Genomic DNA, 104,906 nt, shown 5'->3' with positions numbered 1-104,906 from the left:
TAGTAACGATTCCAACCAGTGTGACATAAGTAACTGCAACACCACGTTAAGGGGCACAAATGGAGGTTGGATGAGCAGCACTCCTTTCACGAAAGTCTGAACTTCTGGAAAGGTGGCCAATTCTTTTTTAAAGAAAATTGATAAGGCTGAAATCTGCACTTTAAAGGAGCCTAACTATAGGCCTGCATCCACACCAGCTTGCAAAAAATGTAGAAAATGACCCAGCTGAAATTCATCCATAGGAGCCTTCTTGGGTTCACACCAAGACACATACTTCCTCCAAATACGGTGGTAAAGCTTGGTCTTTACTTCTTTGGGAATGACTTCACCGGGAATATCCTTTCGGGCTAGGATATGGTGTTCAACCGCCAAGCCGTCAGACGCAGCCCCCGTAAGTCTCGATACACGCCCGGTCCTTGCTGTAACAGGTCCTCTTGTAGAGGAAGAGGCCAGGGATCTTCTATGAGTAATTCGTGAAGATCTGGATACCAAGCCCTCCTTGGCTAGACCGGAACAATGAGGATCGCCTGAACCTTTGTTTTTCTTATGTTTATCACCTTCGGAAAGAGTGAAAGTGGAGGAAACACCGAGACAGACTGAAACACCCAAGGTGCCACGAGAGCGTCCACCGCTATAGCTTGAGTGTCCCTTGACCTGGAACAATATCCCTGAAGTTTCATGTTGAGACGAGACGCCATCATGTCTAATCGAGGAATTCCCGAAAGACTTGTCACTTCTGTGAAAACTTCTTGATGAAGACCCCACTCTCCTGGATGGAGATCGTGTCTGCTGAGGAAGTCTATTTCTCCGTTGTCTTCACCCGGTACGACGACCTCTAATAGAGCCTTTCCGCTCCTCGGAAACTTTTGCGCTTTGTACCTCGTTCCGCCCTAGCGGCTTACTTACGCCACAACTGTTTAGTCGTCCGACAGAAATGAGACGGGCAGAACACGAAGAAGATGTTCGTTGTAAATAACTCTTAATCCAAGAATGCTTATTGCAGACAAGCTTCCCGGCTTGATCCTTTCCCCATGGACACTCTTCCCCTGGAAAGACTGCTTCCCAGCCTCGGAGACTTGTATCCATGGACCCCAGGATCTAATCCTGGATCCCGAACCTTCGTCCCTTTAGGAGGTGAGAACTGTGAAGCCACCACAGGAGATATATCCTGGTCCTGGAAAATAGGATTATTTTCCGGTGCATGTGCAGGAAAAACCCGGACCACCTGTCCAACTGGTCCCGCAAAAACAACTCTGGCATTAGACCTGCTCACCGAATGGCCTCGTAGGCCACAACCATTTTCTGCATCAACGGAACGTATTGACGGGTTTACCCTGTTGCAAATCTGATCCGACTCTGGGTCATCAGATCTCTTTCCACAGGAAAGCACAAACTCTCAACAGATCAGTATCTAATCTTATTCCCAACTCCGACCTCTGCGTCGGAGGGATCAACAACGATTCTTTGTGTTGAACAACTGTCAGAGAGAAACAACGAATTGTACCACTTGTTTCTTGACCTCGCCGTAGTCAGGAGAGCGTCCCAGTACAGGATAATAATGGTTCTTACTATAGAAGGAAAACCATCATATTGTTATCACTCCGGTGAAATGGCAATGACAATCCCGAAGAGCAAAACTAGGTAAGCTTTATGCGGATGATCGCATTTAAACCCTCTTTCATCTTTCACAAGTTGGAGATCCCCACCTTGAGAGATTCCATCTTGTAGTTCATTTTTCTTGAGTAGAAATCTTTCATGGGATTGTTGTGACCGAGCTGTCCTGATTCAGAAGCACTAAAAAGCTTGAAATTTTTTTTTTTTTTTGTGTGACAGGGACAGCAGGACAATGCCCTGATCCTGACCCAACTCTTGTATGGCGTCGCATACTACCTCTTCCTAGGAGAATCGGTAAGATCTTACTGAAAATTCAGTGAGGGGAAACATTCGGACAACTCGAGTATGTCCCCCTTTGGACTCTATTCTTGACTCACTGTGCCAAGTCCCTTCTAGGACTGACTGAAGAGTATTAGACGAGTTTCCACCAGTGTGGGCTCCAGCAAGATAGACCCAGCGCCCTGCGGTGGATGTGATAGACACAGAGGACGATATCAGGTTCTGTGAAGTTGAAAAGGCTGCTTACCTTTTCACCTCCCTCTACCTACAAAGAAGGGGAATAACAACGGTATCCAACCGGTCAAAATGACTGCATCCACAACAAATGCGTCACCAATCGTTGTGATGGAACATAGCACAAAAAGGTAGACTTACCAGTGGTATCTGCCGAGAACAACTTAACCAAGTCATCCCCAAACCAGATTATCCCTTCATAGGGAAGATACCCCAGTATTGCTCGGAGTCAGTGCATACCTCTTGTAATCGCACGGCAGCAAGCTGCAATGTACTAGATAAGACCCAAGGAATATCCCATTTCTCCCCAGGGTAATTATATCGGATAACAAGGTACCCGACCATTTCTGAATACAATTCTTCCCCCTTGCGTATGTAATGCAAATATCATCAAAGCATATAATTAAAAGATCACTTAGCTTCCTGTATACGATCCTTTGTGACAGGGCCCCGTGCAGACCAGGGGTTGATGTTCCCTTTATTCTATAAACGGCGGGAGAAGAATAAACACTCGAACTCCGCGTGAGGATTCGAGACCATCTTGTCACGGCTGACCTAGAGCTTCATCAACAGAGCGACCAGCACATGAGAAGGAAAACTTTACCTCAGCATTCATAATAAACTGTAATATAAATGTACACATTTAAATACACATATATCTATATATACACATCTCATATATATATATATATATATATATATATACATACACACACACACACACACACACACATAATCTGTCCAGAACATCAGGGTCCCTAGTGACATTAATGTGTTCTGAATGTGTATGAACGTGTACTGAATGCCAATGTTGCGGATCTAGTCAGGAAACATTATGGCCGACATAAAACACAGTATTCGTGTCGACAACAGGGAGTAGTAACTGGGTAAAATAACATTTTTGTGACCCCGAGGGGTCTGAGGGAAACATATACCTAAGTTCACTAGGACTCCCCCAGAACTACTATCACGTCTGTACCCGAGGTACAGCTCAATGCAAACGTACCATACATATATAAACATACAGGTATAGGTTTTTTACATTATTGTACACCCAGTCCTAATAGTTGGTGTCGACAGGGTCACCCACATACGTCTGTGTCTCCCAAACAGTGTGTACTTTAGAAAAGCTTACAGTACTGATCCTTAATCACATGAATCAAGTACCATCTAAAATCGGCAATGCCGACAGAGGGATTCCCATATCTGTGCACTAAAGCCCCACCAACATTGTTAAAAAGGGCAGATATCTGACAGGGAAAACACAGAAACTTTAACCAACTCACTTTATACACGCCCATTATATATATATATATATATATATATATATATATATATATATATATATATATATATATATATTACACACACATATACACTGCTCAAAAAAAGAAAGGGAACACTAAAATAACACATCCTAGATCTGAATGATTGAAATATTCTTATTAAATACTTTGTTCTTTACATAGTTGAATGTGCTGACAACAAAATCACACAAAAATTATCAATGGAAATCAAATGTATTAACCCATGGAGGTCTGGATTTGGAGTCACCCTCAATATTAAAGTGGAAAAACACACTACAGGCTGATCCAACTTTGATGTAATGTCCTTAAAACAAGTCAAAATGAGGCTCAGTAGTGTGTGTGGCCTCCACGTGCCTGTATGACCTCCCTACAACGCCTGGGCATGCTCCTGATGAGGTGGCGGATGGTCTCCTGAGGGATCTCCTCCCAGACCTGGACTAAAGCATCCACCAACTCCTAGACAGTCTGTGGTGCAACGTGGCTTTGGTGGATGGAGCGAGACATGATGTCCCAGATGTGCTCAATTGGATTCAGGTCTGGGGAACGGGCGGGCCAGTCCATAGCATCAATGCCTTTGTCTTGCAGGAACTGCTGACACACTCCAGCCACATGAGGTCTAGCATGGTCTTGCATTAGGAGGAACCCAGGCCAACCGCACCAGCATATGGTCTCACAAGGGGTCTTAGGATCTCATCTCGGTACCTAATTGCAGTCAGGCTACCTCTGGCGAGCACATGGAGGGCTGTGCGGCCCCCCAAAGAAATGCCACACCACACCATTACTGACCCACTGCCAAACCGGTCATGCTGGAGGATGTTGCAGGCAGCAGAACGTTCTCCTTGGCGTCTCCAGACTCTGTCACGTCTGTCACATGTGCTCAGTGAGAACCTGCTTTCATCTGTGAAGAGCACAGGGCGCCAGTGACGAATTTGTCAATCTTGGTGTTCTCTGGCAAATGCCAAACGTCCTGCACGGTGTTGGGCTGTAAGCACAACCCCCACCTGTGGACGTCAGGCCCTCATACCACCCTCATGGAGTCCGTTTCTGATCGTTTGAGTAGACACATGCACATTTGTGGCTTGCTGGAGGTCATTTTGCAGGGCTCTGGCTGTGTTCCTCCTTGCACAAAGGCGGAGGTAGCGGTCCTGCTGCTGTGTTGTTGCCCTCCTACAGCCTCCTCCATATCTCCTGATGTACTGGCCTATCTCCTGGTAGCGCCTCCATGCTCTGGACACTACGCTGACAGACACAGCAAACCTTCTTGCCACAGCTCGCATTGATGTGCCATCCTGGATGAGCTGCACTACCTGAGCCACTTGTGTGGGTTGTAGGGAGGTCCTACAGGCACGTGGAGGCCACACACACTACTGAGCCTCATTTTGACTTGTTTTAAGGACATTACATCAAAGTTGGATCAGCCTGTAGTGTTTTTCCACTTCAATATTGAGGGTGACTTCAAATCCAGACCTCCATGGGTTAATAAATTTGATTTCCATTGATAATTTTTGTGTGATTTTGTTGTCGGCACATTCAACTATGTAAAGAACAAAGTATTTAATAAGAATATTTCATTCATTCAGTTCTAGGATGTGTTATTTTAGTGTTCCCTTTATTTTTTTGAGCAGTATATATATATATATATATATATATAGTGCTTTATGCCTATTACTGCACTGAATAACTGTGCCCCCCCTCATTTCACACTGGTAACTGTTTAGCAGTGTTTTGGCGGGCCCAGCATCTCTGTGAGGAGAAAATGGCGCTGTATCGAGTTGTGAGGGCTAAGCCACGCCCCCTTCTCGGCGCGCTTCAGTCCCGATATTTTTGTATAATTTTATACTGGCAGGGGTCATTATACAGTGCCTAGGCACTGTATATTACTTTGCCAGGTCACAATCAAGAGGTATATTGCTGCCCAGGGCGCCCTGCACCCATGTAGTGCTGCCTGTGTGTGTGGAAGCAATGGCGCGCAGCGCGACTGCTGCGCGGTACCTCATAGATCTGATGTCTTCTGCCGTCACTGAAGTCTTCTGTTCTTCTAACACTCTCCCGGCTTCTTTCTTCTGGCTTTGCGAGGGGGGTGACGGCGCGGTTTCGGGAACGAGCAGCTAGGCGAACCAAGTGATCAGACCCTCTGGAGCTAATGGTGTCCAGTAGCCTAAGAAGCAGGGCCCTTGAACTCAGAAGAAGTAGGTCTGCTTCTCTCCCCTCACTCCCACAATGCAGGGAGCCTGTAGCCAGCAGGTCTCCCTGAAAATAAAAAAGCTAACATAAAGTCTTTTCAGAGAAACTCAGGAGAGCTCCCCTAGTGTGTGTCCAGTCTCTCTGGGCACAGAGTCTGAGGTCTGGAGGAGGGGCATAGAGGGAGGAGCCAGTTCACACCCATTCAAAGACTTATAGTGTGCCCATGTCTCCTGCGGATCCCGTCTATACCCCATGGTCCTTTTGGAGTCCCCAGCATCCTCTAGGACGAATGAGAAATAAACATACACCATCTCAGTAATAAAAAGAAAGAAATGTGCAATACTTCAGATGTCAGAAAGGCTAGGTAATAATATTAAAATTGTATTCCTTGCACTGATAGAATTTCTGATTGTTTGTTTTTACTTAAGGTTGTCTTCTGCATGTGGCCTCACAGAGGCTGGTAACATCAGAGAGACTTGGTTTCGCCCCTTCCAGCTCCAGTAGATTCTCGGTTATCAGACAAATTGGGAGATTGTGAGCGTGTTGGCAATAGGGGAATCAGGAGACACAGTAATATGAGAACATTACATTACGGATGCACCTGCAGAGATTGCACAGTGCTATTATTATCTAATGTCTACTTTGAAGAGTTTTAGATTTTAATGTAAGGCCTAAGCAGTGGCAGCTTATAACAGCCTATGGCATGTCCTAAGATCCCATTATGAAGCGATATACTGTATCAGCAATAAAGAAGCTTGCTCATTGAATTAATTCCTATCATCTTTGTGCTGGTTGCTTCCTTATATGCGTTAAACGATTATATTGCTATATTATCTGTACCTGCATTATGCGGAGGTCTGTTTTCTTCACGCTGTCACGTCTGTTTGTGATATGTCAATGTGGTTGTCCAGTAATAATAAAAAGATGTAAACTACTGTATATCAGTATGTGTGCAATGTATGGTGGGGCGGGAGGAAGGGTGAAGTGTGTCATGGTTGTTTAGATAGTGAGAAGAAAGTCTCACTATGGTGGAATATAGTATTGTGTGTGCGTGCAGGCAGATCGCTACCAGCTCTATTAGACACCAGGATCAGGGCCTATTTCATACTCTGGAATCGATCCAATTAGGTGTGAGTTGCACAATGCAAGTTGCCGTTTCTCTGCAAATTCATTATGCAAATAAAGTTGCATTGAACCAGAGTAAACTTGCATTTTTTTCTGTTTGCACCTCACTGAGGGTGAGAGATGACAGGGAAAATCTTTATTTTAAGATTAAAATGTCGGTACACCCCCCTAATGACTGATTCGCTTAATTAGTCCAATTGTTACATGTTATTTTGGGAGGTTTAAAAAAAATGGCCTCAGATTACCCCCAAATCAACTTTTTCATTGCTTTATGCACCCCACATTTAATTAGAGTATTTACTTTTTGGGAAAATAATTGCTTTTTATCTCTTTTGGATTTCAGTATCATCTGTATGTGGATGATACTCAAATCTACCTATCCTCCCTAGATTTGTCACCCTCTGTATTGGGCCATGTCACACTAAATGCCTTTCTGCCATTTCATCTTGGATGACATCTCGCCACCTCAAACTTAATATTTCCAAAACAGAATAAATTATATTTCCACCGGCCATTAGTAGTTACCAACCTGATATCTCTATCACTGTTGATAACTCAGCAATCATGCCTACCCCACAAGCCTGTTGCCTAGATGTCATTCTTGACTCTGAACTGTCCTTTGTTCCCCACATTCAATCTGTCTCAATATCATGTTACATACATCTAAGAAACATATCCAAAATATGACCATATCTTACACAAGACACAGCAAAAACTCTAATCCATGCTCTCATTATCTCCAGCATTGATTACTGTAAAAGTCTCCTGACTGGCCTTCCCAAACATAGGCTCTCACCATTACAATACATTCTGAATGCAGCTGTGAGGCTAATCTTCCTCGCTAGACGTTCATCGTCTGCAGATCCACTCTGTCAGTCCCTCCATTGGTTACCGGTATTCTACCATATTAAATATAAAATACTTTTACTCACAAGGCTATTAACCAAACTGCACCAACATACATCTCTTCACACATCTCAAAATATCTCCCTACCCTACCTCTCCACTCTGCACAAGATCTGCGTCTCTCATCCACACGTATCACTTGTTCCCACTCAAAACTACAGGACTTTATCCGGGCTTCACCCACTCTGTGGAATGCCCTCCCACACACAATAAGACTCACCTCTAGTCTCTAAACCTTTAAACGTTCCCTGAAAACTCACCTCTTCAGACAAGCCTATCAAATTTCAGACCCACCCACATAACCTTCAATGCTTCCCTATCTAATTACATCCTCTCTGTACAGAACACATAGTGTCTTGCTAAAGTATTCACCCCCTTTGTATTTTTCATGTTTTGTTGCGTCACAGCCTGGAATTAAAATGGATTGTTTGAAGGTTTGCATCATTTCATTCACAGAACATGCCTACAACTTTGAAGGTTTTTTTTAATGTTTTTAATTGTGTAGCAAATAATAAATAGGGCAAAATAACAGAAAACTTCAGTGTGCATAACTATTCACCCTCCTAAAGTCAGTACTTTGTAGAGCCACCTTTTGCGGCAATTACAGCAGCAAGTCGCTTTGGATAAGTCTCTGAGCTTGCCACATCTTGCCTCTGGGATTTTTGCCCATTCCTCAAGGCAAAACTGCTCCACCTCCTTCATGTTGGATGGTTTCCGCTTGTGAACAGCAATCTTCAAGTCTGACCACAGATTCTCAATTGGATTGAGATCTGAGCTTTGACTAGGCCAGTCCAAAACATTTAAATGTTTCCCAGTCTCAAATCACAGGCAGACTGAAACAGGTTTTGCTTAAGAATATCCCTGTATTTAGGACTGTCCCTCTTTTCTCGACTCCCTGCTGCTGAAAAACATGTTTCACTGTGGGGATGGTGTTCTTAGGGTGATGGGATGTGTTGGGTTTGCGCCAGACATAGTGTTTTCCTTGGTGGCCGAAAAGTTCAATTTTAGTCTCATCCGACCAGAGCACCTCCCTCCATACATTTGGGGAGTCGTCCACATGACTTTTGGCAAACTCAAAATGTGCCTTCTTATTTTTAACACAAAGTAATGGCTTTTTCCTGGCCACTCTTCCATAAAGCCCAGCTCTATGGAGTGTACGGCTTATTGTGGTCACATGCACAGATACACCAGTCTCTGCTGTGGAACTCTGCAGCTCCTTCAGGGTTACCTTTGGTCTCTGTGACGCCTCTCTGATTAATGTCCTCTGTGCCCGGTCTGTGAGTTTTGGTGGCCGGCCCTTTCTTGGCAGGCTTGTTGTGGTACCACGTTCTTTCCATTTGAAGATGATGAATTTGATGGTGCTCCGGGGGATCATCAAAGATTTGGATATTTATTTATTTTTTTATAACCCAACCCTGACTAGTACTTCTCAACAACTTTGTCCCTGACTTGTTTGGAGAGCTCCTTGGTCTTCATGGTGTGATGCCTCTTGCTTAGTGGTCTTGCAGCCTCTGTGGCCTTTCAGAAAAGGTGTGTTTGTACTGACAGATCATGTGACACTTAGGTTGCACATAGGTGTACTTCATTTCACTAATTATGTGACTTATGAAGGTAATTGGTTGCACCATAACTTTTGAGGTGTTTTATAGCAAAGGGGGTGAATACATATGCACATGGCAATTTTAACATTTTTATTTATAAAAAATATTTTTTATATACATTTTTCTCATTTCACTTCACCAATTTAGACTATTTTGTGCAGATCCATCACATAAAATTCAGATAAAAAAAAAGTAAAATTACAGGTTGTAATGTAACAAAATAGGTAAAAATCCTAAGGGGGGTGAATACTTTAGCAAGGCACTGTAACCTCACATATTTTGTCTTTCTTTGCTCTAACACCCTCCTGACCCTTGGCCAATATTGCTGGGTGATCATATCATACAACCCATTAAGAACCTAGCAATCCGGTGGACCATTATGCAGTATGTAGCATCTATCCTTGTGTGTATCAATGCCCATTTCCCTATAGATTGTAAGCTTACAAGCAGGGCCCTCCTACCTCTGTCTGTCTGTTTTTGCCCAGTTTGTTCTATTACTGTTGTTCAAATTGTAAAGCACAACGGAATATGCTGTGCTATATAAGAAACTGTTAATAAATAAAATAAATAAATTTCCTGCTGACATACGTTTCCTACTGTCTCGCATTTTTTTAGTATGCAAGTAAACGAAAACGTTAGCTTTTTAGCATTTTTTTATTTTATAAAACGCCATTTAACACATCATTTAAAACCTCCAGTACTTTCCTTATGCACACTAACAGCCTTCTTTTATCTGCTAATGAAATTGTCACTTTTTTGGGATCGAGGAAGGTCACCCCACTTTTTCATACACTTCTTTCTCATCGCATTTGGCACATAATTCACAAACCCCTGCTGCAAGTACAGCGAATTGGCATTATTAATTGGACTGGAGAATTCTCAGGTGCGCGCATTCGTGTGAAGTCTGTGAGTTTGATGACACAAACTCGCAACTCACACCTAATTGGATTGACCCCTCTGTCCACATGTGGAATGGAGAGTCTGCAGCTTTTCATCATGCATAAGCGTATTACATATAAACAAGCAGACACAGCCCAAATATGATGCCTGCAAGAAAGCTAATTTTGAGTTATTTATTGCTGTGGCAAAATTGCTGAGATAAAATGACAATGTTTTTTAAAGCGGCAATCATGTACAAGGCAAAACCATGCTTTAGTTCAACCGAGAACCCGCACCTCTGGCCAACTCACACTTCATTACATCCAGCACCCATATCTTTTTCTAGAAATACGGTTTACTATATTCCTAACTTACTGTATCTCACCTGATTCAGGTTCACCGTATATGAGCACATAGATCTCATCCTCTGTCCACGGCAAATAGTGGAAAGCAGAAACTCACACAAGGACCTAATCTATCACCATCTCTACAATAGGGATGTATTTTTGCACTGTATATACAGTATTCTCTCACTTTTTTGTCAGATTTCTCCACCTCTATATCTGACTGTGACCTTTCTCCATCAGAAATAGTCACACAATTGGATTGAGGCACTTTGTAAAATACACTATTTCAGAATCAATTTTTGTATACAATGTATTCATATAGTTTTGTTTTTATTGAAACCTAAATGACTATATTATTGTAAATTCATTAAAAGTGACATTTATTGTGTATCATAATACTGGCAAGAAGTGTTCCACAACACAGCGAGTGCTTCTGGATTCTTTCTGTAGCTGCTTACATGATTTTTGACTTAAGAGGGCACCACTATCATTCAGTTCCGAGCAGTTTGGAAAACTTGGTGCAGATCATCCATTGGATAGAAAATAGGACTATAAATCACATTGGGAGCTGGGCATTCTGGACACTGCCTATGATCGAACACTTAATTTTAACTTTGGTAAATAGTCACTATACAACATTGCTGAATCTTGACAGAGAGAGTCCAGCAGTCCTTAGCACAGGGGTACACAACCTGCGACACTCCAGGTGCTGTGAAACTACACCTCCCAGCATGCCTAGCAAACCGAAGAAAGGGCATGATGGGTAATGTAGTTCTACAGCAGTTGGAGTGCCACAGGTTGTCTACCCTAGCTTTAGCAAGTGCATCCCTGAGTAGCCACAATGGTGATGATGGCACCTTAGGGTATGAGACATGTTAGGAAAACTAGTGGTGCCCAAGAACACAGGCTCAGTTTGTGCTATTTCTCAGCAAGCTTTAAGATGTGTACATGCACAAGAAACAAGCAGGCACATCACATAGGTAAGCCCGTAGCTACATGCTGGTAATAAAAATAACAATGAATATATATATATATATATATATATATATATATATATAAAAAAAAATGACAAATCTTGCCAGTAGCCATTTTTATTTTGTTGTAAACTTGCAGTACATCTGTATACTTTAGTTTCAAAGTTGACATTTTTTTTTTTTACAATTTTCTTAATTGAAAATGTAAACTTATTATAAGTAGCCTTAAAAGATAAGCACATATTTTTTTTAAATTACATCTTCTCTTGAGAAAAACAAGATTCACAAGTTACTGTTATTTACTGTTCCACCATAAGGAAGCAAGTTAACATATTAATGTAAATAGAATTTTGTTACTAGTTATCATTACTTGTGAGCTGGAGATTTCAAGTGAAATAATAGGATTTTGGTACTTACCAGGTAAATCCTTTTCTTTGAATCCATAGGGGGCACTGGAGTACTCTTGGGATATGGACGGCTTTAGCAGAACAAAAGGCACTGAATATTTAAATTTAGTAACTCTACTCCCCTCCATATTCCCAGAGTACCTCAGTGTTTTTTACTGAGCCGAACAGGAGCAATAGAGAGGTTGACAATGGAGAATTACATATAACATAACGGACAACAATAAAGTTGACACATAACGTTACTGACAACTAAACAGTTGACACCATAACCGATAGAACTTGAAACTTTGAACCAGTCGGTGAGAATGTGTTACCATAAGATCCCCTGAACTTACCACAAACCAGGTAAAACTGCTCTGGGTGGGCGTCCAGTGCCCCCTATGGATTCAAAGAAAAGGATTTACCTGGCAAGTACCAAAATCCTATTTTCTTTTTCATCCACTAGGGGTCACTGGAGTACTCTTGGGACATACCAAAGCTTCCCCCGTGGGCGGGAGAGCTGTTTGGCACCTGTAACACTAGGCGGCCAAAGCTAGATGCTGATGCCGCAAACGTATCAAACTTGTAAAAGCGCACAAACGTGTGCACTGATGACCATGTAGCCGCACGACAAAGCTGCGTCGTAGAAGCTCCACGACCAGCTGCCCATGAAGTTCCCACAGAACGTGTGGAATGAGCTGTTACTGATGTAGGCGGCTGTAACCTAGCATGAAGGTAAGCTTGACGTATAGTCAGTTTAATCCATCTGGATAAGGTCTGTTTAGAAGCTGGCCAACCCATCTTGGCAGCATCATAGAGAACAAAACAAAGTATCCGTCTTACGAACTGTAGACGTTCGGGATACATAAACGCGTAGTGTGCGTACCACATCCAAAGTTCCAGAATCTTCTGTTAACACAGGAACTACTATTGGTTGATTGATGTGAAAAGATTACACTACCTTTGGCAAGAAAGCGGGATTCGTCCGAAGTTCCGCTCTGTCATCATGAAACACCAAATACGGTGGCTTGCATGACAAGGCACCCAAATCTGAAACACGCCTTGCCGAAGCTAAGGCTAGTAGAAAAATTGTTTTCCAAGTGAGAAACTTAATATCCACTTGTTGTAAGGGTTCATAATATGAAGACTGTAAGAAATCTAAAACCAGATTCAAGTACCATGGCGCTGTAGGTGGAATGAATGGAGGCTGTACTCTGAGGACACCTTGCAGAAAGGTGTGTACAGACGGCAATAGAGCCAATCGTCTTTGAAAGTAAATTGACAAAGCAGATACCTGCACCTTTAGTGTAGATAAACGCAGTCCTCCATCTAACTCCGTCTGTACAAATAACAAAAGACGGGATAACTTGAAAGATGATGTCGGAAACTTCCGAGCTTCACACCAACCTATATAGGCAAGCCAAATTCTGTAATAATGAGCTGCCGTAACTGGCTTCCTAGCACGTAACATGGTTGGTATAACAGATTTTGGAATGCCCTCTCTTCTTAAGAGGGCGGTCTCAACAGCCACCCCGTCAAACGCAGCCGTGCTAAATCGGGGTAAAGGAACGGACCCTGTTGTAACAGGTCCGGACGTAGCGGGAGCGGCCAAGGATCGTCTGCGAGTAGTCCGCGGAGATCCGAGAACCAAGCTCTCCGAGGCCAATGAGGCACCACTAGTATGACTGTGGCGGACTCTCTTTTGATCCGTTTTAGCAACAGAGGGAGCAGCGGAAACGGTGGAAACAGATACACGAGGCTGTACGGCCATGCGATTGTGAGAGCATCCACCGCCACTGCCTTTGGATCTCGCGTTCTGGACACATACTGGGGCGTTTGGTGATTGTGGCGCGATGCCATCAGATCCACTTGTGGGTAACCCCACCTCTGGACCAACATGTGAAACAGTTCTGGATTTAAGGCCCATACTCCTGGATGAAAATCCCGGCGCCTGAGATAATCTGCCTCCCAGTTGTCCACTCCCGGAATGAACACTGCCGACTTGGTGATGCTTGGCCCAATTGAGGATTCGAGCTACTTCCCGCATGGCCCTGCGGCTTCTCGTTCCTCCTTGATTGTTGATGTACGCGACCACCGTCGCGTTGTCTGACTGCACCTGGACAGTCTGAGACCGAAGCATGTGCACTGCTTGTCGTAGTGCATTGTAAATTGCCCGGAGTTCCAGGACATTTATCGACAGCAATCTTTCGTGATCCGCCCAGAGTCCCTGGAGCTGACAATTTTGAACTACAGCTCCCCAACCTCTGAGACTCGCGTCCATGGTTAGAATTATCCAATTCCAGGCGCCGAACCGTTTCCCAGCGGTTAGATTGTGTACTTTGAGCCACCAGAGTAGAGATACTCTGGCCCGTGGAGACAACCTCACCCTCTGGTGAATCTGCAGATGCGAGCCCGACCACTGTGCGAGCACATCCAGTTGAAAAGGACGTGAGTGAAATCTTCCTAACTGAAGCGCTTCGAAAGCCGCCACCATTGTGCCTAACAGGCGAATGCACAAATGTACCGAGACTGTGCGTGGCTTGAGCACTAATTGTACCAGATGACGAATAATCTGTACTTTCTGTTCTGGTAGGTAAATTCTTTGATCTACCGTATCGAGAATCATACCTAGGAATTGAAGTCGTTGGGACGGAATCAGATGTGATTTCTTGAAGTTGACAATCCAGCCGTGCTGAACTAGTACATTGTACGTGAGCAACGCATGTTGGAGGAGCATCTGTTGAGACGGAGCTTTGATGAGCAGATCGTCCAAGTACGGAACTATTATCACTCCCAGGGATCTGAGATGAGCTATCATCACAGACATTACTTTGGTGAATACCCGAGGCGCTGACGAGAGGCCAAACGGTAGAGCCTGAAACTGGTAATGGTTCTGCCGTATCGCAAAACGCAAGAACCTCTGATGAGGTGGCCAAATCGGAGTGTGTAAGTACGCATCCTTGAGATCCAGCGCAATCATGAATTCCTGTGGCTCTAAACCTGCAATTTCTGACCGCAGAGATTCCATCTTGAATCTGTAGTAAGTGACGTACTGATTGAGGCCCTTTTAAGTTCAATATTGGCCTGACCGAGCCATCCGGCTTTGGTACCACAAATAGACTGGAATAATAACCCTTACTTTGTTGGTGTACAGGGGCCGGAATCAAAACTGCTGAATCCAGCAGAGACTGAATTGCAATTTGCAGAACCGCCCTCTTGTCGTCCGACACAGGCAGTCCTGTCTTGAAAAACCGCAGTGGCGGGAGACAGTCTAACTCTATCTTGTAACCTTTTAACACTAAATTGCGGATCCACCCATCTGTGGATTTCTGGAACCACGCCAAATGGAACGTCTGAAGGCATGCCCCCACAACTGGAGATCCGAGATGGGCTGGGAGCCCGTCATGCCACTGGCTTGTCGGTGACCTTAGCGTCCTGACGACTGGTGTTGGTTTGTTGAAAACCACGTCCTCAACCTCGTCTACCAGGCGTAGCTGTTCCTCTACCACAGCCTCGAAAGGGCTGAGGTCTAAAGGATTTGAACGCCGGCCCAGAGTATTTCCATCTAGGTACCGTTGGAGGCAATGGTAGGAAAACAGACTTCAGACTTCCCTCCCGTGGCCTCAGAAATCCATTTGTCCAATTCAGGACCAAACAACTTCTCGCCCCCGTAAGGTAACGCCTCTATACCTCTCTTAACCTCTGCCTCCGCTTGCCAAGTTCGCAGCCAGAGTGCTCGTCGTGCCGTAACTAGCGACAATGAAAGGCGTGAAGTGAGCTGACAGACGTCAGTAGAAGCTGTACATAGATACTCAGCAGCTTCACAGATTTGATCAGCGAGAAGTATAAGGTGATCGTCATGTAGACCAGACTTGAGTTCTGTTATCCATACAATTAGCGCCTTAGTTACCCAAATGCCAATCAACCCAGGTCTAAGCAACACTCCTGCTGCTATATACATGGACTTTAGCATAGCTTCTATTTTCCGGTCTGAAGGGTCTTTAAGCGTAGTAGCAGTTGGTACTGGTATGGTTAATTTCTTTGTAAGTTTTGACACAGACGAATCCACCATTGGCAGATTCTCCCATGTAGATGTCACAGACTCTGGAAACGGGTAACTAGACTTAAATCTGCGAGGTATAGAAAACCATTTATCCGGATTTTTCCGTGTTTCTACTAGCATCTTATTAAGAGATTCCGAAACAGGAAAACACATCGGAGATCTCTGTCGTTTAGTAAATACGACTTCATCATTTGTCAGAGGCTCCTCAGTTTCTGTAAACTTCAGAGACTGACACACCGCTCTGATGAGATTATCAATGCCTGGGCTGTCAAAATCTTCACTATCTGACTGCTGGTCTACTTCGCCCTCCTCGCCCTCATCTTGCGCAGTGAGGTCTGGCATAGAATCGTCAGAATGCAACATAGCAGAAACTGGTAAATCATAAGACAAATTAAATTTATCCCTTCTACCCAAAATGGACTTGAACCTTTGGCAAGGCTGAGACCCCTCCGGTAGTTCTGGCGGTCTCACCCGAGATTCAGATCTTGCAGCTTCCCGCTCTTGTCGAGCGGCGGCCAATTCTGATTGCAACCCAGCCATGACATCTGTGAGCATAGCCCATGGAGGGTCCAGGGATGAAACCGGCTTTGAAACCGGAGCAGAAATTGTATTCGTAACAGAATTCACAAAACATACTGTACATGTGGTAGATCCATCCGGTAACACACTGTTACAGACCTTGCAGTGAAACTGCTGTTTAGATTTTGCTGGTGCCTTACTCATTATGCAGACAGACAATACAATATACAAAGACAGACCACTTGCACGACTCAGTAAAATTGTACTAAGGTGTGTGTAATAAATATATATATATATATATATATATAGACGACAGGTGGGGATCCGGCACAGCCACTGAAGGTAAATATAAGACTGGGTGCCCTCACAAAAAATTGTATACACGTGGGGACGGTGCGGCACTCCAATAAATCAGACGTGAAACCTCCGTAATTACGGAGGTTTCACGTCTGATTTATTGGAGTGCCGCACCGTCCCCACGTGTATATATATATATATATATATATATATATATATATATGGCCGCAGTACAGTGCACGTGGCCAGTACTGTATGAAATCTGATCCAAAATTCCCACTAACACCCCTGCGCTTCCGGTGGAGTAGAGATGTAGGACAGGAACGTTCTGGAATCACAAACAGGAAGAACAGGAAGCATGGTTAAAATGGCATCCATGCCATGCTTACACTAATAATCACAGTGCAGGTTATAAATTATGGAAAACATATATAACCTGGAAATATGCTGTTTAAAACAAATCCTGTTAATAAAGGCTTAATAGTCTATACAATTCTTACAACCCATGCAGCCTTTTATGCTGCTGCTGCTATGGGTATTATACACTCCCCCCCCCGTGCAGCTGCGCTGCATGTGAAGACTCCCCCCCCCCCCCCCCCCCCCAGTGCTCCGTGTACCGCTGTATATTCCAGCTGGGAGCGGATACACTGAGCCGGGTAACTTTACAAGGAGCCGGGGCGGGGGTAGAGGGAGCCGGGGAGCGCGCTCTATAGAGCCGTGGAGCGGCGGCTATGGAGTGACGGAAGTGCAGCCGGCATACGGGGCTCTGTGCGGCGGGGCTGAGCGGCTCTGGCAGCCGCTTAAAAGACTAACCAGCGGCGGGCGGCGCACATAAAGGAAAGTGTTTCCCACACAGCGGGGCGGCAGCGTGAGCTGACCGCCCCATCCCCCAACCTGGACGCCTGTGGTGAGGGCTATGACGGGGCTTCTTCTGCAAGCTCCGTCCAGCCTTTCCTGCAGGTTGATCTGCACTTGGCTGTGAGGGTGCTCTGTAGTGAGGACAGACACGCCAGCAGCTGCTTGTAGCAGCTTCCACTATCCCGGACCCACGCCTTTTGGAAGGGGGGAAGGAATGTGTATAAAGTTTAGTAAAAAGAAAAATCAAAAAGAAAATATTCAAAATAAGTATGGGATACACTATAAGTATACACATGTAAGTATACACATGTTGCTGCTGTGAGCACAGAAAAAACACTGAGGTACTCTGAGAATATGGAGGGGAGGAGAGTTACTAAATTTAAATATTCAGTGCCTTTTGTTCTGCTAAAGCCGTCCATATCCCAAGAGTACTCCAGTGACCCCTAGTGGATGAAAAAGAAATATCAATTGAATATAAAAAGATTGCAGACTGAATTCTCACATTTCCCTTCCTTCTCTTTACAGTTAGAGAAGATGTAGTCTGTGTACTTAAACATCAAGCACATTTCCTCTGTTTTGTTTCCATGCATATAACTTATCTCAGTGGATAGACATTGGTACACAAGTGTTGTAACAAGGTGGATGAATGAGGAAAGGGTGACATTCTGCACATTACATTTTCCTATCCCTGCTCTGCCATTGACCTTGCTATAACACCTGGGTTCCATTCACTAGCAACTCTCCATGGAGCTCAATACAATCTATAGGCTCACATACATTTCCAATGAACATTAAACAATATAGACAAAACAGTACGTCCTCCCATTTAGTGCTTTCACAGATGCAGGACTTGGTCAGATACAGGCAGCACACCTCCTTGACAAGCCCTCGCCAATTACTAGTTTGACTGTTCCATTGTGTAAATTAAAGTGTCAGTGGAGTTACTGTCCACACTCATACATTCAAATGTATGCAAAACAATCTTATTTCAAAAGAGTGCAAATGTACCCACCAATCCAATTGTCTTTTACCATTTGTGCCAGTCCATTTAATGAATTTTGACAATGTGCTTTGAACACCTCCAAAAACCACAAAACTGACTAGTATGTTCATGTTCAAGTCCAATCTGAGCTTAAGTCTTTCCTGTGATCAACTTTTAAAAACTGAAATGTAGGAGAAACAATATTAGCAGCTGTACACAAAGGGGGGAATTCAACTAGTTGCAGTTATTTACGTAAGGCTTATTGAAGCAGCGGGGCTATTCAATTAGCCCTGGGGCTTGAAAAGAAATCCTATATAATAAAAGTGTTTTGTGTGTCGGCAGACATGGTGCCCAACATATTGCTCCGATAAGCGCGCACAGCCGCCAGCGGTATTACTGTTATGTTGAGCTGTCATTTTGACGGGATGGTAACTAGTCCCTGATAAATAGCCTGCTTTTGGGTGCCATGGCCGTGTAAAATAGGACCGGGAACTTATCCTAGATTCTATCGGTTATCGCCCGTTAACACAGTAAAAAAGGGTCTCTAACTGTATAGGACTGGGCATTAAAGCCTAAGGCTACCACCCTTTTTCACATGCTCTAAATCAGTGGTTCACAACCTCGGTCCTCAAGTACCCCCAACAGTTCATGTTTTCCAGGTCTCCTCACAGGATTGCAAGTGAAATTATTTGCTCCACCTGTGGGTCTTTTATAATGTGAGAAAACAAAGGTTGTTGATCCTGCACAGAACTAGATTCAAAGATACAAAATAAATTATATGAAAGCCAGAAATGGACGATAATATTTAGAAATTCCTATCTGTCCGTATGGCGGTGCGCCCAAGGTCATAAAAAGCAAGCAAAGGTGTATATACAGAAAGAAAAAGTATGACTCTGGTTTGGGCGCACTCTTATTCTTATCTTAGATGATGATCAATGAGAAATGAGCCTAAAGCTTGATATTGACGTCTTAAGCTTGTACTCTTTTCCACACATAAGAACTCAAAACAAGATACATTCTACATGAGTAACCATGATTATATAGTACGGAAAATGTGTCTGGAAGAAAAACATTTTATGTTTCAAAATAATGTGTGAAATGTTCAGATCTTAATTATACCTGGATAATTGCATAATGGAAGGTAGCTACATCTCAAACTGCCTCCGTCTGCCAAAGATCTGTACAAACTTTGTTTGTATTGATGCGGCCCTGAATAGGGTTGGATTAGTGGGTGAGAGAGCCCACACACTGTTAAACAATTTCTAGTAGTTTGTCACTATCATTGATAAGTAAATCGTAGGATTTAGAGATTAAGGAAGTAGTTGGAATAAGTAAAAGTAGTGATACTGCTGTTGGCGTTATTACCATAGGTAAATCTTCCTACTTCACCGGGTATTCCCTAGCAGTCACCTGTCTAGGTACTGACCCAGCTGGCTGACTGCTAGGGAATACCCGGTGAAGTAGGAAGATTTACCTATGGTAATAACGCCAACAGCAGTATCACTACTTTTACTTATTCCAACTACTTCCTTAATCTCTAAATCCTACGATTTACTTATCAATGATAAGGGCAAACTACTAGAAATTGTTTAACAGTGTGTGGGCTCTCTCACCCACTAATCCAACCCTATTCAGGGCCGCATCAATACAAACAAAGTTTGTACAGATCTTTGGCAGACGGAGGCAGTTTGAGATGTAGCTACCTTCCATTATGCAATTATCCAGGTATAATTAAGATCTGAACATTTCACACATTATTTTGAAACATAAAATGTTTTTCTTCCAGACACATTTTCCGTACTATATAATCATGGTTACTCATGTAGAATGTATCTTGTTTTGAGTTCTTATGTGTGGAAAAGAGTACAAGCTTAAGACGTCAATATCAAGCTTTAGGCTCATTTCTCATTGATCATCATCTAAGATAAGAATAAGAGTGCGCCCAAACCAGAGTCATACTTTTTCTTTCTGTATATACACCTGGTCTTTTATAATGTGTCAGTGAGTAATGAATACATCTGTTCAACTGCTAGGTGACCTGGAAAACATGAACTGTTGGGGGTTCTTGAGGACCGAGGTTGAGAAGCACTGCTCTAAATTACCGCATCTAATTGAATTCCCCCCATAGACTAAGACTGGAATTTTGAGCTGGAGAGCAAGTCATAACTATGTACTTTACAAAGATGAATTAAGGTGGCAATTATAATTACATATTCATTATGTGGAACTAAAAGTGCCAGCATTCATGTGCCTCCAAGTTTGTGATAATTGTTCCCTGAATCATTAAATTGGCCTCAATGAAAGTAAAAATATGGATTGCTGCGTTATTTAATTTGCAAATAATATTGGCCTCTTAATTTCTATGAAATAATGTGTTGTGCACATAATACATTTTGCAATTTGCCTGCAATGATAAATCCATTAAATAATTGTAATCATTTACACCTTAATACAGAAGTGTAATGTGCAGCCTTTAGGTTCTTGCTGGCCTGAGCCTTTTTCTGGTGATTTTTCTGATAATTTGAGCTAAATCTCCAGCAAGTTTACCATTTCAAAATTGCTACAAATAAACTATTTGAATTTTAGGCTTCCTAACCACTGGATGATACATACAACAATTTGGAGGCAAAATCACTGGCAACTTGCAGCTGCATTTAAATTGTCAGAAAAAATACCCTTTGAAAAATCTGTGACTTTGTTGCACCATTATCAGTGCAATCTGTTGAATGTGTTACTCCTGAATAGCATCCAATTACTGTAAGCATTTCCTACAGTCTGAGATCAGCAAGCAAATGTAACAAAACTGCACATCATAACTAGAATGTACTTAAGGGGTTATTCAGGTTTGATTGCAAAAAAGATAGCAACTGAGCAAAACCATGTTGCACTACAGGTGGGACAGATGTAACATGTGCTGAGAGATTTAGATTTGGGTGGGTTATATTCTTTCTGTGCAAGGAAAATACTAGCTGCTTAATTTCTACACTGCAATTTAGATTTCAGTTTGAACACACCCCACCCAAATCTAACTCTCTCTGCACACGTTACATCTGCCCCCCCTGCAGTGCACATGGTTTTGCCCAATTGCTAACTTTTTTGGTCTGCTAACAAACCTGAATAAGGCCCATAGTCTTTAATTAGCTAGACATGCATAGAACGGAGCTTGCAAATAAAACAAATGTCTGCTGTTATTTTGTTTTGTGTAGTGATTGGTCTAGCTGGGTTCACTATGATATGCCGACCGGCAGCCGGAATACCGGCGGCAAGTGCAACATGTCCCCCCGCAGGCTCGATTCGCTCGCCACGCTTCGGGCACGGTGGCGACCGAACAGAGTTCTATACACCATTGGGAGGTGGTGTGGACCACCCCCTGAGTGGGGATTCCGACCGCTGGTATTTCACCGGGTGTCGGGACTCCGGTATCAGTATCCTGACAGCCGGCAAAATTAATGCCTCCCGTCTGGTTGTTGTGCACATACAATGGAGTCTAAACACACAGCAGTTTACAGACATTTCAGTCATATTAGGTCCAGGTGCTATGTGCAAGCCGGAAATGACCACCACTCCCTATCAAAGTCTTCACCAGATTGATATTTAAATCAGGAATGCCTGGATGAGGACTATTATCTGCTGGTGTGTGCAACCTTTGGCCCCATGCCCCTCAATATAAAGTGCCAAATGATGTGTGAGCAGTTCTGGTCACTCAGCCTGACGCCTCTGGAAAACCAGTCATTTTTGTGCAAAACTAATCTAAGGAGTGGGCTGCCTCAAACAACGGCTTGTTTCGTGAAAAGTGCACTTACTTCTACTGTAATTTTCTTCAACATAAAACTCACTCAAAGATGGGAATGTTTAAATGTATACACAAATGTAATTCAGTACTAATAGTATAAGTAATGGTTTTCAAGCTGAAGGCAATCCTCATTTATATACGTGACAGGAAAATATGCCCATATAGCCATTATACTGCTGATTAGATCCCATTACTCCAGCCATGGCAGTCTCCATACCGTTTCCATGCTATTCTATGCATAGGTTCCCCTTGGATATCACTGCACATTGGCCTTCTTGTAGCAGAGATTTACGAAGACAAAGACGATACAACAGTAAAAGTGTAATTACAGTGTTTTGAGATCACAGCTGTGATTGATGTAAACTAGTTAAAAGACAGGTCATATAAAAGAGTCACAGTCTCTCGCATCACAAAAGATTATATAGTTAAAAAAATAAAATAAAGTATAAATAAATAAATGGTGCCCCTCACATAGATATTTTATATATTATTTCATCAAAAAAATATCTCCTTTTATGTGGTTTTGATTGCCTACATTTCCCCATCACTAAGATTCCCAGCATCTTATGTGTCTTGGTCTGATTCACTGGAGGGATCATCATCATCATCCGTCTGTTCTCCTGAATGATACAGCATGACTGCATGTGTCTTGTGTGTGATAGTGACTACGCATGGCCCCTGGGCCCACGGCTCTCCGTCAACCTGCATTGGCATTCTCGAATTCTTCAAAATAAGCTGCAAAAAGAAAAAACATTTTTTTTTAGTAGTGCAAGTTCAAAGCAAGACCATACATGGCTACATCCACAACAAATAAATCATATAGTTAATCCACAAAGTATATAAATGTAGCAATGAAATAAAAAAAAAAAAAAATTTAACAAGTTTACAAACACTTAGGTATTAAGCCCTGTACACACGGGGGAGATGTGTGCTTAGCGATCTAGCACAGACCGCTCAGCACACATCTCTCCCCCTGCTCAGCACTCAGCGCAATGTGCTGAGCGAGGGCCGCTCATTTCACCCAGCAGTGAAATGAGTTATCTCGCTAGATTTGGCCTGCATGCAAGCCAAATCTAGAGCCGGCGATAGAGACGCGTGGGGCCGCGCATCGCTGTCATCCTGCACACGGAGAGATCTGTGCTTAATTTCTAAGCAATCTAGTCAGACTGCTTAGAATTTAAGCATGGATCTCTCCGTGTGTACCCTCCTTTAGGTTACTAAAGAGCAATAAATGGCTTTTGCCCATTATTGTAGTGGTAGCACCAGGGTAATAGATAAAGGACAGCACCCTGATGTATGTATCTTAAATACTAAAAAGTTGCCAGTGCATACAAGGGGATCAGTATGATTTACCGATGATTAGGATGCCGGGCGTCAGTATACAAGACACTATATAGCAACAACTAATGTATCTGCACATGCACAGAAATGTAGAGATATGCAGAGTCTTATGCATCGTCACTTGTGTCTACACAGGTAAGGTTCAGGGACAATGTAAACCCAGGCCATGCAGACCTGTATGTAAGCAGAAATACGCCTGTTGGGAGGAGTATCTTACACACCTAGTGTAGGGCAGGTAGAAACACACACTTCTGATGATCACTAGTAATAAGTTAGTCACGCTATCTCAGAGCACAGTTACATCTGGAAAGGGACACATTACTGCATTACTAAGAAAATACAATATATTTCCATGCACATTTCCCACTTACTTCCAGCTCTGCACCAGCCCTAAAGTGTGTAGTAAACAAATATTTTTTTGTTTTCTGTTTTTTCCCCAGAAGAGATCAATGTTGTATAGGCAGTTTAACTAATCCACAATAATGTCATTTATTTTAGCAATGCTATTTATTTGATTTCCATATGAACATATTGTTCTGTTTCCTAAGGAAACTGGTCCATAATTTTCTATTTTAACCTTTAAATTATGGTTTTAAAAAATACATGTAAAAAGGCAAGAATAGTTCATTTGCAAATGTAAAGAAGAACTATGCTCTTACCACTTTTCATAATAATTTCAGCAATACATAGGAGCTCATGCTCCGTTAGACACTCACCTGTTTGCTTAGTGTAAAATATGCAAATCTGTACTGAGCATGCCCACACAAAAGGACGTATGCCTACAGTATGTCCATATTCAGATTTTGGGTGCAAAGTACACGTGATGCAAACCCCGCATGAGCTCATAACTGGGACACATTTCCCATCAACTCCAGCTAACTACCGCTTCCAGGTTTCCACTTTCTGCTTTTTTCTGGTAATGACTCCATCTCATTATAATTTGCCCAAATATAAACCTGCTTAACATCTATAAGACGTATGGTAAACTTAACTATAGTTTCAAGACATTACACGCTTATATGTGCTTTCCCTTTTCCCATAACCCCTAAAGTTACACATTTTTCAACCCTGCTTAAATCCTAAAATTGGATTAGTCTAATATTACAAGTAGATGTACATATAGTGGTGTTCCATCCCAATTTCCATTATAAACCAACTTCCCAAGGCAATGGGTTTCTCTACTCCTTTTTTGTCTTATGTGTGGGGCAAGGGTCTTTTGCTGGATTTAAGGGTTTGGGACCAGGATAATGTAAGCATACATTGACTGATTAAACAAGTTACCAAATGGCACAGCAAGTAGATCATGCAATGTGTCCCATGCCAGCACCAGGGAAGGACTAGCACACTCGAGCATTAAAATAGCCAATGCACCTCAATCTTCATGGCTCACCTCAAACAAACTGGCCTTACCTAATGAAAGGCGCAATAGAGGATACTCTACACCGGACCAGACTTACCCTTACAGTGTGTGCTTGGCCAAGACGGACAGGATTTGCCAATTTAACCTGAATCTGAGCACAGTGGAATGACCCATAAACTCCTACAACTTCCAATAAACCATCATCGTGTCTTCAGTTTCAAAACACAAAAGACAACAGAAAAAAATTCATGTTAATCTATCCAAAATACAAAGAGTTAAGGCATTAGAGAAGAACAGAAATGCAGCAGGCTGGCATACACACAGGTGCGTTTAAGTTCATAATAGATCAAAGATAAAAGCAGGACCTTACTGTACTCTTAAGCAGCTGAATCTGGGGGTTAAACGTTGGTATTATCAATCTTCATAACATGAACACATGGCTTGCAGCTGGTTTCTGATTTTACTTGGCAAATTCATTTAAAAAACAGAACTCAATCATATAACATACTGTATAATAGAACAATCAGAGTAATAAAGCTTTTGTGTGTTCATTGATCATGCCTGCCAACTGGAATAGCTTCATCACTACAGTGACAATCACATATAACATTTAAGCAAATACACACAATTAGATTTGTTTGCTAATGAAAAGTATTTGTTTATTAATTTCTGTAGTGAAACACAGTTTTGATTTGCATAAAACTACTATGAGCAAATGTAGCTTTACTAATACAGTGATCTAGTATGACTACCGCCTGATAATGACAACTAAGGAAATAACTTGATCCCACGTGTCTTCTTATAGGTAACCAGAAAAAATAGGATTTTGATACCTACCGGTAAATCCTTTTCTCCTAGTCCGTAGAGGATGCTGGGGACCACATCAAGACCATGGGGTATAGATGGGATCCGCAGGAGACATGGGCACTCTTAAGACTTTTCATTGGGTGCGAACTGGCTCCTCCCTCTATGCCCCTCCTCCATACCTCAGTTATAGGAACTGTGCCCAGGGAGACGGACATTTCGAGGAAAGGACTAACTTTAATACTAGTGGTGAGATACATACCAACTCACACCCTCAACCATGCCGCACACATGGCATTCAACATAACACATGCCAACAGGCATGAAACAATTGCAGCAACATGCTGAACCTAAGATAACACAACTTGTGTAACCTGAAAAACTAAACTGCAGGTAAAGTACGCACTGGGACGGGCGCCCAGCATCCTCTATGGACTAGGAGAAAAGGCTTTTCTCATACGTCCTAGAGGATGCAGGGGACCACATCAAGACCATGGGGTTTATACCAAAGCTCCAGTGTGGGCGGGAGAGTGCGGACGACTCTGCAGCACCGATTGACCAAACTTTAGGTCTTCATCAGCCAAGGTGTCAAACTTGTAGAACTTAGCAAATGTGTTTGACCCCGAACAAGTAGCTGCTCGGATCAGTTGTAATGCCGAGACCCCCCGGGCAGCCGCCCAGGATGAGCCCACTTTCCTAGTGGAATGGGCCTTCACCGACGTCGGTAACGGCAATCCAGCCGTAGTATGAGCTTGCTGAATCGTATTTCTGATCCACCGTGCAATAGTCTGCTTGGAAGCAGGACACCCAATCTTGTTGTGAGCATACAGGACAAACAGGGCCTCTGTTTTCCGTATACGAGCCGTTCTAGCAACATAGATTTTCAAAGCTCTAACCACATCTAGAGATTTTGATTCAGTGAATGTGTCAGTAACTACTGGCACTACAATAGGTTGGTTTATGTGAAAAGATGAAACCACCTTAGGAAGAAAATGTTGTCGAGTTCTCAACTCTGCCCTATCTTCATGCAAGATCAGGTAAGGGCTCTTGTGAGACAAGGCCCCCAATTCAGACACCCGTCTTGCAGATGCCAAAGCCAAAAGCATCACCACTTTCCAAGTGAGAAACTTCAACTCTATCTTTTGTAGAGGCTCAAACCAATCCGATTGGTGGAACTGCAATACCACGTTAAGGTCCCATGGTGCCACTGGAGGCACGAATGGAGGCTGGATGTGCAGAACCCCTTTCACGAAGGTCTGAACCTCTGGAAGAGAGGCCAATTGTTTTTGGAAGAACACTGACAAGGCCGAAATCTGAACCTTGATTTATCCCAATCGGAGGCCTGCCTCCACACCATCCTGCAAAAAATGGAGGAAACGCCCTAAGTGAAACTATTCCGTAGGAGCTTTCTTGGATTCACACCAAGACACATATTTTCTCCAGATACGGTGGTAATGTTTCGACGTTACTCCTTTTCCGGCCTGAATTATACCCCTTTTCCACGGGTCGCAGCCGGGTGCCTGACACGGGAGCTGCCCCCTGCTGCGACCCGTGCTCGGTCCCTTTCCCATCAGCAGTCACTACCCGGCACATGCCGGGTTGGTGACGCTTCTGGTGACGCGGCAGGGGCGGCGCAGGGAGATCACATGATCTCCCAGCGCCGCCCTTCCATACAGTGTAAATGGGAGCCGTGTCGCATCGACACGGCTCCCGTTTACACTACAACCCTACCCGGATCATTCCCGTGTCCTACCCAGGTAGATAGCCGGGTAGGATTCACGGGTCACTTGATCCGGGTTGACCCTTTTCCACTTGCAAAAAACACGGGTAAATGCGCGCCCCCGTGCATTTACCCGTGTTTTTTGAGCTAGTGGAAAAGGGGTATAAGGGTGGGGATGACTTCCTTGGGAATACCCTTCCAGACTAGGATAAGGCGCTCAACAGCCACGCCGTCAAACGTAGCCGCGGTAAGTTCTGGTACACGCACGGCCCCTGCTGCAGCAGGTCCTCTCGAGGAGGAAGAGGCCGAGGATCTTCTATGAGCAACTGCTGAAGATCTGGGTACCAAGCCCTCCTCGGCCAGTCTGGGGCAATGAAGATTGCTCGAACCCTTTTTTTTTCTTATGATCCTGAGTACTTTTGGGATCAGCGGAAGTGGAGGGAAGACATACACTGACGGGACAATCCACTGGGTCACCAGCGCATCCACTGCTACTGCTTGAGGGTCTCTTGACCTAGAACAGTATCTCTGAAGCTTCTTGTTGAGGCGAGACGCCATCATGTCTACTTGAGGAACTCCCCAAAGACTTGTCACCTCTGCGAAAACTTCTTGGTGGAGGCCCCACTCTCCTGGATGGAGATCGTGTCTGCTGAGGAAGCCTGCCTTTCAGTTGTCTACTCCCGGAATGAATATTGCCGACAGAGCTTGTAGATGTTTTTCTGCCCAGCGGAGGATTTTTGTCGCCTCTGCCATTCCCGCTCTGCTTTTCGTTCCGCCCTGTCTGTTTATGTACGCGACTGCTGTTACATTGTCCACCTGGATCTGCACGGGACGGTCTTAAAGAAGATGTACCGCTTGTTGAAGGCCGTTGTAAATGGCTCTTAGCTCCAGCAGGTTTATGTGAAGGCAGGCTTCCTGATGTGACCAACGTCCCTGGAAGTTTTCTCCCTGAGAGACTGCTCCCCAGTCTCGGAGACTTGCATCCGTGGTTACCAGGACCCAGTCCTGAATCCCGAACCTGCGTCCCTCTAGCAGGTGAGAGCTGTGTAACCACCACAGGAGCGAAATCCTGGTTTTTGACGACAGGATTATCTTTCGGTGCATGTGTAGGTGTGACCCCGACCACTTGTCCAACAGGTCCCACTGGAATACTCTGGTATGGAACCTGCCAAACTGTATGGCCTTGTAGGCCGTCACCATCTTCCCCAACAACCGAATGCACTGACGGATCGACACACTCGATGGTTTCAATATCTGTTTTACCATTTTCTGGATTTCCAGAGCCTTTTCCACCGGAAGAAATAGTCTCTGAACCTCTGTGTCCAGAATCATCCTGAGGAAAGACAACCTTGTCGTTGGTTCCAATTGTGAATTTGGGTAATTTATGATCCACCCGTGTTGTTGGAGTATTGACAGAGAGAGTGATATGTTTTGTAACAACTGCTCCCTGGATCTCGCCTTTATCAGGAGATCGTCCAGATAAGGAATTATATCGACTCCTTTCTGACGAAGGAGGACCATCATCTCCGCCATCACCTTGGTGAATACCCTCGGTGCTGTGGAGAGGCCAAAAGGTGACGTCTGGAATTGGTAATGGCAATCCTGAACCCCAAATCTCAGATAAGCCTGGTGAGGAGGATAAATGGGAAGATGCAGGTAAGCATCCTTTATGTCCACCGACACCAAGTAGTCCCCCTCCTCCAGACTTGCAATCACCGCCCGAAGTGATTCCATCTTGAACTTTAACCTTTTCAGGTAGCAATTCAGATCTTTTAGATTTAGGATTGGTCTGACCGAGCCGTCCGGCTTCGGAACAACAAAGAGACTTGAATAAAAACCCCGCCCTTGTTGTGACAACGGTACCAGGACTATGACCTGGTCTTGACATAATTTTTGGATTGCCGCTGTTACTGCTTCTCTTTCTGGTGGAGAAACTGGCAAGGTCGATTTGAAAAATCGGCATTGGGGAACGTCTTGAAACTCCAGTTGTATCCCTGGGATACTATTTGCAACACCCAGGGATCCAGGCCAGACAGAATCCAACCCTGGCTGAAGAGTTTGAGACGGGCCCCCACCCGAGCGGCCTCCAGCAAGGGAGCTCCAGCGTCATGCTGAGGATTTGGCAGAAGTAGGGGTAGACTTCTGCTCTTGGGAACCTGGAGCCGCTGTGGGCTTCTTTCCCCTTCCCCTACCTGCAAAGAAGGGGGAACCTCTCGTCTTTTTGTATTTATTGGGCCGAAAGGACTGCATTTGCGGGCGATAGGTCTTTTTTGCCGGTGCAGGCGCAGAGGGCAAAAATGCCGACTTACCTGCGGTAGCCGCCGAGACTAACACATCCAGGCCATCGCCAAATAAGGCCTCACCTTTGTATGGGAGCGCCTTCATGTTTCTTTTGGAATCTGCATCCGCGTTCCTCTAGCGAATCCACAGCGCCCGCCTAGCCGATACTGCCATGGTATCGGCTTGTGAACTCAAGAGTCCAATATCCTTCATTGCTTCCAGCATGTAGGCGGCAGCGTCCTTGATACTCCGTAACTTAAGGAGTATCTCATCTTTATCAATCGTGTCAATTTCTGATGACACACATTCTGACCATTTTTTCAATAGCGCGACTCACCCACGCGCAGGCAATAGTGGGCCTGAGCAGCGTACCATTGGTAACATAAATGGATTTCAATGTCATTTCCATTTTGCGGTCTGCCGGCTCCTTAAGTGAAGCCGTGCCAGGTGCAGGGAGAATTACCTTCTTCGTCAACCTGGAAAGCGCACTGTCTAACACAGGGGGTGACTACCATTTTTTCCTGTCCTCAGCCGGGAAAGGGTAAGCTATCTGAATTCTTTTGGGAATACGAAATTTCTTATCAGGATTCACCCACATTCCTTCAAAAAGAGCATTTAGTTCGTTTGAAGGAGGGAACGTGACTTTGGATTTCTTTTCCTTACATAAATAAGCCTTCTCCTGAGGTACAGGAGTGCTTTCTGTAACCTATACGTGTTGTCCCTTATAGCCACAATCATATATTGTATACTTTTTGCCAATTTATGATCTATTTCTCTGGAGTCACTATCGTCGACACAAGAATCAGAGTCCGTGTCGGTATCAGTGTTTACAACATTCGTAAATGGTCTCTTATGTGACCCAGAGGGGCTGCCTGCATAAGGAATAACAGCATCCTGAAAAATCACATCTTCCACAGATTTTCTCCAGCATGCAGCCTTAGATTCAAACTTATCTAATCTTCGGGTAATCAGATGCATACTGTCACGTATCTCTTTCACCCATGCAGGCTCTTGGTGTGCCGGCAGCGCCACCACATTACAACTCTGTGTCCCTAAAATGGCTTCCTCTGGGGAGGAACTCCCTGCCTCAGACATGTCTCACACGTGTACAGCACACTCACAGACACACTGGGACTTATTTGGGGACAGACCCACAGTAAAATCTGTCAGAGGGACACAGTAAAGGAGCAGCCAGTTCACAATCCCAGCGCCAGTATGCTATGCCTGTGAACACAGAATGCCCACAGCCAAACAGCGCTTTTAAACAGTAATTCACACTCTTTAATTGCACCACAATCGCTTTGTGCCACCCCTTAATAGCACCCTGTACTTGTCAGAAGTGGAGGAGAGGACCAGCGTGTTCTCTGCAGCCTGAGGAGAGAAAATGGCGCTGAGTAGTGTGCTGGCTGCCTGAGGAAGAAGCTCCGCCCCCGCAATGGCGCATCCTTACACTCCATATACATCATGATATTTATACTGGCGGGGGTAGGGCTGTGCCAGCGGCATATTATGCCCCCTTTTAGCCAGTTTGAGGTATTTTTCTTGCTGCCCAGGGCCCCCCAGCGCGCCCTGCACCCTGCAGTGCCTGTGTGTGTTGGCAGCAATGGCGCGCTGCGCTCCCGCCAGCCGCGCCTTACCTCAGCCGTCACTTACTTGATAGAAGGTGATTCTTCTCATACTCACCTGTCTTCTGACTTCTGGCTCTGCGAGGGGGGTGACGGCGTGCTGTGGGAGTGAGCATCTAGACACGGCTAGGGTTCAGTACCCTTCAGGAGCTAATGGTGTCCTGTCAGCCAGAAGCAGAGCCATGAAACTCTTTAGGAAGTTGGTTCTGCTTCTGCCCCCTCAGTCCCACGAAGCAGGGAGTCTGTTGCCATAAGTTCTCCCTGAAAATAAAAAACCTAACATAAGTCTTTTCAGAGAAACTCAGTAGAGCTCCTCAGAGTGCATCCAGTCTGCCTGGCCACATTTCTAAAACTGAGGTCTGGAGGAGGGGCATAGAGGGAGGAGCCAGTTCGCACCCAATGAAAAGTCTTAAGAGTGCTCATGTCTCCTGCGGATCCCATCTATACCCCATGGTCTTGATGTGGTCCCCAGCATCCTCTAGGATGTATGAGAAATGTATGTTAATATACAAGAAGGGTGTAAGTCACTGTTTATAAATCAAACACTTTTATGATTGGAGGTGCTTTAAAGCACAATGACCACGCCAACTGGTAAAATGCCCAGATACAAGTTGGTTGCACTCTTATTGAAATGTAGCAAAGTTAAAGGTTAATCTGAATAAAATGTATAAAATAAAAAATTGTAGGTTTTATTTAGGTAGCTAGTTAGAATTAAGTTATAAAATGCAAAATACAGTAGAAATAGACAATTATTTAATTTTTGCACATTCAACTTTATAGTACTTGGGTCTAAAGCACTTAAACATGTCCAAACTTACAGGTTATCACATCAACAAATTCTCACAGCCTGTAAAAACCAGTCAGGGCCCAGTGATGTGACATGGTCAATAAATATGATTGTCACGATTACAGCTTGCCTTCAGGTACTGCAATCTAAGACAGCTGGGTTGTAACGTGTGCACACTTCAAGTCACTTCGGATAAACACAAAACCTCCTCTGCCACCATAAAAGAGTTTAGCGGGGTCTTTACGTTTCCCGCCAAAATATTAATATTTCACACTTACTTACCCATAGTTATGTAGCTTTGACCTCACAGGCTTGCGAGTTCCAGAAGAGACATGGACAATACTCTAGATTAAATGTACTTAATCCAAAAAATATTTCCAAGCTTTTTGGTTGCAGGTAAAGAATATTACAAACATGGACAAACATGAAAATAACAAACTGGGAAAAAACTAAATAAAACAAACCCAGAGTCCTAACTTATAATAAGAATTTACTTACCGATAATTCTATTTCTCGGAGTCCGTAGTGGATGCTGGGGTTCCTGAAAGGACCATGGGGAATAGCGGCTCCGCAGGAGACAGGGCACAAAAAAGTAAAGCTTTACTAGGTCAGGTGGTGTGCACTGGCTCCTCCCCCTATGACCCTCCTCCAGACTCCAGTTAGGTACTGTGCCCGGACGAGCATACACAATAAGGGAGGCATTTTGAATCCCGGGTAAGACTCATACCAGCCACACCAATCACACCGTACAACTTGTGATCTAAACCCAGTTAACAGTATGACAACAGAAAGGGCCTCTTAAAGATGGCTCCTTAACAATAACCCGAATTAGTTAACAATAACTATGTACAAGTATTGCAGATAATCCGCACTTGGGATGGGCGCCCAGCATCCACTACGGACTCCGAGAAATAGAATTATCGGTAAGTAAATTCTTATTTTCTCTATCGTCCTAAGTGGATGCTGGGGTTCCTGAAAGGACCATGGGGATTATACCAAAGCTCCCAAACGGGCGGGAGAGTGCGGATGACTCTGCAGCACCGAATGAGAGAACTCCAGGTCCTCCTTTGCCAGGGTATCAAATTTGTAAAATTTTACAAACGTGTTCTCCCCCGACCACGTAGCTGCTCGGCAGAGTTGTAATGCCGAGACCCCTCGGGCAGCCGCCCAAGATGAGCCCACCTTCCTTGTGGAGTGGGCTTTTACAGTTTTAGGCTGTGGCAGGCCTGCCACAGAATGTGCAAGTTGAATTGTGTTACAAATCCAACGAGCAATCGACTGCTTAGAAGCAGGTGCGCCCAACTTGTTGGGTGCATACAATATAAACAGCGAGTCAGATTTTCTGACTCCAGCCGTCCTTGCAATGTATATTTTTAAGGCTCTGACAACGTCCAACAACTTGGAGTCCTCCAAGTCGCTAGTGGCCGCAGGCACCACAATAGGTTGGTTCAGATGAAATGCTGATACCACTTTAGGGAGAAAATGCGGACGAGTCCGCAGTTCTGCCCTATCCGAATGGAAGATTAGATAAGGACTTTTATAAGATAAAGCCGCCAATTCAGATACTCTCCTGGCAGAGGCCAGGGCTAGTAACATAGTCACTTTCAATGTGAGATATTTCAAATCCACCTTTTTCAATGGTTCAAACCAATGGGATTTGAGGAAATCTAAAACTACATTTAGATCCCACGGTGCCACCGGAGGCACCACAGGAGGCTGTATATGCAGTACTCCCTTGACAAAAGTCTGGACCTCAGGGACAGAGGCCAATTCTTTTTGGAAGAATATTGACAGGGCCGAAATTTGAACCTTAATGGATCCCAATTTGAGACCCATAGATAATCCTGATTGCAGGAAATGTAGGAAACGACCCAGTTGGAATTCCTCCGTCGGAACCCTCCGATCCTCGCACCACGCTACATATTTTCGCCAAATGCGGTGATAATGTTTCACGGTGACTTCCTTCCGTGCCTTAATCAAGGTAGGAATGACTTCTTCTGGAATGCCTTTCCCTTTTAGGATCTGGCGTTCAACCGCCATGCCGTCAAACGCAGCCGCGGTAAGTCTTGAAAAAGACAGGGACCCTGCTGTAGCAGGTCCCTTCTCAGAGGTAGAGGCCACGGTTCGTCCGTGAGCATCTCTTGAAGTTCCGGATACCAAGTCCTTCTCGGCCAATCCGGAACCACTAGTATTGTTCTTACTCTTCTTTGCCGTATGATCTTCAATACCTTTGGTATGAGCGGCAGAGGAGGAAACACATACACTGACTGGTACACCCAAGGAGTTACCAGTGCGTCCACAGCTATTGCCTGTGGATCTCTTGACCTGGCGCAATATTTGTCCAGTTTCTTGTTGAGGCGAGACGCCATCATGTCTACAATTGGTCTTTCCCAACGGTCTATTAACATGTTGAAGACTTCTGGATGTAGACCCCACTCTCCCGGATGAAGATCGTGTCTGCTGAGGAAGTCTGCTTCCCAGTTGTCCACGCCCGGGATGAACACTGCTGACAGTGCTATCACGTGATTCTCCGCCCAGCGAAGAATCTTGGCAGCTTCTGCCATTGCACTCCTGCTTCTTGTGCCGCCCTGCCTGTTTACATGGGCGACCGCCGTGATGTTGTCCGACTGAATCAACACCGGCTTTCCTTGCAGGAGAAGTTCCGCCTGGCTTAGAGCATTGTAGATTGCTCTTAGTTCCAGAATGTTTATGTGAAGAGACTTTTCCAGACTCGTCCATACTCCCTGGAAGTTTCTTCCTTGTGTGACTGCTCCCCAGCCTCTCAGGCTGGCGTCCGTGGTCACCAGGATCCAATCCTGAATGCCGAATCTGCGGCCTTCTAATAGGTGAGCCTTCTGCAACCACCACAGAAGTGACACCCTTGTCTTTGGTGACAGGGTTATTCGCAGGTGCATCTGCAGATGCGACCCTGACCATTTGTCCAACAGATCCCTTTGGAATATTCTTGCATGGAATCTGCCGAATGGAATTGCTTCGTAAGAAGCCACCATTTTTCCCAGGACTCTTGTGCATTGATGTACTGACACTTTTCCTGGTTTTAGGAGGTTCCTGACCAGATCGGATAACTCCTTGGCTTTTTCCTCTGGAAGGAAAACCTTTTTCTGAACCGTGTCCAGAATCATTCCTAGGAACAGCAGACGAGTTGTCGGGATTAAATGGGATTTTGGAATATTCAGAATCCACCCGTGTTGTCTTAGCACCTCTTGAGATAGTGCTAAAGCTGTCTCCAGCTGTTCTCTGGACCTTGCCCTTATTAGGAGATCGTCCAAGTATGGGATAACTAATACGCCTTTTCTTCGAAGAAGAATCATCATCTCGGCCATTACCTTGGTAAAGACCCGAGGCGCCGTGGACAATCCGAACGGCAGCGTCTGAAACTGATAGTGACAGTTTTGAACAATGAACCTGAGGTACCCCTGGTGTGCGGGGTAAATCGGAACGTGTAGATACGCATCCTTGATGTCCAAGGATACCATAAAGTCCCCTTCTTCCAGGTTCGCTATCACTGCTCTGAGTGACTCCATCTTGAACTTGAACTTTTTTATGTAGAGGTTCAAGGACTTCAGATTTAGAATAGGCCTTACCGAGCCATCCGGCTTCGGTACCACAAATAGAGTGGAATAATACCCCTTTCCTTGTTGTAATAGGGGTACTTTGACTATCACCTGCTGAGCGTACAGCTTGTGAATGGCTTCCAACACCCTCTCCCTTTCGGAAGAGACGGTTGGTAAGGCAGACTTCAGGAAACGATGAGGAGGATCCGTCTCTAATTCCAACCTGTACCCCTGAGATATTATCTGCAGGATCCAGGGGTCTACCTGCGAGTGAGCCCACTGCGCGCTGTAATTTTTGAGACGGCCCCCCACTGTCCCCGAGTCCGCTTGAGAGGCCCCAGCGTCATGCTGAGGTTTTTGCAGGAGCCGGGGAGGGCTTCTGTTCCTGGGAAGGAGCTGCCTGTTGGTGTCTCCCGGCAGTAGCCGTGGCCACCAAGTCTGATAGACCAACTCCAAATAACTCCTCCCCTTTATACGGCAAAACCTCCATGTGACGTTTTGAATCCGCATCGCCTGTCCACTGTCGTGTCCATAAGGCTCTTCTGGCTGAAATGGACATAGCACTCACCCGAGATGCCAGTGTGCAAATATCCCTCTGTGCATCACGCATATAGATAAATGCATCCTTTATTTGTTCTAACGACAGTAAAACATTGTCCCTATCTAGGGTATCAATATTTTCAATCAGGGATTCTGACCAAACTACTCCAGCACTGCACATCCAGGCAGTTGCTATAGCTGGTCGTAGTATAACACCTGCATGTGTGTATATATTCTTTTGAATAACTTCCATCTTTCTATCTGATGGATCCTTAAGTGCGGCCGTCTCAGGAGAGGGTAACGCCACTTGTTTGGATAAGCGTGTGAGCGCCTTGTCCACCTTAGGGGGTGTTTCCCAGCGCGCCCTAACCTCTGGCGGGAAAGGGTATAATGCCAATAACTTTTTTGAAATTATCAACTTTTTATCAGGAGCAACCCACGCTTCATCACACACGTCATTTAATTCTTCTGATTCAGGAAAAACTGTTTGTAGTTTTTTCACACCATACATAATACCCTGTTTTACGGTATCTGTAGTATCAGCTAAATGTAACGTCTCCTTCATTGCCAAAATCATATAACGTGTGGCCCTACTGGAAAATACGTTTGAATTTCTACCGTCGTCACTGGAATCAGTGCCCGTGTCTGGGTCTGTGTCGACCGACTGAGGCAAAGGGCGTTTTACAGCCCCTGACGGTGTTTGAGGCGCCTGGACAGGCATTAATTGATTGTCCGGCCGCCTCATGTCCTCAACTGACTGTTTAAGGGAAGATAAACCATCACGTAATTCCACAAATAAAGGCATCCATTCTGGTGTCGACCCCCTGGGGGGTGACATCTGCATATTTGGCAATTGCTCCGCCTCCACACCAATATCGTCCTCATACATGTCGACACCACGTACCGACACACACCGCAAACTCACAGGGAATGCTCTAATGAAGACAGGACCCACTAGCCCTTTTGGGGAGACAGAGGGAGAGTCTGCCAGCACACACCACAAAGCGCTATATATACAAGGGATATCCTTATATTAAGTGCTCCCTTATAGCTGCTTTAATATATATATATATAGCCATTAATGTGCCCCCCCTCTCTGTTTTACCCTGTTTCTGTAGTGCAGTGCAGGGGAGAGACCTGGGAGCCGTTCTGACCAGCGGAGCTGTGACAGAAAATGGCGCCGTGTGCTGAGGAGATAGGCCCCGCCCCTTTTTCGGCGGGTTCTTCTCCCGCTATTTTTCCAGTCAGGCAGGGGTTAAATATCTCCATATAGCCCCTATGGGCTATATGTGAGGTATTTTTAGCCTTGTATAAGGTTTATATTTGCCTCTCAGAGCGCCCCCCCCCAGCGCTCTGCACCCTCAGTGACTGCCCAGTGAAGTGTGCTGAGAGGAAAATGGCGCACAGCTGCAGTGCTGTGCGCTACCTTATGAAGACTGAGGAGTCTTCAGCCGCCGGTTTCCGGACCTCTTCACGCTTCAGCATCTGCAAGGGGGTCGGCGGCGCGGCTCCGGGACCGGACTCCACGGCTGGGCCTGTGTTCGATCCCTCTGGAGCTAATGGTGTCCAGTAGCCAAGCAGCAAATCCACTCTGCATGCAGGTGAGTTTACTACTTTCCCCCTAAGTCCCACGTTGCAGTGATCCTGTTGCCAGCAGGACTCACTGTAAAGAAAAAAACCTAAACTAAACTTTCTCTAAGCAGCTCTTTAGGAGAGCCACCTAGATTGCACCCTTCTCGTTCGGGCACAAAATCTAACTGGAGTCTGGAGGAGGGTCATAGGGGGAGGAGCCAGTGCACACCACCTGACCTAGTAAAGCTTTACTTTTTTGTGCCCTGTCTCCTGCGGAGCCGCTATTCCCCATGGTCCTTTCAGGAACCCCAGCATCCACTTAGGACGATAGAGAAATGATGTTAAAAGACTCCGCTGTGAAAGAAGTCACATAAGAAACGTTCGATTAATTACCAGTCATAAGACTCTTCTTTAAGCAATAAACAGTTGGAGCTGGCTGTAGCTTAAACTTATCCTCTCACAGCTTGTAGGTTTCCCACCTTTGGGTTTTCTAACTCTCTTATTGCTGGAGGTTAATGAATCAGTCAGTCAATCCTAAATAGCTATCTCTCAGTAGATAGGGGAGAGGGGTTTCGGAAGTCCAGATGGACGCAAATTTCCTTTTAGAGAGGATTCTCCCATAACCTTGTTCAAAATTTATTCTTCTTAAAATGGTCTGAAAAGATCTGAATTTGGACTGGGGTACATAGTTTGAACATACAACCTTTTTATGACTGGTATGAGATTGTTATATCGCTTATTTCACATAAAAATTCTCAAACTATTCTTCTTTCAGGCCTGTAGAGGTCACATACTGGACACAGCATTTCAGCCATTTTGTAACCCAAAATCAAGTCACACCTAGGTCTATATAATACAACCGTTTTATACATACACTTAAAGGAAACATAATTTCTGTTAATTACGGTTGAGTTTAACAGCTACAATGATTCATTAAGAACTTTAGCAACTAAAAACGCCAGTTTTAAACATTTAATCGAAGGTTAAGCACAAACACCCACCTTGATAGAGGGTATGGCTCATCCCCCATCCCTTCCCACAGACGGCAGCCACCACCCCAGTAGCCGATGTTCAGGACAACAATTCCTTCCAGATTAGGCAAGCATATCCTCTCTCCATCCAATTCAAGCTGCAGTTACAAAGTACAATAGGTCAGCACAAACAGTTGGCTGCTCACCTAGATGAGAATGAACATAGGAAACCTGTAAATCTACTGCTACTTCAGCTGCTAAAAAGAGAATTCCAGTTATTGTATCATACTGAAAATGTATAAGTAGTCATTCACATCTAGGCTCTATCATACTGGGGAACTCATACAACCTGTACACTGACCACAGGTAAGCAAAAGCTTTCAGTCGTATTATCCCTTAACATAAATTAATAATTTCAGAATAAAGCTGAAATAAATGATACACTGCACAAGTTATTACATTCAAAGCTTGTTAAAATCACAAATGTAAACACACACATAAGTACATAATATGTTATGGAGATCAGGTCCTTAGATGTACCTATTAAATGGAAAAAACAGAATGTGCCAATAGGAAAGCATTTAAAAGGAAAAGTAGGAGTCATCTATCAGAAGGTTACACATTTTCAATTACTTATGATAGGCACCTTCACAGTTGGGAAGGGGATAAAGCAAGGGTGGAACTATCATTAAGCAGCATCTACAGAGCTGGTAAAGGCCCTCTGCTGCAGGACCCTATGTAGCTGCAATGCTACTCCAAGTTCCTACACCTCTCTGTGATGCCTGAAGGGTATACATTTAATTTGCTAACTGTCGGGATCCCAGCGTTCAGGATACCGATGCCAGAATCCCAAAAGGACCAATATCGGCGCAACCTGACTATTCCCACTCATGGGTGTCCACGACACCCATAGAGTCGAAATATAACCCGTGGTGAGTGCAGCGAACCACTGAGCCCGCAGTGTGCCTGCAAGGGGACTCTTTGTGCTCACCCCGCGGCCGGCATACTGGCGGGCGGGATGCCGCTGTCGGTATATTGACGACTGGCATCACGGACGCCGGTAAATCATACTGAACCCGTCTGAAGCGCTCATTGCTGTGTGACAAACAACATCACCAGGGGGTAAATTTACTAAGATGGGAGTTCTATTTAAGATGGGATGTTGCCCATTGCAACCAATCAGATTCTACTTCTCATTTATCTAGAACCTTCTAGAAGATAATACCTGGAATCTGATTAGTTGCTATGGGCAACATCCCATCTTAAATAGAACTCCCATCGTAGTAAATTTACCCCCAGGTATTAATTCTACCCAGAGGGAAGCAGCAGGTACAGCTGGCTTGTTAAGTTGAGGGGATCCCATAAATATTCTCATATAGGACTTCCAAAGCCATAGTTAAATTCCAGGTTTAAAGCAATATGACAGATAACAGGGTGGTATGAAAGAAATGGTGCCAAACAAAACAAATGAAGAAAAACATAAGGTGGATGCCTGAAGCCTACATAACATCCACACTGATATATTAAACACAGCCTGCTCTAGGAAATAGACAGAATAGTGGGCAAAACAATAAGCAAAGTATGCAGCTGAAAAAATTAACAGATATAAGTGATTAATAATAAATAATAAATGTGAGAAACATCCTGTTTCTAACAATTAATACATTCTATTGTGGTGGAAGCTACAACAGTTAAAATAAAAGATATGAATGTCAAAGGCTTGCTCCGCAGATGAACTGCTTAGAATACAGCCGCTGAGCCCAGGGGTAGTTGCCAGGTTAAATACTTAAAAGGGGACAAGTGGTCTCTGGCAGCCATCTTGGCACACTGTATGTGGGTCACAGACCAAACAGTCACCAAGTCTGTGGGCTTCAATCTAATAATTTAGCTCCTACCATAAATTTAGGGCAGCTCTACAGAGTAAGGTATTTGTGAAAACAGGTTAATATAAGTAATAAAATGTGTTATTGTTAATTAGCAAAGCAGCATTGCCAGTAAGCCTTCCTCCTAAGCGGACTAGGTATACGAAACTCAGGTAAGAGGGCAGCATTTGAGGAAGTATTTCTAGATAGACTATATGTGGGAAATAGAGGAGTGCACTTAAAATTCTTCAAACAGGGTGTGCTGGCTCCTCCCATCTATGCCCCCTCCCACAGCCAGTCCAGATAAATTGTGCCCTAAGGAGATGGACATACTTGAGAGGAGGAAACACGACAAGACGAGTGGTGAGATTAACGAACCAGCACACAACATAACGAACAAGACCAGCAACGGTTGGCAAAACAGAACAGCCGATTCAAACAACTTTTACACAAGAACAAACTTGCAGAAAAGTCGAAGCACTGAGGCGGGCACCCAGTATCCCTTATGGACTACGAGAAAAGGATTTACCGGTAGGTAAATAAAATCATATTTTTGCTAACGTCCATAAGGGATACTGGGGTTCACTTAAGACGTGCCAAAGCTCCCAGAATGGGTGGGAATGTGCTGAGTTGTCTGCAGCACCGAATGCCCAAACTAGATATCCTCTTTAGCCAGGGTATCAAACTTGTAGAACTTGACAAACGTGTTTGTCCCTGACCAGGTAGCTGCTCGGCATATTTGCAAAGCCAAGGCTCCACGGGAAGCCACCCAGGAGGAACCCACCAATCTCGTAGAGTGGGCCCTAATAGACTGTGGAACAGGCAAGGCTACCGAAGTAGAGGCCTGTTGGAAAGTAAGTCTAATCCAACGGGCAATTGACTGCTTTGAAGCAGGGCAACCCTTTTTGTGAGCATCATACCAAACAAATAGGGAATCGGACAATTTTCTGACACGAGCCATCTACTTGACATAGATCTTCAAGGCTCGCACTACATCTAAGGATTCAGGATTAGAAGAAGTGTCAGAATTGGCTGGAACCACAATCGGTTGAATCAGGTGGAACGCAGAAACCACCTTAGGCAAGAAATGCTGACGAGTCCTGAGCTCTGCTCTGTCCCCATGAATGACCAAGAATGTACTCTTGCATGATAAAGCTCAAAGTTCTGAGACTCGCCTAGCCGAGGCTAATGCCAATAGCATTACCGTCTTTCATGTAAGGTACTTGTCATGTACTGTCATCAATGGTTCAAACCAAGAAGATTCTAGAAAATCCAAAACCATGTTCAGATCCCAAGGTGCGCCACGCAAAGAGAGGTTGTATGTGAAGGACACCTTGTAAGAATGTCTGGACTTCAGGCAGTGTAGCAAAGTTTCTTTGAAAGAAAATGTACAAAGCAGAGATTTTGACTTTAATGGAGCCTAGCCGTAGGCCCATACCCACTCCAGCCTGTAAGAAACGCTAAGAAATGCCCCAGGTTGAAATTCGCAGTAGGATACTTCCTGCCTTCACACCAGGAGACGTTATCTTTCCCAGATATGAGGATAATGCTTTACCGTGACCGCCATCCTGGCTGGAATCATGGTTGCGATAACCTTGTCTGGAATACCCTTCTTAGCTAGAATATTCCGTTCAACCGCCATGCCGTCAAACGAAGCCGCCGTAAGTACTGGTAGACAAACGGCCCTTGCTGAAGAAAATCCTCCAGCATCGGCAGAGGCCCAGAGGCCTTCTACTGACATGGCTAGAAGGTCTGTGTACCAAATTCTTCGAGGCCAATCGGGGGCAATGAGAATTGCCTGAACTCCTTTCCTTCTGATTCTCCTTAGAATCCTGGGGAGTAATGGAAGTGGAGGTAACAGGTACACCAACTGGTAAGTCCACGGTGTCATCAGTGCATCCATCACTGCCTCTTGAGGGTCCCTTGTTCTGGAACAATAGCGGCGAAGCTTCATGTTGAGCCGGGACGCCATGAGATCGATCTGCGGACAATCCCACTGATCTGGTAAATGCCGAAAACACCAGTGGATGGAGGTCGTGACGACTAAGGAAGTCTGCCTCCCAGTTGTCTACTCCTGGAATGAATACGGCTGATATCGCCCTTGCATTCCTTTCTGCCCAGAGGAGTATCCTGGAAACCTCTCGCATGCAAGCGCTGCTCTTTGTGTCGATTGAAGTACACCACTGCTGTGGCGTTATCAGACTGAACTTGTGTGGCCTGATCCTGAAGCAGAGGAGAGGCCTGAAGCAGAGCACTGTAGACCGCCTGGAGTTGTAGGATGTTTATTGGGAGAATGGATTTGTGGCTTGACCACCTGCCCTAGAACTGCGCCCCTTTGGTGACAGCTCCCCAACCCCGAAGACTCGCGTCGTGATTAAGAGAATCCATCCTACATCCCGAAGCTCCGACCCTCCAAGAGGTCGGAGGACTGCAACCACCACAGGAGTGAAATCCTGGCCTGTGGTGGGAGACGGATGATCTGGTGCATCTGCAGATGCGAACCTGACCATCTGTTCAGGAGATGTAGTTGGAAAGTCCTTGCATGGAATCTTCCATACTGAATTGCCTCGCATGAGGCCACCACCTTTCCCAACAGGCGTATGCAAAGAAGTACTGAGACTCTGTTCGGTTTCAGTACCGCTCAAACCATCTCCTGAAGCGTCTTTGCCTTATCCACCGGAAGGAAAACTTTGAGGCACCGTGTCCAAAATCATTCCCAGAAACTGGATTCTTTGAGTTGACTCGAGGAGGGATTTCTGTAGATTGAGATCTCACCTGTGATTTGACCGTAATTGTGTAGTTTGGCTGATGCTGTCCAACAGTTGCTCCCTGGATCTTGCGGTTATCAAAAGATTGTCCAGGTAGGGGACAATGTCCACCCATGAATCCAGAGCTGGAGCATCATTTCTGCCCTCACTTTCGTGAAGACCCTTGGTGCCGTGGACAGGCCGAAGGGCAGTGCCTGGAACTGGTAGTGATCGTTCAGCAGAGCAAACCTGAGGTAAGCTTGATGAGGCGACCATATTGGAATATGGCGGTAAACGTCCTTCACATCCAGAGATACTAAGAACTCCCCTTCTTCCAGTCCTGAGATTACTGCTCTCAGGGATTTCATCTTGAATTTGAAAACCCGCAGATATGGGTTTAACGATTTGAGATTCAAAATGTGTCTTACAAATCGTCCGGTACCACGAACAGGTTGGAATAATATCCCTCGCCCTGTTGTTGTAGTAGAACTGGAACAATAACCTGAGACTAAACCAGCTTGTGAATGGCCTCTTGTAGCGTAACCAGAGTTGCGTAACCAGAGTTTTTCTCTGAAACTGGTAAGCTTGACTTGAAAAATCTGTGAGGCAGAGAACTTTCAAACTCCAGTTTGTAGCCCTGGGAGACCAGATCTTTTACCGAGGCATCCTGGCAGGAGCTTCTCCAAATGAGGCTGAAGAACCTTAGACGAGCTCCCACCCCGAGATCAACCAGGGTTGGAGGGACACAGTCATGCTGAGGCCTTGGTGGAAGCAGAGCTGGCGCTCTGTTCCTGTGGTGGCAGGTTTACGTGCCCTACCTCCGGTGCATCTTGCAGCCTTTGAGGCGCCTCTGGATTTCTCTTATGTCCTAGAGGATGCTGGGGTCCACATTAGTACCATAAGGGTATAGACGGGTCCACCAGGAGCTACTGGCACTTTAAGAGTTTTAAAGTGTGGGCTGGCTCTTCCCTTTAAGCCCCTCCTACCAGACTCCGTTTAGAAGAGTTTCTCTAGTAATAGTTTTTTTTAGAGATTATTATTTTACAGGGAGGCTGCTGGCAACAGCCTCCCTGCTTCGTGGAACTAAGGGGGGAATTAGTGTCCGCCCTGCGGAGTCTGAGCCACTATCTCCGCTGACAAGACACTGAGCTCCTGAGGGGATAGATTGTTCCCTGCCACAGGGGATCGCTCACCCAAGCAGCATGCCGCCACCCCCTTACAGAGCTGAAGATCAGTGGCGAGTGAGTCACCAACCCCCCTAGCAAGCGGGGGGCCGGTGTGAAGATGGCAGCATCAGGGTAGGAGCGACCTCAGCGGTACATAGTGCGGCGCTTTGAGGGGCGCCCTGAGCCAGCGCCTACACCCTACACTGGTCACACAGCCTGTCGGGGTCCCGGGATCTCAGCCAGCACAAATCCTCAGGCCAGTATAATCCTAGGAAGAGCGGGAAGACAGCGCCATTTTGGGGGCAGAGCCTCTCCTCAGAGCGGACCCAGCAGCGTTCAGCGCCATTTTCCTGCCTGCACAGCGCTGTCCAGGAAGAGCATGTCCCTCCAGAGAAACTCCAGCTATCTCTCACGGTACCAGGGGGTTGTTGAAGGGGGGGGGGGAGGCTGCAAAACGACTCTGTAACCTATTAAGGTGCACAGTCAACGCTGATAGGGGGTCTCCCTTTATATTAAAAGTGCTGTATGTGGGTTTGCTCCAATCTCTGTGTCTCTCTTGCCATTCCTGGGGGTGAAACTCTGTCTGTCCTCCCCTGTGTGTGTGGAGTGCCTGTGGTCTCCATTAAGCAATGTCACTCTGTGTTATATGCTGCAGAGGATATGTCCTCTCAGGATGATCCCATTCCATGTAATCAGGATTGCACTAATTTAGCACAGATTACAGCAAGGGAGCCCGAGTGGTTATCCTCTATCAAATCTATGATTTCTCAGATTTCAAATAGGGTTGCACAAAATGAATCTGCAACTCAGGCTTTACAGAACTCTATGGCAGTCTGGCCCAGTTCTGGTACATCAGGGCTCCCCGCCGTATATTCCCATAAACGTGCTTTTGCACAGATCATGCAGGATGATACAGATACCGATTCTGATACTACAGACGGTGATGGGGATGTGTTGCGGGGGGGGGGGCAGCATTTCTTGCGAAAGGGGTACAGTTGATAGAGGCTATTAGGGATGTGTTGAATATTGCTGATACAACACCCGAGCAGGTTGAGGAGGCTTACTTCACTGAAAATAAGAAAGCCTCGCTAACCTTCCCTGTGTCAAAGGAATTAAATTCTATTTTTGGGAAGACCCGGATAAAAAATTCCAGATACCTAAAAGGGTTCTGGTAGTGTATCCTTTCCCGGTAGAGGATAGGAAAAAATAGGAAAACCCGCCTATAGTTGACGCGTCAGTTTCCAGACTCTCAAAAAAGGTGGTTTTAACTGTTCCAGGATGTACCGCCTTGAAAGAGCCGGCTGATCGTAAAATTGATAATACGCTCAAATCCATGTACACGGCTTCTGGGGCAATACTACGTCCCACTATTGCCAGTGCTTGGATTGCCAAAGCTATAGTAAAGTGGTCAGGCACGTTACTTGAAGACTTGGATACTATGGGGAAATGTGATGTTGAATTGTTTTTACGTAACATTCAGAATTCGGCAGGATTTCTGGTAGAATCCATGATTTTTTAAAATCAGGCTTGCCAGCTCTGCTGGCGGACAGGACTGTCCTGCAAGAAGCCGTCCAGAAGTTGGTGGAGGCACAGGCCATTGTGCCAGTACCACCTCATATGCAAAACAAAGGTTACTATTCGAACCTTTTCGTGGTACCGAAACCGGATGGTTCGGTCAGGCCCATTCTGAACTTAAAATCACTAAACCCCTTTCTGAGGGAGTTCAAGTTCAAAATGGAGTCTCTGAGGGCAGTGATATCAGGTATGGAGGAGGGGGAATTCCTGGAATTCCTGGTATCCCTGGATATCAAGTATGCATACCTCCACATTCCGATTTGGCTGCCGCATCAAGCTTATCTTCGATTCGCACTGTTGGACTGTCATTTTCAGTTCCAGGCCCTGCCATTCGGCCTCTCCATAGCACAGAGGGTATTCACCAAGGTGATGGCGGAAATGATGGTTCTCCTCCGCAGACAGGGGATGAACATAATTCCATATCTGGATGATCTGCTGATAAAAGCATCGTCCAAGGTGAAGCTGTGACGGTCCATAGCTCTCGCGACCCAGCTTCTCAGGGAACATGGCTGGAATTTGAATCTTCCAAAATCACATTTGGAACCTTTCAGGAGGTTGTCCTTTTTGGGAATGATCCTCGACACGGAAGTGCAGAGGGTGTTTCTTCAAGAGGAAAAAGCGTTGGTGATACAAACAATGGTCCGGGGTGTCCTCAAGCCAACCCGGGTGTCAGTTCATCAGTGCATTCGCCTTCTGGGAAAGATGGTGGCCTCTTACGAGGGCCTGCAGTAAGGGAGGTTTCACGCTTGGTCCTTCCAACTGGATCTCCTGGACAAGTGGTCGGGATCCCATCTACACATGCACCAGAGAATATGTCTGTCACCAAAGGTCAGGATTTCACTCCTCTGGTGGCTGCAACTGCCTCACCTTCTGGAGAGCCGCAGGTTCGGGATTCAGGACTGGATCCTTCTAACCACGGATGCAAGTTTCCGGGGCTGGGGCGCAGTCACTCAAGGGGAAACCTTCTAAGGAAGGTGGTCAAGTCTGGAAGCTGGCCTGCCGATAAACATTCTGGAACTAAGAGCAGTATACAACTGTCTTCTTCAAGCGGCCCATCTTCTGAGCAATCGGGCCGTTCAAGTGCAGTTGGACAATGTGACAACAGGGCTGAACGAAAAGCAGAGCTGCAATGTCAGCGGTAACAAGAATCATCCTCTGGGCAGAAAAACACGCACTGGCGCTGTCAGCAATCTTCATTCCGGGAGTAGACAACTGGGAAGCGGACTTCCTCAGCAGACACGATCTCCATCCAGGGGTGTGGGGTCTCCATCCGGAGGTGTTCAAGGAGGTAACAGATCTTTGGGGCATACCCCAGATTGACATGATGGCCTCTCGTCTCAACAAGAAGCTTCGGCGGTATTGTTCCAGGTCGAGGGACCCGCAAGCAGTGTACGTGTTTCCTCCACTTCCACTCATCCCAAGAATTCTAAAGCTCATAAGGAGGAGAACAAGGGTTCAAGCGATCCTCATTGCTCCGGACTGGCCAAGAAGGGCTTGATCTTGAAGTACGCGGATCTACTGCAAGAAGAGCCGAGGCCTCTTCCGGAGGACCTGCTGCTAAGGGGCCATTCGCCTATCAAGACTTACTGCGGCTACGTTTGACGGCATGGAGGTTGAACGCCTGATACTAGCTCAAATGGGAATTCCGAACAAGGTTATTCCTACCCTGATACAGGCTAGGAAAGGAGTAACGTTTAAACACTACCATCGAATTTTAAAAAAAAAATAAGAATTTAATCACCGGTAATTCTATTTCTCGTAGTCCGTAGTGGATGCTGGGAACTCCGTAAGGACCATGGGGAATAGCGGCTCCGCAGGAGACTGGGCACAACTAAGAAAGATTTAGGACTACCTGGTGTGCACTGGCTCCTCCCTCTATGCCCCTCCTCCAGACCTCAGTTAGGATACTGTGCCCGGAAGAGCTGACACAATAAGGAAAGGATTTTGGAATCCCGGGAAAGACTCGTGATACTATACCCAGTTAACAGTATGAAAAATAACTGAGCCTCTCAACAGATGGCTCTAAACAATAACCCTTTAGTTAGGCAATAACTATATACAAGTATTGCAGACAATCCGCACTTGGGATGGGCGCCCAGCATCCACTACGGACTACGAGAAATAGAATTACCGGTGAGTAAATTCTTATTTTCTCTGACGTCCTAGTGGATGGTGGGAACTCCGTAAGGACCATGGGGATTATACCAAAGCTCCCAAACGGGCGGGAGAGTGCGGATGACTCTGCAGCACCGAATGAGCAAAAGCAAGGTCCTCCTCAGCCAGGGTATCAAACTTGTAAAACTTAGCAAACGTGTTTGAACCCGACCAAGTAGCAGCTCGGCAAAGTTGTAAAGCCGAGACCCCTCGGGCAGCCGCCCAAGAAGAGCCCACCTTCCTCGTGGAATGGGCTTTTACAGATTTAGGATGCGGCAGTCCAGCCGCAGAATGTGCAAGTTGAATCGTACTACAGATCCAGCGAGCAATAGACTGCTTTGAAGCAGGAGCACCCAGCTTGTTGGGCGCATACAGGATAAATAGCGAGTCAGTTTTCCGGACTCCAGCCGTCCTGGAAACATAGATTTTCAGGGCCCTGACTACGTCCAGCAACTTGGAATCCTCCAAGTGCTTAGTAGCCGCAGGCACCACAATAGGTTGGTTCAAATGAAAAGCTGATACCACCTTAGGAAGAAATTGGGGACGAGTCCTCAATTCCGCCCTATCCATATGGAAAACCAGATAAGGGCTTTTACATGACAAAGCCGCCAATTCTGACACACGCCTGGCCGAAGCCAAGGCCAACAGCTTGACCACTTTCCACGTGAGATATTTCAGTTCCACGGTTTTAAGTGGCTCAAACCAATGTGACTTAAGGAAATCCAACACCACGTTGAGATCCCAAGGTGCCACTGGAGGCACAAAAGGGGGCTGAATATGCAGCACTCCTTTAACAAACGTCTGAACTTCAGGCAGTGAAGCCAGTTCTTTTTGGAAGAAAATCGACAGAGCCGAAATCTGGACCTTAATGGAACCTAATTTGAGGCCCATAGTCACCCCTGACTGTAGGAAGTGCAGAAATCGACCCAGCTGAAATTCCTCCGTTGGGGCCCTTCTGGCCTCACACCACGCAACATATTTTCGCCATATGCGGTGATAATGGTTTGCGGTCACCTCCTTCCTAGCTTTAATCAGCGTAGGGATGACTTCCTCCGGAATGCCCTTTTCCTTCAGGATCCGGCGTTCAAGCGCCATGCCGTCAAACGCAGACGCGGTAAGTCTTGGAACAGACAGGGTCCCTGCTGCAGCAGGTCCTGTCTGAGCGGCAGAGGCCATGGGTCCTCTGAGATCATTTCTTGAAGTTCTGGGTACCAAGCTCTTCTTGGCCAATCCGGAACCACAAGTATAGTTCTTACTCCTCTCCTTCTTATTATTCTCAGTACCTTGGGTATGAGAGGCAGAGGAGGGAACAACTAAACCGACTGGTACACCCACGGTGTCACTAGAGCGTCCCTTGACCTGGCGCAATATCTTTTTAGTTTTTTGTTGAGGCGGGACGCCATCATGTCCACCTGTGGCCTTTCCCAACGGTGTACCATCATTTGGAAGACTTCTGGATGAAGTCCCCACTCTCCCGGGTGGAGGTCGTGCCTGCTGAGGAAGTCTGCTTCCCAGTTGTCCACTCCCGGAATGAACACTGCTGACAGTGCTAACACATCATTTTCCGCCCATCGGAGAATCCTTGTGGCTTCTGCCATCGCCATCCTGCTTCTTGTGCCGCCCTGACGGTTTACATGGGCGACCGCCGTGATGTTGTCTGACTGGATCAGCACCGGCTGGTATTGAAGCAGGGGTCTTGCCTGACTTAGGGCATTGTAAATGGCCCTTAGTTCCAGAATATTTATGTGTAGGGAAGTCTCCTGACTTGTCCATAGTCCTTGGAAGTTTCTTCCCTGTGTGACTGCCCCCCAACCTCGAAGGCTGGCATCCGTGGTCACCAGGATCCAGTCCTGTATGCCGAATCTGCGGCCCTCTAGAAGATGAGCACTCTGCAGCCACCACAGTAGCGACACCCTGGCCCTTGGAGACAGGGTTATCAGCCGATGCATCTGAAGATGCGACCCGGACCACTTGTCCAACAGATTCCACTGAAAGATCCTTGCATGGAACCTTCCGAATGGAATTGCTTCGTAAGAAGCCACCATCTTTCCCAGGACTCGCGTGCAGTGGTGCACCGACACCTGTTTTGGTTTTAGGAGGTCTCTGACTAGAGACGATAACTCCTTGGCCTTCTCCTCCGGGAGAAACACTTTTTTCTGTTCTGTGTCCAGAACCATCCCCAGGAACAGTAGACGGGTTGTAGGAACCAGCTGCGACTTTGGAATATTCAGGATCCAGCCGTGCTGTTGTAGCACTTCCCGAGCTAGTGCTACTCCGATCAACAACTGTTCCCTGGACCTCGCCTTTATAAGGAGATCGTCCAAGTACGGGATCATTAAAACTCCCTTTTTCTGAAGGAGTATCATCATTTCGGCCATTACCTTGGTAAATACCCTCGGTGCCGTGGACAGACCAAACGGCAACGTCTAGAATTGGTAATGACAGTCCAGTACCACAAATCTGAGGTACTCCTGGTGAGGAGAGTAAATGGGGACATGCAGGTAAGCATCCTTGATGTCCAGTGACACCATGTAATCCCCCTCGTCCATGCTTGCTATCACCGCTCTGAGCGATTCCATCTTGAACTTGAACCTTCTTATATAAGTGTTCAAGGATTTTAAATTTAAAATGGGTCTCACCGAACCGTCCGGTTTCGGTACCACAAACATTGTGGAATAGTAACCCCGTCCTTGTTGAAGGAGGGGTACCTTGATTATCACCTGCTGAGAATACAGCTTGTGAATCGCCTCCAGCACTGCCTCCCTGTCCGGGGGAGCTGTCGGCAAGACAGATTTGAAGAAACGGCGAGGGGGAGACGTCTCGAATTCCAGCTTGTACCCCTGAGATACTACCTGTAGAATCCAGGGATCCACCCGTGAACGAGCCCACTGGTTGCTGAAGTTCTTGAGACGGGCCCCCACCGTACCTGGCTCCGCCTGTGGAGCCCCAGCGTCATGCGGTGGACTTAGAGGAAGCGGGGGAGGACTTTTGTTCCTGGGAACTGGCTGTATGTTGCAGCTTTTTCCCTCTACCTCTGCCTCTGGGCAGAAAGGACGCGCCTCTAACCCGCTTGCCTTTCTGGGGCCGAAAGGACTGTACCTGATAATACGGTGCTTTCTTTGGCTGTGAGGGAACATGGGGTAAAAATGTTGACTTCCCAGCTGTTGCTGTGGAAACGAGGTCTGAGAGACCATCCCTAAACAACTCCTCACCTTTGTAAGGCAAAACTTCCATGTGCCTTTTAGAATCTGCATCTCCTGTCCATTGCAGAGTCCACAATCCTCTCCTGGCAGAAATGGACATTGCGTTTATTTTAGATGCCAGCCGGCAAATATCCCTCTGTGCATCTCTCATGTATAAGACAGCGTCTTTAATATGCTCTACGGTTAGCAATATAGTGTCCCTGTCTAGGGTATCAATGTTTTCCGACAGGGAATCTGACCACGCAGCTGCAGCACTGCACATCCATGCTGAAGCAATAGCCGGTCTCAGTATAATTCCTGAGTGTGTATATACAGACTTCAGGATAGCCTCCTGCTTCCTATCAGCAGGTTCCTTTAGGGCGGCCGTGTCCGGAGACGGTAGTGCCACCTTCTTTGACAGGCGTGTGAGCGCTTTATCCACCCTAGGGGATGTCTCCCAACGTGACCTATCCTCTGGCGGGAAAGGGTACGCCATTAGTAACTTTTTAGAAATTACCAGTTTCTTATCGGGGGAAGCCCACGCTTCTTCACATACTTCATTTAATTCATCCGAAGGGGGAAAAACCACTGGTACTTTTTTCTCCCCAAACATAATACCCTTTTTTGTGGTACCTGGGGTAATATCAGAAATGTGCAACACATTTTTCATTGCCGTAATCATGTAACGGGTGGCTCTATTGGAATGTACACTAGTCTCATCATCGTCGACACTGGAGTCAGTATCCGTGACGACATCTGTGTCTGCCATCTGAGGTAGCGGGCGTTTTAGAGCCCCTGATGGCTTGTGAGACGCCTGGGCAGGCACGAGCTGAGAAGTCGGCTGTCCCACATCTGTTATGTCGTCAAACCTTTTATGTAAGGAGTTGACACTGTCACGTAATTCCTTCCACATGTCCATCCATTCAGGTGTCGACCCCGCAGGGGGTGACATCACATTTATCGGCACCTGCTCCGCCTCCACATAAGCCTCCTCATCAAACATGTCGACACAGCCGTACCGACACACCGCACACACACAGGGAATGCTCTGACTGAGGACAGGACCCCACAAAGTCCTTTGGGGAGACAGAGAGAGAGTATGCCAGCACACACCAGAGCGCTATATAATGCAGGGATTCACACTACACACAGTGATTTTTCCCCTATAGCTGCCAATATTACACAGATTTCGCCTAAATTTAGTGCCCCCCCTCTCTTTTTTACCCTATGGAGTCAGGAAACTGCAGGGGAGAGCCTGGGGAGCGTCCTTCCAGCGGAGTTGTGAGGGAAAATGGCGCCAGTGTGCTGAGGGAGATAACTCCGCCCCTTTTTCGGCGGACTTCTCCCACTTTTTTATGGAAGTTATGGCAGGGGATTTTACACATATATAGTCTTAATGACTATATTAAGTGGTAATTTGCCAAGTAAGGTACTCTTATTGCAGCCCAGGGCGCCCCCCCCCAGCGCCCTGCACCCATCAGTGACCGGAGTGTGTGGTGTGCATGGGGAGCAATGGCAGCTTGCAGCTGTGCGCTACCTTAATGAAGACCGAAGTCTTCTGCCGCCGATTTCCATGAACGTCTTCTTGCTTCTGGCTCTGCAAGGGGGACGGCGGCGCGGCTCCGGGACCGGACGACCGAGGCTGGGCCTGTGTTCGATCCCTCTGGAGCTAATGGTGTCCAGTAGCCTAAGAAGCCCAAGCTAGCTGCAAGCAGGTAGGTTTGCTTCTTCTCCCCTCAGTCCCTCGTAGCAGTGAGTCTGTTGCCAGCAGATCTCACTGAAAATAAAAAACCTAATTATACTTTCTTTTCTAGAAGCTCAGGAGAGCCCCTAGTGTGCATCCAGCTCGGCCGGGCACAAAATTCTAACAGAGGTCTGGAGGAGGGGCATAGAGGGAGGAGCCAGTGCACACCAGGTAGTCCTAAATCTTTCTTAGTTGTGCCCAGTCTCCTGCGGAGCCGCTATTCCCCATGGTCCTTACGGAGTTCCCAGCATCCACTAGGACGTCAGAGAAATGTGTGTCTTGGTGTGAGTCCAAGAAATTTCCTGCGGTGGAGTTTCAACTGGGACGGTTTCTCCTCTTCCTACAAGCCGGTGTGGATATGGGCCTGAAGTTGGGATCTGTGAAGGTCCAGCTTTCGTCCCTATCCATTTTCTTCCAGAAACAACTGGCTGCCCTCCCTGAGGTTCAGACTTTTTTGAAGGGAGTTCTGCACATCCAACCTCCCTTTGTACCGCCTACGGCGCCTTGAGACCTTAATGTGGTGTTGCAGTTCCTCCAATCGGACTGGTTTGAGTCTCTACAGGAGGTTGAGGTCAAATTTCTTACATGGAAGGCTGTCACGTTGTTTGCCTTAGCTTCTGCTAGACGTGTGTAGGAGTTGGGGGCTTTGTCCTGTAAAAGCCCCCACTTGATCTTCCACGAAGATAGAGCTGAACTCCGGACACATCAGCAGTTTCTTTTCCGAAGGTTGTGTCGGCATTTCATATCAACCAACCTATTGTGGTGCCAGTGGCTTCTGACTCCTCAATTTCATCAAAGTTCTTGGATGTTGTAAGGGCTCTGAAAATCTATGTGAAGAGGACTTTTTCGTCACAGAAAATCAGACTCTCTGTTTGTCCTGTATGATTCCAAGAAAATTGGGTGTCCTGCTTCGAAGCAGACGATCTCTCGCTGGATCAGGTTCACTATCCAGCATGCGTATTCTACGGCAGGATTGCCATGTCCTACGTCTGTCAAGGCCCACTCTACTCATAAGGTGGGGTCTACCTGGGCGGCTGCCCGGGGTGTCTCGGCTTTAAAACTTTGCCGAGCTGCAACTTGGTCTGGGTCAAACACGTTTGCAAAGTTCTACAAGTTCGATACTTTGGCCTCTGATGATCTGAATTTCAGTCAATCAGTTCTGCAGGAGCCTCAGCGCTCTCCCTCCCGTACTGGGAGCTTTGGTACATCCCCATGGTACTAATGTGGACCCCAGCATCCTCTAGGATGTAAGGGATAGACGGGCTCCGCAGGAGACATGGGCACTTTAAGAAAGACTTTGACTCTGGGTGTGCACTGGCTCCTCCCTCTATGCCCCTCCTCCAGACCTCAGTTAGAGAAACTGTGCCCAGAGGAGACAGACAGTACAAGGAAAGGATTTTTGTAATCCAAGGGCAAGATTCATACCAGCCACACCAATCACACCGTATAACTTGTGATATACTACCCAGTTAACAGCATGAAAAACCAACATAGCATCAGTCCAAGACCGATGAAACTATAACATAATCCTTATGTAAGCAATAACTATATACAAGTCTTTCAGAAGTAGTCCGCACTTGGGACGGGCGCCCAGCATCCTCTACGGACTACGAGAAAAAGATTTACCGGTAGGTTTAAAATCTTATTTTCTCTAACGTCCTAGAGGATGCTGGGACTCCGTAAGGACCATGGGGATTATACCAAAGCTCCCAAACGGGCGGGAGAGTGCGGATGACTCTGCAGCACCGATTGAGCAAACAGGAGGTCCTCCTCAGCCAGGGTATCAAACTTATAAAACTTTGCAAAGGTGTTTGAACCCGACCAAGTAGCAGCTCGACACATCTGTAGTGCCGAGACCCCTCGGGCAGCCGCCCAAGACGAGCCCACCTTCCTAGTGGAATGGGCCTTAACCGATTTTGGCAACGGCAATCCTGCCGTAGAATGCGCCTGCTGGATCATGTTACAGATCCAGCGAGCAATAGTCTGCTTTGAAGCAGGGCCGCCAACTTTGTTGGCTGCATACAGGACAAACAGTGCTTCTGTTTTTCTGATCCTAGCTGTTTTGGCCACGTAAATTTTCAAAGCCCTGACCACATCAAGGGACTCGGAATCCTCCAAGTCACGAGTAGCCACAGGCACGACAATAGGTTGGTTCATATGAAAGGATGAGACCACCTTAGGCAGGAATTGAGGACGGGTCCGCAACTCCGCTCTATCCATATGGAAAACCAGATAGGGGCTTTTATGTGATAAAGCCGCCAATTCCGAAACTCGCCTAGCCGAAGCCAAGGCCAACAACATGACTACCTTCCAAGTGAGATATTTCAACTCCACTGTTTTCAGTGGTTAACACCAATGAGACTTAAGGAAACTTAACACCACGTTAAGGTCCCAAGGCGCCACTGGAGGTACAAAAGGAGGCTGAATATGCAGTACTCCCTTCAAAAAAGTCTGTACTTCAGGTAAAGAGGCCAATTCCTTTTGAAAGAAAATGGATAAGGCTGAAATTTGAACTTTAATGGAGCCTAATTTTAGGCCCAAATTCACTCCAGTTTGTAGGAAGTGAAGATAACGGCCTAGATGGAATTCCTCCGTAGGAGCATTCCTGGCCTCACACCAAGAAACATATTTTCGCCATATTTGGTGATAATGTTTAGACTTCACTGCCTTCCTAGCCTTTATTAGCGTAGGAATGACCTCATCCGGAATACCCTTTTCCGCTAGGATCCGGCGTTCAACCGCCATGCCGTCAAACGCAGCCGCGGTAAGTCTTGGAACAGACCGGGACCTTGTTGTAACAGGTTCTGCCTTAGAGGAAGAGGCCACGGATCTTCTGTGAGCATTTCTTGCAGATCCGGATACCAGGTCCTTCGTGGCCAATCTGGAACAATGAGAATTGTTCTCACTCCTCTTTTTCTTATTATCCTCAACACCTTGGGTATGAGAGGAAGAGGAGGAAACACATATACCGATTGGAACACCCACGGTGTCACTAGGGCGTCCACAGCTACCGCCTGAGGGTCTCTTGACCTGGCGCAATACCTTTGTAGCTTTTTGTTGAGACGGGATGCCATCATGTCTATTTAGGGTAGTCCCCATCGACTTGCAATCTGCGCGAAGACTTCCTGATGAAGTCCCCACTCTCCCGGATGCAGATCGTGTCTGCTGAGGAAGTCTGCTTCCCAGTTGTCCACTCCCGGAATGAACACTGCTGACAGAGTGCTTACATGATTCTCCGCCCAGCGAAGAATTCTGGTGGCTTCCGCCATTGCCACTCTGCTCCTTGTGCTGCCTTGGCGGTTTACATGAGCTACTGCAGTGATGTTGTCCGACTGGATCAGAACTGGTCGATTGCGAAGTAAGATCTCCGCTTGACGTAGGGCGTTGTATATGGCCCTTAGTTCCAGGATGTTGATGTGAAGACAAGACTCTTGACTTGACCAAAGTCCTTGAAAATTTCTTCCCTGTGTGACTGCTCCCCAACCTCGGAGGCTCGCGTCCATGGTCACCAGGATCCAGTCCTGAATGCCGAACCTGCGGCCCTCTAGAAGGTGAGCACTGTTTAGCCACCACAGGAGAGATACTCTGGCCCTGGGGGACAGGGTGATCCGCTGATACAGGTGCGGATGCGACCCGGACCATTTGTCCAATAGGTCCCATTGGAAGGTCCTTGCATGGAATCTGCCGTATGGAATGGCTTCGTATGTTGCCACCATCTTTCCCAGAACGTGAGTGCAATGATGTACTGACACTTGTTTTGGTTTCAACAGGTTCATGACTAGAGTCATGAGTTCCTGCGCTTTTTCCGTCGGAAGAAAAACCCTCTTCTGGTCTTCCAGAATCATGCCCAAGAAGGGCAGACGAGTTGCAGGATTCAGCTGCGACTTTGGAATATTGAGAATCCAGCCGTGTCGCTGTAACACATTCAGTGAAAGTGATACGCTGTTCAGCAACTTCTCCCGTGATCTCGCTTTTATGAGATCGTCCAAGTACGGGATAATTGTGACACCCTGCTTGCGTAGGAGCACCATCATTTCCGCCATTACCTTGGTGAAAATTCTCGGGGCCGTGGAAAGCCCAAACGGCAACGTCTGAAATTGGTAATGACAATCATGTACCGCAAATCTCAGGTATGCCTGATGAGGAGGATATATGGGAACATGCAGGTATGCATCCTTTATGTCCAGAGATACCAAAAAATCTCCCCCTTCTAGGCTGGCGATGACCGCCCTGAGCGATTCCATCTTGAACTTGAACCGTTTTAAGTAAAGGTTCAGGGATTTTAAATTTAAAATGGGTCTGACCGAACCGTCCGGTTTCGGGACCACAAACAGAGTTGAGTAGTACCCCTGCCCTCTTTGAAGCAGGGGAACCTCTACCACCACTTGTTGAAGACACAATTTGTGAATCGCATGTAACACTATCTCCCTTTCCAGGGGGTGTTTCGGTAGGGCCGATTTGAAAAACCGGCGAGGAGGCACCTCTTCGAATTCCAGCTTGTAACCCTGGGAAACAATTTCTATTGCCCATGGATCCACCTGTGAGTGGACCCAGACGTGGCTGAACAGTCGAAGACGTGCCCCCACAGGAGCGGACTCCCTCAGGGGAGCCCCAGCGTCATGCGGTGGATTTTGCAGAGGCCGGGGAGGACTTCTGTTCCTGGGAACTAGCTGTGTTGTGCAGCTTTTTCCCTCTGCCCTTACCTCTGGCAAGAAAGGACGATCCACGTGCTCTCTTGCTTTTATTGGAACGAAAGGACTGCATTTGATAATGAGGCGCTTTCTTAGATTGTGAGGGAATATATGACAAAATTTGATTTACCTGCCGTAGCCGTGGAGACGAGGTCCGAGAGTCCCTCTCCAAACAATTCCTCACCCTTGTAAGGCAACAACTCCATATGTCTCTTGGAGTCGGCATCACCAGTCCACTGTCGGGTCCATAAGACACGCCTAGCAGAAATAGACATAGCGCTTATCCTGGAACCCAGTAAACTAATGTCTCTTTGAGCATCCCTCATATACAAGACAGCATCTTTTATATGCCCTAGGGTCAGTAAAATGGTATCCTTATCAAGAGTCTCAATATCCGTTGATAAGGAATCTGTCCATGCTGCTACAGCACTACAAACCCAGGCTGACGCAATAGCCGGTCTGAGAAACGTACCAGAATGTGTGATAATGGACTTCAAGGTAACCTCCTGCTTGCGGTCAGCAGGATCCTTGAGGGTAGCCGTATCTTGGGATGGAAGCGCTATCTTTTTTGATAAGTGCATCAAGGCCTTGTCCACCCTAGGGGAGGATTCCCACCGTATCCTGTCCTGCGACGGGAAAGGATACGCTGATAGGATCCTTTTGGGAATCTGCAGTTTTTTGTCTGGAGTTTCCCACGCCTTTTCACATAATTCGTTCAGCTCATGTGAGGAGGGAAAAGAGACCTCAGGTTTCTTTCCCTTATACATGTGTACCCTCGTGTCAGGGACAGGGGGTTCCTCAGTGATATGCAACACATCTTTTATTGCGATAATCATATATCGAATACATTTAGCCACCTTTGGCTGTAATTTTGTATCATCGTAATCGACACTGGAGTCTGAATCCGTGTCGGTATCTGGGTCAACTATTTGGGATAGTGGGCGCTTCTGAGACCCCGAAGGTCCCGCGACATAGGGACAGGCATGGGTTGACTCCCTGACTGTGCCCCAGCTTCGGCTTTGTCTAGCCTTTTGTGCAATAAATTAACATTTGCACTCAAAACATTCCACATATCCATCCAGTCCGGCGTCGGCACCGCTGACGGAGACCTAACATTCATAAACTCCCCCTCCTCATTAGTTGAGCCCTCAACCTCAGACATGTCGACACACACGTACCGACACACCACACATACACAGGGAAGCTCTTTTCTGAAGACAGGTTCCCCACCAGGCCCTTTGGAGAGACAAGAGAGAGAGTATGCCAGCACACACCCCAGCGCTATATGACCCTGAAAAAAACACAGTATGTTTACCCAGTAGTGCTGTTTTGTGTATATGCGCCAATTATGTGCCCCCCCTCTACTTTAAAACCCTCTGTCACCGTGTGTCAAGCAGGGGAGAGTCCGGGGAGCTTCCTCTCAGCGGTGCTGTGGAGAAAAATGGCGCTGGTGAGTGCTGAGGGAGAAGCCCCGCCCCCTCGGCGGCGGGCTTCTGTCCCGCTCAAATTTTTCAATACATGGCGGGGGCTCTTTATATCTTTGCCATGAGAGGTTTATATTGCTGCCCAGGGCCCGGGCCCGGGCCCCCCCCCCCCCCCCCTCTGCACCCTACACCCTTACAGTGACCGAAGTGTGTGAGGTGAAGGGGAGCAATGGCGCACAGCTGCAGTGCTGTGCGTTACCTCAGTGAAGATCCAAATGTCTTCTGCCGCCTCAGATGGTCTTTTCCTCACATACTCACCCGGCTTCTTTCTTCCGGCTCTGCGAGGAGGACGGCGGCGCGGCTCTGGGACGGACGGCGAGGGTGAGACCTGCGTACCGATCCCTCTGGAGCTAATGGTGTCCAGTAGCCTAAGAAACAGAGCCCTGAAACTCAGAGAAGTGGGTCTGTTTCTCTCTCCTCAGTCCCTCGATGCAGGGAGTCTGTTGCCAGCAAGCTCCCTGAAAATAAAAAACCTAACAAAAATGCTTTCTTACAGGAAACTCAGGAGAGCTCCTGAAATGCACCCAGTCTCCACTGGGCACAGTATCAAACTGAGGTCTGGAGGAGGGGCATAGAGGGAGGAGCCAGTGCACACACAGAGTCAAAGTCTTTCTTAAAGTGCCCATGTCTCCTGCGGAGCCCGTCTATCCCCATGGTCCTTGCGGAGTCCCAGCATCCTCTAGGATGTTAGAGAAAATAGGATTTTGGTTACCTAACGGTAAATACTTTTCTCATAGTCCATAGAGGATGCTGGGCGCCCGCCCAGCGCTTCGTTTTCCCGCTATCATTATTTGGTTCAGTACAACTTCGTTTTAGTCGAGTACTGCATTGTTACTTGGTGAGTAATGTCTCAGCGGTTGCTGAGTTTTCAAGCTAAGTTAGCTTGATGTGCCTTGTATGTGTGAGCTGGTATGAATCTCACCACTATCTGTGTTAAATCCTTCTCTCGAAGATGTCCGTCTCCTCGGGCACAGTTTCTAGACTGAGTCTGATAGGAGGGGCATAGAGGGAGGAGCCAGCCCACACTCTCAAACTCTTAAAGTGCCAATGGGTCCTGGTGGACCCGTCTAAACCCCCATGGTACTAACGTGGACCCCAGCATCCTCTACGGACTACGAGAAAAGGATTTACCGGTAGGTAACCAAAATCCTATTTTTCCCTTAAACTTTGTGGTCTGAAAGGACTGTAGGGAAGGGCCTGGGTTGGAGCGTCGAGCCGGTGGGTCCGTGGACTTTTCAGCGGTAGCCTTCGAAATCCATGTGTCTAATTCACCTCCAAATAGCCAATCCCCTGTGAAAGACAAAGCTTCCACACTCTTTTTTGATTCGGCGTCAGCTGCCCACTGACGCAGCCACAAAGCTGTGCGTGCAGAAACTGCCATAGTGGTAGTTTGAGCATTAATAATACAGATGGCCTTGATTGTCTCACAAAGGACACGTGCAGAGTACTGGATAGATTTTACCAGCGTCACCATTTCTAACAGGGTCTTGTCCCCTGCCATACCCTCTTGAATGTGACCTGCCCTGGTATGAAAGGGTGTGAGTCATCCAACAGCCTGCAATAACAGACCTCTGGGACGCTCCTGCTGCCATGTAAATAGATTTCAAAGTGTTTTCTATTTGTCTATCAACCGGTTCCTTTAATGCAGTAGCACCAGGAACCTGTAACACTGCCTGTTTAGACAGGCACGATACAGAGGCATCTACAGCAGTGGAATTTTCCCAGACTTTCCTGCCCTCTTGGGAAATTAGGAAAGTGGTTGCTAAGTTGTTTTTTGTCAATTGGAATTTAATATCAGGATTAATGTCTGAAAGGTTTGTCCAATTCCTTAGAATCAGGTAAAGTGAGGGGTTACCCATCTGCCATCTTCCTTATCCTAAGTCAGATTATCCATAGACAGTTGTAAGTGCGCAGCCAAGCTGGTTCTTGTAAAACACCCCCCGAAGCCCCACTGTTTTGTGAAGGCTGGCTACGTTGTTCACATATGAGAGAATCTGCAGGGGAAGGTGAAAACCTGACGTGACAGACATTACACAGCCTATTTCACCATGCTGACAGGGAAACAATAATGGCACCAGAGCTAACATGATTTTTATACTGGCAAAGTCTCCCAATGTGTGCAAAACTGAGTCCCCAACACCTATTTTTACAACCGCTAGCCAATCTATGCGGGGGCGGGGGGTGGGGGTGGGGGGGGACTATGGGATCACCCCAAGGGGAGTCCGTATGCCCACCCCGCACTTAGAACCGGGGCACCTCCAGGAGGCCGGTGTCGGTCCCACCCCCAGTGTCGCTCGGAGCAGGTAGGCTGTTGCCCAACAGCCTACCTGAAAAAGAGAAAGTTTAAAATAAACTGAAGAAAAATCCTCTGGAGCTCCAAAGTGTGCACCCTCTCCTGGGGCACATTTTTCTAAACTGGCTGTGGGAGGGGACATAGAGGGGAGGAGCCAGCACACCCTGTTTGAAGAATTTAAAGTGCATTGTCTCCTTTGGACCCCATCTATACCCCATCGTACTAACTGTACCCCAGTATCCCTTATGGATGTTAGAGAAAGAGGGGATGAGGAAGAAGAGTGGGATTTAAAAGCCCATGTAAAACTACTCTGTGTGAGTCTTGAGGATCAATCTAACTGGAAGTTATTCCAAGTCTGTTGTTCCACCAACATCTGTTAAATAATATTTGATATAAAAAGGGTAAATGGTTTTAACATTTGAATAAGTTCCATAAGCCTTCTAACAAAAGTACTGCTTGGCTGTGTAACCCTTTGATTATTAGAAAGTTTAGTGTGTGCCAGCATGTTTAAAAAAAAAAAAAAAACATTTTAGGCACCTAAATGTAATAGATGGTGAGAGTAGTTAAGTTGTGTCTCAACGTGAGAAAACATGATTGGGGCATACCTCTCAACTTTTTTTGATTGGGAGGTAGGGACTTTTGTGTGCGCCTAAGGAACTCGCCTGGAGAAAGTGGGAGTGGTCTCCTGACAAAGGGTGTGCCATCACAGGAAATGAAGTGTCTGTGAGCCACATGTGAGAAACAAAAGTGGATACTGCCAAATATTTGCTGTATTTCCTCCTTTCTGTAGCCCTGCATGACACATTATTTTCAAATAAGAATACAAAATAATGGTAGACATTGGACAAGGATTTACAACCCATTCTTCACTGGCTGAAGATTTACTATATTCTTCTAGATTTTATAAATATTGCTATATGATGCTAATCGCTCACCTCAACTTTTTTGTCGAGATCTTTACATTCTTGAATCAAACAATCCTTGGTTCCATAAAATAAATATACTGCCTGGAAAAAAAAGCAAAGAATGAAAACGCATTACAATATTGTATCAATTCACTCAAAAAGTGCAGTCTAGTAAACCCCACAACAAGCATAAATTACAATAAAATACTGCAAAAATATGTCACTACAAAAAGTTGATAAACATATACAATAAAATCCCAATCCAGACATAATAGAAAACAAACAAGGAAAGCTTAAACTTTTATAAAATTTATTTTCCAAACATTTTTTATTGGAGGAAATGGACACAAATAAAACAAGTACTATATTAGAGCAAAGGTTATCAAAACTAAAACACAACAAATAGCAGGATGATGGGTCTGAGGTCCATTGATGGGACGTGTGAGATGGTTTAGCGATGGGATCTGAGGGACACTGAATACACACACAGCTTATTCAATTTCCTTGCTTTCGGTGGGAAAGTCCAGCTTATACAGGCAGTGACACCGCCCCATCTGCAGGCCACGGGTGGTATTCAGTATGCCGGCTGTTGGGATCCCGGCGCTTAGTATACCGGCGCCGGAATCCCGACACCCGGCATTCCGACAACTAATCTCCCTCTTGAGGGTCCACGACCCCCCTGAAGGGAGCAAATCATGCCTGCAGCGTGGCGAGCGCGGCAAGCCCGCAAGGGGCTCCTTTGCGCTGCCCAGCTGTCGCCAGTCGGGATCCCGGCGCCGGTATGCTGTCCGCCGGGATCCCGGCCGCCGGCATAACATATTAAACCCGCAGGCCACAGTGTCCCAAGGGGAGATAGCCTTTGTCGCATGCAGGAACAATAAAGTAATAAAATGTCCACCACTGCGATCAGCACCATGCCCTATAAAAATCCTAGAGTGTACACTACATACAGGAGATCAGCTGTATGACAGACCTTAGCTCTGTGGTGAGCTAACGACTGTTTCCTGTGCATACAGTCTTAGGCCTGATTAATACAAATAACGGGAAACAGTTATTATTACCTTCAACACAGTCATTAAAGATACTTTCACTTACACATAACAGTGCCCTGCAGGACAATTTGTATCATCATCCTCGAAAGTGGAACTGTGGATATTATTAGTGGAATTACTTTAGCACTATGTGCCCCAGTTTCCACCATCTGGCCACTGTTGGCACAATTTACTACTCACCGAGTACTGTAAGTTAGAGGCTGGCAATGTTTACGTAGATGAAGGAACTAGTGAATTTGTATCACTTTCAAAATATTTTCTACTTCCCTCCAGAATGGAAGAATATAAATTTACCAGAAGTAACAGCACTGAATGCTTCTAATAAAATTCTCTGGCACCAAGAATAGGCAAATACAAACCAGCAAGAGAGGAGATAGTTAGAATTGTCATTCCATAAACCAGGCACTGTACTGGCTAACAGGTACTATGAAAAGAAGGAGAGAAGTGGGGACGGTAGAGAGAGACACACACTACGATGCATGTAGGAAAATTTCAATTCTGACACTGCATAATCCATGTATTACAAGGTAACTGGATTGCAGTACACCAAACAGACATAAAGAAACCTCAGTACCAAAATAGAACATACAGAACATAAATTGATTTCAACAAAATATACTGTCTCCAAACATTACTATTCTGGAGGCAAATGAGGTTCCTACCAAGTACTAGGAAGGTGTAGCTAATAAAGTAGCCACTGAATGTATATAAATACAGGTTACTTTTTATTGGAGTGAATTGTTAATTACACTTTCCATACTATTTTGCCATCACATAGCTCTATTACGCTAGATAGTGATTAACATTTTAAGCAGAGGCGTAACTACGGGAGGCAACAGTGTCATCTGCCGCCAGGCTCCTCCTCTTTAGGGGGCACCTCTCCTCCCGTTCTGTGTTCAGCGACACCATTCAATTAAGTTAATTGACAGACGCTGCTATGACTTTCGTGGCCAAGTCCCCTACCCCACTAGTCCCTACATCTTACATTATCATAGATGCAAATTTAAAAAGTGTCATTAGAACCCACAACCTATTACACTGGAAGCAGGCACCTTACTGATGGAGCTATTCATATCTATCTATCTATCTATCTATCTATCTATCTACAGCAGCAGCCGGCACTCACACAGCCACAACCTGCTCCGGTGCTCGAGTCAGTAAATACAGACAAGTCCAGAAATTACCTGCACTCAGAGGCAACAATATTTTCGAAAGCAACATATATTGTCCAGGTCAACGTTTCAGGGTGCGTAGCCCCGTCGTCAGGACCAAAAGAAATACAGGTAAATTATTTTGGTCCTGACGACGGGGCTACGCGCCCTGAAACATTGACCTGGACAATATATGTTGCTTTCGAAAATATTGATGCCTCTTTGTGCCGGTCATTTCTGGACTTATGTGTATTTACCGACTCGAGCACCAGAGCAGGTTGTGGCTACGTGTGAGTGCCAGCTGCTGCTGTAGATATAATAGAATTTTAATTAGCTACCGGTAGATCCTATTCTCCTAGTCCGTAGAGGATGCTGGGGTCCACATTAGTACCATGGGGTATAGACTGGTCCCTTGGGAGCCATGGGCACTTCAAGAGTTTAATAGTGTGGGCTGGCTCCTGCCTCTATGCCCCTCCTACCAGACTCAGTCTAGAAACTGTGCCCGATGAGACAGACATACTTCGAGAGAAGGAAATACACAGATAGTGGTGACATTCACACCAGCTCACACATAACAGAAATCCAAGCCAACCAACTTGAAACAAGTCAGCAACGTCTGAACAACTGTACTTAACACCTGTCTAGCAGATGATAATGCCAAACTTGACATCAACCTCCTGTAAAGGCTCAAACCAATCCGACTGCAGGAACTGCAGCACCACATAAAGATCCCAAGGTGCCGCAGGAGGCACAAAGGGAGGCTGGATGTGCAAAACCCCTTTCAAGAAAGTCTGTACCTCAGGGAGGGCAGCCAATTGTTTCTGGAAGAAAATGGACAAGGCCGAAATCTGGACTTTTATGGAGCCCAAAATGCAGTCCCACATCCACACCTGCTTGCAGAAAGAAGAAAAACCGTCCTAGTTGAAACGTCTTGGATTCACACCAAGACACATACTTTTTCCAAATGCGATGGTAATGTTTAGACGTTACTCCCTTCCTAGCCTGTATCAGGGTAGGAATAACCTTGTTCGGAATGCCCTTCCGAACTAAGATCTGGCGTTCAACCTCCATGCCATCAAACGTAGCGTGGTAAGTCTTGATAAGCGAACGGCCCCTGTTGCAGAAGGTCTTCGCGAAGAGGATGAGGCCTTGGATCTTCCAGAAGTAACTCCAGAAGATCCGCGTACCAAACCCGTCTTGGCTAGTCCGGAGCAATGAGGATCGCCGGAACTTTTGTTCTCTTTATTAGTTTAAGAACCCTTGGGATGAGTGGAAGTGGAGGTAATACATACACTGATTTTAACACCCACGGAGTTACCAGAGCATCCACCGCCACTGCCTGTGGGTGTCTTGACCTGGAACAGTACCTCCGACGCTTCTTGTTGAGGCGGGAGGCCATCATGTCTATTTGAGGTATGCCCCAAAGTCCTGTCACATCCGCGAACACCTCCGGGTGTAGGCCCCACTCTCCTGGATGGAGATCGTGTATGCTGAGGAAGTCCGCTTCTCAGTTGTCTACTCCCGGAATGAAGATTGCGGACAGTGCCACCATGTGCTTTTCTGCCCAGAGGATGATATTTGTTACCTCTGACATTGCCGCTCTGCTCTTCGTTCCGCCTTGTCTGTTTATGTAAGCCACCGTCGTTACATTGTCCAACTGAACCTGAATGGCCTGATCTTTTAGAAGATGTGCCGCTTGTAGAAGACGGTTGTACGCGGCCCTTAGTTCCAGAATGTTTATCGGAAGGAGGGATTCCAGACTTGACCACTTTCCTTGGAAGTTTTCCCCTTGGGTGACTGCTCCCCAACCTCGGAGACTCGCATCCGTGGTTAAAAGAATCCAATTCAGAATGCCGAACCTGCGGCCCTCCAGCAGGTGAGAAGTCTGCAGCCACCAGAGGAGCGAGATTCTGGCTTTCGGCGACAGACGTATCCTCTGGTGCATGTGAAGATGAGATCCCGACCACTTGTCCAGGAGATCCAGTTGGAAGGGTCGTGCATGAAATCTTCCGTACTGTAGAGCCTTCAAGAGGCCACCATCTCCCCCAGAAGGCGAATGCACTGATGAACCGACACCCAGGCTGGCTTCAGAACATCCCGGACCATTGTTTGAATCACCAACGCTTTCTCTTCCGGTAGAAACACCCTCTGTACTTCCGTGTCGAGGATCATCCCCAGGAAGGACAGTCTCCTTGTCTGCTCCAAATGCGACTTTGGAAGATTCAGGATCCATCTATGATCCTATAGTAGTTGAGTCGAGAGCGCAAAACTCGACAACAACCTCTCCCTGGAAGATGCTTTTATCAGCAGATCGTCCAGATATGGAATTATGTTCACTCCCCGCCTGCGGAGGAGTAGCATTATCTCTGCCATGACCTTGGTGAACACCCTCGGTGCCGTGGAGAGGCCAAATGGCAGTGTCTGGAACTTCTAGTGACAGTCCAGCAGTGCAAATCTGAGGTAAGCCTGGTGAGGCGGCCAAATTGGAACATGAAAGTATGCATCCTTGATATCCAGGGATTCCAGGAATTCCCCTTCCTCCAGACCTGAGAGATCACCGCTCTCAGAGACTCCATCTTGAATTTGAATTCAAGTAGGGGTTCAATGACTTTAGGTTTAATATTGGTCTTACCGAACTGTCCGGTTTCGGTACCACAAACAGGTTTGAGTAATAACTCTTGTGTTGTAGGTGAGGTAGAACAGGAACAATGACATTTGTTTGAACCAATTTTTGAATGGCATCCTGTAGGATAGAACTTTTTGTCAGCGAAGCTGGTAAGCCTGATTTGAAGAATCTGTGAGGTGGGAGTTCCTGAAACTCTAGTCTGTACTGCTGGACAACAATATCTGTTACCCAGGGGTCTAGGCATGATGACGCCCAGATGTGACTGAAATCTTTTAGTCTCGCTCCCACCTGCCTGATCTCCAGGCTGGGAGGTCCACCGTCATGCAGCAGATTTTGAGGAAGTTCCTGAGATCCTGTTGGTGCAGGTTTTCTGGATTTTCCCTGACCTCCCCTAAAGGTGGTGGAGGGGGGTTTGGATTTTTTACATTTTGCGGTCCGAAAGGACTGCAGTGTAGACGTAGGATAAGATTTTCTAGTCGGTGGTGCTGCCGAGGGAAGAAAGGTCGACTTACCCACAGTTGCCGTGGAAATCGACGCATCCAATGCGTCCCCAAACAGAGCCTGACCTGTGAAGGGTAGGTTCTCCACACTTTTCTTGGATTCTGTATCCACAGTCCATTGGCGTAGCCAGAGTCCTCTGCATGCCGAGACCGCCATGGACGTAGCCCTCGCATTCAGCATGCCAATGTCCTTCAAGGCCTCCACCATGAAACCTGCAGAATCCTCTATGTGACGCAAAAACAACTCAATGTCACACCTATCCATAGTATCTAAGTCCTCAAGTAACGTGCCTGACCACTTTACTATGGCTTTAGAAATCCACGTACAAGCAATGGTGGACCTTAAAGCTACGCCATTAGCTGTGTATAGTGATTTGAGTGTAGTCTCAATCTTGAGGTCAGCCAACTCTTTCAAAGCTGTTGAACCAGGGACAGGTAAAACCACCTTCTTTGACAACCTAGACACAGAAGCGTCTACTATAGGGGTGTTTTCCCACTTTTTTCTGTCCTCTTCGGGGAAAGGAAAAGCAATAAGAACCCTTTTTGGGATCAGGAATTTTCTCTCTGGGTTTTCCCAGGATTTTTCAAACAAAGAGTTTAACTCCTTAGAAGCCAGGAAGGTAAGCGAGGATGTCTTACTTTCAATAAAATAAGATTTCTCTACCTGCTCAGGTACCTTCTCAGTAATATGTAAAATATCCCTAATGGCTTCAATCATTAGTTGCACCCCCTTAGCAAGTGATGCATCCCCCACCCCTGCATATCCCCGTCCCCTGTATCAGAGTCGGTATCAGTGTCAACTTGCATTATCTGGGCAAGTGTACGTTTTTGTGGTAATGTAGGGGGGGTCTTAGACGAAACAGTGGGGACTGAGTATGTCAAACCCTCCACAGATTTTCTCAAAACCTGCATCTCTTTTTCATTATGTGACATCCTAGTTGAAATCTGGGATATCATTCCTCTTAAAGAATCCACCCACGGGGTTCGGATTCGGAAAGCTGAGAAAGCATATTGCAGTCCTGAGTACATGGAAGAGACTCTTCAGGAGAAGATAAACACTCTACAGCACAGGACACAGAGTCCTTAGACATGGTAATGTGAGATACACACCTACACACACACACACACACACACACACACACACACACACACACACACACACACAGGAAAATGTCAGACAGTTTCCCCCAGAGTACCTTCAGAGAGTCACAGAGTATAAGGAGCCAGCCACACAGCGCCCCTGTGGGCAGTTATTATGATAAAAGACCGGCGCTGACTAACCAACCTTAATAGATCAATTAGCACTACCAAAACACTCCCCCCCCTGTCTATAACACCCTGGTACCGCAGAGGATAGCTGGGGTTATGTGGAGTGCAGCGCTCCCTGTCAGCGTTCTGTTCCTCAGATCTGCAGGGAGAAAATGGCGCTGGTGAGTGCTGGATCCACTCTGAGAAGCCCCGCCCCCTGTAATGACGCATGCCAGCAGCCTCCCTGTAACCTAATTACTCTATTAAAACAAAAAAAGAAAACTCCTAGGAGCTCCCCTAGCTGTGACCGGCTCCACGGGAACATTTTCTAAACCTAGTCTGGTAGGAGGGGCATAGAGGGAGGAGCCAGCCCACACACTATTAAACTCTTAAAGTGCCCATGGCTCCTAGTGGACCCGTGTATACCCCATGGTACTAAATTGGACCCCCAGCATCCTCTAGGACAGGGGTGTCAAACTCGCGGCCCTCCAGCTGTTGTGAAACTACACATCCCAGCATGCCTTGCCATCTATTTTGTATTAGGGACGGCTGCAACTGTGGCAGGGCATGCTGGAATGTGTAGTTCCAAAACAGCTGGAGGGCCACGAGTTTGACACCCCTGCTCTAGGACGTAAGAGAATTATTATGTGTATATATATATATATATATATATATATATATATATATATATATATATATATATATATATATATACACACATACACTGCTCAAAAAAATAAAGGGAACACTAAAATAATACATCCTAGATCTGAATGAATGAAATATTCTTATTAAATACTTTGTTCTTTACATAGTTGAATGTGCTGACAACAAAATCACACAAAAATTATCAATGGAAATCAAATTTATTAACCCATGGAGGTCTGGATTTGGAGTCACCCTCAAAATTAAACTGGAAAAACACACTACAGGCAGATCCAACTTTGAGGTAATGTCCTTAAAACAAGTCAAAATGAGGCTCAGTAGTGTCTGTGGCCTCCTCGTGCCTGACGAAGTCTATTGACGAAACGCGTTGGGCGTGGCCTGTGGAGCAAAGGACAGATGGTCTGAATTTGATCATGGTTCCGGTAGATGAGCAGACGGCACCCGTGATCCCTGCAGTAGACGGAGATTCATCTACGGGAGAGAGCGGTTCCGATGCTTGATTGATTGGAGGACTGAGTGCACCGTTTTAAACCAAGATGTATGTGAGCATATGTTCTTAATAAATGGAATTGTAAACCTGTTGATTTATACCTGCGCCCTCCGTTCTTCTTTCATTACATGCATATTGGGATTAGTGGCTCTAATCCCTAAAGGAGGAAGCGGCAGCGTACATCACACAGAACGGGACCCAGGATACCAACAAAAGACTAAAAGCGTTTTAAAGGAAAGTGTGTTGAATGCGCAGCTTTTTATTAACCTTTGTATATATATATATATATATATATATATATATATATATATATATATATATACACACACACACACACTTGCAATGACCGGCACTCCCAGTAATATAAACAGCAACCGCAGTGCACAGCTCAAGATATAAACATATAATGGCAAACAGTGGCACTCCTGCGGATTTGTATATGAATAAAATACTACAACAGTTGCAGATAAGCAGCAACGTCTTGGATTTTACTCCTTTGTCAGGCAACAAAACATACCTAAATACCCAACACCAGAAATTCAGGGAAAGAATTACTCAACACCGATCAGCTATAAGAGCTGCCCTAGCTGGAAAGGACAATGACCAACCAGTAGCTAGGAATTTTGCACAAGAAAAATACAATCTTTTCACCCTCAGATATGTCATTATAGACCATGTGCCCGATGATATGCGAGGAGGTGATAGAGGAAAGAGACTTTAACAACTGGAGGCACTGTGGATCTTTAATTTGGATACAGTGAGACCTGGAGATCTCAATGAACAATTAATATACAGTACATTTGTTTAAGATTGTCTTGTTCTCTTTAAGAATGGTCAGATTCATACATAGATTAACTATATATTTTCCACAGTGTTACATACTTATTAGAACATGAGGTTACCTGAGTTAGCCCTGTGCCACACTTCAGCCAGTATTCGTATTGAGATTTAGTGATGGATGCCAGCATTGGAATGTAATTTCATTTTATAGGTCCATATAAATGGTAGATCATTGGTATATAACTGGATTCTATAGGTCTATTTAAATTGCAGAAGATAGATGTTATTCTTCATTATGCTCTTTTTAGATCGTACCAGGTATCTACTTGTCTTACTATGCAAGTTCAACTCTGAGGTTTTTATTTCTATGATTGCGTGGTTGTCATGTTATATGTTGTGTACGGTCTCCACAGCAACCGCTACATCCAGAATGCCGGTTGCCATGCCAATGCCCCTGACATGACGGTTTCACCAGGGGACGTCACCGTAACCAGGAAGTGCCGCCAACCGGCTGTGTGGGCGGCCCCCGGGAATGGAGGAGTGTACGAGGAGGAATTGGGGTGTTCGGTAAAATCCAAAAGGTTGCTGCTTATCTGCAACTGTTGTTGTAGTATTGTTTTCATATACAAATCTGCAGGAGTGCCACTGTCTGCCACTATATATATATATATATATATATATATATATATATACATACATACAAACTTACGCCACTGATTTAAAGTACTTATTTTATGTTGAGGCAGTACAGTTGGTATAGTGATTAGCATTACTGCCTCACAGCCGTAGCTCATGAGCTCAATTTCCCGCTACCTAAGTTTATATGTTCACTCCATATGGGTTTCATTTGGGTCCTCTGGTTTGCTCCCACACTCCAAAAACATACTCATGGGTTAATGTGAAGCCAATTGACCCTAGTCAGCATTTGTGTCCATTTGATATGGAATATACTGTACTGTATAGCGTAAGCTCCATTGAGACAGGGACTAACGTGAATTAAGTTTTGAGAATATACATTTCCGAGCACAGGAATTCATTCCTAGAACCTAGAGATTATAGACCTTACTGTGCATTAGCTTTGCTTTTGCCTTTCTAATTAGATAGATATTTGGAATGTATGCCAGACATATATTTCATATAGAACCATGAATCAACATTTTCCATGTTATGGACAATATTTAAAAGGTGTATATATCATTTTAAGTATTCACAGGCCACGGAGGAAAACCTACTTTGTTAACCAGTCTGCTTGAAAACAGTGAAGGTGTCTTCTCTCGATGTGTATGGAAATTTAAAGCCATCAGGGCATCGGGTCCTATTGAGAAGTAATTATTCATTGACAGAACCTGCAAGAACAATACAATTATAATAATGTTGCATTATGCTTCATACAAACAATTTCTGCAGGATAAAATAAAAGTTAAACTTGAATTTGAAATTGTTGAAGTAGCAATTAGCAGATTATATATAACATTTGTGCTAAGCAGTAGTATAGCACCCATAAACACACTCAAAATAAGAAATAGTTTTACCTTTGGCTTCCTTAGACTGTAGCCCTTGTTAGTAACCTGCACTTTCCACCTGATAAATAGAGATTAAGACATTGTATGGCTAGATGTGACATCTTTTTATCACTAGCTCATCAACAAAAAATGACTTAAGCAACATACATATTGCTAGGCTTACCACACTATCCCTTTAAACCGGGACACTTATGAAATACCCAGGATCTAAAGCGGACTAAAACCAGGTGAAATGAAGGCTTGAAGTCAGCCATCCACAGAACCTGTGTAATTCATGAGTGTCCTGGTTTGCGATCAGATGCGACCATGCCTGCAAGTGCTTTATCTGACTTGGTCGCACAGGATGCGACCAGTCAGATAAACAATGTTAGCAGTGTCAGGGAAGGAAAACTTCCCTCCACTGCTGCTCTCAGAGGGACCAGAAGGTCCCTCTGCCTTCCTGCACCCTCCCCCAGTGTTTGCCGTGCTGCCGATCACTGCTGATCGGTCAGCACGACAGGACCCCCAACCTAGCGGCTGTAGACAATAGCAACCCCTGGGAAAGTGTAAACCAACCCCCAAGCCACCCCCAGCACCCTCCTGTGTTCCTGGCAGCTGTCTGGGGTGTAAAAAGTAACGTTGCATTGTTACCTATCTTACGATGTTTGAGGGTAAAAAATTTTTTTTTACAAAATTCAAAAACATTTTTTTTTTTTTAACTAAAATCATTTTGGATAAGGTATTCTTCACCTAATTGATTTATTTTAAAAAACCCTGACAATTTCTGAGCATTTTTTGGGAAAGAAAATTGTCAGTTAAGTGGTTAAAGGGGTAGCATGGCAAGCTTATGTATATCTTAAACTTCATTTGACAAGCATTTGCTTCCTATTGAGAGCAGTGGAAATATGTGGCTAAAAAGAATAAAACACAGGAAAAGGTTCCGCACAAAGATTTAAATGTAAACATTGGACAATTTGCACTTTTTGTACAGAAGTCTGTGTTGTAATGATAATACAACTAAACAATACATTGAATTAAAATCTCCAGCACAGTTGTCTTACGCACCGGTCCAGCTTAACACTGTCTGCTTCCATCACGTTCCGCAGTATTTGTTCCACGGGCACCTCCCCAGCATAGCCTGCTCCCCATCCTAATGTATTAGCCAGGTCATTGCCAGTTCCCAGGGGTAATACTGCTACCTGTGGTGCTGAACTTTCTTGGCCCTGGATAGACAAATACATCCAAAGGTGGAGGCTTGCAGAGAGGGCTTATAAATATCAACTCAAAAGTAAGGGATGCATTCAATATAGAATTTTATGTGCATTATCATTTCATATATTAAATGTCAACTGGGATCTATAGATAAATAGAAAATGACCACTATATTCCATTATGTTGGTCCTTTTGCCTCTCCTTCACTAGGATCACCAGTAACAAGGAGCATTATCAGAAGTGGGCCATTATCATTGCTTTTATCATATACAGATAGTTTTTATATCTACTTCAGTATATGTGTTTTTCATCCATCATTCCAAATAACAATATTTTTATACATACGGCAGTATTATAGACACGTGTTATATCCACAATGTACTTTAGGTCAGGGCCGTAACGAGGGATGTTCAGTGAATGCTGTTACCCAAGGCGCAATGCCTCTGGGTGGTATGGTTGATTGCTTAGTGTTAATGGTGCCCATGTAGAATGAGTGCTGTGTGCTAGTGCCACTCAGTGCAATGGATAATACACTGGCCGGCTGTCAGTATGTAGGTAAGCAAGATCAGGGAGGTAGAGCTTTCAAGTAGATTTCCAATTGCTGTGTTTTGCTTAATGCCATGACACCTCGTCCTACACCCACAAGACTAGAAGTGAAGAAGAGGAGACTGAAGAGAGGAAAGAAGAAAAGAAACAAACTGGACGCAGAGAAGAAAAGAAGGAAGAATGAAGTAGAAGGGGGGCAATGTGGACATAATGTGAACTGCTCTGTCCAGTCACTATGATAGCAGTGCACCTTATTAAACCTCATCCCCTGTAGATTGGAATAAGCATCAATCATAACTTAACCAAGTTGTGCAACTTGATAACAGACACTGTTCTGTTGTAATGCTTTGCTTGGCATTGGAAAAATATACAGGTCTGTCCTACATATACTGAAACTTCACCTTTGTGATCAGAGAAAATAAGCATTTTTATTGAATATGAATGTTATTCATTTTGGAGGTGGATGGGGAAAGGAGGAAGGAAACCTCAAGAGGTGATTAGAATCACTCTCACAAAAGAGAACACAGACACTAGGGGGTAAATAAAGTGTTGAGTTGTAAAGCCTGGTACTTCAGATCACGTGTTTGGGTATAAAAACATTCAGAAGTGTTGAGTACTCTTAAAAAAAAAAAAAAGGGAAGGAGAGTTATGGTAGACTTACCTTTGTTAACCCTCTTTCTTCGAGGTCCACAGTGGATACAACGGGGTTTAGGTGGTGGCAAGGACCAGGCACCAAACAGCTAAAGCTTTAGGTATCCCAGGATGCTCTGGTCCCTATCCTTGTATGCAGCAACTGATCATAGAAGCTGGCAGTGGGCGTAGTTTAGCTCATGATGCCTTCTGTAGCTTTTGAAAAGGTTATCAGAGCCACTGTATACAAAGACGCAGCGGTTGTGCCGAGTCCATCTCTGAATCAGGCCAATAGCTAGGTGAGTATGTAGCCACGTCAGAGTATTGTACAGAATACTTCAGGTACTACCCATTATGGTTAGGTTAATGAGGTCAGCCCGGAATGTGATTGGGCAATGTCATGATATGACTAGGCAAATGGAGGTAAACAGAGTCAAATTCCGGGAGTCTGCAGATCACAGGCATTGTGGAAATCTGCGATTTATTCACTGATGGAACGGAGTGAGGGAGGACTAAGCTGAATATGACATGGGCGAAGGCAAGATGTGGAGGGGAAACGTCCGAGTATTAGATAGTGAAAAAGAGCACAGGCTTTGGAGATTATGGGGCTTACTTATTAAACTAATTCCCCTGGATGTATGTACAGTATGTAGGGGGTAATGCAACAAATAGAGAAATCTGCTGATTTTGTCCCGTTTCCAATCACAATAGCAGCAGCCACCTTCCCCCATTGTGGGGAATACTGGTGCTGGTAGCTAATGCCATGTTTAAATAGCATTAGCCATTGTAGTCTTTGGGCTACAGAAAGGACAATTTTACTGGAAGAGGGACCCATAATAAGCTACTTCCATGGTAATGGCTGCCTGATGTTTCAAAGTGGCAATCATTTAAAAGGCAAAACTAGGTTGTTTTTGCCGGTTAAATGATTATTGCATTAAAACCTCGGGAATCTGCAGATGCCAACATCTGATTGGCTATTGCATTTACCCCATGCGCATCTATTTGGGATATCACATCTCTCAAGGAAGTCTGGCGTTATATTTGCTGCGGAAAATCTAAAGAGAGATGGCACCAAGCTGTTCTGCAAATAACACACATTGTTAGCTCAGAGTGGCACTGTACAGGGGAGGAATTCAGTTCTCCTCAATGTGCCTCTGAGATGTCCAGCAACGCACATTACGCTAAAGAATTTTTGCTCATTTTCCTGCACACCTCTACAGTATGTTAAACAGAAACATTACACTTCAAGACAGAATGCCTTCGATGGTAGAAAGGGGTTAATTAATGTAATCCCTCCACATTGCTGCACAAGTCAGATACAGGAAGACACCAATCACAAAGTCAGAAGGTTTTCCTTTTGAAGAATATACTGTTACCACCCACAATGCACCAGGTACGTGAAGCCAGCAAATGGGAGAGGGGGTTGGCAGTGAAAGGTGTTTTGTTTGTTTGTTTTTGCTAGCATCAAGCACTAAATTTATTTGAATACTTGTTTTCCTAGACTTTGTAAAATGTATTAAAGTATTGAATGTTATGACGGATGAAAAAAAAAATTATGATATAAATATTTATTTAGCTGCAACAACTATTAATTGTTGTTAAAACAAAGGTGATGTAGAGGGTAATCATAGAATTTTCTTTCCTCCTTTTATGCACAGAGTTGTCAACTTTGTCAGATAACATTTTACCTTTATTTCAGATTTCTGCTATCAGGACAAAATCCATCTCATACATATATCACAGCCACATTTCATTATAAGCTCTGAATGGCCAGACTTCATTATAAGCTCTGCATGGCCACCCTTCATTATCAGTTTACGGTGTGATAGACTGTTTTTACCTTTATTTTCATCTCATCGACAGCATCGAGTACCCATCCGACAGTGCCATCCCCTCCACAGACCAGCACCTTGGCAGAATTAGCAGGAAGGAGTGTACAGAGTTGAAGAGCTTTGTAAGGAGATGTTTTGCTCAAGTCAAATACCTACAAAATATATTTCCAAATCTTAACAAATGGGACAGTACACATAGGGAAGAATCCAACTGTTTATTCGTGCCCGATCTCCTGTCTAAAGTGATGGTAGAATGAGGGGCAATAGTCAATTGCCCCACTTACAGCACCCATTACACTCGGGTTTAGGCGCGCAAATCACCTAAACCCGACTAAAGCAATGGGTGCGAGAGTGAAAAGGTTCATTTGGGCGCACAAACGGGTTTCTTTACGCACATTTCAGCTCGCTAGCCCCCGCAGCTGTACACTAGATAATACAAGAGCCATGCATTGCTAAATAATTTCACACATCAATCTGATAAAATATGTTATGTACATACAGTATGGAGATATCATACTAAAGTACTTATGTTTCCAGTGAAAGCTGAGGATCAGGTCACAGGGTGAAAAACCTACTGTAGTAAAATGGATAAATATCCAATGTTTGCTAATAAGACTCTTATAACCTGTATAAGTTTCAAATAATACAGATCAATATGTAATTTGTATTCTTAAGAATTTAAGCATTAACATAAATCAATGGTTTAGACCACAGGTTCTCAAACTCGGTCCTCAGGACCCCACACGGTGCATGTTTTGCAGGTCTCCTCACAGAATCGCAAGTGAAATAATTAGCTCCACCTGTGGACCTTTTAAAATGTGTCAGTGAGTAATTAATACACCTGTGCACCTGCTGGGTTACCTGCAAAACATGCACTGTGTGGGGTCCTGAGGACCGAGTTTGAGAACCACTGGTTTAGACCATAGGTTCTCAAACTCGGTCCTCAGGACCCCACACAGTGCATGTTTTGCAGGTCTCCTCACAGAATCACAAGTGAAATAATTAGCTCCACCTGTGGACCTTTTAAAATGCGTCTGAGTAATTAATACACCTGTAAAACATGCACTGTGTGGGGTCCTGAGGACCGAGTTTGAGAACCACTGGTTTAGACTAATAGGGGTTGGCACCGCACTGGATTTGAGATTGCAAGGAGTTGTATATATACCCTTGCGAGTGGACCAACAGTGTGTAACAATAGAAGGATCACTGATAGGGGTGCTTGATGTAAAAGTTGGTGGTGCTCCCAGAGTCAGTGGTATAAATTATAGTGTACAAAGAAAAAGAAAGACTATGTTGGGGCACACTTGATAGATATAAAATATGTTAAAACTTAACTTTTATTATGGTTAATCATAAAAGAAGAATGGACACAGACTTACATACAAAAAACAGTCACCTTAGGTGGAGCTGAATGTTATTAGTATAAGGGGATGACATGCCCATGTTGACACCAAGCAAATTGCTAAGTGTACATGAAAGGTTATTTATCAGTTTTCACAATGCCTTTAAGAGCAGAGGTCCAATATTGTCAATGATAGACATTTATTAATGTTATCCATCAAGTGTGCCCCAACATAGAGTCTTTCTTTTTTCTTTGTACACTATTATAAATCAATGGTTTTAAGCCTTTGCTTAGATTTACATAAGATCATGAGGACAGATAACATATTTTTGACCTACACATAGGGGGTAATTCCAAGTTGATCGCAGCAGGAAATTTTTTAGCAGTTGGGCAAAACCATGTTCACTGCAGAGGAGGCAAATATAACATGTGCAGAGAGAGAGAGACATTTGGGTGTGGTGTGTTCAATCTGCAATCTAAATTGCAGTGTAAAAATAAAGCAGCCAGTATTTACCCTGCACAGAAACAAAATAACCCACCCAAATCTAACTCTCTCTGCACATGTTATTTCTGCCTCCCGCTGCAGTGCACATGGTTTTGCCCAACTGCTAAAAAATATCCTGCTGTGATCAACTTGGAATTACCCCCATAGATCTTAAAATAGAGGAACAATCAGCAATTCCCAACATACCAACTCTTCACAATGGGCCCGATTCAGGTTCTGACGCTTGTGTGGCGCATACCACAAAGTACCAATGCTCACTGCCATTGTTGGGGAGGGATTGTGCCAAGATCTCCACCGGAGGATGGAGCATTCCTGGCCTATTTGTTGCATCTGCAGCGTCCGGCTAGCGCAATCCCAGTTGATCCAATGCGGAGTCTAATGGTGGGTACATACTGATAGATATATCTGCAGATCAATTGATCTGCAGATATATCTATGGACGGATCGGGCAGTGTGCTGTGCATACACACTGCCTGAACCGTCGGGGACTGACGTCATGAACTGGGCGGGCAGCTATCACCGCCGGCTGCTGCAGCTTGTGTACGGGCGGTCGGCTGGTCGCCTGTACACACGCAGAGATGCGCCAATATATCTATAAATATATTGCCCGTTGGCTGTGCTACAGGGCCGACGCGATATGTCTGTGAACGATGGAGTTCACAGACATATCGCCCGTACACACTGGCCGACGGACCCGCGATATATCGGCCAGTGTGTACGGGCCTTAAGGACACAGCTCGGATAAGTAATGCAGCAGGAGGTGTGACACTTCCTGCTGCATTACCATAGTAGTGCTATTGCTACTGCTTCCATATAAGCAGCAGCAATAGCACCTCCAACCACGGGCCGGATGTAATGACGCTCGAGTTCGGCGGCCATGCGGGATGCCAACCGAACTCATACTTTTTAAAGGGGCAATCACTTATTAGGCAAAAGCATGCCTTGTAACTGATTGCTTCTTAAAAAAAACCAGTCTGCGTTCGTCCGGCATCCAGCACGGACGCCAAGCTCGAGCGTCATTACATTCGGGCCCACATCTGAATCAGGCCCAATATGTCCAGATATGATTCCAACTCTTGTCAGGGCAGATCCTTGCAAGACTCCCACTCAATGCCCTGCAGGTATAACAATGATATTCAGAAGATGGAGTGTACTGGACAAATACAGCAACAAAGCATTTTAATGCTGTACTCACCTGTACAGGATTTAGAAGACCTTTAAATTCACTAACTAGAACATCACCCATATTGTTCCCACTTCGTGTATTTGCCAAAACAATCAAAGGCGTCCAGTTACTTCCCATAGCAGACACTAACTAAAAGAGAACATGATGGGGTTATATTTAAATTTAAAAAAAAAAAAAAAAAAAAGCGAAAAATGAAACCGTAGATTACGCTAACACAATCGTTAATGAACTGATTTGTTCTGCTGCAGAACAAAATAGTAATATACAAGACTTAATTTAGAAGACTGGTCTTGATTTATGGGCTAATGTGTTCTCTACTGGTTTTAAAAAGTCACTGAAGGGTTTTAAGAACGTATAGAATCATGAGTGTTGTTATACAGCTCATACACTCAGAGTTCACTTCTAATATCCACAGAAGGATGTAATTCATCTCCAATAAAACACAAGTACTTATTTGTGGAGACTGTGTCAGCTGATAAGAACCACATGGCCCATCTCTTCTGTCCATTTTTTATTCCTAAAAACATAAAATCTGTTGGAGCTCTAACATTTTACACATTTGGGATAGCTTTATGTTTATGCCACATGTTTACATTTTCCTGTCGGAAGCCTATTCCAATTATCTACTACGTTTCTGGTAAAAGTAATTCTTGTTCTAAAGCAGCTGCTCTCCACTGTTAGTGCAAGTACTCATGTTGTACCACTCATTTTCCTCTACGCAATATACTGTATACATAAACACCAACACAACACAAAAAGTTTTCTACCAAGGTAAAAAAGGAGGGGTTTTGGGCGCTTGATAGATGTTGCTTTTCTAATGCTGCTACTACAAAATGGGGTAGTCAACCCCAGAACCACAAACAGATAAACAGAATAAAATAGCAGCGCACAATGGAATAAATATAACTAAGAAGGATTGAGTGAAAAATTAATCACAATTTAAATTATACAACTTTCTAAAAACACAAAAATAAACGATGGTATGGCCACTTATATAGTTCACCATTTAAATGACTGCTGCCTTTCTGGTGTAGTCCGTTCCTAATATAAAGTGGACTGGCAAAATCTTTGCTGATAAAACACTGGAAATGGACCAAAGGTGAAGTCCCACAAAGGTTATTACCACATTAAGCCGCTGGAGGTGTAGTCCCTTGGAATTGTCCTTTTGCTGGACTCAAACCCAGGCAAGGGTTGAGAGGGATCCTCACTGCAATGCGGTTCCTCCTGTTGTGCAAGGATGGGTGGTGAATTATTTCTCTGTGGATTTTGCGCTCCAGTCCTGGTTCAGACACACCAAGGCAGCTGAGATGGCAGGAAAGAAAGTGGCCTGGCAAGCCTCCTGACGCGTTTCACTGCAAGGCACTGCAGCTTTATCAAAGGTGGTGTGTATGCAAACTGTCTGGGTATTTATTAGAGATGAGCGAATTCGGTTTTACTCGGTTCTCAAAACCGAATCTTATTGGCTATCCAAAACACGTGACATCCATGAGCCAATAAGATTCGGTTTTGAGAACCGTGTAAAACCGAATCCGCTCATCTCTAGTATTTATACCCTCCATGATTACTTAACAGGTCAACAGCTGTTCACTCAATCCCTCTAATTAGTGTAAAATAATATATAAAATAATTCCCTGACTATTCCACAGGTTTATATCCATTAATAAGACAGACTCAGTGCTTAAGAATTGTGTTATATGCATAATATTTACTTTAGAAACTCTTATGTCTCATTTAAAAACATTTAGCATTCAAAATACTTCTGGGTTACGGAGATCATGTGACTCCGTGATCATAAGTACATTATTAGTATCTGATCAAAAAATACTAGGGGAGACAAGACTTACAGATATATGTAGATATACTATTCAACTTGTGGAAAAAAGATGAAGAAATCAAACCACAATATTTGTCGTCCCGAGACAGTCGATATGTCACTTCCGGGAAGGAGAACCCAATGGTATCTCCGCTCGGTGGACACAACACAGTAACATCACCAATAGTGACATTTCTTTAATATTAGATTGTGTTTCTTAAATGTTCCATCTGGCTCCTGTGTTCTTAATGTCGTGTTGCACTTATCATAGAATAGTAGCTGACACTATGGGAGAGATTCAAATGTTATTGCCCTCTATCTCCCATCTAAAGTGACGAGAGATCGCAGAGGGCGAAATACAAATCTCCCCCGTTTCCGCACTGAATGCGCCCATAGCAATCGGGTTTAGCCGCGTAAAGCGGCTAAACCTGACTAAACTATTGGTCATGGCGCAAAAAGTCCTGTTTGGGCACCCAAACTGAAGTGTTGGAACAATGCCATGTGCACTCTTCAGACAGCTGTTTGGCACTAACTAGTTCCATGAACATCTGCAAAGGGTCACAGGATCGGTAGCATCAGCTTACCAGTCTACGGTTGGTGCAGCAGCTGACACAATATAACCATCAGACAATGCAATTTAATGTGTATTATTCATGTATTTCTGCAATGAAACCTTATTCCACTAGATATTCGTTTTCCAGTGTATTCAAAGTCTAGAAAAATCCACAATTTGTGTTTTATGTAAATATTTCTGTACCTCTTTCATACAATCTGGAGGTTTGCTCTTCTTCATCTGTTTAACAGCCAAAATATAATTTGGTGGTATAATGAGGTTTCTAAATTCACCAAGATCACAGTCCTCGGTCTTCAAATGGCTTTGTATGCAGTCATCATGGACAGTTCTTTGACACCAGATGCATCTGTATGAACAGGCAAAATGCATAGACTTTTTATTTTTATTTTGAGACAGATTAAAATAATTATGTCCAAGAGGGTTTGAACGATCTCAGGTACTGCACACTTATATCAGTTTTGTGTATAAATATATCCGTAAAATGAACCCATTTATATATACTGTGTGTATATATATATATATATATATATATATATATATATATATATATATGTGGAAGGGGGGAATAGGGGTACCAGCGACTTACAATGTCTAATTAGAATTAACTATGAAGAATATAGCTGGATACGGTTTTCAAAAAAAGTGGTAACAAATTTATTTATACAAAGTATGATAATGGGATAAAAAAGTAGATAAAAGGCTGGATAATAAGAGCAATAAAAAATGATAGAAATACAGAGATAAAATACTGCAGTTTAAGCTAGAACCCTAAATCACATAAAATCAGTAAAAACAAATTTCTACTGATAAAAAATGCTTAAGGTTAAAAAAGTGATGCTTATCTTTGAAAATGGAGGGTCAATGGAGGTACACCTCCATTGACCCTCCATTTTCAAAGATAAGCATCACTTTTTTAACCTTAAGCATTTTTTATCAGTAGAAATTTGTTTTTACTGATTTTATGTGATTTAGGGTTCTAGCTTAAACTGCAGTATTTTATCTCTGTATTTCTATCATTTTTTATTGCTCTTATTATCCAGCCTTTTATCTACTTTTTTATCCCATTATCATACTTTGTATAAATAAATTTGTTACCACTTTTTTTGAAAACCGTATCCAGCTATATTCTTCATAGTTAATTCTAATTAGACATTGTAAGTCGCTGGTACCCCTATTCCCCCCTTCCACATCTTAATCTCAAAGGCAGCTTATCACTGCCGAATATTTAGGGGTTAGCTGACACCTTACATTTTTAAAGGAGTGTCTTTAATCACTGTATTATCTTTTTATAAATATCTGTTCACACACACCTGTGGCACCATACCCCCACTACCCAATATATATATATATATATATATATATATATATATATATATATATATATATATATATATATATATATATATATATATATTAGTATTTGTATTCGGCACTCATGAAATAAACATCACAGTCAGCTTGCCCGGTGCCCTCTAAATCAACTTTGCAGGTTGAAGATATAAGCACAATGAAGCGGCACTCCAGGACGTAATTCAAATAAACGGGTCCAGTCTCCCGATTTTGATGTGCAACGTTTCGGTTTTAATCACAAACCTTGGTCAGGCTTTATATATATATATATATATATATATATATATATATATATATATATATATACACACACACACACACACACACACACATATGTACACACACACACACATATATATATATATATATATACATACACAGTACCAGTCGAAAGTTTGGACACGTCTTCTCATTCACTGGTTTTTATTTATTTTAATTATTTTCTACATTGTAGATTAATACTGAAGACATCAAAACTATGAAAGAACACATATGGAATTATGTTGTAAACAAAAAAAGTGTTAAACAAATCAAAATATGTTTTATATTTTAGACTCCTCAAAGTAGCCCCCTTTTGCTTTGATGACAACTTTGCACACTCTTGGCATTCTCTCAATCAGCTTCATGAGGTAGTCTCCTGGAATGGTTTTGAATTAACAGGTGTGCCTTGTCAAGAGTCAATCTGTGGAATTACTTGCCTCCCTAATGTGTTTGAGACCATCAGTTGTGTTGTGCAGAGGTAGGGTTAGTACACAGTGGACAACCCTAAATAATTAAAGTAAATAAAAACCAGTGAATGAGAAGGTGTCCAAACTTTTGACTGGTACTAATAATATGTTCAGTTCAGCTCAGTTACCATAGATGTGAACTCATCTTCCGAACCATTCCAAAGGAGAAATACATTGCCAATAAATGGTCTAAAAAAAAACACGAATGTGATGCCCATATTTTGGAAAGATAAATGAATTCTCATAATGCGTCATGTACAAATTTGCGTAAGCGGGGACTAAATTTGACCCCATCGCTGTCCCTGATGTCTGCATATAGGATGTGTCCTTATATTTAAAAGTATTACATTTAAGGACCAATTCCGCTAATTCCAAAATACATTGCTCAAAAAAATAAAGGGAACACTAAAATAACACATCCTAGATCTGAATGAATGAAATATTCTTATTAAATACTTTGTTCTTTACATAGTTGAATGTGCGGACAACAAAATCACACAAATTATCAATGGAAATCAAATTTATTAACCCATGGAGGTCTGGATTTGGAGTCACACTCAAAATTAAAGTGGAAAAACACACTACAGGCTGATCCAACTTTGATGTAATGTCCTTAAAACAAGTCAAAATGAGGCTCAGTAGTGTGTGTGGCCTCCACGTGCCTGTATGACCTCCCTACAACGCCTGGGCATGCTCCTGATGAGGTAGTGGATGGTCTCCTGAGGGATCTCCTCCCAGACCTGGACTAAAGCATCCGCCAACTCCTGGACAGTCTGTGGTGCAACGTGGCGTTGGTGGATGGAGCGAGACATGATGTCCCAGATGTGCTCAATTGGATTCAGGTCTGGGGAACGGGTGGGCCAGTCCATAGCATCAATGCCTTTGTCTTGCAGGAAATGCTGATACACTCCAGCCACATGAGGTCTAGCATTGTCTTGCATTAGGAGGAACCCAGGGCCAACCGCACCAGCATATGGTCTCACAAGGGGTCTGAGGATCTCATCTTGGTACCTAATGGCAGTCAGGCTACCTCTGGCGAGCACATGGAGGGCTGTGAGGCCCCCCCAAAGAAATGCCACCCCACACCATTACTGACCCACTGCCAAACCGGTCATGCTGGAGGATGTTGCAGGCAGCAGAATGTTTTCCTTGGCATCTCCAGACTCTGTCACGTCTGTCACATGTGCTCAGTGAGAATCTGCTTTCATCTGTGAAGAGCACAGGGCGCCAGTGGCGAATTTGCCAATCTTGGTGTTCTCTGGCAAATGCCAAACGTCCTGCATGGTGTTGGGCTGTAAACACAACCCCACCTGTGGACGTCGGGCCCTCATACCGCCCTCATGGAGTCTGTTTCTGATCGTTTGAATAGACACATGCACATTTGTGGCTTGCTGGAGGTCATTTTGCAGGGCACTGGCAGTGCTCCTCCTGTTCCTCCTTGCACAAAGGCGGAGGTAGCGGTCCTGCTGCTGGGTTGTTGCCCTCCTACGGCCTCCTCTACGTCTCTTGATGTACTGGCCTGTCTCCTGGTAGCGCCTCCATGCTCTGGACACTACGCTGACAGACACAGCAGACCTTCTTGCCACAGCTCACATTGATGTGCCATCCTGGATGAGCTGCACTACCTGAGCCACTTGTGTGGGTTGTAGACTCTGTCTCATGCTACCACTAGAGTGAAAGCACCGCCAGCTTTCAAAAGTGACCAAAACATCAGCCAGAAAGCATAGGAGCTGAGAAGCGGTCTGTGGTCACCACCTGCAGAACAACTCCTTTATTGGGGGTGTCTTGCTAATTGCCTATAATTTCCACCTGTTGTCTTTTCCAGTTGCACAACAGCATGTGAAATTGATTGTCAATCAGTGTTGCTTCCTAAGAGGACAGTTTGATTTCACAGAAGTGTGATTGACTTGGAGTTACATTGTGTTAAGTGTTCCCTTTATTTTTCTGAGCAGTGTATATATGTATGTGTGTATATATATATATATATATATATATATATATATATACACACACACACACACACACACACACACACACACATATACAGAGCACGGATATACAGTGCACCATGTGTCTATATCTAGTTAACTGAGGTGGACCGCATTATGATATCTATTGGTGGCCAGTGACACGCATCTACTTCCGTTTAGGATCCTTGGAAGCTGCCTGTGGCGGCTGTTTAGAAGTTGCGCACGGCGGTTACTTCCTATTTCCGGACCTGTGGAACGCAGGCCATTTCTGCCCGTGGTGCTGCGTCTGTTTGCTGTTCTGAATAGGTGATGTTCTGTTTTGCGTTTTATATGATTTGGATCCGTGCAGTCTCACTGTTGTCACTAGCAGTACTTGGAATAATTTACTGTATATACGGTGCAGTCTATTGTATATATTGGCGTCATTTGGTTGCACTTCCGGGGTGATTGGCACTTCCTGTCCTCTGTCCCATAAATAGCAGGCACTCTTGTTCATCCATGCTGCCAGCATGGAGCCGGTTTTGGAGCACCAGTACTGTGAGTATGTGTAGAGTGGGCCATATAAATCTTGTTATATTACATGTTAGCATTTCTTACTAGATTCTTTTTGGCTATTTACAGTGTGTCTTAAATTCTGGTGGCACATTGTGCTGAATATATCCCTTGTTTTTGGGAGTATTATCCTCAGTAAGTAGCTATTTTTTGTTTTAGGATTGTCCCTTATATAGGTTCCTTCATTATGCTTCACATTTACATGTAATTGTTTATTTGTTCCTTTTAGAAACATGCTGGCAGACTGGTTCGCATCATCTATTATTATCATATTGGGCTGCATATCCATTTGACATGATACCGAGTGAGTTATGTGTGTAGGTTTTCACCGTATATAGGGATGATGCTAATGTGGTATAATGGATTGGTGGAGGTGGTTTGTCACCCTGGTATTTTATGCCCTATGGTGGCCTGGCAGGCTTGATCTTATTTATGCGTCTTTTTTTCTTTGTTTAGACGCTGTATTTTAGCTGAATCTATTTATATTTGAATTTTTTAATGCTGAAATGGTATAAGCCTTATCCTGATGAAGATTCATGTTGTGAATCGAAACGTCGAGAGAGATACTGTGAGGCTACTGTGAATAAATTGATGCTGAAATATATCTACTGTATTCCGACTATCTTTGGAGAGTGCACCCTCCGACCGAACTGTGAAACTGTGTATATTGAGTGTAGCACACCAGTGGATCCATTGGGAGCACCCCCGTGAGTTGTCTAAGAAGATTTATGAGAGTGTGGGACCTATGGAGATATATAATCATACGGACTGTTGGGTATATGCAATTGCGGTCGAATTCCCGAAATTGTCGAATTTCGGGAATTTTTCGCCCCAAAAAAAAAAAAATCGTCAATGCAATTCAGTGCTTTCCGTCAAAAAAACGGACTTTCAAAATTCGACTTTTTGAAATTCGACTTTTGTCAAATTCGACTTTTCTGCAATGATACAAGTGCTGCAATTCGACCAAAGTGTATTCAATTCAAGTTTGGAAATTCGACAACAGTGCTTTTAGACAGTAAATTCGTCATTTTCAATCCGCCACACTTTGGAGGGTGAAACCAATTAAAAAATTTTAAAACATGTTTTTTTTGGTGTTTTTTTTTTTGGTAATAGCATATCTATTTATATTAGAAGGGATTAGGTACTTGGTTTGTCTTTTTTGGAGGCACAAGTATTATTTATATATTTTTAAAAAAATATATATTTTTTTTTATAGCTGGAACGATAAAATCAAGGAAAAAAATGGCGTGCGGTCCCCCCTCCAAAGCATAACCAGCGTCGGGCTCTTAGAGCTGGTCCTGGTTCTAAAAATGCGGGGAAAAATTTGACAGGGGATCCCCCGTATTTTTAAAACCAGCACCGGGCTCTGCGCCTGGTGCTGGCGCAAAAAATACGGGGGACAAAAAGAGTAGGGGTCCCCCGTATTTTTTACACCAGCATCGGGCTCCACTAGCTGGACAGATAATGCCACAGCCGGGGGTCACTTTTATACAGTGCCCTGCGGCCGTGGCATTAAATATCCAACTAGTCACTCCTGGCCGGGGTACCCTGGGGGAGTGGGGACCCCTTCAATCAAGGGGTCCCCCCCCAGCCACCCAAGGGCCAGGGGTGAAGCCCGAGGCTGTCCCCCCCATCCAAGGGCTGCGGATGGGAGGCTGATAGCCTTGAGAAAAATGTCAGAATATTGTTTTTTCCAGTAGTACTACAAGTCCCAGCAAGCCTCCCCGCAAGCTGGTACTTGGAGAACCACAAGTACCAGCATGCGGGAGAAAAACGGGCCCGCTGGTACCTGTAGTACTACTGGGAAAAAAATACCCAAATAAAAACAGGACACACACACCGTGACAAGTACAACTTTATTACATACTGCCGACACACACATACTTACCTATGTTGACACGCCGACTGCCACAGTCTCCGACGAGCCGAGGGTACCTGTGAAAAAATTATACTCACCTTCCAGCGTCCAGAGATAAATCCACGTCCAGAGTATAATCCAGGTACTTGGCAAAATAACAAAACGCAAAAACCCGTGCCAGCGGACTGAAAGGGGTCCCATATTGACACATGAGACCCCTTTCCCCGAATGCAGAGACCTCTCTGTGACAGCTGTCACTGAAAGGTCTCTTCAGCCAATCAGTGAGTGCAACGTCCTTGCACTCTGCTGATTGTCTCTGCGCGTCTGAGCTCAGACAGCGCATCGCAAAGCCTCTCCATTATATTCAATGGTGGGAACCTTGCGGTTAGCGGTGGGGTCACCCGCCGGTCAGCGGCTGACCGCGGGTAACCCCCCCGCTGACGGCAAAGTTCCCACCATTGAAAGTAATGGAGAGGCTTTGCGATACGCTGTCACAGCACAGACAGCGCACAGCCAATCAGGTGAGCGCCACGTAGTAGCGCTTCCTGATTGGCTGAAGAGACCTTTCAGTGACAGCTGTCACGGAGAGGTCTCTGCATTCGGGGAAAGGGGTCTCATGTGTCAATATGGGACGCCTTTCAGTCCGCTGGCACGGGTTTTTGCGTTTTGTTATTTTGCTAAGTACCTGGATTATACTCTGGACATGGATTTATCTCTGGACGCTGGAAGGTGAGTATAATTTTTTCACAGGTACCCTCGGATCGTCGGAGACTGTGGCAGTCGGCGTGTCAACATAGGTAAGTATGTGTGTGTCGGCAGGATGTAATAAAGTTGTACTTGTCACGGTGTGTGTGTCCTGTTTTTATTTGGGTATTTTTTTCCCTGTAGTACTACAGGTACCAGCGGGCCCGTTTTTCTCCCGCATGCTGGTACTTGTGGTTCTCCAAGTACCAGCTTGCGGGGGAGGCTTGCTGGGACTTGTAGTACTACTGGGAAAAACAATATTCTGACATTTTTCTCAAGGCTATCAGCCTCCCATCCGCAGCCCTTGGATGGGGGGGGGGGGGACAGCCTCGGGCTTCACCCCTGGCCCTTGGGTGGCTGGGGGGGGGGACCCCTTGATTAAAGGGGTCCCCACTCCCCCCAGGGTACCCCGGCCAGGGGTGACTAGTTGGATATTTAATGCCACGGCCGCAGGGCACTGTATAAAAGTGACCCCCGGCTGTGGCATTATCTGTCCAGCTAGTGGAGCCCGATGCTGGTGTAAAAAATACGGGGGACCCCGACTCTTTTTGTCCCCCGTATTTTTTGCACCAGGTGCAGAGCCCGGTGCTGGTTTTAAAAATACGGGGGATCCCCTGTCAATTTCCCCCCCGCATTTTTACAACCAGGACCAGCTCGAAGAGCCCGAGGCTGGTTATGCTTTGGAGGGGGGACCCCACGCCATTTTTTTCCGGGTTTTTCCGGTTTTTTAAATTCGCGGCAAAATCCGGCAAATCGGCCGTTTTTCGACCGCGGGAATGTCGAATCCGTTTTTCATTGAATATGGTGAATTCCGGCAGCCACCTGCCGGAATTCACCTGTCGAATTGTGTTGAATTAAAAAAACGGCGATAATTTGCCGCGATTCGCCCGCAATTGCATATACCCCTGTGTCTGCTATTGATTTCTCGACACCCATACATATGATGTCTATTGGAAATTTGCACATGAGTAAATGGGATGTAATTGAATTTTGAACCCTACTGATATTGAGCAATTGTGATAATTTATATTTTTTCTTTTCTTGTTTATATGTTTTGTTTTTGTATTATTTATTGGTGGGAGAGATATACAGTAAATTCATCATGGCGCAAGGAGGTTCATATTTACTAGTGATGAGCGGATTCGGTTTTACTCGGTTTTACTCGGTTTTACTCGGTTCTCAAAACGGCATCTTATTGGCTCACGGATGTCACGTGTTTTGGATAGCCAATAAGATGCCGTTTTGAGAACCGAGTAAAACCGAGTAAAACCGAGTAAAACCGAACCTCGCTCATCACTAATATTTACTAGATGATGGTCTTCTGTCACAAGCAGAACAAGGAACCGTTTCTTTTACGGATTATGAGGCAGAGAAGTTACTTTTTGACAAGCTTGATTTTGATATACTTCCAGCAGAAACACCGGCTGATATATATTTTTAAGTTCTAAAACATCGCCAGCGTGAGGTAGATTTGTTATTACATGTACAGTTTTTGTTCGAATACCCTAGAAGGAAACAAATCCCTAGGGGGTTTCGTGTGGCCAACATACCGACATTGGGGAGAAATAACCCCCTATTTTGTAGCCGCTGGTGCGGTGTTTTGAACAAATGTTCGCTCGACCTTATGACTTAGAAGAGGTTTGTAGTGAATTTAAGAAAATCCGATTAGAGATTGAGTCTACTAATCTTACAGCTATTCCTGTATTGAAATATGATTGACAGGCAACTCCTTAGATAGATTACAATCACATATTGAGAATTATCACAAGGAACTGATTTCCATCAAACGTAGGAAATGAACTACTGTGAATTCTATAAAAATCACTCAGTGTACCGGTGACTTTTGGGTAACAACAATATTAAGACCAATGGCCGAGGTACCAGTTCTTACAGACATCGACGAGTGTATGCCCGTAGTAATGATTTTGGCTCTTCCCAATCAACTTGTTACCGAACCAAACGAGGGATCTCGTGAGAATCCCCGTTTTTTAGAAACGGGTTTCGTGAATCCTGCAGAAACGAGTGGAGGTTCCAGAAAACCCGTAGGCCCCACCTGAGGTGTGGGGAGTGCAAGGAGAAGGGGAAGACCGAGACGGGTATAACTACTGTGTTTAATTTATCTGATACACTATTGAATGAATCCAAAATGAGTTTATTAGCACGTGGTCTTTCCTATGTCCCTACATCCAGGCATAAATTTCAAGGTACCATAGAGCTATACAAATTCGGCCGTAGTCTACGGCTTAAGGAGTTTTTTATGAACACGCCCAGTCAGGATGGTACTCCATCAAAATTTAAAAGATCCTCCTCCTCTGATCCTGTCTCTGGTAATGCCAGTCTTACCTTTTTGCGTCTAGTGAAAGAGGATACCAACCAGATACCTGCACCCAAAATATTTGATAATCTATCTCCTGCAGAGAGAGAAGCATTAAAGCGGTTGAAGGACAACTCCCAATTGGTTATACACCCTGCGGACAAGGGTGGGGCAGTGGTCGTGCAAAATTGGCATGATTATGATCATGAGGTGACACAACAACGGTCCGATACATCAACCTATATGCAGTTGAGCAATAATCCTATTCCCAAACTAAAGACTAAGATTGACCAATGTCTAGAGGTAGGATTCAAAGGAGGATGCCTCAATAAAGATCTTTTAGCATACTTAACTGTTGAACATCCACGTTGCCCGATAATTTATATGCTCCAAAAAGTTCACAAGAGTTTGCATAACCCGCCCAGAAGGCCTATTATTGCTGCTGAGGGATCTCTACTGCAGCCATTGGCTGTTTTTCACAATAGCATTCTTCAACCTTTGGTAGTGAGTAGTGGTAGATTAGATACGGGTGAATTTTTGGAGCAACTTGGCAATTTTTCTGGTTTGGTTGGGTGTACACTATTGGCCACGATTGATGTATGCTCACGTTATACCGTTATTCCCCACTTAGAAGGTTTGGAGGTTCTGCGTGGGGCTCTTCAACAATCATCAGCATTATCCATACCTATTGAATATACACTGCTCGAAAAAATAAAGGGAACACTTAATCAACACAATGTAACTCCAAGTCAATCACACTTCTGTGAAATCAAACTGTCCACTTAGGAAGCAACACTGATTGACAATCAATTTCACATGCTGTTGTGCAAATATGGGCATCACATTCGTTTTTTTTAGACAATTTATTGGCAATGTATTTCTCCTTTGGAGTGGTTCGGAGGATGAGTTCACATCTATGGTAACTGAGCTCAACAGTTTGATTAGTCCCATTAGGTTTACATTTACTGTCTCCCTGAAAAAAAATTAGCTTTCTTGACGTATTTATCTACATACAGGAAAATCAACTTGCGACTACGCTCTTCTGTAAACCTACAGACAGGAATGTCATCTTACAGGCTAGTAGTCATCATCCACCCTCTCTGAAAGAAAATCTTCCAGTGTCTCAATACCTCCGGGTTATGAGAATTAACTCGGATGAGAATATGAGAGATAGTCAATTAAAGGAGATCCGAGAGAGGTTTCTCCAGCAAGGGTATACAACCAGAACCCTGGACCGTTATCTTATTAATGCTGAAAAGATATTCTTGGAAGGCAATATTAAAGACAACAAAGCTGCTAACCGTATGTTGTTCACCACTAAATTTGACAACTGTTCAAGTACTATTCGTAAAACTATAAACAAACATTGGCCCATTGTTGCCTCTGACCCAGGACTACCTTTTACAAAAGTGGGCCCGCCGATGATGGCATACAAAAGGGGCCCTAATTTAAAACAGCTTCTTATGCGACCCACTTTACATCCTGAAACTGGTGTGGACCATATACAATTAATGAAGGCTAAACCTGGTAGTTTTTCATGTGAAGGTTGCACCACATGCTGAGCTATGACCACTGGTCCATATTTTGCACATCCTCACACGGGTAAAAAAAAAAACGAGTTTTATGGTAAGAACTTACCTTTGTTAAAACGCTTTCTGCGAGGTACACTGGGCTCCACAAGGATAGACATAGGGGTGTAGAGTAGGATCTTGATCTGAGGCATCAACAGGCTGAAAAGCTTTGACTGTTCACAGAATGCACAGCGCCGCCTCCTCTATAACCCCGCCTCCCTGCACAGGAGCTTAGTTTTTAGTTAACCAGCCCAATGCAGTAGCAGGAAGAGAGACGACAACGGTTAGTAGCCACATACACCACACTCTCACGACAGGAGAAGTGTCAGCGGCTAATGCCATATTAACCCAAAGAAGCTAAGTGCGTCAGGGTGGGCGCCTTGTGGAGCCCAGTGTACCTCGCAGTAAGAGTTTTAACAAAGGTAAGTTCTTACCATAAAACTCGTTTTCTGCTGCGGGGTACATTGGGCTCCACAAGGATAGACATAGTGGATGTCCTAAAGCAGTTCCTTATGGGAAAGGACGCACTGTAGCGGGTACAAGAACCCGGCGTCCAAAGAAAGCATCCTGGGAAGCGGCAGTATCGAAGGCATAGAACCTTATGAACGTGTTCACAGAGGACCACGTAGCCTCCTTGCACAATTGTTCAAGGGTCGCACCACGGCGGGCCGCCCAAGAAGGTCCAACAGACCGAGTAGAATGGGCCGTAATGTGAGCAGGAGCCGAGGGGCCAGCCCTCACATAAGCATGTGCAATCACCATTCTAATCCATCTGGCCAAAGTTTGCTTATGAGCAGGCCAACCCCGTTTGTGAAATCCAAACAGCACAAAGAGAGAATCAGATTTCCTAATAGAAGCAGTTCTCTTCACATAGATACGGAGAGCCCGTACCACATCCAAAGACTGCTCTTTGGGAGACAGATCAGGAGAAACAAGTGCCGGAACCACAATCTCCTGGTTAAGGTGGAACGAAGAAACCACCTTTGGTAAGTATCCGGGACGAGTCCTAAGAACCGCCCGGTCACAGTGAAATATCAGATATGGGGAACTACATGACAAGGCACCCAAATCCGACACTCTTCTAGCGGAGGCAATAGCTAGCAGAAACACCACCCTAAGGGAAAGCCACTTAAGATCAGCTGAACCAAGAGGTTCAAACGGAAACTCTTGTAACGCCTCCAAAACCACCGACAAGTCCCAAGGAGCCCACGGAGAAGGGTGTGATTCCGCACCAGTCCATAAGATTCAGACAAAATTATGTAGTACCAGAATGAAATACGATGTACAGGATTAATTCCTATTATTTGAACCTGGTGGTGCACCCAGAGTCAGAGTTGAAGGAAAATTGGTTTACAGAAGACTCTTGTGTGGGTGCACTCTTATGTTGATTTGTATTATGAAGATATTAAAACATAACTTTTATTATCTAATTAATTTAAGAAAATATCCACATTTAACCACACTTAATCAGTAAAATATACTGGTATCCATATGTATACATATGACTCCACCCACCAACATCTCTGAAAAGTGCCACATAATAAATGGTGTGGCTGATAAGAGTAGAAGGGCTGGGGTGAGTGCTAAAAATAATCAATCAATAATTGATAGGAAAATTTTGGAAATGTTCTGGTTAGTCTATACTGATAGACTTATTTTTACCACTTCCTCATCATCTCTTTATAGGTCTACACTGAATATTTCTCTCAAGGTCCATCTTTCCCTGAGACTTTAAAATTGATAATGCTTGATACCATCAACTAGGATCCATACTCCTTATAATAGTCCAGTCCATTGACCCTTGCAGGTCTCATTAACACAAGCTGTGCTTGTGCTGGTTGGATGGGATCAGGGTGCAGAGCTATAGTGTCTGCATCCCCCGATAAGTCTATCAGTATAGACTAACCAGAACATTTCCAAAATTTTCCTATCAATTATTCAATTGATTGATTATTTTTAGCACTCACCCCAGCCCTTCTACTCTGATCAGCCACACCATTTATTATGTGGCACTTTTCAGAGATGTTGGTGGGTGGAGTTATATGTATACATATGGATACCAGTATATTTTACTGATTAAGTGTGGTTAAATGTGGATATTTTCTTAAATTAGATAATAAAAGTTATGTTTTAATATCTTCATAATACAAATCAACATAAGAGTGCACCCACACAAGAGTCTTCTGTAAACCAATTTTCCTTCAAGTCCCAAGGAGCCACAGGCGGGACATAGGGAGGTTGGATACGCAACACACCCTGAGTAAAGGTATGCACATCAGGTAATGTCACAATTTTTCTCTGAAACCACACCGACAAGGCAGATATTTAAACCTTGAGGGAGGCCAGACGCAGGCCTAAGTCCAGGCCCTGCTGAAGAAAAGCCAACAACTTAGCTATACTAAACTTGGAAGCGTCATAAACGTTAGATGCGCACCAAACAAAGTAAGAATGCCCGACCCTATAGTAAATCCGAGCCAAAGCCGGTTTCCGGGCCCGCAACATAGTTTGAATGACCGCCTCAGAAAACCCTTTAGCCCTCAAGACGGAAGCTTCAAGAGCCACGCCGTCAAAGACAGCCGGGCTAGGTCCTGGTAGACACAGGGGCCCTGAACAAGGAGGTCTGGGCGTTGTGGAAGTAGAATTGGACGCTCTGACGATAGGCCTTGCAGGTTTGAGAACCAGAGCCGTCTGGGCCACGCTGGAGCTATGAGAAGCAGAATTCCTCTTTCTTGCTTGAACTTCCGAATTACCCTGGGCAGGAGTGACACCGGAGGGAACACGTACGGCAGCCGAAACCTCCACGGCACCGCCAGCACATCCACGAATGCTGCTTGAGGATCCCTTGTCCTTGCTCCGTAGACCGGAACCTTGTGATTGTGTCGAGACGCCATCAGATCTACGTCTGGAAGGCCCCACATTTCCACTAGGAGTTGAAACACTTCTGGATGGAGGCCCCACTCGCCGGCATGTACGTCCTGACGACTGAGAAAGTCCGCTTCCCAATTCAGGACTCCCGGAATGAATATTGCCGATATGGCCGGTAGATGGCGTTCCGCCCAATGTAGAATCCGTGAGACTTCCTTCATTGCCAAACTGCTTCGAGTGCCGCCTTGATGATTTATGTAAGCCACTGTGGTGGCGTTGTCCGACTGTACTTGAACAGGACGGTTCTGAATTAAATGCTGGGCCAGGTTCAATGCATTGAAGACCGCCCGCAATTCCAGAATGTTGATTGAGAGGAGGGAAACCTCCTTGGTCCACCGACCCTGAAGGGAGTGTTGCTCCAGCACCGCGCCCCAACCTCTTAGACTGGCATCTGTCATCAACAGGACCCAGTTGGATATACAGAAGGGACGGCCCCTGCACAATCGTTGGTCCCGGAGCCACCAGAGCAGCGACAGACGAACCTCCGGAGTCCATGAGATCATGCGAGACCTGATCCGGTGTGGCAGGCCGTCCCACTTGGCTAGAATTAGCCTCTGTAGGGGGCGAGAATGGAATTGAGCATACTCCACCATGTCGAATGCTGAGACCATGAGGCCTAGTACCTGCATCGCCGAATGTATCGACACTTGCGGACGAGAAAGGAAGCAACGAATCCTGTCCTGAAGCTTCAGGACTTTCTCCTGAGACAAGAACAACCTCTGGTTGTGGGTGTCCAATAGCGCTCCCAGATGCACCATGCCCTGAGCAGGGACCAGGGAGGATTTCTTCCAGTTGATGAGCCACCCGTGGGCTTGTAGAAACCGGACCGCCATATCCAGATGACGTAGGAGAAGTTCTGGGGAACTTGCCAGGATTAACAAGTCGTCCAGATACGGCAGTATCCTGACCCCCTGACGGCGGAGTACCACCGTCATCACCGCCATGACTTAGGTGAAGACTCGCGAAGCCGTAGTTAAAACAAAAGGTAACGCCCGAAACTGGTAATGGAGGTTGCCAATCGCAAACCTCAGGTATTGCTGATGTGACGCTGCTATAGGAATATGCAGGTAAGCATCCTGTATATCCAGGGACACCATGCAGTCCCCAGGTTCCAAGGCCAGAACTATAGAGCGAAGGGTTTCCATACGGAACTTGGAAACCTTTACAAACCTGTTCAATGCCTTGAGGTTGAGAATGGGCCGGGAGGACCCATTCGGTTTCGGGACTAGAAACAGCGGAGAATAGTACCCCTGGCCCCTCTGCGCAAGAGGCACCTGTACTACGACTCCTGTATCCAGGAGGGTCTGTACCACCGAATGTAGAGTGTTTGCCTTTGTCTGGTCCAACGAGACGTCTGTCCGGCAAAATCGATGAGGGGGTCGGTTTTTGAAGGCTATGGCGTAACATCGAGTGACGACTTCCCGTACCCAGGCATCTGAAGTGGTCTTCAACCATTCCTGGGTATATCCTAGAAGCCCCCAGAGGGAGGCCCGCCCCGTCATGCGGCAGGCTTATCGGTTTTGGAAGCTGGCCGACGGGCCACCCATGCTCTTTTGGGCTTTGGCTTACCAAGTTTGGAAGTGCGGGTCTGCTTGTTGTACGCCTGACCTTTTGCTTTACCTGAAGTACGAAAGGGGCGAAAGGAAGTACCTTTAGCCTTCGACACAGAAGGAGTGGTACTTGGCAGACAGACAGTTTTGGCAGCAGCCAAGTCAGCCACTATCTTATTTAAGTCCTCCCCAAACAGAATATCTCCCTTGAAAGGGAGTACCTCCAGGGTTTTTCTAGAGTCCAGATCCACAGACCAGGATCTCAGCCACAATATCCGGCGAGCCAGGACTGACGTAGTAGAGGCCTTGGCTGCTAGGATACCGGCATCAGAAGCTGCCTCTTTAATATAGCGAGAAGCTGTGACAATATATGACAACCATTGTCTAGCATGGTCAGAAGAGATTTCAGCTTCTAACTCCAAGACCCATGCTTCAATAGCCTCTGCAGCCCATGTTGCTGCAATAGTGGGCCTTTGTGCAGCACCCGTAAGGGTGTAAATCGCTTTCAGACAACCCTCTACACGTTTATCCGTAGGCTCTTTTAGAGACGTGACGGTAGTGACAGGTAGAGCTGAGGAAACCACCATCCTACCCACTCAGGTTATAGAATATAGGGATAGCAAGTTGATTGAAAGACACGAAATGGACACCACTCAGCTAGCTAATGCACACACAAATAGTCACAGTTTGTACAATGCAGAGGTTATTACTAACAATAATACTGCACTGGACTAGCTTATATATATAGCTATGTAGTCAATAGATATAACACTGCACAGTAAGAACTGGATGTATATCACAGGGTAATTGTACTAGAAAACCCTGACTAAATGCACTCTTTCTTAACTAACACTGTCTAAAAGGCAGGTAGAATACTTAAGTGTCATGTAAAGTCACAGCACTGACAACCAGGCGGCTTTACACAGGAGGATTTGCCCAAGCAGTCCCAGGAACAGTGAAGCTGAGAGAAATGGCGCCCAGACACTGACAGGGAGTGAGGGACAGACAGATATGCAGCTCCAGGGCAGGAACATTTGTGGGAAATGGCACCCTGGGGCTGGGGGAGGGGCTTCAGGTCTAAGCCTTATCCCCCTGCTGGCAAAACCACCGGGTACTGTGGGCTCTTATTAAACTGGTTTAGAGAGAAAACCTGACCTGCGCCCATGCCCTGGTGATCTAGTGGGATCGCCTGTACTGCCACAGTGTCCACCGCCAGCGCGCGCGGCCCGCCTCCCACTGACCGCGCCGGATCGCGATAAAGTACGGGTCCCACAAGCGGGACCTACTCACCACCTACCGAAGCGCGGCCACGCGATCCCGGAGAGCCCCCACCGTGTGTGCCTGACCATGAAGAAAACCGGAGCCTCCTGCTGTAGTTACCCGGCAACCAGGGCTCGGGAGTGTACAGCGCCGCTAGGGAGAGCTGGAGCTGCAGCAGTGAATGTCTCTGACATTTACCACCGCTGCTGCCCTTGAAGTCTTCACTTTTTCTTCAGAAAAGCTCTTCTTTGGGCTGCCCGGAGCAGTCCCTCTGTTATGTGCCTGCTATCTGCGGCACCAACTACAAAACTGAGCTCCTGTGCAGGGAGGCGGGGTTATAGAGGAGGCGGCGCTGTGCATTCTGGGAACAGTCAAAGCTTTTCAGCCTTTTGGTGCCTCGGATCAAGATCCTACTCTACACCCCTATGTCTATCCTTGTGGAGCCCAGTGTACCCCGCAGCAAAAATTAAGATCTCTTATCATTTACATGGTCGGGTAGACTTTGTGGTATATGTATATTGGTATACCCGTGTGGTTTATATTACGTTGGGCTTACTACACGCCCATTCCGAAACCGCATGGCCAACCACCAGTCGTCTATACACTCAGCCTTATTGACTGGGGAAACTGACAAACCGGTGGCACGGCATTTTCTGAATTGTAAACACCAGGTAGCTGCATTAAAATGGAAACTTATTGATTGGGTTCCACCACCTGCTCTAGGGGGTGACCGTTCATAAATGTTGAAACAAAGAGAGAGTTTCTGGATCCATAAATTGGACACAATATTCCCGAAGGGCATGAATGAATACAATAGTCTCAATATCTTTCTGTGATCTGGCTATTAGCCTGGTGTTCATAGATATAAATTGGCCACAGTATTATAAAAGGGATGTGGCCCATGGGTATCATTTTAGGTGATCATTATACAGGACATACAGTCCCATGTCAGTATAATTTCATGTAGGTGTATTGTATACCTATGTTTTGAATGGATATACACTGTATACATATTGGTATTCAATGTATGTCAGTTAATGTATTGGTATTTTAATATATGTCTGTCTGTATATGGGTATTTATTTATTATTATTTACTATGATCTTTTGTATGTATAATTATGTGTGCATTTGTTTACTATGCATATGGTGCCCCCTTAGGTGCCATTGTACTGTGAGGTGGGCTCATTTTTCTCCTGCCAGGTGACCTTGAAGGCATACACACTTTTTTATGCAGTGTGATCTAATGTGGTTTTGTTTCTTTTAGTGGTGCTACGCACTGCGTCCCCTGACAGATTCAGGTGGAACGCACGGATATACAGTGAACCTTGTGTCTATAACTAGTTAACTGAGGTGGAACGCATTATGATAGCTATTGGTGACACGCATCTACTTCCGTTTAGGATCAAGCCGCCTGTGGCGGCTGTTGTTAGACGTTGCGCACGATGGTTACTTCCTATTTCCGGACCTGTGGAACGCAGGCCATGTCCGGCCATGGCGCTGCGTCTGTTTGCTGTTCTGAATAGGTGATGTTCTGTTTAGCGTTTTATATGATTTATATGATTTAGAGCCGTGCAGTCTTACTATTGTCACTAGCAGTAATTGGAATAGTTTACTGTCTATACGGTGCAGTCTATTGTATATACTGGCGTAATTTTGTCGCACTTCCGGGGTGATTGGCACTTCCTGTCCTCTGTCCCATAAATAGCAGGCACTCTTGTTCATCCATACTGCCAGCATGGAGCCGGTTTTGGAGCACCAGTTCTGCGAGTATGTGTAGAGTGGGCCATATAAATCTTGTTATATTACATGTTAGCATTTCTTACTAGATCTTTTTTTGCTATTTACAGAGTGTCTTAAATTCTGATGGCACATTGTGCTGAATATATCCCTTGTTGTTTTTGGGAGTATTATCCTCAGTAAGTAGCTATTTTTTGTTTTAGGATTGTCCCTTATATAGGTTCCTTCATTATGCTTCACATTTTAAATGACCTTCAGGCTGTGTGTATAAGGTGTATATGAAACAAATGATTTGTGTGAATGTACACACACTTTGTTTAATGCACAATGTTATTAAAAATATTGGCTAAAATGACCTTCAGGCTGTGTGTATAAGGTGTATATGTAACATAAATGCATTCTGTGCTTAGACTTGGGTCCCATCACCATGATATCTCATTATGGTATGCAATTATTCCAAAATACGGAAAAATCTGATATCCAAAATACCTCTGGTCCCAAGCATTTTGGATAAGGGATACTATATATATATATATATATATATATATATATACATATCTATATACACACACACACACACACACACGCACACACGCCTCTAATGAATGAAAAGTCTCTGTTTGTCCGATTATAAGTCCCGAGACCACTGAACCGACTGCAATGCGGTTTCCACCATTTTGTAGGTAATTTTCCCAGGTTGGTTTTACGATCGGTCGTCAGGGGGCTGGGGGAGGGGGGGGAAGCTTCGCAGGGAGGGGTCTCCTGCATTGTTTACCGATTCGTTTTGTTGAGATTTCACAACCCCTGGGAGAAAATCTTCACTTGGTCGTGATGGTGCTGATGGTAAAAGGGTGTACGTACTATATCGTTAGAAATGTATGGCACATTTTAAAAATATAGCATACACAAAAGTGTTTATACATACAGTAATTAGATGTTGCCCAGCAGCAGTACATTAGAGGGTTATGGATCAATGAGTCGACACATGAAAAAATCAACATGAGTTTTTAAATTTTTTGGGTGTGAAAATGTTCTTTTCAGCATGTGGACCCCGATCAGTACAACATGTCCCCTCGCTTAGGTTGCTATTCCCAGTTGTAGTTCATGTGGATAGTGAAGTATGAAAAAGTCTTGAAAATAAAAAATAATTAAAAAAAAAAAAAAAAACTCATGCAGACCTTTTCAAATCAACCTTTTGTCCATGTTAACCATTTCATGTCAACCTATTGACTGGTGACCTTCCATCCGGTTACCTATTAGATGACATATCAGTTTATGGGGCCCAATTATCAAAAAATATTTGCATCTATTTCCCTGAAAACACCATGGGGTTAGCTGCAAATATGAAATATTACCTGAATGTATGTAGGAGGGACCGCAGCAGACATCTCCAATAGCTGCTGTGATCCATGCATTCCCATAGTTTCTACAGTGGAAGCGATGCTGCCAGATTTATCAATCTCGCAGATGGCGGTAGCCCGTCGTAACCTATGGGCTACTCACTGCATACGCGGCCAACAGAGTATTTGCCCAGAACCCTCCATGGAAATGGCCGCTGCTGTGCACGTGTGGTCAACAGGTCCAAGCATACGCAGCAGTCCTGCTGCCACCCTAATGCCAGTACAATACTGAGGCCAGATCTCAGTGTATATGCGAGTAATGATAAATGGGCCCCTATACTGTATATACTAGGGGTGGGCAACAGGCGGCCCGCGGACCGATCCTGCCTGACCCGCTGTGCCCCACCAGAGTGCAATGACAAGCGGCCCGACATGCCGCTTGTCATTGCAGTGTTCTCAGACGCGGCGCCGCTGAGGAAATCCCGATCACGTCACAGGGTCAGCTGACCGGGATTTCCTCTGTTATCATGCGCTGGGCGGCACGGGGGCTGGCACTGCAGTGAGCAGGAGCGGCGGCCGAGATGCGGCGGCCAGTGAGGAGAAGCGGCAGGCAGCGAGCAGGAGCAGGAGAGGCCACATCAGCAGTGACTCTGGCCGGCAGCAGCGCGGATCATCGGACAGCGGGGATCGTCTGCCACTGTGACAAACAGGTAAACCCCCTGTCCAGCCAGCCCCTGGATCACTGCTTAAGCTGCCATATAGGTTTAGGGGTGGGGAGGGAGGGGAGTTAAAAACTGCAATATGGGTTTAGGGGGGGGGGGGGAAGGGGGGTAGGGACTGTCTGCCGTAATGTGTAAAAACGGGGGCGCTGTCTGCCGTAATGTGTAAAAACGGGGGCGCTGACTGCCGTAATGTATAAAAACGGGGACGCTGTCTGCCGTAATGTATAAAAACGGGGGCGCTGTCTGCCGTAATGTATAAAAATGGGGGCGCTGTCTGCCGTAATGTATAAAAATGGGGGCGCTGTCTGCCGTAATGTGTAAAAAGGGGACGCTGTCTGCCGTAATGTGTCAAAACGGGGGCGCTGTCTGCCGTAATGTGTCAAAACGGGGGCGCTGTCTGCCGCAATGTGTCAAAACGGGGGCGCTGTCTGCCGTAGTGTGTAAAAACGGGGGCGCTGTCTGCCGTAGTGTGTAAAAACGGGGGCGCTGTCTGCTGTAATGTGTCAAAAGGGCACGCTGTCTGTCGTAATGTGTCAAAAGGGCACGCTGTCTGCCATAATGTGTAAAAAGGGGGGCGCTGTCTGCCATAATGTGTAAAAAGGGGGGCGCTGTCTGCCGTAATGTGTAAAAAGGGGGACGCTGTCTGCCGTAATGTGTAAAAAGGGATCTCTTTTTGAGTATTTTGTGTGTGGCCCTCGAATATTCGCTGGAAGTGTTAAGCAGCCCCCCAGCTGAAATAATTGCCCACACCTGGTATATACTCTCCCCGGCCATAATGAGTATAAATGTATGATGTATAGGAGGAACATTATCAGGTACCTGTAGTCGCATAGCTTGGGCTGGCTCCCGCACTGCTGGCCGCACACCGCACACTGGCTGCAGAGCGGAACGTTCCCCCGGACCCAGTGATGATGACTCCGGCCGGCGGCTCCATCTCGGCACCCCAGCCCGTCCTTGCAGGAGAAGCGCCTGTTGGCCGTCCACACGCAGGGCTCGTCGGCGCACAGGCCGCAGCACAGGCAGTACGCTCCCCGCAGGATGTGCAGGCCGCACACCGAGCAGTACGTGGGCCGTCCGAATAGATCCGTGTCCTGCCAGCAGTGCTTCCCGGCCGGGGACAGGTACCTCCGCCGGGAGCGGCGCACACTGCACCACAGCGTTATCAGTACCGGCAGGGCCACCGCGCACACCGTCCACACTGCCAGGCTCAGCCCGCGCTCATCACCGGCAGCAGCAGCAGCCTCCATGTCCGGCCGCTCACACCGACATGATCTCCGGATGCGCAAAGAGTGCGTCACGGCGACTCCCGGCTGCCCGACACTAGAACCGGTAAGGCTGGCGGTGACGCCTCTGTTACAGCAGCATCCTGGTTACACACATGCCGGAGCCGTGCAGCGCCCTCTCATCCGGCGGTCCCCTGCCTGTCAGGGCTTCTCTGGGGGTGTCGCGCTGTGGGATGCGTAGTGTCGGTGTTATCACTTAGCTAGGCTTACCGTCCCATGACACTGACTCACTCGGGAGTCACACAGATTCTGTGGCTGATTAAAATCAGCTGAAATGCCGGCTCGGAGTCAGCCAGCCACAGAACCTGGATAATAATTCTCGAGTGTCCCTTTTAAACGAGGCGGCTGAAACTAACTTCTTATTCGTGCTAGAGTACGTTGTATTAATCTGAGCATGTTGTATTAAAACAAATCAAGTTAGATCACTCGGTAAACATTGTATAAAGAATAAAACAGCTATTACAAAAAAGATGTTAGTATTGTGCCTACAAACTTTTGGGCATGACAATAGACTGAAAAAATGGGCACAAGCATCATATTGTTCCATTTTGAATAAGTAGATGTAGTTGTGAAATGGTTAAATAGTCTTGGACCACAAATTTGCCACTTGAAACCAACA

At 45.3% G+C, this 104,906-nt stretch overlaps 1 protein-coding gene across 1 annotated transcript; it reads right to left on the bottom strand.

Moving 5' to 3' along the window:
* Positions 1-20,509: 20,509 nt before the first annotated feature.
* Positions 20,510-104,487, bottom strand: DGKE (diacylglycerol kinase epsilon). Its single transcript, XM_063961283.1, has 11 exons — positions 103,824-104,487; positions 82,565-82,727; positions 80,004-80,123; positions 76,970-77,113; positions 73,807-73,964; positions 72,772-72,820; positions 72,472-72,585; positions 62,757-62,828; positions 38,954-39,081; positions 25,147-25,258; positions 20,510-23,083 (listed from the first exon to the last, which is right to left on the bottom strand). Exons 1-11 carry the CDS (start codon positions 104,249-104,251, stop codon positions 22,913-22,915), a joined length of 1,659 nt encoding a protein of 552 aa, XP_063817353.1. The 5' UTR covers positions 104,252-104,487; the 3' UTR covers positions 20,510-22,912.
* Positions 104,488-104,906: the final 419 nt, after the last annotated feature.

Source organism: Pseudophryne corroboree, chromosome 3, assembly GCF_028390025.1.
Source record: "Pseudophryne corroboree isolate aPseCor3 chromosome 3, aPseCor3.hap2, whole genome shotgun sequence".
Lineage (NCBI taxonomy): Eukaryota > Metazoa > Chordata > Amphibia > Anura > Myobatrachidae > Pseudophryne > Pseudophryne corroboree.
The sequence above is the reverse complement of the archived record's forward strand: the minus strand, read 5'-3'. Positions and strand labels throughout refer to the sequence as shown.

What these genes read in the sequence shown, in the direction of transcription:
- DGKE (XM_063961283.1), bottom strand. Translation starts at nt 104,251, where the DNA reads ATGGAGGCTGCTGCTGCTGCCGGTGATGAGCGCGGGCTGAGCCTGGCA. An exon ending in TCGATGAGATGAAAATAAAG is followed by an intron (nt 73,965 to 76,969) that starts GTAAAAACAGTC and finishes TTGTCTATCCAG; the next exon opens with GGCCAAGAAAGTTCAGCACC. An exon ending in CAAGCAGACTGGTTAACAAA is followed by an intron (nt 62,829 to 72,471) that starts GTAGGTTTTCCT and finishes TTTTTTTTCCAG; the next exon opens with GCAGTATATTTATTTTATGG.